This window comes from Falco peregrinus, chromosome 12, assembly GCF_023634155.1.
Source record: "Falco peregrinus isolate bFalPer1 chromosome 12, bFalPer1.pri, whole genome shotgun sequence".
NCBI lineage: Eukaryota > Metazoa > Chordata > Aves > Falconiformes > Falconidae > Falco > Falco peregrinus.
The window spans coordinates 9,094,645-9,238,823 of NC_073732.1; the positions used below are offsets into that span (position 1 = coordinate 9,094,645).

Below are 144,179 nucleotides of genomic sequence, written 5' to 3' on the forward strand. Positions count from 1 at the left end.
CAAGTTATTCCCAGAATTGAGAGAGTTGTGTAGACTTCGTTGGTTTTCAGAACAGCTACCTCATAGAAATGCCACAGTCAATCAATTAAGAAAGCTAAAAGTAATCAGTCACCCACAGTTAATTGGATTTAGCAGTTGGTGAATGCTTTTGTTCTTGGATCAACTACACTCACTTTCAAAGCTGATTAAAAACTTTTGATGATCTCTTCCACCTGTTCAGGATGACAAACTGGCTCCAAAACCAATCACCTCCAAAACCCCGGGTAAACCAAAAGTAGCTCTTAGCAGGCTGCAGCCTGGTGTGAAGAGAAAAACAGGTGAAAAGTGAAGCAACACGTGTGTAAGAAAAGTCCCTAGACACCAGTTTTTGAAGGCAGCTAACGCTTAGGAAAGCAGAATCCTTGGGCACAGGAAGAGTGGAGATGCTGTCTGCAAATATTTGGTAACTGCCAGTGGCTTGTCTCCTCCCTGCCTCACCCAGTGCTGCAGGGAGCCCCCACACAGGTGCACGTGGTGTGGAACGGTGTCGAGGGTGAATCTTCAAAGCTTGAAACAACAGAAACTGAAAAGAGCAATAGCCAGCTTATTAGGGTGCTTCCCCTCTGTGAGGGATCAGCAATGTCATCAAAAGATTCCCACAGCTCCTGCAGGCAAGGCTGAGCTGCTGCTGCCCCTTTGGACGGCTGGGTGACTAGGAGCAGGTTGTGCCCCTGTGCACCTGCCCAAGCCTGAAACTCATGCAATGGTATCAGGGGGGTCTTCAGTTTTCCATTTCTTTCCTCCATCTGTGGATACTAGAGGTCAAAAGTTGGTGAATGATACACAGATGTCCTGCCTCCTCAACAACCACAGTAGAGCACTTTGAAAGAGTCTGCAAAAATGACAGAAAAGGTCTCCGAGGACATCACGTTGCAATCCTAACCATTTGGCCAAACAAACCCAATCTGCTGTCATAATATGAACCTGAAAACAAAGCTGACAAAGAGAGGAGTTGCAGGACTCCACAGAAACCTTCCCGTCTGTTGTTGGATACCATTACTTTATATTCTTAAACATGTACTTCAAATATTTGCATGAATAATAAAAAAGACCAACCTGAATGTGCTATCACTACTTGAGTCATTGCCAAAACGCACTTCAAACTGTATTTCCTGGTGAAAAATATGCATAAAAATTACCTTAGTTTCCTGTAGCATGCAGCTAAGGACAAGATCCTTAAGCTGATGCAAGTCAGGGCAGCCCAAGTTAAATCAGTTCATACCACGTGCAGGACCAGATCAATCCATTTATCCTCATTTTCTTACTATTGTCAGTGTCACCCTCCCTAGGACATCCACGTTACGCTGCTTCAGTCAAACCAGCAGCCTCTTTAAGTGTGGAAGAACATCATCATTCAATTTTAACCTCATTTTTTTCCAGAAGCATTTTTTTTTCCAAGGGAAGTTTATCCAATTTTTCAAAAAGGTGAAAGTAAATGCTCTTTAATACTTGTTGTATATTGTGAATCTGCTGGCTGGAAAGTCCCAGGTAAGTGCTAAGGCACAGATTAATGAGGTAAACAGATGAACTGGGCACTCCCTGGCTTGCCTGGGGATTCTCGTGCTGAATTTTTAAGTGTTTGAGTTTCCAGGGGATCCCATTGGCACATGGCAACACGATGGCTCCCAGCTCCATAGCTCTTCTGAAAATGTGAGGCCAGAGTGTTTAAGGGGCTTTTGGATTTAAGTCTACTGAAAGCTCTCTCTCTGATGCCTGCTCACCTCCCAGATGTTTGTATTTTCAAAGCATGTATGACTTGGTCAGCCATCTGCTGCACAGCCTAAATACTGATGCTGTCCCAGAGCCCATGACCTTCCCTCAGCCTCCAAATGAGCAGGAGCTCAGAGAGCATCTCCCAGGATAGGGGACACCCACTCATCCCCTCACTTGTCAAAGAACCCTCCTGTACCTTTGACCCTGCTCAGCCCAGGTGACAGGAGGTGCAGGACCTGGACCTGACAGGAGGTCAGACCACCATGGCTGATAAGGAGGCGGCAAGACAACACCTTTCATGAAAGTCAACATCCCAGTAACACTTCGATTGTGCGAGAAGGATTGGCTGTGAAGGCCACGAGAGGCAGGCAGGAAGAAGGTCCCAGACGGGCAGGACCTGCCTCAGGCAGCTCTCACCAAGACTGGCTCAGGGCAGGGTATGCAGCAGGCTCCAAGGCGTGAGAGGCACCAGAGCAGCACAGCAAGTCCCTCAGTAGCTTTCCAACCTCTCCAAACTCACATGGCCTCTTGCTGTGACGGTTAGCTTCTCAAAACCCCTCCCCCAGGTGATTATGATGGAGACACTTTGGGAGCTTCATCAGCAAGATACTTAATGCAAGGCGGAAATCCAGCTGGGAAGCAGGAGTGCATTACGTGAGCTGCTGCACCCCTCGGCTGAGCAGCTCCAAAGCATCATTAGAAGTTGGCAGTAGGCACCCACCTGCACCTGTAATTGCCTAACAGCCCCAGATTTTAGCTGTTGACCTCAGGGAAGGCAGGTTACCTTGGTAGAAATGGGAGAAGGGCAGGATTCCTGATGGTGGTTTTGTTCTGCTGACCAGCTCTTTTTTATTTATTTTAAATAAAAAAAATATGAATGCCAAAATGCCTCAGACCATTTAATTCCTGACAACATTTTATAGAACAGAATCATGAGTAAATTCAAGAGCACTATAAAGACAAGGATTTCATTATCTTTTGTTGGTCTGGTTACAGGCTAGTAATCCACGGCAGATTACTGGAATATAATTGCCCTATATATATATATGTATGTATGTATGTATGTATGTAAAAAAGTAAGTTAGTGTAGCATATTCCTGTGACTACTCTCTCAATCCAGTCACAGAGAATACATTTTGCTAAGCTGATTGGAATGGAATGCTTTAGGTTTTAATTTTACTTTTTAAAGAAAATGTCTCCATATTCATGTAACTTTCTCGGAGGCTCCTGTAAACAAAGAATTCTGCTCAGGGCCGCTGCCAGAAATAAGATATGTCAGAGGTCTGTAACCCATTCAATAGAGAATCAGTCAATGGCCCAAGGGCACTTCCTTGCGAGGGAAAGGGTAAAATAACTGAGGTCAGGGCCTCAAATGCAGCTCTAGTTTTAACCATATTGGTGACCTAAAGCATAACATGCTTTTTTTTTTTTTTCCCCTTCCCAATTGTCAAAAAACATTTTGTTTCTCCTGACACATCTACAACAGTCCCAATGTCTCCAGATAAACCATGTCTGTTCTCCACGCTGCTCCACGCTCTGCCCATGGGCAGCTATGTACGTTGTCACTGAGATGCAAATATATAAGGCTTTAGAAGTAAATAGGTTTGCTTGCCTCATGCTACTGCATAAATAAATATGTGGAGAGAGTGAGGGGGCAGAGAGAGAACAAATGTCTTTTTGGTAAGGAAATAGTCCAGTAAAACCCATATAACTGGAAGAAAATGAAACCACTGCGGTAAAAAGTTGTGATAGGATGTTTTCTTAGATTGGGGAGCTAAAAGGAAAAAAGAGCAGAGACTCCGAAAGAGAAGGGACAGTCCCCAAACATTCAGTGCTCACTGCACATTTTCAAACAGTTGTTTCTTAAAAAGATGCAAAGTTTTTGCTTTCATTTAACAATAAAACTAAATAATTGTAAAATTTATTTGTGTGTGTGAAATGGGATCTGTATTTCAAGCCATGATACATTCTCTCTTAACAGACCAACTGGCTGAACAAAGGCATCAGAGACACACCCACTTGGCTGGCTTGCTCTCTCAGGTACAGAAGGACACAATGAACTTGCTTTTAAAATGCAATAACCTAGTCCCATCAGCGGGATTTTCTTGGGACCAGCACTGTACGATACAGTTCTGCTGGCATCACTGGAATCTTTCCCAAGAAGAATGTGGTCCAAAATATTTTCCAGAGAGACAAATCAAAAGCTTAAGAAAATTCCTAGAAAAGCCGCCATCCTTTCTGCCATACCTGTGAACTGTGCACATGTATAATTCAGATAAAGTGCCAGAACACCTGTATGTCCTAAAATAAGCAGCAGCATTGTAAAGTGACGGTTAAGGACACTACACCCTTGGCACTCAGGCTGCGCAGCACACGCCTGTACACGTTACCATTACACAGCAATATCCTTTACACAATATCCACTCTCAGTATCTGGCTTGGAGCCCTCGTCGCAGAAACTGCCCCTCTCCACCTTCTGCTGTTCTGGATGCTCTCACACCTCTGGTTTGCATTTTGCCCCTCCGCTTCTCCCTCCCCTCCCTCCTGCTCCTTTCACTTTCCCCCTCTCTGGCCACTAGTTTCCAACACCAGCCCACCAACCCGCACAGACGTAGCCCACAAGCAGAGCAACAAGTGCAGTAACTCAGCAGGGAGGTCGTGGTTCCCACATCGGAGGCGAAACCCTGGCCCAAAGGAAGCTGTGAAAACTGTAGGATTTCTGCCAAGGTGACATCTGGCCCCAGGCGGGATCCCGACAGGGGAGGGCGACTATTCCCAGCCGATCCCAGGCGTGCACATGAAACAACATTATGATCCTGCAGGTTTTTCTCAGGCACAGCGCCCACGGATACTACCTGGTCTCCAATGAAAAATCATTGAGATCATTAACACGGTCAGCCTGACTGCAGCATCCTTCACACACTACAAATATCCAGCACACCACACAATCCCGAACAGTAACAAGAAAAAGTAACTTGCTTTAAGGTACATGTAGGAGTTACACAGTTTAAATGAACTTCAGGAGTGCGTTCCTGCGAAATGTGCTGAAGAGAATTAACTTCTTTGGGGCAAACATCAGGATTATTATTCTGAGTTCTGTATTCATATCTGTTGTGGGTGAATCACTACATTAAAAAAAATACAATAATTACAAATAGTCCGTTTCAGGTTTGTACAGCAACTACTTTATTATTTTCAAATGCAAATGTTTGCATTGTTTTCTATTTTACAATTTTACAAACTAGGTATAAAAGACCATAAATAAATGACATAAGTTATGTGTACCTAAAATTCATGGAGGGGGAAAAAAATTACAAATTAACACAAAATAGAAAAATCTATATATCTAACCCAGAGATCGTTCAAATGCACGAACCAAGAAATGCTGTTAGATTTTTTCAGTATGAACTAAATTATAATATGCCTCATACATTCTAATTTTAACCACAGTCCTTGCATATTCCAACACACTTGCAGTGATACAAAAAAATAAATGCACTCTCTTTTTATTTGTCTGATTAGTATTTCAGATTTTTTTTTTTTCTGGTTATGAAAATGTCACATAAAAGAAAAATACTGCTTTTTAAGTCCCATTTACTGGTTACTAACCAGTTTTTTGTATTTTATACATATATATTTTCAATACATAAGATCCATCACAAAATTAGTACAGCAAGAAACCCGGACAAACATCAACCAGTGGTGTGTGAGCAGGACAATTTCTTAACAAGTAGAGCCTTATCGTGCGAGACAGTCCTGGTGGCAACCTCGCCCCCAAGGGAAGCGGTGCCGGGGCACCCACTTTCCTTGCAGCACCCACTTTCCTTGCACCCCAGCTCTGCTCAGAGCAGGCGGCGATGGCCCATGGTGGGTGGCGTGGCTGGCACCTCCCGGCGCCCTGACCATGCCTGGCTGCCACCGCCAGCGCGGGTGCCCTCGCTGGCCTTCCACAGACCTGCTGCTCCTCCTGCGCCAGAGCCGGCTGCACCGCGGTTAACGATGAGCGCAGAGGGTCGGTGAGGAGGGCAGAGCGGAGGAAGCAGGAGCAACCTGGGGACACCGCTTCACAGCTCCTGTGGGAGCGACCCCTGTCCCCCAGCAGTTTGCTGGGCTGCACTGGGCACCGCGGCAGACACCAGCCCCCTGTGGCTAGGAAGCAATCGGGGAGCATCACCTGCCCCACTCTTAATACCCAGTGCGCCCTGGGCTCTAGCGCACAGCTCCGCTCAGACTCGCTTACACTAGGTTAACATTGAATTCCCCAAACACAGAAAGCTTCTCTAGGTAGTACCAGCAAGTTGCAGCACTGTTCCTCAGGCCACGGAAGAAAGAGTGCCTTCCACTGCGCTTCACCAGCTCCTCATCACCCGCACGAGGAACAGGACACATTTCACAACTCTCGCTAACTACTGTAACCTTACAGGTCTTGTTGCATTTTTGTTCCTTAACTGTGCTGGGAGCAAATGAAGTGTTTCAATTATTACAAGTTTTCACAGCTTGCACACAGAGCAAGGTGCTTCTGTGAATGGAAGAATTGCATATATTTATTCGCATTCAACAAGTCTCTAAAATCCTCTTTTTGCAGGTAAAAAAGGCTACTTAAGAATTCCGTTCAGGGTTACCAGTGGATGGATATGCAGGTGTTGCCTCCATCACCTTGCCATTGAGAAATTGGTCGGTCTTGATCATGAACAGGGTATTAGTACAAATAAATGACACTTAGGAAAATCTTTAGCACCCTTACAGATCCTGTAATCCACAACTCCAAAACTAACTTGAAATTGTCCCGTCTCAGGCTGCAGAACTACTCATTAAGGTTAGTGTGGCAGCTAAAAGATACACCTATAGATACAGAAATTTAAACATTTTTTAATGTGTGTGTTCTTGCTACCATTGCAGACACGAGCTACTGGCCTGCTCTCACATGGCAGGGAACTCCTGCGCTTCCAGAGGTGTTTTCGGCACATTCACAGGCGGTTCTACACACGAGGTGACTCACACACAAACACAGGCACACAAGCACACATACGCACCTTTCAGAGGAGATAATAATCCATTATCCATTCAAGGAAAAAAAATATATTCATATCACTGCAATGGCACGTTTTGTGTAAAATGTCACTTCAGCAATGTATATTGGCAGCTCACAGGAACTGGGTTCTTTGCTGCGGCACCGGGCCTGGTGTCCATGGTAGGATGGGTAGTGCTCCGTCATCTGCATTCGTCCAAGATGCAGCAGTGACAGCCAGGGGGATGAGGAGAGAAAATAACAAAATATATAAATAAAACTGAAGGTAGGAAGAGAAAGCAGAAGGGGAGGAAAAAAAAATATCCAGAAGTCTGCAGGGCTTTGACAGTACATTCCTCAAGTGACAACTGGGTGCTGAGTCTTAACGAGTTAGTTATCTCTCAAAGCAGAAAAAAAAAATGGAGTGGGTGGCATGGAAAAAAAAAAAAAAAAAAAAGAAGAAGAGAAAGTAAAAGTCACACTCTCTTCAGGGACTGATGGCTGTTCAGCGTGTGTTTTCCAGAATCAGTGCTATGGAAGACGCAACTGTGGATCCAGAAGGCTTCATGTCTAGTCTATGTTCCTCCCTGGTCAATATGATCAATAGGACGGGCTGTGAGGCCATGAAAAGCAAAATCTGATTTCCCTGCACAAAAAGAAAACACAAATATATTCAAAATCTCTTTTGATTCCCACAACAAGAGAGACACGACAGCTGCCCAACTGCCTCCTCTCCCATTCCCCAGCAGAAGTGCTGCTCCATGCAGCCAGCGCCTCCTTGGCTGGTGGAATCGCTGATTCACAGAACAGGCAAAGACCTGAACTCATCTCTGCCTCCATGAAGAGGGGACACGGCAGCAGGTTCATGGAATTACACCTCTCCCCAGTGAGGGGAGAAGGATTTTGAAAAGGACGCAGGAGAAAGTAGGAAGAGATGCAATTCTTGCACAAGCGGGTGGCTGAACATCAAAGGCAGGAGGCTGCAGCGCATCGCCGTGCTCCCACCGGCTGCTCCGGCCAGCGAGACAGATACAGCCAGCAGGTCTCAAAGGGTGAGAACCCTCCACCTTCCTTGTTCCTTTCCTTTCCCTCACACTATTTCAAAGCCTTGCTTCCATGACACAGCTTATAAACAGGTATGGGTTTTTTATATATATATATATATATACACACACACACACACACATTTCTGTGCCACCTATTTTTTTAAATCACTCTCCTCCAGCTAAAATCACATTCAAACGGATGCCCCCTCACTGGCCATATTTTATCACAGTGAACACAACCATCAATGGCAGTTCTGAAAACCTGGCATCTGAGCTGCCTTCACAGTTTTCACTCTACAGGGACACAGTTTTTCACTTTGTGTGGAAAATATTGGAGTGTTTTGAATTACCATTACTAGACTCCAAGAAAGCAATTTTACAAACAGGCCAGAAAATTGGGTATATTTTGGTTTTGTGCAAAAAGACAACCTCAACAGAATGCAACAGATTTACAGCAAGAGGAAACTTCAAGACTTTCTGCACTTAAGAAGCAAAATAACCTTTGCTGCTGAAAGTACACGAGTGTCAGGTCTTTAAAATGAGTAATCACTTCTTATGTTGCCTGGCAAAATGAATTTAAACATGCCGGTTTAAGTAGTTTTTTTAAAGAAATCTTAAATTTCTTGAAATGGAAAAGCTTTTACAAGTAATACCGCAAAACAATTTTTACTAAGCTGTCATGACTTGACAGGATCCACATTTAGCATCCCATATTCTGAACAAGTTGTTCTCTGAGAAAGTTGGGGGTGAGGGAGAGTTAAGTGGTTAAAATCAGCAAGTTATTGTTAAAAGTGACAAAAACTGACGTGAGTGACGATATGGTAAGTGTGACTTGTCCAACTGAGTGAGCTCTTTTGGATTTAGAATAAAAGCAAATTATTAAAAAAATCTGACATATAAAGCCACTAAATAATTTTTGAATTTGCTGTCAGGTGTGGAGTGGGACCAAAATACTATAGACAAAAAAACCAGTCTTAGCACCACCTTTCTGACATTGTGCCTGGCACAGCTGAAACACGACATCTGTTCTAGAGGATGTGTCATGAAAACCTTTCTCATACCCAGCACGGCATAAGTGGGCCTGATCCTGTCTCTTTTCTAAGCTCCTCTCATAACTTTGGTCCTCGAAAGGACTTCAAAAGGAATCTAATTTGTACGCTCTGTTCAAAAAGAGTAATAAAAGTTTTAATATAAATAAAATTCAAGCCTAAATGTGTTCAGAGCTTTACCAGATAAAAGCTTTGTCCTGTGTGACCTTACTGAGGACAATCACATTCCTGTCGCAGTCCCCTCCACCTAGCAACCCAGGGGATGCTTTCACGCACTCAACTTTCCATCTGTTTCCTAAGAGGAGCTGAAGGGCAGCTCTTCAAGCAGCTCATGCTCCACCTTGTTTGCCGTACTTGCAGAGGGGCACTTAGACCTTAGCCATGCCGCCCACACCTGGCACTCACACCCACAGCTGCCTTGATAATCCAGCCTACGGGGCTGGTTTCAAAAGTGAATTTGATTCCCACAGCCGCTAAGACTGGATCGCCGTGTCCAAAGTGAAACGTGTCCAAAGCTCCTAGCACTGAACCAAGTGCACCCCAAGACACACTCCTACACCTTGTCTGCACACAACATCCTGACAGCAAGACCAGGGTTTGAAACAGTGCAATTTTCAGTCATCAGATAGAGAAAACAATGAGAAACACTCAGCGATTAGTCTGGGAAACCAGCACAGGTTCATACAAACCAGCTGGGAACCCCAAATAATACATACCACAGCACTACTCTTTTTTTTTTTTTTTCCCTCCAACAGCGATGAAATCCTAGCACAGTTTAAGAAATAAAGCACTATGAACGTGTTGGACACCGTACATCCACTGACCTTCTCTCCATGTGGCAAAGAGAATCGCTTCTTGAAAGAGAAAAGAAGTCTGAAAGCTCCACAGCCACGATTGTCACGGCTGACTACCGGCAAGATGTTCACAAAATGTCTTTAAGTGGTAGGCTTCAGCACGGCACAACAACTGCCAATAATCTCCCCAGAAGTCCAGTTTTGCCCAGTAATCCACAAGGTGGGTCATTTCATGTCTCAAGCCCGTAAATGGGTAGATCACAAATCAGCAGGCACCGATTAGCCAACTGATATTCTCACTGAGGTTTCTGCAAGGTATCAGCGATGCATCAAGTCCACAAAAAATATCCTAGGGCAGATTCTTCATTCCAGTGAAAGATGCACAACGGTGGTTTCACCCACAAATAAAACACTATGGTTGTAATCCTACAGGTCACAGGGAGAAGGAAAGTAATTTTGTTTTTTAAGCACAGTATCTGGCAGCAAACATAGCATCAAAACTTGAATGTGACTTTATATTTATATAGATACATGTATTTTACATATCGTTGATCAACAGAGAAGTATGTTCCAAGAAACAATTTGTTCCAGGTCTGGTTTAAAATGACGGCTTGTCATTTCTGGAGGCCCCCCTCCCAACACACACACTCGGTTTCCGCAATCTGTACATCAAGCAATGCTGCAGATCTTTATTTCGACGGGCGAGGAGACGAAGTAAAAAAAGTGCAGTTCTTCAATTAAAGTGCATGGATGAGGTAAACTAATTTCAAGAGTTTTGAGTTTATTTAGTACTGGCTCAGACGGGAACCATCCTGCCGTGCATCTGTTGCATTTGGGTGCGCATTGCTTGAACATTGCTCAAGATCTTGTTCTGGTGCACAATGGCAGTGATCCCAATCCTTGCCAGGTCACTGTGGAAAGCAAGAGAAGAAGCAGGGGGCTGAGAACCGTGGATCAGATGCTGGTGCAGAGAAAAATATTAAGCGTCAACCACAAGCAACACAGCAAAAGCAAGGCAGATGTACAGAAATGTTTAATTAAATAAGTGAAGGCATTGTGGAGGCATTTTAAAGTTATCCTCCATCCAAATGAAAGGCATTCCATTCCTTTAATGAGTGTAATGATATGCAGCATAAAGCAAAAGAGGATGATTAAATCCAGATTTACCAGTTTTTTTGCTCTATCGCTGAATACTTACTCCTGGTTCATATGCACCACAGCCTCTAGGGTGGTATAGCCGGCAGCTGTGAAGTTATCCTTGTATCGCTCCATTTTAATGGCTTGGAGCCAGTCACCGACAGAAACAACCGCCGAGAACTCGGGGGAGCTGGGATCCAGCAGGGCTGTGCTAGGTCTGGATGCCAAACAGTGAAAGGACAGAGAAATGGTGTCAGCTGCATCATGAATCGCAAACCAAATTATCCCCAACGATTAGGGAAAGCAGGGGCAAGACGTTGTGCCCAGCGAGACTGGTGGCTCTCTGCACAACAACATAGGTCAATGCAAGAACCTTAACAAAACACAAATAGGCCAATTTTTGCTAAGAATGAATCTGACCTTAGGTTTCCATTTTTGCTTTCAGATCTAATTCGAACCACAATGCTGCTTACAATTTCTACTTCAGATGCAACCAAGTTCATAGAAAATGCTTTTACGTCAAAAAACAAAGAAGATGGCAATGCTGGAAGGCATTCAGCCTACTGGGTCTGTATCTCAGAAGCAGCAATGCACAACTTTGCCAATCCTGCATGTGTCAGACCTCAGCTCCGCAACTATAGAAACACTGCTGAAGTATGTGCAAAGGAACTGGGAGCTCACAGCCTGCCAGACTGGTTTGGAGAGCAAAACTCAGGGCGGGTTCAGAAAAATCCCATTTCTAGCCAGGTTCACAGGCATGCTCAGTACATTCAATCAAACTCAGGACAGCAGGGAGTTAATCCCCTCTTTAATCAATCCATTCCTGACCAGTGCGTGTGCCAGGAGTGGCGGGAATCATGCAAGCTTTGATCTTTGTTTCCACGGTGGAATGTGCTTCTCATTTTCCCTTGCACAGATTTGTGAATAATTATTTTTACAAAATTTCCTTCTCTTATTAATCTCTCATTTATTATTTCATGTATACTGTAAATCACAGTTTCATTAAACCATTATAAATTACTATTATCTATCCAACCAAAACAATTATCATTCAGCAATTTATTTGAAAATGCAGAGCATCAAAGATTAGGTGTGCAATAGCATAGTTATGTCTTGCCTAAGGCACCGAGTACGTGCTGGTAATACTGGGTACAAATCTTTTGCTGTACTATCTAACACAAGACCAATGATGGCAACCTAATTATATATAATTATGCTTCACATATAATGTTGTATAATATATTAATAATATTATACACATATTTGGAAATCATATTCCAAAGAGAAGATAAATAAAGATCTCTAAATAGCCATGAACATGAAATGACCTTGAATAGGCTATTAACTTACACACACACACACACAAAATGACCTTGAACAGGCTATTAACTTTTGTAAAATCTATCCATTTTCAAAGAGCACCTGTACATTGGAAAGAAAGCAAAATGGAGGAGTTCATACTGTGATTCTCAAATCAAATTACCACAGCAGACCATATTGTGATTCTCACCATGTAAATTTTTTAAGCCTCAAGGGTGGATACATTTTTGCCAGGCTACCAATGCAATTAGGGAAATCCGGGAGATATGTGGTGATAGTGGCCTTACAGGGTTAATAATCCATCTTCTGATAATGCACATTGTAAGCAAGAGTCACAAAGGAACTTACAGGTTTAAAAATGGAAAAAGCTTTTTTCCAGGATGCTGTTCTGTTGGAAGCTGAAACAGAACCTCTGTTACTCCTTCACTAATTCAAGAAACTTATTTTTGTATTGCCCGATGGATATTTGTGTACCTTCCCATCTACTGAAAAATATTTTCCCATTATCTTCCTCTTTTCTTTTAAGCTCCATCTTTGCTGTAAGCAAATTTACCTGACAAAGCAAAGACATTTGAAAAAAATAGAACAAACCCTGTGTAAAGTAGTAAAGCTCCTATTACTTCAGCAGCGCTTCACCAGCTTAAACAAACTGCTGATCTGTCCCAACAAAGATATTTTGGGCTTACCCTACAACTCTGGGAGTTTCCTTCCTACCATACTTCTTTTGCACGTACCAGGTATACCATGCTCAGCAAACAAAAAAAAAACAGAAACGTAATGCAGGATCGGTGGAGACATGAAACTGGCTTTCCACAAAATTAAATTCAAATTCACATAAAAATTAATCCACACCTTCCTGATGTCTGCAAGGCGTTGGCTGTAATGCCGTCATACTCATTTGCAAATCCTACACAGATCTAGGGTTTATAAAACTTGGTGATGTATTTTTCCTGCAGAAAACCACATCACTCCTGTTAGCTACGCTGCATTAAGGCTACGCGTTCGAGCCCTTTCACTGGAGGGGAGAGGGAAAAGACGCAGCAAACTTTGAGCTTGCCAGCATCAGAACTTTTCCAGGACGGGCTTAAAGCTGTGCTCTAAACCTGGGTAGTGTTGGTGTGATACAAGAGCTCTGCTCACTTGATTTCCTTCTCACAGAGCTAGGAGAGTCTGGGGTGCCTGGCAGGGTTCAGCAGTGTGCCAGCACGACCCCTCTGCTCTCTTGCAGGGTGCAACATCTGCTGTACAGTCTGGCGCTGCAGAGCTGCGGAGCGCGCCTCCAGCCCAGCGCAGAGGTTTAGGTGACTTGCAGGTTTGCCTGTCACCTCCACTGTGCTCCCTCGTACATCAGCATTACCAAAGCCCAGCTGACCTGGAGCTCTCGCTGCCTGTCCTCTTCAGGCTGTTGGGGTTGCGGATGAGTTTGTCCAGCATGTTGACGATCTGTCCGAATTTAGGTCTGTCACTGCGTTCCTTCTGCCAGCAGTCTAACATCAGCTGATGGAGAGCAATGGGGCAGTCCATCGGGGGGTGGCAGCCGATACCCTTCTTCAATGGCTTTAATAACCTATAAATGGCACAATTAGGAAGACATTAGAGAACATCAGACACTACTCACATCTACCAGCTGAGCATCATTTATCCTAGGGCAATCCAAAGCACGGAAACAAATCCACAATTAAGTGAAACAACATGGAAAATTGCACTCAGACTCAGGCAGTTGGTGGTCTCAGAACTGTCATTGCTCTTCAGCAATTCAAAACTAAAAGGGTACAGCATCCAAAGTAGGCATCAGATACAGCAGGGTAATGTATCACAAAGAGCACGTGGGATACAGGGATAACAAAACAGCCCAGGTTAGAATTAAGCAACTATCCTTGTTGGACAGAGAATTGGAGAAGCAACCGCTCCACAGCAAGTCTTTAATATCTGTCACAGTTTTGGCTTCAATATGTTGAAGATGAAATTTTATCCATCATTTTTAGGAGACAGTAGATCACCCCCTTCTCCCTCTCCTCCTGGGATAGCTCATCTCTGTCAGTAATACAGGTCTTGTAGTGAACCTGTTCTCTCACCACTGCATGCTCTGAACCAAGAAATGCAGAGATGGGAATTCTTTGTGCAGCTTTATCAATAAAGTTACAGAAGTCCAATGCAGCAGCTTAAGTATGCGCTTCATATTTAACAGAAAACAGAAAAACTCACAAGCTAAAGTCATTTCAGGCCCTCCAAAAAGGGCTTCAGGGTTCAGGACTCTGACGGTTTCTTAGCACTCTCAGGAGAACACGATGTGGCCAGGACTCAATTCTGATACAACAGGGACATGACCCAGAAGCCTTCAGATCTTAATTAATTTATATGACTTTGCTGGCAGGATTCACCATGAGACTGGAGACCAGGAGGGCACAGAGACTGAACTGCACTAAATTCCATTCTGGGTTTGTCCAATTAGTGGCTAAAATCCACTGGGAGGACAGGGCGAGGGATACACTTGCACTATTAGCAGCTATTCAGTGACCTCAAACGAAGTGACACTCACTACTCCAGAAAGTACGTAGATCCTTTTGATTTCTCTTGATTCAACAGACGCTGAGAGTAATTTGAAATCCACTTCTGCTTTGTTGTGAAAAGCACTGCTCTCACCGTCGTTGAGGAGGAAAAAAAAAATGCTATGTCTATGCCACGTACTAAAAAAGAGAATGCAAAGACGGCACCAGTGGCTTTCAGTGTCCTGTTCAAGCCAGCTTCTTGACATGGTCTAGCACCACACAGTAGCAGAGTACACCAGCCTAACATGCTTGCTCTGCATTTGTTGCACTGAGTTCCACTGTGCTGTGTAAACATGCCTGATATAACCGAGACACATCTGGTGTTTTATTTTCTTGCTAAGTCTTGATGACTTCCTGTTAGCAAAGGAAGGCAAGACTGGGTGCCAGAAGAGACACTTCACATCAGAAGGAAATTAAAATTACATCCCCCGTTTAGATTAAATGCCATCCGCATCTAGACACTCTTTGAAAATGTTCAGCTCTACATAAGAAAGCAGATGACTTGTAAAATGACTTAACCACTCCCTTGACCATATATTCAGATTAACATTTTCTTCTTCCTTTTTATGTTTGTAAATCCCCTGGGAAAAGAATTATGGATAATCTATGCCTCATTTTCACTGGGATATTTTTTTTTTTCATTTAATAAAAATTCTATTAGCAAAAGCTCTTATTAGCATTATTATTAAATACTCTTCTGGAATAGCAGCCATTGTGCATGCTCCCTCTTGGAATACACTGAAGTAGTCCAGATGGTATGGTTAAACAGGACATGCATAATTTAAGAATGGTCATTTAGGAAAGCTGCTTTTTAATGTCCTCGGGGGGCAGCTATACAATTGTCACAAGGATGCTCTGACGGATAATCAGAAGGGGATTTCATATGTGTTCTTTTAGATATCCTACAAGAAATAAAATCATCTGGAAGAATTATAAGCATGCTGGGGCTTGAAGAATTAACTCCTAACAGGAAGCCCCATTAGATTCAAGTGTTTCCTCTTAAAGACTTTCAATAAAGTTGAGATTTAATATCAACATTCAAATCTGCCTCCTTTTGACAGTATTACCATCTGACAGTTTAAATATATTTGTTCTCTTTCCCCCATTCTTCTTTCTTACTTTAACTGCTCATAATATTTTTCCTAAAATTTTAAAAAAAGGAAAAAAATTACCTGCACAATTTATAGGCCCTACCTTGCGAATCCCCTATCCCCTGACCATAAACCAGGCTTCAAGATCCAAGGAAGTCTTAGTTCCAGAGAGGTTCCCTAAGAAAACAGGAATCTACCACCCATGATATCCTTTGAAAAACGTGGAGTAAATGTCTTGTAACCATATAGCAATTGACACAGAAACACATCAGCAGACATCTAAGGACAGAGATAAAGGTGCAGGGAGAGAGGGAGAAAAAAGGAAGAGGAAGCTCAGAAGACTCACATCTTGATTGGACATATCCCAGTAAGGTCTTTCTCCGTAGGACATCACTTCCCACATAACGATGCCATAGCTCCACACATCACTAGCTGATGTAAATTTACGGTAAGCAATTGCCTCTGGTGCAGTCCACCTGATGGGAATCTTGCCACCCTGTCACAAATAAAAGAAACCACAGGCTGAGTCACTGACCCAGTAATGTGCATGTCTGACACTGTTCTACGCTGCCATTAAAAATACAAAATGGTTCTCTGTAAGCAATTCCAGAATCCTTCTTAAAAAGGCATCCACTTTCTCTTTTGCTTGCCATAAAACTGTCAGATCCAACCAGGAGGCAATGCTGCCCATCTGTTTTCTCCAGTCACAAGGAGGCGAACCAGTAAATGGTTACATGTATTTTTATCAGCCCTCTAAGAGATCTCTGCTTAGGGCTATGCTGAAGCATGAGAACAAGCCAGGGGTTTTACAAAGTATATATTAGAGATTTAGTTGACAAAACAAATAAGTACATGCTGTTAATTACTATTTCCTTGCTTGCCTGTCTGACCTGTTTGGCCTGTTTCAGAAAAATGGGATTATAAATGTTTTGCTTTTCAAAAAGGTAAAATAAAGAGAGGATGAACTGGGAAGATTTATGAATACCGTGGTGTTTCCCATGGGCAATATCCCAACCCCTACCAGAGATGTGAGATGGCAAGCAAGCCTCTGGGCTCTCTCAGTCCCTGTGGGAGGAGCTCAACATCACTCCATGGTGCAAGGCTGCTTTTGATACCTGTTGGAGAGAGCTGCCTCTTGTTGCAATACCTCTTTTTAAACAAATAAAACAACCTGGGCATCTGATTTGGGCCACTGAGGTCCTGCACTGTCTGTTTTAAAAGGAACTCACACCATCCTGTTTATCTGATTTTTCCTTAGCTGAGTGATCCCAGGCCAGAGATTTCTTCTTTTGTTTATGCTAATATGCAAGGTGTTTTTAATTGAGCTTTTGGTTTCCTGCAGTTCCATCTGGGGAATGACTTAAGCTGAACAAAGGTTTTAGGGCTTTTTCATTTGCTTTTATGCTTTTTTGATTAAGTTTATTTTGGTAGGGTTTTTGTCAGCAATCTTCTAGATAGTTTTTATCCATAACTGAGGGCAGCATGTGCATGCTTAATGGTTTATTGTTCTAATATCTCTCGCAAGTGTTTAATACAGACTTGTTCCAAAGCCAAGTGAAATCAAAAGGGGTTCTCCTGGCTTCTTTGGGCTTTGCATCAGGCTTTTTTTCAATGCGGTTGTAGCAGTATGTGCCTTGTGTGGCTATAGGATGCTCTCACTTTAATGAGTTAACACTACTAATAGGGAGCAGTACACCTCATTCTCTTAAAAAATGATGCTTTAAAAATTGCATTCTATTGCACCGACTCTGGTTATGAAACCCTTCTTTCAGACGCAGATGCATGGACATGGTTTGATACATGGTTGCTGTTCTAAAACTTGTCAACAAGGTCTTTTTACTTAGCTGCTTGAGTACAGTGGAGTTCATTCAAATTTTCCTGATCCTTCACTACTGATACCAAATGAAGACAATGCACTATAAAGCAAATGTCATCGATTCCCTGCAGTTCACTCTTGAGAGCAAACATAATACTACATCTCCACTCACTAAATTCAAAGGGAAGCTTTTCAATCATTTCTGTCTTGCCCTTGTGTGTTTGGATAAATTTTGATTTCCCTGAATACAGCTTTTCAGACCTCTGCTTCTGCTTCTTCAACTTGCCACCCTCATGAGTGAGAAATACCAAGGCTGGCCAGCATTTAATACTACATGTGTCTATCCTTCCCTGTAATGAACTGTGAATCCATTAAAGGATGAGTGTTGAGATTAAACCGCAAAATCTGAGTGCTGCAGACAAACTCTGCACTAGGGAGAACAGATGGAGAATGGCAGATATTTAAAAACAAAGAAAATAAGCAATTAAAAAAGGAGATTTTATAAACTCCGACTTTTTTTTCTTCGCACACATGTTAATTACAGAGGTATTGGTACAAAGGCTGGTAATGGTTGGGATGTTGTTTTGTGGCCAGAAGTACTTGCATTAGTACTATTCCACATGCAGCATATTAAAATGGCTTTAGCAAAATTAGTTAACAGTGGGATGCTGAAATATAGATAAAATGAGAAAGAAACAAAAAACAGGAATGAAGGCCTCACACTTTTCCCAGTCCAAATTATTTAGGACAAATTTATGACCAGCTTTGCGATGTGCAAAAGTGGATTTATCTTTTTTTAATATTTTTTTGGTGGCATATCTAAACTTGCTGCATCAAACCTCAGTGGGACTAGCCACTTGGAAATCATTTTGCATGTCTCTAGAAGTCAGAAGGAATAGAAGCCCAAGCTCTAATTTCTGGCATCAGATTCCTGTCACGCACTCCAGCACACTGAAGGAACAAGAGGAATACATGGGTCACATCCTCAGAGAAGAAATACTGATGTAGCCACTGATGTAGCAGTAACAGTACATCAATTTACACTAGCTATGGAGTCTGGGCGAATGCTTATTTTTAGGTTGTGATATAGGTTTTCACTTGTGACTGAGATTATTTTAAAACAAACCATTGTCACCTCCCACATAGTCAGACAAACCCAAAATGTAGGAAAGAAAACCAGCCCACTGGACATTTTCTTTCCCTCCTTACCCGTGTGGTGTAAGCTGCTTCAGGGTCATCTTCCAGGACCCGGGACATGCCAAAATCAGACACTTTGCAGACCAGGTTGCTGTTGACTAGTATGTTTCGAGCAGCTAGATCCCGATGCACATAGCTCATGTCAGACAGATACTTCATCCCTGAGCCAATGCCACGAAGCATCCCCACCAACTGGATGACTGTAAATCTGCCATCATTCTTCTGCATATGGGGAAAGGAAGAAAATCACTGAGCATTAAGCTAAAAGCTACATTACTGCCATTGCTGAAATTGGCAAAGAGCATATCTCTGGATCCCCATCTTCTCTCAAATAAAATGCAATGCCGTTTCCTTGCTCTCCTGACTAGTGTCTATAATTCACCAGTAAAGTAAAAACGCAGAGGTTCTGTCACAGCTTCCAGTGATGCAGTATCCAGTTTGCAATGAATCTGGTTTTAATGAGTCTATAGCATTGCAATGCTTTCAAAAACGGAGCAAATCAGAACTCTTCCTGTTAAACATGGATTATTTAAGACCTTGCAATTTTAAACATTACATTGATTCTACATTCTTCCACTTTACATTCATTCTGTTTTTCGGTAGGAGCAACGCCAGAAAACAGAATTTCCCAAGTACAAACATAATTTCTTTACAAATGCTGAATTTTCAGTATCTTTCCGGAAAAAAAACACCAAAAACAAACAAAAAACCCCCAACAAAACAAAAAACAACAAAAAAACCCCCACAAACAAACAAAAACCAAACCAAAATGAAAACCAGAAAATGTCTCCCTATATAAAATCTCCTTTGCTTATTATGAAAAAATCACCTACCCTGAGGAAGGCATCCAAGGAGCCATTCTCCATGTACTCAGTTATGATCATTACAGGTTTACCTAGAGTTCGCAGAAAGAAAAACACAATTCCTTGATGAACACCAATGTTAATGGGATAAAAATGGGTTGCACATGATTTTACTGCCAAGACACCTGGCTTACACAATCTAATTTAATTTTAAAAGCAGCAAGCTTATGCCTCAGCTGTAGGGAGCAAGAGAAGAAATATTATAGGACAGAAACATTTAAAGGGCCCCATCTGGAAGGTTAACCCTTTGGTTGACTCATTGACAAGGTCTTTAACTAAAGTGGCTACTGTTCTCTAAGGAATATAGGAACTGATAATTGAGAGCTAAGAACCAAAGATCTGTTCAAACTTGACAAAATCTTTAGTGTAATTAAATTGCTTGCAGACTAGAAAGCCTTCCTCTTTCAAGATGGAATTTGTGAATGTTTTGGTCTCTCTGCCTCTTTTGAAAGATCAACGCTTTAGGCGATTTAGAAGCTGTCAGAAGCTACAAGGTATTCCAAGACAACTGGATTCAAGAATGAAAAAAAAAAATACAAGCTGTTCCTCTCAACTTTCTCTGTCCCAAATTTGTATCCCATGTCTCTCGTTATTTATAAATGAGTCAAAGCCATTTGCTTCGCAAAGTCAACCACAGGATAAATGGTTCAATGAATTGTATCGCATGTGGGGCATCGTGCTTCAGCAGCACTCAGCTTTCCACACTGCAATACGGAGAGCCAAGCTGGGCAATCTGAAGAGAAATGTAATGTAATTTTACTGACACAGGGATGCTTTCTAAGCACTCTCCTGCCTAAAACAACAGCAAATACATAAATAATGCTTGATGTTGTCTTTAAGAGCTTTACAAAGCCATACAACACTGAAACTGAAAACATTTAGGTACATACAAGTAAAAGTATTATTTCACAGGGTTAAATCATGCTGGGTATTCAGCATCTAGACATTTGCAGAAACAAGTCCAATATCATCTCCATTCTACAAGTGAACAATGGTGGATGTAAAGAAGTGACTTATCAAAGGTTCAGTAGCAAAAGCCCATCCCCAGATAAGCACTGTCTAGCCCACCTGAAGCCAAGGGAGCGTCTGATGATCAGCGCCGGGCTGGCATGGCAACCCTTCCTCCACTTAGGCTTTAGCTACAGGAACTATAGTTTCTCCCTACATTAAAAACTGTGTCCCAGAGGAACTCTGCTTTTGTACTTCCTTGAGCAGGTCAAGGGAACACTATGGGGAAAGAAGGGTTCAATGGACCTGTCACCTAGACTGTAGATAGCTCAACTCTGTCTTGGCATCAGAGGTATCAGAACTACTCAGCTTTGTCTTGCTTCAGCCACCAGCAAGTATCTGCTCCAGAACAACCAGATGTGAAAATCACCCTACCATGAAATGTTACAGCATTGGAAGTTTCCTTAATCATTACTACCTCAGTGTGTTTTTCACCAAGATGTTTTTCTCTTCATTTCTCGGGGATTTCTGTTTTTGAAGTAACCTTCTTTTTTTTTTATTAGAAAACAATATTCTATAAAGACTGACAGTATTGAAATTTTTCAGTTTTCAATCATTTATTTCACTTAGATCACCATCTATGTGCAATACATCATTTACTTCATTCACCATTACTTTTTTCACCTCTTCAGTCCCAAACCACCCTTTGCACACCTTTTACCATTTCTGCTTCTCCTTCCCTTCCCAACTGATATCAGAACTCTTATTATTGCTTTGGTCCCATGCGTATTGGCATGCCTGTGAAATGCCAGTCTGGCAGCTGAACCCCTTCTGATTTGCATGAATGCAGCAGAGAAGTGATGGTATTGCACAAAGCAAACTGGTCTAGATGAAGGGCTTAGTGACCTTGGCCGAGTACTTGCACTCTTAAAGGAAAGTGATGCAATAAAACATAATTCTCCCTCTAATTCACCTTTGCAGGCATTCTTTGGTAGAAAGAGAAAAACTCCAACCAAATCTGCATATGTCACTGTTTCATTTATCCTTTGCAACTGTGACCAGAACCCTTCCACTGAACAAATACAGCTAAATGAGTTTTAATTAACCTTCCTCAATCAAAAGATACTATGTCAACGTAGAAAGGAAGAAAGGGAGACTCTTTCAGTGCATTAACATGTAATTTCATTACTCAGGCACTTCTTTAGCAGGGGAGGGGGATAGAGAGAGGAGAAGTTACCATCAGTGACTCAATTATTAAAGTACTTGACTAGCAGCCAATAATTTATTCATGTTTTTCTGCTGCCTCTCTCAGCCCCCATCTACACCAGTATTTATCTCACATTTTAATTTTCAGTTTATTAAATGCATTCATTTATCACAGCATTCAGAAAACCTATGGAGAAATTGAGATAAATGTCTCCTTAAGTAGCCCTGTTTACCAAACACACCAGCTCCGAGGTAACCAAGCTGGCGTGCTGCAGAAACATCGCAAGCCAGGCAATGAAACGTTCTTGGGTCAGGTTACCACCTCCTCGGTGAAAATTTCAAATCATTTTAATTCAGTGACAACTGCATTATGCAAATGCACCCAGTCATTTATAACTGCTAGAGCTGTAATAGCTCAGGGGGTTCCAGCCTCGGTGGGATTTCAACACAAAGATTCCCCTGTTGCCTTTTACAGAGGTGCTAGAAAAATCACTGTCTGCAGCAAACACGGCGGCCTGACCGCAACCCTCCCTCTTTGTTATGACAAAAACAAAAGGAGAAAAAGAGATGCAGACCTTCAAAATCTAAAGAGAGTACTATCTTTTCATCTCAGTTTTGAGGGAGGCCCTCAGTAAACAATGGTCAAAATTAGTCCAAACCCCTGTTTTCCCCAACAGACTTTGTCTTGAAAAGCAAACAGCAACACGCTCTATGAGCCATTTTCAACAGCTGTGAGAGAAGGCAGACTAGGAGAGGGCACCACAGATGAGCAAGGGGAGGATTTCCAGAAACACAAGTGGCAGAGTAAGCATCCAGCTCCCACCGACAATTCAGGAGGGACAGGGTTTTTCAATGATATTGATGGCTTTGACAACCCTCTGTGGGAGATACTTCGTTCTTCTAGTAATATTTCTCCTCCATGTCTAATTTTAATTCCTTACACTATTAATATCCTGCATTCATGTTCATCATGCACACCATCAGCTGCAGAAAATAAGCTTCACAAATCCACCCTTTAACAGAGCTCACAAGATTACTGTCTGCTTGCTTTGCCACCCTGAGCACGAGCCCCTGCATCCAAAGGGTCTTTCAGGATCTGCGATCAGCGCCGGGCTTTGCCAGCATGCTACCTAGGGCAGTCAGAGAAGGGGCAGTAACTCCATCATCGCAGCAGCACCTTATCAAGTCCAACCCAAGCACACCTGTCACACAGGTGTATTTTCAGTTCTAGTCTTGAAACAGCATCCAGCGAATGCTGTCATTCTTTTTTCTAAGGCAGGGTTCATGGCACAATGAACGCTAACAGACTTAAAAAAACCCCAAACCAAACAAACAAAAAGATCAGCCAGGTAAATTCTGCAGAGTGAAATTATCACACCTGTAAATCAGAGAAAACAAATAAGCAAGTTTCATGCTGAAATAGCTGACTTCATTTCAAAGGCTTGCTCCTTACATCTGTGCTTTACACCTTAAACATATGACTCCATAGTTTTGTTTTGGTATTTTTCCCCCAACCATTTTAAATTCTTTGCTCACCATCTGCTTTTGCCTATCCTGTAACAATCAGCTCGGTCTAGCAAAGATGTGAAAGATGCCTGTTTGGCATAGCAAGAAGGGAGAAAAAAAAAAGTTCACCCCTGCGGTATTAATTCCCCTTACAAAATCTTGTACAAGCTGCCTACAGATAGAGTATCAGTTGAAACCATAAACCCATTTATAGCTGACAACAAGATTAATGACTTGTCCTGCACTGATTTCCTCCTATTAGCTATCAGTGGATCTGTTCCATCTGTCATTTCACAGGAATGAGAGTAAAAAGGGGAGGAAATAAAAAACAAAAAACAACCAGCACACACCAGCACATACTTAATTTCTCAGTGACTTCCAAATTGGCCTTGTCATGAAAATGACCTACTTACATTTAGTAACTACACCTTCCAAGTGAATGATATTGGGGTGGTCAAATTGTCCCATGATGCTGGCCTCGCTCAGGAAGTCTCTCCTTTGTTTATCAGTGTAACCAGCTTTTAGAGTCTTGATAGCAACACAGATCTCTCTTTTTCCTGGTACTTTGAGGCGTCCACTGCATACTTCACCAAATTCCCCTTAAGGAAAAAGGCACAAGAATAAATAGTCATGAACATGAAGCACATGCTTATGTTGTCAAACTGTTATGTCAGTTCATTTGGGGGAACTGTCATGCAAAAATCATAGGATCCCATGTTTCCTAAAAGCAAATTTAGAACTATATTTACAGAAAAAAATGCAAAAGTTCTGGCACTTACCCACACCAATAACTTTTTCAATCTTTATGCAGGAGGCATCAATTTCTTTGGCAAATTCCCTCACAGCTTGGTTTGGATCCTCATATGTAAAAGGATCCACATATGTTCTAACACCTGCAAGGCAGAAATGTTTTATTTGAAGTCACTGATCTACATGCTGCTAAACACAGAACATATGAGACTGAAGCCTTAATGATCTACAACAGCAAAGAGAGTGTACAATAAAAATGTACTGTAAGCCAGGAATGACTGATGAAGGAAGGAAGGTCTTAAATGTATTTTTCCCCCGATGCAATTTTTTTAATGTAAACATTTAATATTTCCCAACATTGATGTAAGGAATCGGGCTTTTGCCAATAAATGAACTTCACAAATCACCAACATCACTCAAAGGCCAGTAGCCTGTCTATGGACCTGTGAGACACATCCCATTTCCCTTCTGGGAGCCAAGAAATTCTGAGCTCAGGTCCTAGGTTTGGTACCTGGATGACTGAGATGGAACTAACAGTAGGATTCGGTCCTAGAAAAAAAGGCAGCAAAGTTCACATTCCCTTTCCTGTGGGATTGCCTCCAGCCCATCCAGCAACTGCTTTAGCAGAGTATTGTGGGGTAAAGTCACGCCTAGATACCGCTGTCCAAGGACAGATATCTTTCAGCAGAAAGGCACAACGGAAGAATTTGATGAACCTTTCTCCTGCCTGACCCCTCAAAACATTTTACCCCGATACTTCTATTTTGCCTGTTACTAAAGCACATAGTTTCAAAGAAAGATGTTTTCAAGAGAGGAAAGCAGAAACATATTCATCTCAAGAGGAATGTCATCCCTTATTTCCCAAGCATCAGAACACGGGACATGTTTTACGAACCACATCAAGAAACCGAAGCACCACTGCCTTTTACCTTGGTTCAAGTGTTTCTCCTCATCTGCCTCTTGCTTAGCCTTACTGTACTTGCTGCGTCTGTCAGAACAAAAAAAAGGCGTTACAGTTCAAAATAAATATCTTACTTTGAGACAAGCTCAGTCTTCTCGACCTGCTGAGACTTGAGCTGTTTGCACCTGCCACGACCTGTGCTCGGCAGCTCCCCTACAACAGCCCCTGACACAATATCCATTTACCAGCAGGGTAGGAGACTCCTCAAACTGCTTTAAGTGTTATTGGCATCAACAAAGCATCAAGAGAAACACCAATCTATTTGCATCTTGGCATTTAAAAAAAGAAAAGAAAGCTTGCGTTTTGGCTACTTTTTCTTCAATGTATATTTGCAATTCTGTGCAAAAAGGGGCCAAATTGCTTTTTAGCCCTATCATACAGGGATTTCAATGCTACAACAGAGTGTTTTGGTAGATTGATTTTCAAACATAATTAGGCCAATGCCAACACACTTATTTAACTGCAAATTTAAAACTGGAAACAAGTCTATTAACACAGAAATCAGGATGGCAGCAAAAAAAACCCTATCAAACATGCAGATCCCAAAGATTTTGTTTATTATGTTAATCACTGTATAATTGAAGGGGTAAACAAATCCCAATGGCAGAAGTCCTCTACTAACCTTCTGAGTTAGATACAAGGTAGTATAGCATTTTAAATCTATAGATTACTGCTTCTATGCCTATAGACATGATACTGTGTCCAGTTACGTATTTAATTAGTTCAGCTTTAAATGTCACTGGATAAGAAAAGTTAATGCAAAAGGTTAGCTTGTTAGGGAAGATACTAAGGATTCAGCTCAGCCAAACGCATACTGGGACTTGAAGTTCCCCAGCATCTAACAGTACGTAGATGCAGAGATTTGACTTGGGCTTTTAGCCATCATTCTTGAAAGTTCAGAACAAGGTGTAAGAACAGACACTGCCGAAGAGAAGGGCTTGGTTGCTTCCTCCTGGGTATGCCTGTTCTTACAGCAGTCCAAGTCTCCCAGGCTGTCAGACTCAGGTTAGCTAACTGGGATGGGCTTGGGCTGGAGTGAAGAAGAGGGAAGGCAGAAGGAGAAAGCAAGGCTGGAGAACAGGAGGTAAGATTGGCACTGCCTGCAGCGTGCAACCTGCTGCCTGGAGTGGGGCAGGAGATGACCAGGCCTGCCAGGGACACTGGGTTGAGACTAGGTTAGAAGTCTGGAAACGGTGAGCGGGTAGAGGAAGAAAACAGGAGTGGGTGAGAGAAAGACCTATCTGGAAATTTGAGTTAAAAGAGGTCAAAAACTCACAGATAACAAGAAGAAAACGTGGCTGTGAACCTCGCTTGCAGCAAGTCTTCCCGAGTCTCACCATTCCCCTCCCATCAGCAAAACTCATCTGCCCATTAGCACAAAGCACCTCACTTCCCACTCAGTGCCTGGCCTGTGGGGAACGGCAGCTTCCCATCCCGTCAGCGGAAAGGACATTTCCCAGCCTCTGTCTTTGCAGTCTCTTAACACTGGGTGTTAAACATGCTATGCCAATAACAAAAACTATAAATTAACCATGAAACAGAAGGAGAGGAATATGCCATTTGACATGTGAAGACTACCCGATCTTTGAACCGAGACTCACGGCTTCCAACAACATCATCATGACTTGTGTTCAGACATAAAAAGCAGGTACACATCCAACCATAAACGGTTGGGAGCTTTTTTTCTTTACGAAAGTCAATTAAACGCAAATGGCTCCAAATCACAAGAGCATTATTAAAAACCACACTGGATCCAAACATCAATTTAAACCATTTATTTGCCCGAGGACTTCCAGCGCTGGTATAACAGAGCTGAGTTAAATAAAAGAACTATGCTCTGCTCGCAGTCACTGAACTGAGTAAGGAGGAGGCAGCACAAATCTCACCCAGTGCCATATGGGACCGAGTCAGCTAAGGGGATTGCAGAGATGATTTCAGGTATTATACAACATCTCTCAGAGGAAAGAAAAAAAAAGGAATTAAAAAAAAAAAAAAAAGAGAAAAAGATTCTGCATTTTAAGCAGGACCCCTTCAAATTCATTTTATTAATGCTCAGGCACAGATGGGAAATATGAAACAAACAGGCTTTGCATGAAAGCATTTTGAGTACGAAAAAATGCTCTTTATCTTATTTTTAAGAGTACCAACACACTAACAACAGACAAAAAATAACCTCCCCCCCCAAACCAAAAGACATAAAAAAAGCAAAGGGAAACAAAGGGATTACTGTTCAAGCAATATAATTGTAGCTTATTAAGTTTAAATAATACCTTCCAAACTAACTACCTACTTCCACTTCTGCCTGTGTCACCCGTTGACCTCTCCCGCCTGGCTGGGGGGCAGGCCAGTCCGGCCTGCCATTGTCCCCTGGCACGGGCACCCCTCGGGGGCGGCTCACCTGGGGCGGCAGAAGGGAGCCTTTGTCGCAGGTTGGAGCCCCGTAATTACAGGGATTTTGGCGGTGGCGATTAAATAGCCAGCATTCAGGAAAAGAACACAGAAGCTTTCAGGAACCGTGGGGGTCAGAGGCACAGGCAGAGCTACAGGTGGGGGCTGGCGATGAAGAGGAGGTCACAACAGAGGGTATTAGCACGCACTGAGGTGAAACGGCACGGCCCCACCGCCCCCACCGCCTGCCCCCCAAGCAGAGGGGCTGGGCGGCCACGGCGCTCAGCACCAGGCTGGCAGGGCACCTGCTCCAACGCCACCGGCAGCTGGTGGCCAAAGGCATCCTGCTGTTGACGGAGCAGAAGACAATCCATCAATCAGAAGACTTTCTGACAGAAGCTTTCAGATGCCCAGAGGATTCTGCAGGGCCGCCTTACTCTACCCAAGCCCTCCTAGAATGTGGCTCTTTCTGTTTTACAGTCTCCTAAATCCTTTACAACTCCATTTGAGATATTGTAACTTCACTCGACGTTCCTGCAAGGCAGAGTTTAGAAACACGCTACCTACCGCACTCTGCTCTACAGATACGCTCACCTTAACCTCAGTAAGTTTAAACTAACGTGTAGGCAGACTAGTTCTCCCATTAACACAAATGCTGTGGTCACGGGATGGAACCAAACAGTCTGAGCTGCCTGCAGGCAAAGTCCTATGACAAATTCTGTTGTAAAGATGAATTTGGGGATTTGAGCAATGACTTGAAAAAACGTAATGCTAAATGAGTAGCAATAACTCGGGGTTCAAAAGCGGGCACCTACAGCATATGCCCGGTTCCCACGTTTGCCTCACAGATGCAGAGAAGCCACGTCTGCGGGCCAAAGCACGGGTCTGATAGGACAAATATGACTTTCAGGGTCATGGTTAGATTACAAAACCTCCACAGGGGAACTGTATGGACAGAAAAGCTTTTTCTCATCTGAAGTCATTTTGGAACAAAGTACAATTATTTTGCTATTAACTTCTGCCGGCATAGGAACATCATGAAATATCCCAAAAGCCTACACCTCTAAATGACATTGGTAAAGTGGTTAAAATTGTTAGAGTAATAGTGAATATTAAAGTAGATTCTGTTTATTGAGAGCTACTTCCAGCTGCTGGAGAGCTGTGTATTGAGGAAGGCTATTAATTAGCAAGGCACCATGCATTAGTATGCACAGAGCACTTTCGCTGTCCTAGTATTTCATTCATCTTGCCATGTCTTTCCCCTTCCACAGCCTCTCCGAGACCTAGTGGTGCAAAGCTACGGGACACATCTGTACTCACGGCCACCAGGATACTTTTATCTCCCTTCCCACCAGTCCTTGGACCAGCCTTTTTGTCCCTACCGCCCACCTGCTCTTTGTCCTGCCTTTGTCCAAGCTGAACACTTGTGGGCAGAGATAACTGCACAGGCGGCCCGAGCGGTGAGGAGCCCGGCCGAGCGCGCACCCGCATCAGCGCGTCCGTCAGCTACCTGGCTCCAGGCAGCCTTTCCTTTGACAGCTTTATGGCCGATACTAAAGAGAATCAATATGAGGGCAAGGGGTTGACATTTCATTTTCTAAAAAGTGATCCATTGAGGGCCAATCACCAAGCAGTGTTTATCAGCCTTGAGAAGCGACATTTTTTTATAGGGGGAGGAGAGGAAGGAATCATCTCAAAGCAGCCCGACAGGCTCAATTCTCCAAGGTGGCGACTCATAATTAGAAATCCAATGCATCCTGCTATCAATCCTGCCTTAAATAATAAAGTGATCAATAAAAGTGGAGAGGAGATTAAGTCATCAAGCTCAGTGATGCTATTTTCTGTTGCAATGGCTTTTAATAAACCTGTCTGTCCGCATTACATTTTCGTATGTTCTGCTCTTCTTTCTTCTTGCCAGCATGGAGGCTTCGAGTTGAACACCCACAGAAAGATATAGCAATGCATGCCTACTTTCCAGATATTACAATCATAGTGGCTTAACTGTTCTTTAAGACAATTTAAAGTAAGAGAGCAAATCAAAGGGGAAATTGTGCATATTTACGGCTGATGCCATTAAACTGATCAACAGAGACTGACAAAACGTGCACCCCTCAGATCTCAGGCTTCAGGTACAGTAATGACACATCCATTTTTGTCTCAGAATTACACTGAAGCAAAATCATGCTGATCTTTTTAAGTGAGAGTGAACACAAAGATGAAGACAGAAACATTCACACTGTGTTTCTGTACACTGTTCTCCCATTTGCAGGACTGTTCCTGATGCCTGGGTTGAAACTGGGAGAATGAACAAGTACTTGATAGAAGATTATGGTCTTGCTCTGATGAAATAACCATCGATCCAGTCTGCTGTGTTACTGCATATGATGCTGAATGACTGTGGCCTTCTGTTTTACAGTCATATCCACTCACACTGGAAGGACTAACCCAAAAGACTAATGCAGACTCATACAGACTTACACAAAAATCACAGCCATAGCAGCCTGATGGCTTAGCCCACAACAGTGCAGTTGTTTATTCCCTGCCTATGAGGAGTCAGTCCAAGAAAATCTACTGTACCCATACCCATTAAACTTAACTTCAAATTACACTAACCACAAATCTCTAGCTGGCATGCTTCTCAATGCCAGTTATTGGAATCAGCTTTGCATCTGAAGGGCAAATAGAGCTGGAACTATTGCCATTACATCACATGCTGCTTGGTACTAATGTTGAGAAGATCAAAGCTACATGGGAGAAGGCTTGTAATGCAAATTCACTGTTTATGATGCTAATCAAAGAATTTAGCTTTGTTTGGAGGAGACAAAAGGCTCCCTCATGAAAGAGAGAGAGGGAGAGAGAAGCTTAAGTTCTTACCTCCTGCTGATGACAAAGGCTGCAATGAGAATGACCACAAGAACAACACTGCCAGCCACTGAAACAAGAAGCACTGTGGGATTGGTACCATCGCCAATGATGGGGGAAGGAACTGGAAACAGAAAAGGGAGCATTAGTGTCAGACACCCTCAAAAAATCAACTTTGGTAACACTCAATGAGGCTTTCTGGCTTGTGAAGGCAGTTTAGAGTAACACTCAAATCTACTTTCAGGCCTTTACTATATAGTCATTTGACACAATTTTCCAACAGGGTGCTAATGAGCTGAAGACATGATGTTTGATAATGATTTGGGGAACTCCAGTTCACTGGGAACAAGGACTCCCTCTCCTTCTCCCTTTCACTGTTGCTTACAGGGTGTAATGGCTATTTTTTGCCCGCCTTTCTAATTGCTTTCCACTCTTCTTTCCTCCTCTTTTTTCTCTTAGTGGGGCCAGATGATCACTCCCCAAATGATGCAAAGAGAATAAGTTATTTTAAAATGTCTACCCTCTTCCTGCTGGATTGATTATTTTCAGCTGTTAACATCCTGAAGAATGCTGCCACTAACTGGCACAACCTTAAATTGATTTAAGCAAACCTGTACGTCCAACATAGAACAGACTTGGTCACATTGCCTTCCTGTCACAGAGAAGCAAACATTTTGGGGACTAAATCTGCACATTTCTTTGAGCGAAGTGAAAAGCTCTACTGACAACGTAATTCGAACATTCTGTCTTTATATGACTGCCTAAGGAAAAGCGCAAATATGTGAGCTGATATAGGACACCTAACTGATCTATGTCAATACCTTGCAAAGAGGAGTAAGAGGGTTCTATTCTCCTACAAACAAGATATCCCAAACACATGTGCAACACCAACATGTACAGTAAACAAAAAAGGTACATAAATCTACCAAGCACCAATGGCTTCCAAATGTTTATAGGCTGTGTGTCTCCTTATGCCACACCAAAGTACTTCCATTGCTAGAATCTAGAATGTAGCATATCCAAATAGATGCCTCAGGTCAGATTCACGACACCCCTAACAGTCACGTGGCCATGGAAGAACATTTTCCCAGAACAGGCACACCACAGACCAAGCAATCGATGGCAAACCCCCAGCATGCAGCTCAGTTACATTTGCCCTCTTTGCTCAAGGAAAAGAAAAAGAAATCGGTGGGCATGTCATTACCTGTGTTCGTTGTGAACTCAAATGGTCCACTGAAGTCTCCATATCCCGCTGCTGTCCTGGCCCGCACGTGAAATACATATGAAGTGAGGGGGTTCAAGCCTTTGATGTCAGTATTCCTGGAGGCTGTCTTCACAATGCGATAGCTGCGCTCGTTTTGGTCCTAACAACAAAAGAACACAGTGGTTGATCAAGAAAAAATGCCTCACTGCACCATGAACCGTGGAACCTCACTTCCTTGCCAAAACTGTCATGATGAAAGAAGATGAGTAACAACGATGGAATTCGCAAAATATGTCCCGAGGGCCTTGCTCAATACCCCTAGCACTGTGTGCTGCATGAAGCTCTGAGCAAGCCAAAAAAGGATGATGAGGGCATAGGTATGATGCTTATATATCACTGATTATTTAAGAAATCACACAATTAAATCCTTTGGAAAACTGCCAAGCCTTCAAATAGGATCCTCTTGATGAACAAGCAACATTTTACTCATACGTGCTGGCACTTTATTTTTCTTCCTACCAGCCATGAGCCATATTAAAAAAGAAAAAAAAAATTAAGAAAGAAAAGACTTAGAAAATGTCTTCCAGAAAGTTCAATCTTAAAAAAATTCTATTTTTGGCTGGCAAATCCACCCGAAAATGTTAATAATCTAGCTTCCCTGCAAATCACATGCCTTTTTCTCTGTGCGCTAGGGAAGAAAATAAGTGATTATCTTTATAAAAAATATTAGAAGTACACATGTGCATGTCAGAGAGAGAGAGCTTGCACAAGAAGAACAGGTAATCATTCCTTTTTCCAGAGAACCTTCAAAGAAAATAGCTCTTTTCACAGTTCCATACTTGAGAAGTTACTTGTAGGAATAGCATCTCCACCTAACTTGGAAAGCAAGAAGAATCTAATTTTCTTTCCTTATTCTCTATTAAAAGCCATCTAGCCCACACTATCACTCTGAGCGGAAGCTATCGGCAAACAGATATTATTATTATTATTACTGTTATATACTTCATTATTATACTTCTGTCTGTGAAGTAAATCTAATGTCTCACTTCTGCCCAACATTATTGATTCTCATTATAAATACGCTTGCTACGAAAGCTCAGCTCCTAGGTAGGAAAAAATAACAAAATAAACTTATACCATACAGTTGGAACAGCCTATGAGTCTCATTCTTTCAAGCGACTATTCAAGTGCACGAAATCCTTAATTGCATTTTATTAAACTGAATCTACTTGGTTTCAAATGACGGAACCATAATGGAACGAAATAAAAAGCTCTCCCCAAACCCAAACAAAACTCCTTGCTTGTCCACCTCTGAACAGTACCTTTTCATAGTATTTGACTTCATACTCCAGGATGACTCCATTTGGCCTGTCAGGTTCCAGCCAAGCCAAGGCAACACTGTGCCTTGTTATCTCTTTAGCCTGGATCAAAGCAATTGGGGATGGAGCTGCCAGAAGAAAAAAAAAAAAAAAATAGTTTGAATGAGGAACTTATATTTTTAATCATAGCTTTCACAACACAACCACTTGCAGAAATCGTGTTTTTCTTGCAGTGGAGGGAAGTTAGAAGCATTAAATGTTTTTCCTGTTTTCTCTTACAAAAATCACATTTAATCCTCTCTAATAAAGCTCATTCTTGGATTCTGGGCAATACTAGATAGGTGGGTTTTAAAGTAACAATACGGTTGTCTAAACACTACAATATTCATCACACCTAGGTATAAAACTCTGTAAGAAGCTAAGGTACTAAAAGATTCTGCCTTATTTTTATCCTTTTTTAGGCACAGTGCATAGACTTCTACTTCTGTTTTGGTTCACAGTGACTCTCTTCTTCCATCTCCTCAAATTAACTGATGTTACTTTATTAGCTATTTGCTTTACAGGAACTATGAAATTCCTAAGGGACCAATATGGCTTTCTCTAAAGCTGAGAAAATACTGCCACTGAATTAAGTAAGACCAGAATAAAGCTGAATACATATGAATTTGGACCCTCCCATGAAAACTAGGAAACTTGTATTTCAAGAGTCTGAGCCAATTTGTGCTTCGTAACTTGCCCTGCTTACGTCTGAGTCTGTGAGCAGCCACTGGAGAATGGGGAAGCTCAGCACCCAAGAGCCAGATTCTGGCTTTGATGGCTCTTTCTCAGCCAGAAGATATCAGAGATTGGTCCATTGTGTACCAAAATGGCATCATCTGACCCTGCCTCATGTGGCGCTGTACTGATGGGAGGAATGGAAAAAGCAGGATTACACTGCCAAGGGTAAGGGCTGAGCAATTTTTGGAAAAACTCTACCTAGCAACAAGCTAAACTCAAAGATCCTTTAAACTGTATCTGTGTGCAGTAATAAGGGCTGCAATGAAGAAGATAATGGAAAACATCTCATCGTGCACCCTATACTTTCAATAGAGCCCCCGCTAATGCTGAAGTTCAGGGTTTTGACTGGCTGGAGGACAATGCAGTCTCCCTTTGACTGTGACAGCAGCAGATTCGTGGCTGCGCTGGGGGAACGGGTTTTCTGAAGATTTATGAACCCGGCTGCCCCTTTCTTGCTGTTGTGTTGCTGTGTGGTCACGTCTCTAGCCAGCTGTTATCAAGCTCTTTTGACGGTGACAATAGCTGGTATAAATGGCGGAGTCTCCAGGGATAAAAAGGGACATTCGTGAAATTTTTAATCTTATCTAACAAAGCTGTCCTGTATAACCAGAGATTAGAGGTCTTCCTAAATTGAATATATTTCTTCTTTTGTCCCCTGAAGCTGTAGCCATGTTGCTCTTCCCCCCCCCCCCCCCCCCCCCCTTTCCCTTTCTTCTCGTTTCTTTCCCTACCCTTAACTTTGGGATGACGATCCATGAAAATGCTGGAGAGTAAAAAGTATCCTTGAAACACATATCCTTGAAAACTACCAAGAAAGACAAATAAATAAAAGTCACAATAAATGAAAAGAAAATTGAATGTCGAAAGCCTCAAACCTACTTGACCATATCAGACAGTTCTGACGGAAGTGAAAATAACCAGCAGACACTGCACAGCCACAAAAGGGTGTCTTCTCTTGATGTGAAACCATCAGGGAGCTGCCTCCTGATTTACTATTTGACAGTTTGGCATCTCTGTTAGAAATGCCTCCAGAACCTTCATCTCTTTTTCCTTGTCTGTCTCTCACATGCAAAGGCAAATACTGGATGACAGAGGAGACTATAAACACAGCCAACAGGGAGGATCCAGGTGTGCTACATCAAGTTGTATCTGTGGCATGACTGAGAACCTGCTTAATAACCTCACAGTTCCTCAACTGAAAATCAGGCTTTTTTACTTCCCTTTTGCAGTAAGAATACTGCAAATTAGAAATCAGATTTCTTGCCCTAAAACACACACACATGTGACATTACTGATCAACCAACCACAAAGAAATCTGCTTGATCAGTGCCTCGTGCAAGGCAGGTAGGCAACGCTTTTTACTGAGAATCTGTCACTTATGCTGGTCTGACCTCAGGAATTGTAGAAAGAAAGTTCACTTTCTTCCCTTTATCCTCTTTTTAACTTCCTTGGTTTTCCAATTCATTTCTGCAGGCATTTATATTGGAATTTAGTGAATCCTTCAATATTGGGCCGGTAAGTGCTGTATGAAAATGCTTTTCTTCTCTGTTGTAAAATGGCTATTTGCAGCAGAAGAATATATATATTAACTACCCTTTCTTGTGAAAGATGCTTAGCTTTATATATAACAAGTGCTTTCTCATGTCTCTCAAAAAAGGACAGCTGATCTTAGGCACTACACCATACTGGAATAAACAACCTGCTCCCGGCCTCCAGGGCACAAAACAGACTTCTACATCAATTCCTATGTTACTCCTTACAACTGTAAGAATGGCTCTATTTTTTTCCTTCCTGTCCTTTATATGCAAATTCATCCTACTTGACTTTTAATCTCTTCTTTTGTCCTGTATTCTGCAGATGAGCAATTTGTTTCTGAGGGTTTTTTTGTTTTGACTGTACATCCTGCCTCTGCATATGCCATACAGAAATGCTAAGAGTGCTGAAGTCCAGCGACAGGATGAAGTACCAGAACTGCAAGAAGCCGTCCAGGAGCTCTTTGACATCCCTGCAGCACAGACCAGTAACGGCCTATGCAATAGGATGGTGAGCTGCAACTCTGCAGACCTTAACAAACTGGGCTTGGTAAGCACAGGGAGTACTAACGGTTATCCCACTGCATGGATAAAGTCCTCCCTTGCCAATTCTCTCTTATTTCTGCAAATAGCCCGACCATCAGGTTTATTTGTTTCCTTGTTTTCCAGGATCCACCAGTTGACCTGAGTAGCTGAAGGACCGGGCTTCTGGAAGAACAACAGGTCTGGGTCCCCTTGGACATGTATTACCAAAGGGGCTTAAGAGTATGGTCAGTAGAGTCCAGGACAAAGAAGGCACCACCACTGCCAGCTCGTCATGGAAATGTGGGCAGCAGCCACAGCCTTCTGGGTGAGCTTCTGCAAAATATTTACTTTCATTGTTCTTCTCCCTTTTGCCTTTAAATTGCCTCTTAGGGATGATGTGAAGATAAACATGAAACAGGTTGTAAAATGATATTTTGATCATGAGTGGAATAAAAGACAGAATCTTCTCTTCTATGTGCGTGGGCTAACTGTTCATTATATACTTGCAGTCCTAGACAAAAAATGCTGAGGACAGCCTGACCAAAAAGAATACACAATTAAGATGTTCACAATAAGATCAAATAATGCTTTTGGAAGAAAGTGGGAGATCACTTTTTCTTTCTCTTTTTGCACTTTCCTCCTCCCTCCTCCCTGACATTTGGAAAGGAACAGTAAGCAAAAACTCGTTTCTCAATCATCATTGCTTACAACAGCAAGTTTTTCTCCCACGTGTGCACAGACTGTACACACCAAGCACCAGTTCTGCCAGAACAGCCCATTTCACAGGGAAGAATGACAAGGTATTTTGGTGCCTAAAAAGGGGTCCCCTTGAACAAAAGCACGAAGTGTAACTTTCCCTAGTTCAAAGCTCAGCAGTTCCTCTCCCTTAAAAAAACCCACTCCCTACTGATGTGAATGTTGCAATTTTCTTTTATCTACTTCCTCAATAACCTGCCATTAAACACCTACTACTAGTTTTATTACTGCGGTTCTAAGCTTGCGGCCTACAGAGAGAGAAAGAGCACAGATGTACTACAGAAACTTCACCCAAATGCCATAAAGCCATATCCCAAGGCTAGTAAGTGTTGAATTGTAACAGTTTTGAGGCACTTTAAAAGATGGCAGAAGCAGAGTGTCAGTTTTTCATTACTGGTTCAAATTAGAAGAGGAGGGAGAAGGGAAAAAAACCCAGGAAATAAATAGATGCAATAAAGTCTCTGGCATGTAGGCATCCATGAGTGAAAACAGCCCTTTATAAAACTACAACACGTGAGTGCTCAGATATCAAAGATACACAATGCCCAGTGTTTTATTGAAGATGCCTTCTTAACCACAGCAGGGTTTACTTTCCACTCCCCATGATTTGAATTTAAATGGATCATGTTTACTCAAGGGGTCTTTCACTGATTGAAAAATATACCCACAGTTTGTACATTATCTCAGCTAAATTCAAATAACATATTTAAATTTAATTACTTGAAGCTTAGGGGTTTTCATGCTTTTCTTTTTTCCCTCAATTGCACACAACAACACTTATTTGTTCTTATCAATGGCTATGTGCTTTGTCAAGCATCAAAATTAAATGCTTGAAAGCACTAATGATGTTACTGTGATTAAGGGTTTTTACCTTCCAGGGTAGATACTAAAAGCCTGCTCCATTATTAATTACATTTTAAAAAAAATAATAATAATAAAAAAAAACACCACCAAAAAAAACCCCAAACACAATACACCAAAAAACCAACACAAAGATTTCTGAGAATCTAACACTGAAAAAAAGTCCTTTTAGAAATCAAAACAAGGCAATAAAAGATCTTCTCTTAATTGGGACAAAACACATTTAAGGGAACCTGGCACATTTCAGGTTTTCTCTTTGAATATTTACCTTGTAATATTGTGGGGGCTTACACTGAATTTTGTAAATTATATTATCAAATAGTCTCGCAGCAGGAAAAGGATGTACAACACAGAGAATCAAATATGGTTTTAATCACTTCTAAAGGCAACATTCTCCGGGCCCAATTCTGGTATTTTTACACATGTAAGAGAGCAACCTAACTCTACTACTTGATGACTTCACATCAAGTGAATGGAGAAGCTTCCAGCCGTATTTAGTCACATGGACCAGAATAAATTCAGAAGAAAGCCGTTCTGCTCTTTCCTAAAGCGTTCGTGTTCAGTTCTGCTTCCCGTTGGTCCCCTGACCCTTTTACCCACTCCTCTCTCCTGCCTGGGCAGAAATGCTCCTCTGAGTAACACCACCCCCATGCTCCAAGCACAGGTCGGAGTATATGCTCTATGCTATACACATGTGCTTAGCATATGCATAAGCCATGAATGTACCTAAGGGTAAGCACATGAAAGGCTTCTGCACACGTGAGCCGGTGTGTGCACAGATTAGATGTCTGTGCACGTCTGAAGACCTGAGCTAGAGTCTGGCATTCCCATTCCTCACTGCCAGTATGACAGCTACACCTTTCTCCTAGGGACCGGCAATGGTCTGTGGGCAGATGTGCACTTTAAAAACTAACCACAGGTGTATTTTATTTTTTTTTCATTACTCCCTTTGTGTAAGTGGAGCAAACACTTGTACTAGTGATGACTGGGCCGGGTTAGGACTTGGACAAGGATCTAGAGGCCTGATTACTCAACCAAGCCACTGGAAGCCTCCCAAGACATTCCCGAGTCCTCTGTCTTCCCACCGTCTGCCTTTCCCTCCCCCAGGAATGACGACTGGTGAGGAACACCTCCCAGCTTGGAAACTGAGACACGCCAAGATTCAGGCCAGCATTTTCAAGCTTCAGCATTTAAAGCAAAGACTTTAAATCTACGCCACTAGAGTAAATTGCCCAAGGTTATCCACCCACACTTGAAAATCCTGGCCAATGTAACGTGGGAGCAGTGTGACAGCTGAGCCTGACCTCTTTCTCTCAATCCCTTCAGTCTGCCGTAATACTTCTGAACTAAACTCTCCCTCCTTGTTACTAGAAATTACGCTGCTCAGGAAAAGCATGAGCCCAGCCACAGGATACTCTCACAGGACACGTTCATCCCAAAATGACAGGCACAAGCGATCCTCCCTTTCTCTCCTGGCTCCGCAATCCAGTCACTGCCAAAGAGCTCTGAGAAAAACAAGGGACAAAGCTCTCCAACCCAGGGACCAGCTCACATCAGTTATGTTTGCAATGGTATGTTCATAAAGAAAGGGGCTAGAAAATGAGATTTTAAAGACTGTTAACACAGCATTATGATGTTTTAAACATTTCCTCCATTTTAAAGTTTTCATTTCTTGCCTCTCCCAAAAGAACCTGTGCCGCAGATCTTGCCAAACCACAAAAGCTGGCTCTGACTTGCATCAAATCAAAAGCTTGAAGGAAAACCCAGGCTGTTAGCAGCAACAAATAGTAGTAGTTGAGGGTTCTTAGAGTGCTATATTTTTACCACGCTATTCCAGCTTCAGTTCTCGGAGACAGTAGCTGTTGAGGCTCCCGAAAGAGCCTGTGTATTTTCTGGGTTGCATGTCCAATTCCGCATCAGTTTTAGCACAGACTACTTCAGCATACCAGAACTGCTCCAATTTAGATCAAACCAATTACAGGAGCTGAGGTCTGACCACAGTTCCCTGTGGTTTACATCAGGAACTGTAATGAGACAGGGGTGATGAAGAAGATTTTGCACACCCAGGAGACAGCTCGTTCTGGCTATTAATTTCTGAGGACCAGCTCTCGACAGCACCACATTATTTTCAGGTACTGGCCCTCCAATTCTGAAAGCCAAATAATGATGTCAGCTAATGCAATGCAGGTCTGGAGTAACTCCAAAGATCAGAATCTGCAACCTGCAATCCTAAAGATTGCCTTCAACCAAAAGGCTATAGAGCCTACATAGTATTTAGCAAGAGATCTGTATTACAATTCAAGCATGGGGTCTGTTTAGTCTGAAAACTGCTTTTTTTTTTTTCTTTCTGCTAGCTTGCTAAGAAATCCTGTTAGCATGTTCTGACAAGGATAACTTAATGGTTGCCAACAGAAACATGGCAGAATACTGTGTATTTCCTGTAAGTACGAAAGCCAGCTTAAAACAAACAGGAAAACAAGTCTTTTAGTTGGAAGGCAATTTATAAAAATCTGTCTGAACATTACAACCACTTCAAAAAAGCAGCACTCAAACATTTCTAAATGCTTAAACTAGAACGATTAACACAAGAAGGGTGAACATACTCAGCGCTGTGAATTGTTATAAGAAATTCTAGAGCTATAAGCAATTTGTTAAGATGGGGAATTAGTCAGCAGCTGTCTGACCTGAGCAGGTTTGGAGCCGCTGGTCACAAAGCAGGTCACATTGCAGTTACTCTTCCCTCTAGTTGAGGTTAGAATCTGACCCAATGTAAACAACAATAAATTTTGTAGCCTAAAGAAGCCAACACTGATGCTCTACTGCATTATACTGAATTGAGAGAAACAGAGAACATGGGCCATGGAGTCCGGACAAAGAGAGATTGCTGTAACTCTGAGAGTCCTCCTTTAGGGCCCGGAGCACTCATGCTTCCAAGCAGAAGCCACAACCCAAATTTGGGTTGAACACTTCTGGGAAGCACATGCTGTAATCATCCTCTTCCTTCCCAGGTGCCAGTGCAGCAAGCACAGACCGCCCAGGAACCACTGATGCTGGGACACCGCGTACAGCACCCCAGGGTACAGCGGCGCTGGGGGAGCCGGAATGAGAAATTAGAGACCATAACCTCTAGTTATTAAAACAGATAATAATGTTGGAAACAGGACATTCCCCAACCACTCAAAATATGTGGTCTGGAGCAATATGACCCACTTACCACCTTCTCCTCAGGGCAACTCTAGCTCACCCCCGCACCCTGCTGTTCCTCCTGGGAAGCCCGAGGTAGCCACCAGAGTTAATTCCTCCCCAGCAATAGCCTGTCCTTCACTTTTGTATTGCTGCACAGCAGGAGGATCTGCTGAGCTGCCTTTTCAAAACAAACTCCTCCACTCCCCCTCCAGCCCCTTCCACAAGGAAATCAAAGCAACCCTCAAAGACACATCAGATGTCCCCAAATGAGACCCCTGTCCCATTCTCTAAGCCCTTCCTGAAGTCAAGCAACCGTCCAGCCGCTCCTCCTCCTATTTTCCCATCCTCCCGCCCACAGTCAGAGGAGTTAAGACATGTCTGCATAGATTGCATGAGTCAACAGACAAGGTGGGTAGAGCTGTTCTTAAATTGTACAGGACCAACAAAATAACTTACTGTATCTGTGCCCTGCAAACCACTTCTTGTGCGCAGCTGTCAAACCACTCACAGTAGCGTATCAACAATACATAAAACAATACTAAAAATATTGAGCCTACTCTATGAATAGCCTAAAGGGGGAACCCTTTGTCTCACATTGCAAAGGACAGCTCTCACCTGATGCCTCATGTCTGTATCTATTAACAGAAAGCCTTTTTTTCTGGTCCTTGGTCCTTTCTTATACTTGCCACCAAGTTACCCTAACAGTTATGGCATAAAACTTTACCCACTATGGGGCAAATATGTGATTTGGTACCAAACACATCTCCTAATGCTGTTCTTGGTTCTTGCACTTTACATTTTATTCATCGAAACATGGATATCTATATGAGATATATATATATGCATATATGGACTAAATAACTTCCTTTGTCGCTTACTTTCAGCATTAAGAATATTAGATTTTGTAAAAAGAGCTGCTTAAAAGCCCTTATCCTATATGCCACTTAAGATTGAAAATACTGGAGTATCTTCTAAACAAAATAAACAAATGTTATGACTCACTTTGATATAGCAGTATTCACTGTTTTAATAAATAGATTTGGCCATATTGCCTCATCCTGGCTTCTGAACTGCTACAGTAATAGCACAGCGTTACACTTTGCTATTTGGGTTTCTCAGATCAATCAGCCAAAGTCAGAAATGGCAAGAATCTTTGAGGAAGAAAAGGTAACACCGTTATAAACATTTTACTGCAACTGTGATGCACAGCTCCAACAGCAACTGCAGGCTGGGTCTCATACGTGCCCTCCTGAGCCTGCAGCACCTAGAAGAGTCAAAATCCAGAACTCACCCAACAATAAAAATCACAATTCCCATCTTAACACTTAGAGTAATAAATTGTTTCAGCATCACCAACGCTAAGGAACTTTATCTTTATTTACTTCAAGCTCCTTGACACAGAAAAGGCTGGTGCAGAAGGTTTGCATTTATATTGCAGCTGAACAACATATAAATTTTAATTATAGTTGATATTCAGAGCATTCAGCTGGAACTCCAGTAAAGCACCTTCTGTACAAAGGTTAGATGGATTTGACATGATATGATCTCTGCCTCCGGGCTCTTGAGATACCCTTGAGCTTGAACCAAGGTTTAGGTTTTGTGAGCTCATGTTAGCACTTTGTGAAGGACACTGGTCCGACAGCACTTGGAGATCCTCAGTTCTTCCAGGATGCTGCAAGACATCCTGCCATACTCCCCCATCCACGTTCCTCTTCTTCAGGGGAAAAAGATACTCTGTGCTTTTGGAAAAGCACCAAAGAGAATCGGACCCCAGCCCACCTAACTCTCACACTCTAAGCTCTTCTAACAGGTCCTCTCACTAGAACCGAATTAAGTCCCCTTTCTCTTACCTGCAATGGGCAGATTTCTTCAGGAAATGAAAAACCATTAATTTGCTCAATGACAGAGAAAATGATATTCTGCACACAGTGTTGCTGCAAAAAGCAAAGCTACCTGAAGTTTGCTGTTCCATACAAAAGAAGAAAAAAAATAAAAAAACCCTGACGAAGGCCAAACTGGGCAAGAGTCTTAAGCTTCCTGAAACACATAAACCTTAAAATTAAAATCTTAGTTCATGATGTCAGTTACCAGTTACATCATAGGTGGCACATAATTAAACTTACAAAGGGGTTTCATTATTTTGGTTTTATGCCGGATATGGAAAACCAGTGCATTATTCATTTAAAATTTGTGTCAATTAGAAAAACCCCAAATGGAATAAGCAATTAAATATTAAAGGTGGCTGCCTCAGTGGAAAACAATCAGAAAGATAATTGGTAAAGTTTCCTGTGCAATGCAAGTGCCATTACAAAGTCTGAACAACTTCAAAACTAAAAAAGTAAATAAATAAATAAATAAAACCCCAAAAAATCAACCTCATGAGGTTATGAAGATTTGGAGCTGCACAAAGAAATCGGCCATGTTTATTTCCTGGAGGAGTCGTGAGCTACAGTTTGGGCACATAAAAGCCCGTGAAAACAATAACCCCTAATTAGCTCAGCAATTGCACAGATGGGTCTGCGCTCCATGTCTGGAGCTTCGTTTTCAGTCCCAGATTCCCAGCAGACAGGAGGACACCGAGAGCCCACCCCAGCTCCTGATGAGGAGATCTCTGCTCCCCTCCAAGGCCAGGGCCCTGGCAGGTACTGGCAGGGTGGAACGGAGAAGTGCCTGGGATGGGGACTGCAAGGAAAAATATAATCTTCATTCAAAGCCTGCAATTCAAAAATCATTTCTTCTTCCAACAGCATGCAAACCACTTTTCAATGTTATGTGTCTCCTCCTTGTAAGGTTCCTGGGTTTTGTCATCAACAAGTCCAAAAATTTTATTGTCTTCTCATTTGATCTAGGTGAAGCTGGTGACTTCCATCAGTCAGATTGAAAATAAGCTAGGAACCCCCCTGTGCTACAGAGCCCCTCTAACCTGGGATGTTTGCAGCTTGTCAGTGTAACAAATACAAATAAAAAGATTCTCTGTTAATGAAAAATGCCACATCTGCAACCGGTGCCAAAGAAGTCTCCCTTTGAGCCCAGCCCACTCTCTTCAATCAGTTCTTCCCAGTACTTGCATAGTCGCAGTTTTAACGTTCAGCACAGGCAGCAGTGAAAGCAAACAGCTGAACCGCTCCTGGAAAGGCACCACTGGGTCTGCACATCATGTCTGAAGTACAACGGAGAGCCCACAAATCTCTGCAGCTCCTACAGGACTCCTCTTGCCCACTCTGTCCCAGAGCGCTTGGGGAGCTTGAAAAACACAGGATTTAACGCTCAGCCCCTTACACATTCCAGTCACTTTCTGTCTTATTTATGTGCATGCACAATATCCTGATAAACTAGAAGGGAGGCTGCAGCCATTCCATCTGCATTCCCTTTTATGCTAAGAAAGATAAATTGAGGCTGATTCAGAGGACAGATTTAAAGAACGCAGTATGTTACCAAGACAAGCGCAATCTTCCCAGGGAGCCGTTGTAGTGGCTTGTCTTGAGATCATGCCTTTATTTGTTTGCTAAAATAAATGGACACCACACAAAACTCAATTCATATACGAGACATTTCTTCCAGCCCACTGTACCTTCCTATTTTGCTTAGCCAGAACTGTCTTATTTTATTATTTATTGATGGGATCATTTAATGGCACATAGAAAATTAAAAATAATAAAAAGCTAATTAAAATCTTCAGTGCTTTCCTTTTAGTCTTCAGTAATCTATGGAACTGAGAGACATTTATATCCAAAGCACATTACAGTTTAAAGGTTTTTCTGTCTGTAATAATCTGTGGATACTTTCAATGGATTTTAATACAGACAAAACCAAAGAGATTTTATGGAACAGTAGAAGTATTTAATAAAAAAATCAGAATCAGTCAATTGTCATTTTAAGACCAGGTGATAGAATTGGATAGCGGGGATAAAAACCCTAATAAATTCTGCAGGAACTGTTCAGAAGACTGAGAAAGAAGTCATCATTTCCCTTTAAATTAACAGTAGGACTTTTCCATAAGGGATGTTTTGAATTACAAATGACCAGAGGAATAAAATACAAATGCTTCATCTTCCTACACCTCTCTAGACTGTATTTAAAAAAAAACAAATCCAAAACCATGATCAACTTTTGTTATTATCAGTTTACAAATCACAGCTTTCAGAGACCCCGAATCCATTCTCGGAGGGCACTACTAGGAGTTCTGGGACTTCGGTTCTTGAATTTAGTAATGAAGGCAGATTATCTTAATCTAAGGAGATGCCATGAAATCCTTCAAGTAGATGCAGATAGAGGCTACGCATTTGCCTGCTTTGTTTGGGAGGGGAAGCCCACTGGAACCCTGCCATAATAATGAAGCGCTCCCTGCACACCAGTTCACATGTGGGGCTAAATCTGAAATGACATTTCTCAATGAAAGGAGCAGTATTCGCTCGTGTGCTCAGCATTTTGATGTCTGCCAAAATCTGGCAAACATGATTATAGACATCCAGCAGGCATGCCACAGCTCTATTTAGTCCTCATGCTTTAACGCCACGTTATGCAAAAAATAAATAAAAAATAAAAGGCTGCTTTGCATTGGCATTCTGGGAGTATGACTGCATGCACAAGGATGGACTCAACACGTTTTGCAGTGCCTCATACAAGGATGGAATATCCGAACCCAAAGGGGGCTGCTTTACCACCCTTATGGGGTCAGTTCAGCATCCTGCCCTCCAAACTGTAAGCCAGGGCAGAAACTTTGGGCTTCAGGGACTAGCAATGTTTACTTGTGCTACCCTGCATGGCATTTTAATTAGTAACTGTGCGGATTTAAAACCTTTGAATGAACACACAGGGGCAGTTGTGCAGCCTAGCTTTTGTGTTTCCACTCTCTCAAAAAAATCCTGTTTGAGGACATCAGCAGGGGGTTAATGGAAGCTTTGATAAAGTTCTCCGAAGCCTTTTATTGTTGCTCAACTACAGACTGGACTCTGCTGTCTCTCTGGCTGCTTTCCAATTAATTTAGCTGCAAAACAACTAGAAAATTTAGAAGCCCACCTAAACATTTGGTAGCCACAAACATTCTTGGGTAAAAAGTCCTTCCACATTAAAATATCTTCTTGCCAATTGCTTATGGGAAGCGCTCAGACTGGACGACAAGCTCCACGAATGTGAAATATCAGCACACTGCCAGCGAAACAAAACACGTAGTTAAATAGTCCACAGCATATAAAAGCTGCAGCACCGTATCGTCATCTCTGTCAGTTTGGTAATATTCAACTGTACCAACATCACTGAGACCAGAATTTGATCCGATTTGACGTCTCCTAAAGGTAAATTTATATAATTTAAATATGGTCAACGCTATCCAGTCCTGAAATTAAATGCCTTTTACCCCAGGAGGATATGTAACTAACCTCCATTTCTCATAGCAGACCATGAGATCTTTTTTAAAATGTGACCAAACTTCTATTTAAATGCTGCAATTACTTCTTGGCATTATCTGACATGCAACTTGTCTAAGCTGTTCACTGAACCCTGAAGCTGGTTATTTACTAAGGATCTTTAGAAAGCACTTTTTTTTTTTTTTTCCTTCCGACCAAGACTTGTATCCCCCACCTTGAATACAAATTCATGGAAATGGGTGGTGCAGATGGCTTTGCCAGCAAGCAGGCAGTTGTTATTTTAATTATTATTTCTTTGTGGAAAGCTGTAGTTACCTTAAAATAATAATTTAATCCCCCTCAACAATAGTTTTCCCAGTTTTGTTTTTAAGATGGGAGCACGTATACTTATAACTACGCATTTATTACAGACCATCAGTTAAAGCCTGTGCAAGAACACAGAGTTGTTAATAAGAAACTCCCACTTGCATCTGCCAGCTTGGAGAAGCTCATTACTCAGACACATTATCTTACGCACATAATTAAACGTGCAGTAGAAGAAATCTGAAGTGGTCAACACACTGTATCTCTGAGGCTCTGAGAAATCTCATGCTCAGCACTGAAATTTGCCCATTCAAAATTATTCCTCGCTGTTTGCTTCCATGCAATTCCCAAATTTCTTGCGCTGGGAGCACTTATCTTCTTTCTAGATCTCCCACCACATTTATATTTGAAAGGTCTGTGGTTTCCCAAAATACGTTGTTGGGTTTGCTTCAGAAGTCCTTACGGCAACTCCCTCCAACGTAAATCTTCAGACAGCAAAAGCCAAAACACAACTCCCTGGGAGAAACAAAGCAAGGGAAGAACGAGGCAGGTCGCTGTCCTGCACAACCCGGCAGGTCGCCTCACCGGTTATGGCAGGTGAAACCCTACAGCAGCTGGCACCTTGTCATAACCTCTCTGCTTGGAAATGTGTGTACAGGCAGGGATTGCCGCTCATGTCTAGCAGATAAATGTGAAGCCTTAGAAACCATACTGGTTTAGATTCACAATGAGAATGAGAAAGTTACATACAATTAGCCTGGAATTCGGCAAGATGCTGCAACAAGTCACTCGGAGTGTCACACTCATACATTACCCCTTTTTCAAGTCCCTACCTACTAGTTTTGAATCTCTTTCCCTATTGAATTCACACTTGACACAGCTCTGTCTGAGGAACAAGGAGACTGCTGATCCACCATCCTTAGTACAAACACCTTTAAAGCAAAATAAAAACACCCCTTTGCAACAACTCCCCTTTTCCTTTGCCTTGAAATTTTGCAGAAAAAAAAGAATGTAGCAGCTAAAAGTATCACAGGCACATCCCATGCTCTGGACATCTGGCATGTTTCCAGATGTTTGCCAAGAGATTATTTTAAATCAGCTACGTGCCAAAGTTTCCTCCTGGGTTTGTGTGCCTGTAAAAGGACTCCTGGAACATGCTACTTGTATCCTGTGGCTGCAGGGAACAAGTAACTGGAAAGGGTGGGACCATACTGGTAGCAAGTGAGTAAAAAAAAAAAAAAAAAAAAAAAAAAATTGAATTAATTTGACTCCTGGATGTCCAGGAAGGCTGCAGCCAGGTAACTGCTGTGCCCAGTACCTGGAGTGCCACTCGTTCCCGTGGGCAGAGACACAAACTCGCCCACCTTCACAGCTTCCAGGCTGGGCCATCCAACTTGCTGCAAACCTCAACACTTCCCAAGTGGTCCAAAACACTCACATAGTAACAGCCTGTCTCAGCACCTTAATCCTGCCATCCACAGCACCCTAAACCTCACCAGCACTACCCTGTCCTCACACCACCCAAGGGAGCCAGGCGAGGAGCTGGCTGGAAAACCCACCGGCCATGAAATGGGAGCTGACCTGCAAGAGCCTCCTGATACCCTCAGCAGACACTGGGGAACGGTAATACCAGAACAGAAAATTACTGATTTTACCAGCTTATGCTATTTAGAGAGTCTGTGAAACTGTGACATGACAGTATGATGAATCTTGTCTTCAAGTTCACAGAGCTCCTTTCCCTGGCTATTTGAAGATGACGTCTTCCTTGGGGTTATACAGCCCTGCAAAATTATGTTTCAACACAACAATAAACAGTCCATCACCAGGACTACATTAAAAAAAAGGAAATTTTTGCAGGAGTTCAGCATAAAGCTGTAACAGTCTGAACAACTAGAGACCTTGCTATTGTTTTAAGCGAAATTAACTTATTTTATCACCTCCCTATCAACAACATTCTCAGTATGCACATAAATATCACCACAGACAAAAATAAAAAAATAGTGTGTTCACTCTCAGCAAACAGAAAAGATTTACTATTTATACTGAAACCAGGACTACACTCAAAGAACTGTTCAGAGAAGTTTAGAGAATCAGATGGATTGATCAATCTTCAGAGTATCGGTTAATTGTATTTTCCAGTAGTAGTCTAAGGGTATTCATACAGTCACCTAAAGAAAGGTCTGCGACTGAGATCAGCTTAACAATGTCTTTTGATGTTTCACTACAGAGCAATTCTTCATAGATAAGTTACAAATATCCAGGAAAGTAGCACATTAAAAAGAAAATACTGAAAACCTGAGGTTTCCTGGCCTTGGCATGTGTTGCTTTTGATCGGCCCGAGCAACTATTACTTTGTCGATACGAGGAGTGCACGCTGACCAAGGGCAATGTATGTCCATGAATTTTTACTGACTGCAAATTCAGCTCTGCACAAGCTAAACCACACCGGCAGAATACAAGACCTTATATGCATTTTCTGTGCTGTTCTGCGTAACACGTGAGGAATGCTAATCAGCATTTGAAAGGAAACGTGGGCTTTCAAAGAAGGCCCACCAAAACACAAAATGGGAATATATATTCCCCTACCAAAAAGTCCAGTAGAACTCGTGAGTCATCTGGAAGCGAATGACTCCTACTTCTTTCCCTCCCCCCTGCCATTTCTAACTTAAAACTCAATCATCCTCAAAGGATCGGGATCTTTCAGATTTTTTTTTTCCTTTTTAGTAATGGAATTAAGAACATAACCAACAAACCAACCTAAAAGCTAAATAAAGCTTAACAACAGCTGACATTTTCTCTTCCTAGAACTGAATGTATTTCAGGTTCATCACAGTCTGGTTACCACAACTGCAGCCTGTCCCAGAAGAATACTCTATTCACGCGGGTCTTCTCGGTGGTGCTCAAGTCACGGTGGCACCGTGACCCATTTTAGCTCCTGCCTGGAAATGGATAGTGAACAACCGCAGGGCTCTGAGTGACGGTGAGGGACCAGGGGAGCATACAAAAGAGGGGGGGGGGGGGGGGGAAAGGACTGCAGCACTGCCAGCCACATCGCTCTGCCTCTCTGAGATGAAGCAGCTTTGAGACAGGCGAACAGACAGCTAGACAGGCAAGGTGTGGGGGATCGCACAGACAAAGGAGCTGGGGAGAGGAGCAAGAACAGCAAGAGGAAAAAATGGGACAGAGAGCCTGATATATTCATAAGAAAGATCAATTCTTGATCCTGAGCACAGGCAGCTTGCAAACATTCAGTCTGATGCAATGGGAGAAAGAGTAAGTTTGTTTATTTATACTGTATTTTCATCCTAATTGGCACATCCTGCCTCCACCTAGCTGTGCTGGTCCACTTAAGGAAACACGGAGGCCAAGGTAACCTAACAAGGTAACAAATCACCAGGCAGTCTGTTTATTCAGAAATACCAGCCGTTTTGGCTCCAACAAGCAAAGGAGCAAGAAGGACACCCATCCCTCATAAAATGCAAACAAAAAGAAGGAAACAAAGCAAACAGCATAATGAGTTCGGCCTTTAAATCTCATTTTGAGCTTGTGGAGGCTCTCCCCCCTGCCTTATGAATGCCTTTAGCATCCGTGCAAAACCTTGTCCTTGCAGTGCTGCCCCCTCGGACACGCACAGAGCCGAACTTAGCAGTGAGCCTGGCTGTCAGGCTGGGGACCGAAGCACCTCAGCTGTAATCTTTAATAAAAATATAAACTGTTCAGCACCTCTTCAAAAAACCCAAAAGCTGCCTGCTTGCTGTGAACAAGGTCTCTTTATTGAGAGATTTACTTTTAATTTTGAACAGCTTCGCAGCATATCCTTAGCAGAAAAAAAGAGCGAGCCCAGAGATTTTTGAGCTATTCAGCCAACTGCCTGGTGGAGTTTCTCATTGAAATTAGCTTCTCCTAGCAGCATCGCATGAGAATTGCTGGTTTGCATCTCTTTCACAAGTCATTTCACATTTTTAAAAGATGGACAAAGTGATGATTTCATTTGATTGAAAACAGAAAGCCACAAAAATCACCACTGCTGGTGGAGACCCTTAATATCAGCATTTCCCAGTACCCACTGTGCTAAGGGCACCGGCTCCACATTTCAACAGCTCAGTGTTCCATACTTCGCTTTTTTAATTTCTTTTTAATCTTATATGGGAAAAGAGTGTCAGTTCCCATCTCAAAAAAAAAAAAATAAAAAATATTCTAAACATGTAGAATAGCGAGCTGAATTCAACATTCAACATTCAGAATTCTTAAAATGTCACAACATTGAAGTATTTCACTAGGAGACAGAAATTTTAACTTGGTTCAAAGCCTGGAATTTCACTTCTCTCATTAAAAAGAGAAAAAAATAAAAGCTATAAAACCCAGGACCTTTTCAAAGGAAGCAGGCAAAATACTTTTTCAAATGCTTTTTGATCCTGCTTTGAATGGCAAAAGCTTATTTTCATTTAAGCATTTTTCTACAGTATTGGAAACTGAAAAGAGTTTCTAAACAAAGGGAGAAAGTAAACTGCCTCGTTTCATTATCTCCAGGAGTAAAATGGCAAAAGTAAACAAAAAAACACCTGTGCCTTCCAACAGCACCTTTCATGTCACTGCAACACATTTCTTCAATTTTGTGCTGAATATACCAGTAACTGATTTCTCATTGCTTTCTGTACGTCTCCAAATGCATACCTTCTATAGGGGCTGGCAGCAATGCAAGCAAACATACAAATATTTGGATTTCTGATTCAGACATGAAAAACTGCATTCTAGAATTTCTGTATATTTTCTTCAGATTACATGGTTGCATATTTGGAAAGTCAACTTGAAACTGCTGTTAAGTGGACGGATTTCCTCTTCCGTTGCATACTTATAACCCTTACTGAATTTAACTCTAAGATGCACCTCTCGCAAACAATGCCAGCAAATTCCCCAGAATACAACCCAAAAGCACTGCTCATACCTAAAGAACTAAAGAGCCACATTAATAACAAATTTTTTTTATCAAATGTTGGAAAGCACAAGCACAGATAGCAAAAACAATAAAGTCATTTACAGATTTTCAGTGTTCGTAGCTCATTTCTATTAGCAAAACAGGGAAAGAGTGCTATTAAAGGAGCTTGGCTCTAACCTGAATTTAGAAATTGCTGCAAGGAAACCAAGGTAGCTTTACATCAGTGTAAGAAAGGTGCAAGATCAAAACCAAGCCTGTGGCAGTGCTCTATCATGACATGATTTCTTTATAATGAAATATAGTGAAAGAAAATTAGTGGCACAAGAATTTTAATGCACCCCAGACACACATTTACAATGATTAAACAGATCAGTACTTGTAAAACCCAAGGGTCCAACTTTACAAACCTTTACTTAAGCAAACAGTTTCACTGAAATCAATGGGATTATTTGCATATGTAAGGACTGATTATCTCCGTTGAGATCTCTAGGTTTAGGCTACACATTTCTGTTTAGATCTTCTAAGCAGCAGAATATACAAAATTGTATGAAGAACTGGAGAACGCCAGTACCTTGGAATTAATTTTCATTTGTATCAGTACAGTTTTCTCCGGCCCTCTGAAGCATTTGATAGACTGGGCATGTTTCAAAATTGGAAGTGTTGGCAAAAATACAAATTTCCTGATGTGAAGAACTGCTACTCATGGATAATAAACAAAATCAATTCTTATTTGCATATTCAATCAGATTTTGGTTTGCATATTAAAGCGTAAGATGGTAGAATTTTCACACGGTAGACTGATCCCACTTACTTATTCATGCATATACGCATCCACTAATCCTTACACATGCCAAAATCAGTCAGAAATACTCTCTTTGCTAGGCATCCATAGCACAAAACACTGTCCCTGCCGCTGTTCTCAACCTTCTCTTTCCGTATAGTGTATGACAGCATTCTCCCACAGCTTTCTCCCAAGACTCTGTAACAGCCCCTGTTCTCTATTAGTCTTCTTTTCACCAGGCAGAGCAATAGTTTGATTTTTTGAATCATAATTTAAAAGCCATGCTGTCAACTGTATGTGTAAAGAACAAAAACCACTGGACTAGGTTTTCAAAGGAGCTTCAGCATGGACTTGACAATTTTGCTTGTAACTGTCACTGCAAAACTGAACATATCTCCCTCCCACTGTTAATATTGAAGTGCTCTGGACTACAACTAAAATTTGTAGATTTAGACTATGCATACCTATTTTTCACCCACATCTAGTAAACAGAAATCACAATATTTACAGAGTCCAGTACTATCAAAATAGGCGATATTAATACTGTACCATACACGAGAAGTCTAACGATAAATGATAACCCTGTAAGCTAGCCTCCAAGGTGCTGAATGCCTGCAGCATCTGTGGGACTTGAAGGCAATCAGTGCTGTAAGCGATTAGATAACAGGTTTGACGGTCTTGTAGCCAGTCTGACAGTCTGGATAACTAATTTGCATACAGAAGAGTGCCATATTTAAATGTATGTAATTTTGTGCATTAAATTAAAAATTCAACTGGAAACCTGTGCTTGAAATCTTAGCTAGCTGCATACAAGAAATGTTTTCATGTAATTAAAGAAATAAAATCATACAAACGATCATCAAAATGAAACTGTGATCTGCTGCAGCAGCCTTTACTAGGGCAAGCACAGGGGGCAGAAAAAAGTCGAACTGCCTAGGGTACCTGAAATAATCAGGTATAAACAGAAATAGTATTTCACTCTCCCGGATGAATGAAAGGCAAAAATCAGCCAGCACGAAGATGAAAGCCCATATAGGATTTCTAAAGTAATGCCAGCTCTGATCAATTGAAACGTTGTTAGCAGCTGGTTAAGGAGGTATTTATTTAACAATGGGACAGAATCTAATTGACTTTGCAGGAGAGAAGGAGAGCAGGCAGGCGAGCAAGTGAGACTCATCTTTCTGAATCTCACAGAGCCCTTTTTGGAAGATGGCAGAAGCACAACCCTGCGCTTCCCAAGCACCTATTTCGCCCTCTGTAAACACCCAGGGCCCATTTGTGTCCATGTGCAGGGTCTCCCCTACAAAGGGCCGAGCTACTGGTGGCCCTGGCTCTGTCCCCTCGCAATGCCAGGGCAGCCGTGCTGTTCTGCTTCTGCAGAATGCCTCCCAGCGTCCTCGCAGCATGCTGCAGCACCGCTCTGCTCCCAGCTACCGCAGTCAAACCCTCCTCTGTTTTTCTAGATGTAAAGAATTTAAACTAGCCATATAAATAAGCAGGAAATAAGGGTTTGACCCAGTTATGCATCTTAGGGCTCCCTGCATTCATTTGCTAATGTTAAATGCAATGGAAATCACAGCTTTCCTAAAAAAACAGGCAGGAGAGAGAGGAAAAGAATTTGCATTCAGGCTCCTACCTGCTTGGTTAGTTGTCACAGTGACTGACACAGCTTGGTCCTGGCTTGGATTTTGTTTGGACACTCCATTCACCGCCCAGACTTCAAAGGTGTAGTTAGTGTGTGCCAGGAGGTCGGTAATGGAGACCTTGGTGGTTTTCAAGCCATTCTGCTGGGGGCTGAAGTGCACACCGCTGCCACAGGACCGGCAGCGGCTCAGGTCACCCGCACCGCACCGCTTGCAGACCACGTTGTAGGAGATGTCTTCCCGACCACCTCTGTTCTGGGGTGGGCTCCACTCCAAGTTCACAGACGTCTCATTGACATTGGAAATCAGGTTCTGGGGAGCAGACGGAGGGCCTAGAGAGAAGAAGCTCACATTTTTAGTAACTGCAAAAAGCTTACATAGCACCTTCAGACTGAAGGTCCCGGGTGATACTGAGCATGCACAACTCCCAATTATGTCAAGGACAACAGAGACCACACATAATTTTACTTCTGTGTGTTCTTAATAAAGATGAAAAATGAACTGGTAAGTCAAACTTTGATCCCTTCATCTGATGAATTAACAGTATTTTCCAGCTCTAAATGATCTGGAAAGCCCAATATTGTAAATAAACAGGAGTGGAGTTTTTTCCACTTTCACCATTTATACTTCTGATGAAAAACTTAAAAATTACATATTTTACATTCATTTTTCCATGACCCCCTAAGCAAACCATCAATCACACAAATTCCTGCTTCAGTTGAGATTTTCAAGGTCCCCCACTACCTACCGACAGACTCTCATTGAAACTGCTGATCTCCTGGTATTTTTTTCTTAAGAATAGAAGTGCAATATTTTCCAGACAAGTTTATGTCAGATCACATTCAGGGAACACTGAAGCCCATCAAGCACAGAGCTGGACATGACACTTTGGGATGCAGGAAGGAGATCTGAGTAGAAAGCAAGGCACAGAACTAAGGCTCTGAAGGACAGAGAATAAGGGTTACAATAGGAGAATGCCAGAGAATGTGAAAGAATTGGGAAGGAAAATACTATGAAACAGCTGAAAGAAGAGCTGATACAAGAAAACTGGTCAGGAAACAAGAGACCATAGAGAAAGCTTGGAAATCAGGCTGAATCAGAGACACAAGGACAGCTGTTGCACCACGGGAACAGGAGACATTAAGACTCAAACACACTGCCAAACAGTTCCCAGCTGGTTCCAGCACAGGGACTATGGAATTTGGGGATGGAGCCAAAGGCAGGCTGGGGAGGACCTCCCTGAGCAGAAGGGCAGAGCTGGGCACAAGGAAGGGGTGGCAGCAGCAAAGCAGAGCCGAGCCCAAGGGACACAGCTCCTCCCGGCACCCTCAGCAACCCGCTGGGACCATAATGGTCAGTTCTGCCCCACTGGGCGAAGAGCCTCCAGCAGTGCCCTGCCTCGCACCGTAACCAACGGAACAGGCAGAAATCTTATTTATATGCTTAAATCTCCACAAGCCCAAAACCAACGAGCAAATTGAAAATGCAAAGAGCTAATCCTCTGACTCTTAATTTAATTTCAATACAGTTCAGGTGAGACACACTTTTCGTACCCTTAAATTTAATGAGGATGGTTCAGAGCAACCCCGTGAAACAGATGGGTATTTCATACATCACGAAAAGCTTCACTGACCAGATAAAGGCAGCCTCTTTGGGGCAGAGCACAAGGGTGCTCTGGCTACACACACACACAGATACTTTGGGACAGGATAGAAGGTCAATACTGTATCGAACAGAAATGAAACAGAGCGAGAACAAAGCTTGCAAAATATCATGATCCAAACCAGAATACAGTACAAATGGAAGTCCTTAATAATTACTCGTAGTTAGAGCTTTAAATACAAATATCATTCCTAGAAAAATACTGGACATTATTTTGTAGAAAGTCACAGATTCAATTTTTGTTCAAGACACAGGAGAGCTTCCGAAAGCTTAAATTCCATCGAAGTAGATTTTGATGGTTGGAAATTAAAATAAGTTCAACAAGATTTCCTGGTAGAAAAGGAAGGGAAAGAGAAAGTTCTGGCAAGTTTCCTTCCAGGTTTTCCATTTCTGTTATTTGTCAAACATTTTGAAACTGGAAAAAAAAAACCTCAACCAGCACCAACAGTTTCATTAACTGTACAAATAAATCAATCATAGGCTCTCATATTCCAAAGGTACAAACACAGTCATCAGGGTAAGATGGGAACCAAATAAATTATGGTGAAATTCTGCTGAAATTGCAAAGAGACTCAAGTGTAGCAGCAAAGAGGTTAAGCCGTTCAGAGGTGACTACGGTGAAGATTATTCTGGCTGCCTCGATTCATCAGGTGCATCTAAAAGCACCTGAGCACGCAGTGGAGGAAAAGGTTTTGAAGGCTAAATCACATCCTTCGGTCTGTGCTTGAAGCTGCCAGGATGTAATACATGTTTAACAGGAGACAGGACTTTTTATTTTAGGAGAGGCAGGTAGGTTAAGAAAAGAGTCTTAAATTACATAGAGGTCAAATGTATCTACTTATCTTCAGTATCTATATGAAAGGACTCTGCTGCAGGAGTAGCTGAGCAAGGTTGTTTCTCTGTGCTTGCTTCAGAAATAGGAAATTAATATACTCATTTTGAAAAGAGGGAAATCCTCCCTTCCTGCCAAACTCCTGAAATAGTCTCTGAGTTAATCAGGGCTGACAGGTAGAATTACTGCAAGAAGAGAGAACCTGGGCCAGCCTCTGCGATGGGGAGCCCTCCTGCCTGCTGCACCACCGGCTGCCATTCATGACTTTTATTTATACACTGGCAGTGTTTAGGAATCCTAAGGACAAAACCCTTTTACTCAATGACCAGTTACCAAACACAGTAAGAGATGTTTCCTGCTCCAAAAATGCTTAGAAACTAACAGAGAAAGAAAAGGAAAATAAACTAGTTTTAATCTGTGTTCGTCATGTGGAAACTGAGATAGAGGGAGATGCAGTGAGACGACAAGGGCACACAAGACGTGTCCTGCACATCTGGGCATCAGTCACAACTCTTCCAAGTCTCAGCCCCGTGCCTCTGCCCCATAACCAGCTCTTCTTCCTTGCTTTTGCCAGGGAAAAAAAAGCTGGGTTTGCCGGCTCCCCTGAGCTGGAGAAAGCAGTTTCTGCTTAGCCTGCAAACACACAAACCTCCTTTTCAAAAATACACTCCGAGTGCAATGAGGTGGAAGAAACTCCTGAAATCATGCTCGAGTGGCAGCACGAGAACTGCTGAGCAGGAGCCGATCTAAACCCCTTCTACCCCAAAACTCCCCAAACTGCCCCACGCCAGGGTTCTCTCTTCAGGGCAGGCAGGTGCACAAGGTGACAACATTCAGGAGAGCAAACAAAAGCCTCTGGAGGAAACCAACAGCCTCAGCAGACTGCAAACCTAAGTCCATGCTGTGCAGCAAAGGTCTGACCTCATCAGAGCGGCTGCCGGAGCTGGTGGAAGCTGAGGACGTGTCCTCCCAGAAGCCACTCAGTACCTGGCAGCAGCAAGCCCTACACAGAAACTGCTCCTGTGGGAAATCACAAGAGCTCTACAGTGGAAAAAAAAGCAAAAGGTGTTTTCTTACAGAGCGATCACTTGCTGCAATCACCCAGGCGAGAGCATCGGCTCGGAGTGCAGCCAGGAGAGTTGGTGGTGCCAGTGCAAACACCTCCCCTCCCTGAGCAACGCCCGGCTCTGCCAGGTTGCCCTCATTTCAGGGGGATATTCGCAAAGGAAAGTACTCCCCGCGAGGAAGGTTCACACTGCCATAGTTACAGTCTGAAAGATGTGCCTTTTAGCTCAGATATAGCAGCCAGTTTGGGGTTAAACTCTGACTTACTCTGATGTCCATTAAGATATTTTCCAAGGCTCTAGGTCCAGTTTCACATGGGAAAATATGCCAGAATGAATCAAGCTCCTCAGAAGCAAAAAGTCAGTAATTAGTATGTGGGACAGGGCATTGCAGTGTCTAAACAGAGACGCAGTGAAGCGGAAAACCTGGGAAGCAGATGCTTGCAGGTCACAGAGATGAGTGCACCACCTCCAGAATGAAAAGGAAGATGCGGGGGAGTCTCCAAATGGTGGGCTGACATTACAGTGAGGGGAAAAGCAATTTCTTTTCTTTCTGGAGCCTAATCATCAATGGAGCTGTTGGCACTGGGAGTGGGGAATAGTTTCAGATTGATGGGCCTGGTTTCAGATGTTGAAACACAGGGCGTATCTGCTCCTTCAATGGTGATCAGGATTTGCTTTGTTTCTGACAACAGAGCCACTGCCGCTAGATAAGATGAAAACCCTTTCAGGGCCCTGGCAGGCTGAAAGTGCCAGCACAGTTCCCACACAAACTCAGCTAGAAGGATCCCGCAGGAACAGCGTCCTGCCAGCCAGACCACTACCCTGACATAAACCCTCTGGCAGAAAAAACTAGCTATGGGGCAGATGAGAGGGGAGACAGGCAGCTATGCCTCAAACTGATGCCAGCGCCTGCGATTTTGTCCTAAGTCCCATAATTTACAGCACTTTTCCTAAAACTGCTGCTGATGGAAGCATGCCATAGCATGAGCCATTTGGCATTCTGGAAGCACGGAGTTAAGACTGCCACACTGCCCAGAAGGTCTTAAAAAAAGCGACAGTTCCTACAGGGGAAAAAAAAAATATATTAGAGACTTTTTATTTTGACAAACAACTAATTTTAAAATTCATTTGATGATGTTAGGAAGGCAGGTGCTCTCACTTTCCGTGCCCAAGCCAACAGAACCTGAGGGATGGATCCACAGAGCTGCTCCCACTTTTCCCATCAGGGACTGCAAAGAGGGCACGGTTTGTTCATGGGGCCTCGAAGCCGGATCCCCCACCCAGCCCATTTACCAGCACCGTGAGCAGACACAGGGGGAGCTCCTCCATGGGAGCGCAGGGAACGGAAGTTTTTAATTTTATTCCTTCCTGGGGCTCCATAAATCTTGCTTCACAATAAACCCATCAAAATCAACTGAGCCATGAAACAAATGGAAAGGCCCTGGGTGGAGCAGTTCATGGTGTGTGTCAGGGCTCCGGGAAACACCGAAGAGTCTGTTTAGCAACAAATAATCTTTGTCAAGCTAATCTTGCTATCTTCCTCAACCCTCCTATTAGATTTACTTAAATTATTGGGCAATGCCGATTGTTTGGCTTTCTCTTGCTGCAATAAGCTATAGCCATTATATCTACCCGTTTCTTACCCCCACAGACAGACAGATCCATCTGTCTTGAGGACAATGTTGTATCCCACATCCAATGACTATTCAGAAAAACAGAGCTTTTAAGGGGTTAAAAGGACGAGTATTACCCGTACTAAAAGGAGTGATGTATTTTAGCACTCTCACTACAACCTCATGCTGCATTTTAACTTTTCATCCATCAATACTTCTGTCTCTGCCTTCCCACAGAACACTCTGGTTCCTCTCCAGTCAGCTCCTGCACATGCCACTGCAAGACTTGAAAAAGCCTGATAAAAGCCATGACGAGCACATGTATCAACACCTGAGGAGCTCCCTCCTACCTTCCAGACCACAGGACAACGCCGTGTGCTACATGACCTGTGTGCCACATTAATACATGTGCCAGCTCCCTGTGGATTCCAGGTCTCCGTGAGCATAGTTAGGGAGCCTCTGTGATTCATACCGGGGATGGAGCCTGGTCCAAGCACAGAAGTGACTCACAGCTTCCACAGCGAAGACCCAGTAATGAACTTGCTATCCAGGCAGTGGGGTGCAGATGGCACGGGGTCAGGGCTGTGAAGCGAAGCAGGCTGCAGACCAGCACCGGGCATAATGACATTTCAGTAAACTGTTTATTTGCAAGGTATGTACTTTGCATTTAAATCAGCTGCCCTACGCGCTGAGGGACCATCAGAGGTTGTTGGCTCAACCATCAACAGGTTATTTGCCTGTTTTTTGGGTACCATCCTGCTGAGGAAGTTATCCCAAAGCCCCTTTCTTCCTGCCATCAAAGGATAACAGTACAAGTGCAGGAGGTTCAACCTAGTGGGGCACTGGTAATAATCATTCAGCCAAGGAAAAAGAAAGTCTGCCTTTAACTCTGAATGATTTCAAAGGCAAATAGCATAAAGACAATTAGCTGCAACTGAGTGAATATTCCTACTGCCCTCAGGGATCGGTCTTGCCCAGCCCTTCATGCACGCCAAGGGGAAAGCACAGGCGCCAGGACCCTCGGTGTGCCCACGACGGGGTCTAACCGGGGTGCGCCAAGACAGTGCGCCAGGACTGCGAGTTCAGCACCACCACGAAGCCACGAGTCCAAAGGAGAGAGCCTCTTCCCTCACAAATTCCGCATACCACAAACCCATCTCAAAGAACGTGCTGGAGCTGGGCTCCTGGAGCTGGAGGGACTCGAGCCAGACAGGCAGACAGGCACGGTTTGTCAGGCGTGCAGACAGATTCCAACCCAGTCAGCCGACCCTTTCTCCCTACAGCTGTAAACCTGACCGATCTACGCAACTGAAAAATACCTGTGGAAACTAACCCTGGGATCTGAAGGTAGAACTGCAAGTGCACCATGCTGAAGAACTGTATTTAAATGGTTATGACAAAGGTTTTAATAAGCCTGGTTTTACATCTTCCTTTTTTATTCCTGATCTGCCCAGCAAGGTGCTTCTCTAAAAGTCTCTGTGGGTGTACGCAGTCAATTCAATTACAGTTCTCTACAACTGGACCAGACAGACTTGTTTGACATAAAGAATACTGTCTTCACTAAACCAGTTAATTTAGTTCAGCAACAGTGCATGGTTAGGAGGCGTGGATTAAAGGGCAGTGAAAGGAGAAGAGAAAGAAATGTTTCCCAGCAAAACAGCTCCTGAGTGACTCTGCTGTCCCATAAAATGACAAGAAATAAGGAGGAACTTGCAGCTTGGCTCTGTGCTGCCCCAGAATGATAGGATGCCAAAATCCCACTTTTAGACAACTAGCAGCTCCAAACTTTAGGCAAACAGCTTTTATTCACAAAACTACAGGCAAGTAAAAAAAAAAAAAAATCCTTTTTTCTTTTTTTCAGAGGTCCCATGGAAAAAAGCACCAAAGCTAAAGTTGTGGGCTTTGGTTTGGCCAATTTTATCAGACCCAAGTAGCCACAAGATACTGTTTTCTTCAACAGAAAAGCAAAACCACCACAAAGCAAACCAAAAAGCACCTCAGCACAGGGTTCTGACACTTAATGCCTTTAAAGTTAATTTAGCACTTACAAGAAACCCGCTCTGATGGCACCCAAAATAAAGCTCTTAAGCCACGAACAGCCATCTGCCCGCAATCTGCCACAGCCTGTCCCCTGGCAGAGGGCTCCCTACCAGCAGCCTCTTTCTTTGTGCCAGCTTCGTTCTCGACCAACACTGGTAGTGGATTATTTTGGCAGCAACATTACCCATGAAGGACTAAACTGATATTATCAGTATCTGGACTGTAACCACATCTGTTTACTACTAACCTATGGTACGGTTAATATTTATTACCATGCAAGATCTACCTGCGGGAGGAGATCTATTAAAAATGCAAGCTGAAACCCACACTCTCCATGGAAGTGCTAATGGAGATATTCCAAACATACAACCTCAAGAAGGCAAGCCTTCGTTAGGAGCACCCAGCCAGTCACCAGATCAGTGCATTTGAAATGCACCTTCCTTTAAAAGCAATATGCTTTCAAAAGGTATGTACGTGACTAAGTAACAAGCACGATGAAGCTTTTGAGCCCTGGAAGGAGAAAATTATTTAAAAAATAATATACTCAATCTGTGTGTGCACGTGTGTAAAAGCACATTTCTCTATCAGGTAACAGATGTGTCTGCAGCCAGGGCAATGGATAATTATTTTCAAGTGGGTTGTCACCCTGCATTCAGTCTGTGTTCGCCTGACAGTGTGAAATCGGAAGGAAGCTTCATTGGCAATTCCCACCAGGCATCAGGAAACCTCAAGCATGTAGGAAAGACTTTAATCTTCTTTAACGATTCCTGCACTCTCCTCGAGGAAAATATCACCTCTCTTTGAGGCAGAAAAAGTAGACCTTAGCTTAATAAGGATTAAAAATTATTCCAACAAACAGCAAAAATTACACAAGAACCTGCTGCAGTTTGAAGCTTTCTAACTTAACCCCTGAACTGAGAAAATCCTATAAACATACTGCTAAATGCAGCGGAGCACCAGCTTTGCTAATCAAAGTCAATCAGGGAGACCAGCAGGCTTCAATGGGCTTTGGACCAGGACTGACAAAAGGATCCTCTTTATGAGCCTGCTCCGGAGACACTGACCCTCTTCATCTCTGGTGATTTCAAAGGGAACTCAGGGTATTCAGAAATCTTGAACTAATTTGCTACATAATAAACAAGATTCATGCAACAGGGAAGGTTGCTATGACTCACCGTCATTTAAAAAGAGCCTAGTACGAACCAGCCTGTTTTGAATTGGCAACTTGGCCTTGGCCATACTACAGAGGAGCATTTAAGTCTTTGATAAGTTACAGGAGCAGCAGGCACCTGGAAGTAAGCATCCAACGGTCTAATAGCAAGAAAACCTAACTAGAAATGCACTATCAGGAGCTGTGAAAAGTTTACCACACCTGCTATCCAAGATCTGAAAGCCAGGTTTTGTGCACAACGCAGCAAGAATACAGCGAACAAATAAAGAGGTTTAAAACAAGAAAAGATCCATGCAATGAAAAACTCCAAATATCTTTGGAGCATACCTACAAAGCGCCATGGAATGTCTTTCAAGTACATCGAGCACCTTTGAGGGGCTAGCTCAGGCACGAAGAGGCAGTACGACTCTGCTAAGGCTCTTAAGTTGCGTTGCCAGCATCCCCACCATGACCGTGCCGCTGCTCTCTCAACAAAGCCTCCCGATGCCGTCATGGTACAAATAGCCTTTAACAATTCTAATCAATACTCTTTAACTTGATCATGATCCTAAAATTCACCTCCCTGGAGGCAGGGCTGAGTGTGAAACAGAGTTTGCTATTTTCAGAGCGGATGCAAAGAAAGTAATTATTAAATAATCAATGTCTATAAACTCTTTAAGTTCCCTCACTAAAATGCCTGGCAAAGCAGTGCCATGCACAGCCTTCAAGAAGAAGTACTTTGGCCCCCTCTCCATCTCATAAAGCTTCATTAAACCTGTACAACTGTGGAGCTGTCAATAATGTTTCGGCACGTGAGCTGCGAAGCCCTTCAGATAAGCTTTTGTTGTTGATCTTTAACCATCTGAAAGACAAGTTATAATGCAGAGTAAACACCTGGGCTGTGTAAGTTTAGGCTTAGAAATAAAGCCCACACTTCCCTGTGACAGTTGTATATGTTGCTGCCACTAATTGCCTCTTTCAGCAGTTGTGGACAGGTCTCCTGTTGCTGTGGGCTAATTTACACAAACACTGACAGTTCGGACAACCCTCACTTCTTGTCTGCCTGGCTATTCCTGACCATTTATCATTATAGGTTATGTGTTTGTACAACTGGTGAGACCAAAGTCAACAGCCTGCAAGATGCGGCAGCCACTTGAAATATCAGTCATCTGCTCTGTTTTCACCACCCTTCTTTACGTGCACGGTTAGCACTACAACTGGGTTTTAATAAGGCAACTGATTTGGTAAACAATTCTTAATTTATTTACTCAGGCAAGACTCCTTTGACTTGAGTGGGAGTTCTGCCAAGCTAGGGATCCTGGACCAGCGCCAATGATACAATGCCCATTTTACTGGCACGTACAGTTTCCTATTTACTTGCCAAAAGAACCCTGGTTACCAGCTTCACAAAAGGCTTTGTTCCTTTCACCTGGCAAACAATCCAATCAATATTTCCTCTTCCCTCCAAGGCTAAGGGAGTGAAGCGAAGAGGTGCAGTTACCACTGGCAGAGGTGGGGGAAAACTGATGCTTGCAGGTGCCACCCCTGTGGGCTCTGGGTTTCTCTTCCAAAAACCACCGTGTAAGAACATTTCACATTGCCACCTATGCTAAGACACATTATTGCATCTACTCTAACACACTGCGCTGCGGACAACACCACCTGTGTTCACTCACTCTTTCAAGATAAAAAGAATTCCACTGTGGATTCCAGAAAAGTTATCTGACAGTCTGACAGGAAAGAAATCCAACCAAAAAATAATTTGTTCTGTCATTGGCCCAACTGCTGAATTTCTTACTCTGTTAGCCCTCTAATTTACTTCAACAACTCTACAGAACTGGGTCCTGACTAACCAAATCAAAGCCCCTCTTAATTGAGTAGATGACTCTGTTAATTTAAAGCTCTGGCCAGAAAATCAGAAGACAGCTAATAAATGTTCTGCTGTATTTAAAGGAGCGATGATTTTAAGTCTACTGATTATAAACACACATTGTCAAATTACTCCCTTCTCTTCAAGCCATAACCACTCCCCTTCTTATTCGATGTTTTCTCAATTCATTCAGCCCGTCACCGCAGACAAGGGGAGACAGCCTTCTCCTTTGAGATTCCCATCACTCACAATCCCTTTCTCTCGGTCTGGCAGCAATGCAGCAATGGATGGTCTATTTTCCCAGCCTACGTGGAGAAGAAAAATCACTCTCTCCATACTGCCTGCCCACTGTTCCCTCTGCTCTTGCAACTGCCATACTGCACCTTAAAAGACATTTTGATGTACTGTGTACATAATGAACCTTATATGATGTTTTAAGAACAAAATTTCCTTAAGGTACGGACATATATAAAGAAGTGGAAGAATTATTATGTCGTAAATTTAACTTCTGAAGATCAGAGGCTGTATTGGCACATACTTCTTATTATACAGAATGGGCTCCAAGAGCAGAGGTTAGACTGAAGCAGTGCCAGGACAAGTGTGCAAACCCTGGGAAGGAAGCATGGCGAAGCCGCCCATGACATACTAGCCAGCACGACTGCGCATCGTACCCTACTTTCTTGTTCTTCTAAAAGCTAGAACAGTGATAATCGGCGTCTGTCTGGAAATTTGGAAGAGACACAAGTTAAGTTGAAGGAAAAAGAGCACATTTGTTTATTTAGAAGTCTAAACAATCATAATAAACATATGCTCAAATAATCAGCTCCTGTGTAATTACTCATTTGCAAGAACAGTTATTAGGTAGGTAAATTCACTCTTTTTTGAAAATGCAGGTCAAATATTTATCTCTGAGATATATTAAATGCAACACAAGATTCCGTTAAGGGCTTATATTAGACTGCAACATTTACAAAATTGAAGTGTTCAGACCTTTCAGACCTTTTTTAAAGCCCTGACCTTGGAAACAAATAAGGACAGTGTTATTTTAATGTGCATTCAAATTTTAACACCACAGTCACACAGCTCTAGTGGAATCCACACTGAGTTTCCACTGTAGATTGCTCATCATTTCATTATGGTTCATTATGCTGATAACTGTCAGAAAGCATTAGAAGCAGGAGACTTGAGTAATAGCACTGAAATGGTAATTTAAAAACAATATACTTTCTGGAGGAAATACAGCAGTGCGCTAAATTCAATTAGAAGAGGCAAATGTAAAGACAAGTAAGTGATGTTTGCTGTTTGAAGTCAGGCTCTTCGATTTCTTGATAACCTAAACTGGAGAAAGCCCTTTTAAAGCAGGCACTTTTCTCTTGCATCTCACTAAATTTGCTCTCATTATCTCCAAGCTTCTCCGGTATAAACTGCCTTAAATGCAACCGTTTTAGAAATATTTCAGGCCACGCCAAAATATCAATCAATCAGTCACTGTTTGGGTGGCACAACAGACTAAATTATTCAGGGTCATTTACCAAGACAGGTTTCAGGCCGGACACTCTATGCCGGTAATCTCTCTTTTGTAATGGGCTCCCAATTAAAAATCATTAATAATCTGAATCAAACAGACAATATAAACAATACAAAACCGTCCCGTTCTCATTCATAATGTGAGCATTGTTTGTTAAGAAACAGTTAGAGAACTCAACTCATTAACAGTGGGGACACAAGACCAATGCCCATTAACTTGGGTGAGAACTGCACCTGCCTGCACCAGGCTGCAATCCAGAGAGTATCTGCTTATGCAGAAGGAAATTCACGGATGAGGACCATGATTGAGACTGATTGCTTTCCAGCCTCAAGGATTTGTGTGTTGGTACGGCAATTTATTCTCCATTAGACTTCTAACCTTATGAAAATCCCACCCTCTTAGCAAGAGCTGAAATGTAATGAGGGTCTGAATAGCTGCCTTAACATTATTTTTGCAATACTTCCAAAAGGGAAAGGCATCCGTGTTTACCACAGTTTGTGCTCAAGCTTATTACAGGTCAATCATATCATCTCCAGCCAAAGCACACGGCTGACAAGCCCACCATGCTTCAGAGCTGAAAGTCTAAATTCCCAAATCAGGTCAAAGCAGCAGATCCAGGGCGGCTCTGCTCCTCAGTGGTGACAGACACACTGATGATTATCCCCATGAGACAAGCTGGAGGGAACAGATGCATCAGTAAACATGTGTATGTCAGGGTGTCTATGCCTGGCCTTCCAACACAGCCCAGCCCACCCCACCACCTCCCACGCTCATGGCCCACCACATTCTGCTCCTACTTGTACAAGCTTCAAGCCAGATGTAACAACTCACTCTAGCAGAGCTAAAACAGCAGAATGCTAAAACCGGAGTTTGAGTTACTTGTTTAGATAGGATGCCTGGCTTACCTGAAGGCTAGGCACAGTTTTTACAACTCAGCAATGGATGGAGATGTCAGAGTGGTGTCATGGAATGAGAAAACTCTCAAGACCCACTCCTGAGCAGTGCATCAGGAAGCAGGTATTTCTTTTATTACTTACCACAGGAATTGTGAGAAAGGAAAAGGAAGAGGAATTCTCTAATTCCCTTTCATCCACTAGCATCATCAGGCTAATGGAAGGTTGTAACAGGCTTCCTCTCTCAGCCTAGAAGGTGAGATAAGTGACGAGACCAGCCAGTTTATTACTGAGGAAAATCAATAGCCAAGGGTGAAAGCTTTACAAAAACACATCCTAAGAAGGCTGAAGTTCTTCATCTTAAAAAGTGTTTAGAAATAATAAAGAAAGGATCAATCCACAGTCCATTCCAGGTGTTCTCTCCAAATTACCCAACGTTACTTTTATTCACCTGGTCTAATAGTTCTCCAAGTGAACAGAAACCTGATTTTACAAGCCAGTGGAGCAGAGTCTATCTTTTTGCTAGAAGAAGAGATCTCATATACTGTGTTTTATTTCTTCATTAGTGCCCCGTCACACTGAGCGATTACTAAATGCAGGCCTGAATAAGAATACCAGGGTTAAAGAGAGCATAATGAACAAAGAAGGTGCCTGATTATTATGGCTGTCAACACAAGGGAATTGGGTTTGTCACCTGGTTTAACCAACTGGTAAGAACTGATTAGAGCCTGAATCCATCTGAAAGAACCTTTGATGTTTACGGTCCCCTCTGTCTCCACATCTTGTCAGGAAAGGCAGGCAAACAGGGAGCTTCCCCCGGAGGGGCTGCCTTCAGCCGGGGCCTCTGAACACCTCCTGGCGCTTTCCACCAGTGCGTGGGCAGGTGGCTACCCGGGGGGGGGGGGCACAGCAAATGGATGAACCCCCCCGGCAAGCCCCTTGCACCCCACTCCTTGTGCAGCACAGAGGTGCACCAGGCACGCAGGGCTGCTCTTTGTGCCCGTGCAGGGACGGCCACCGCAGCACCGCTCAAACACCGCTAACATGGACCTCGCAGAGGGGGTGCCAGCCAGCACAGCAGTCAGCGCGGGAGCAACGCCGCCCCACAAACCAGCTCAGAAATAACCTCTGCATCTTCCTTCACCTTGGGTCACATAAAAAGAAGCTCTTAAGCTACAGGAAAATACAAAGCTATGAAATGGGACCTCCAGAGACAGGCCTGTTTTCCAAGACCAGCTGTCCATGGGATTGCGGCGTTGGCTTGCGTTTGCATGCCGAGTCCCCCTCATCTGCTGTAGAGATGAAGGCCGAGGCCAGCACCATGGCCCTTGCCTTCTCTTCTTCCCTTTTCATATTTTCAGGGTAAAAGACCAAGATGAGGGACTTCAACTTTGACTGACCTCCAAAGACAGCAATGGGGACGGGTGCCAGAAGCAGGCCCAAGACTTGACAAAAAAGGGCTAAGCTTGCAGGGGTACGTTTTGCAATACAAGCAAACATCATTTGCTTACAATTCCCCCATCTGGAAGTGTTTTGCTCTCTCCTCATACTTCGCTCACTGCACGTGCCTATTTAAATTCAACCAGTTGATTACTAATTTGATTTCAATTTGGTCAGGATATCATTCACTAGGAACAGGGCTTTATGAGAAACTTTTGCTGGTATAATGTTATTTAGGGTGTTCCTTCGGAACAATAGTTTTATTGTTGCATAAAGATATTTTTCCTATCAAAATGCTCAAGCTTTATGTCTCCTAGTATAGATTATATTATAAAAAGCATGTTCCTACCCACTTCAGCAAGGTTTCACAATACAGTTAGACCTCCATCCCCAGTCAGTGTTTAGCAAGGAATATACAGACCTCTCTGCTTTCCTACTAAGCAAAAGCAGCTGCTCCCGGCTATGCCGAGACCTGCTTAACCACCACCCAGCAAAACTCGCAGCTGAAAAGGAGTACATGACTGAAGAACAGCTGGAATGAAGAGGGAGTGGGGAAGGGATGAGTGCTGGCTTAGTTATGGACATATTTTGTTTCTGCCTTGTAAGGGAGAAATTAAGATTTAAATAAATGTGAGTCATCTCTCCAAAATGAATTTAGAATATATTAAAACATTACAAAAGAAATATCTCAGCCTTCCCTCACTCACAGACACAAACACACTCTATACCTCAATATACAGCTGAACTCCAAAAATCTGGAAGCATTTCCAATAGCTTTCAAGGAAAGCCACACATTGATATCCCCTGGTAAAAGACATCCCTTTCACTTATTCTTTCAAACTGCTCTGCTCCTATAGAAGTGAAAAATTAAGAACTAGATGACCACAATTCAACACCAGGGCATTCCTGGAATCCCAGGCATTCAACTGTGTGAGCCATTAACCAACACACAGGACAAGGAGCCGCTCCAGCGGCCTCACGGGTGTGCTCTGTGTGCTGCACCTCTTGTTCTCCCTGCTGAAGGCATTCTGGTGGAATTAAAGCAAATTCCACTTACTGTATATGATCTATTCATCTACAAAGGATAAAACAAACGATACTTTGGGTGTTTGTTTCATTAAGGTTTAAGATTCATTATTACCACCCCTTCCAGGGCAGCACTTTTATGTTCCTAGGGGTCACCAGCTGTATTTTGAGCAAATTAGATATATAATGAAATATATTACCTATTTACCCTAGGTCATACAATTTGAGAAAAGCTTTCACAATTTCTACAAATATCAAAATTTAAAGAGATGAAAGGTGATGTGATCTACTGGACAGGTCCTCAGACTAGAACTTAGACCTGTATTTTATTTTCAGCTCTGTTACTGAGGTGTGCGAGTCACTCCTCTTTTGCAGCTTTGTCTCCTCCCAATCTCCTGCTTTATTTAGTCTGTAAGCTCTTAAGGGTCAGTGCAACCATGTCACCATTAGGAATTCAGGGCTGAGAACTAACACTTTATCTCCCAGAAGCGTGAGCCAAAATGCAAACTGCATCCACAAAGGGCTGTAAGAGCTACTGAATGCTGTGCTGTGGACGACACTTCTTACGGACACAGATCTCCGGGCAATATTTCCTACATACACAATGAAAGAAGATAGGAGAAGAAATGGATGATAAAAGGGGAGGAGACTGTTCCAGGACCAACTTACGAGTGCAGGGCATGGAGGCAGCATCATTTTCAGCTCGGAAAAAGCCCCGATCGCAGGTGCAGGAGGTAGAGCCTTCCCAGATGGAGTAGCTGTGAGGCGGGCATTTGGCACAAGCAACATCTGTCGAGAGAGCCTTGTAGTATCCAATTTTGCAAGCTAGATGGAGGAACAGAAAGGGAGAGTATTACTTGCCCAGGCTGTGATCATAAATTGCTAGCTTACTTATTCAAAATCAAGGCAGGAGACATTTCAAAGAGATCTAATGATGTCCTCTTAGCCCCAGGTGAAGAATTAACAATCATCACACTCTTAATGAGTAATCCCATGTCAGGGGACACTGATTTCTAATTCCAACAAGAGCCATTTTAAAAGCTGGCTTGGAGATGGTAACAAAAAAATAAAATAAAATTATACTCGTCTATTGACACTGCCAGAAAATCAGCTGCCTCTTTGTGCCTGCTGTGGAGTTGCATGTTGCTTAACCCATGTCCACCTGCACCCACACACACAGACACAGAGCATGACAAAAGGGGTGCAATTGGTTTATTCTATGACCGCTTAAGGAATGGCAGCTGACAGTCAGACACTGCCAATTTTTAAGAGGCAGTGGGACAGGAACCCACTGCGATTGGCATGCCTCACATGCCCGGAAATGGCACGTCTCCCTCCTGGCAAGGCAGCATCCATGTGGCTCCTTCTCCCCAAGGGAGGAAATCAGCAATGCTCTCCACTCCTCAAAGGCAGCGCATAGCAGGAGCTGCACCACTGCCACCAGGTCCCGTGGGCAGTTGGCAAGTTTTTGGTGACATCATCTTCATAAATGCAAGACTTACTCAAATGGCTACTTTTACATCACTTGGAAAAAACTCATTAGCATCATTAATAACACATTTTCATACTGGCTAACATGTATGTCATCCTAGAAATTTCTCCCTTGGCTACAGATAAAAGCCCACCTTCACCACTGGCTTTCAGTGCTACAGAGAACAGAGAAAATACCCAGGCATGCAAACATGTAAAAAGGAAAGGTTGTTCTCAGTATTTACTGTGTGACTCACTCTCACATCTTGTCATTTATCACCTACGTTACCTTTAGGGTTCCCCTGCTACACACAGGCTCCAGTATGCAGGGCACAGGCCCCCGCACAGCTGGGGCTTGCTGTTTCTGTTTTACCCTTCCCTTGGTCCCCCTCGCTCTTTCCCTCCTTCTCTTACAAAGCCCTCCAATGGGAAATGGAGAGGGATTTTAGTGACACATTTATAAAATGGCAAGCCGCTTCACTCTTATTAACCAAAGCCATTTATGGAATTTCCTTAACGACTCCTAACTTTATGACGTGCCCTGTGCCATCTGTAAGAGTGCTGGGAGATCAGCCCGCTTCCGCTCGCCGTGGCTGTCACCGGACCAGAGGACCTTATAAAAACACATCGCCCAAGTGACGAAGATTTATGCTTCCAGAGTTTACATGCATCACATTATTAGATAAGGTTCAACTTGCAAGGTGCTTTTTTGGCCATGCTTCAAACGGCCTTGGGGTTTCAATTAAAATCAGAAACCACAGCTTTGGCAGGGAAGAATCACAGGGGTCAAACCCAGCCTCCCCACATCAGAGACAATTAGTCCCTGAACACAAATACAAACCCACTAGGTACCGCCGATCAGCTAGGCAGTTGCAGTACACAAAGGCAGCTCATGTAAAACAGCTTATTCTGCTTGTGATGTGAATTGCTCAGGGGAAGGAAGAAAAAAAAATCCAACAAAAAAAAAAAAGGAAAATTACCTTTCATTTTTTGATATGATTTGCAATATCTGGTGAGTGAGTTGTACTATCGCTACACATCCTCTTGTGCCTGGTTTAACAGCAGCAGCAGTCAAGTGGCAGATGCTGATCTGAGATATTCCTGGTTTTCACTGTCACGGCTCAGATCAGAAATACACCTAAGCCTGTATATGACCAGGACAGACACCGACAGGCAGAATCTTGCTGCCATGTATAAAGGCAAGGCATGGAAAAACAGAATACAAGACCAGACTGACTGCTCTTATCCACAGAATTCTTTCTATTAGTCAAGGTTTTTAAAATAAAACATGTAAACTCTAAGATTACTGTTAATATGAACATCATTGTTCACAGACTTTATTAAGCAAAGAGCCAACCTCAGCACCTTCCTAGTATTGAAATACTTAGATGATAAACAGTCAAGTACAAGGCTGAAGATCCTGCTCGGGCTGTAATATGCTGTTGGAAAGGTAGGAAAACGTGATGGGTAAAGATTTTTGCGACGATTCTGCTTCCTCACTGTCTTCTCAGATCAGTGGTTTTAAAGGGAATAGATGGATACAGTCGGTACTGCAAGGTCAACAGTCTGTAACGGAAGGATTTTTTTCCCCCTCGTTTCATGCACCATATTTTGTTTTCTACTATATTAAGCCAAGATCATTAATATTTCAAGACCTGAAGAAAGCTCTCCAAACACAGTGGCTGCTCCTAAAAAGCACACACAGCCATTTTGCTTTAAAAATCACCTACTCCTGAACACTTAGTTTTCTTCATTTTACTGTGCTCATCAGAGTTTCACCACGTCTCAGCACATGACATAAAAGGACATTAGAGCATGTGTTGCATTAAACCAGTAGTTCTTTGCCCCTAAGAGCTCCATGATACCATCACTTAAAAACTCGAATCTAATCCTGTAAAAGCTGGAAGTACTGCTGACACACCTACTACAACCAGCCCCTGTTAAGGCTAAGGATAGGCTTTTTTTGAAGGTTAATGATTTAGTAGGCAAACAAGAAGCCTGTACACAACCTATTCCCTGAAAGTCTTTATTGCTTGCTCATGACAATTCTTCATGCAGCTGCTTTTCTAGGAAGGATTTGCTGGGCGAGACCCAGGATGAATGGAGTTCTTACACAGTTTTCGAAAGATACCATTGTAAAAAGATTAGTTCACATGTGCAATGCAAACTTTGAATTCAATTCCTTAGCTTTGCCTTAATTAGTTCTTTCTGTTAGGTTTTGGGTGGGTTTTTTAAGGAAAAAAAAAAAAAAAAGAGAGAAAAATCTTTTCTCGTATTCAGATCACCCACAAGCATAGCAAGGTTGCAATCATCTGCACTAGATCTAAGGAAAATTGTCAAAATCATTTGCAGCATGAAAAAGCTCAGTTTTTTCCTCAGAACAAATCACATTGATTTTAAATGGACATCAACCTGAAACACTTATGTTGATATCTTTGAGTTCTAATGTTAAAACCTATTCGATTTCTATTTCTCTTAAAGCGAGAGAGGATTTGGCAAACATTGTGGGTCATTATTATATGCCTTTATGCTTTTTTTTTTTTTAATTACCAGTGTGATACATGCTAAACCACAAAGCCTACTCTGAAGAATTATGGAACTTTAGTAAATCTGGATGTAAATTTTCTTAAGCTGTTTTTCAAACTCCATTTTCTCATTAAAACCTGAATTTCAGACTCATGACTTTCTCACTAAAAAAAAAAGTGAAAAAAACAGAATTTACGAACTCATCCCATAGTGAATGGGATTCTAGTCACATTCTTTTTAGTCACAGCTAAAACAAAATATATGTATTAAATTGTTTTTAATGATTTTTAAAAAAGCTATGTTTTTTTCTGATTTGGGAGGGGGGGGATCTTTAAAAATATTACGCTTGCAAATTTAAAGTTGTTAAAAAAAAATCCCCCGGCGCTTGCTCTGAAATTGTTCCCTTATCCTTGCTGAAACGGCAATGAATCTTTCCATCATAGCTTGGAAAAGGTTTGACATGCTTAAGAGTTCTCTAGGAAAAAAAGAAAAAAAAAAAAAAAAAAGAAAAATATTAATGTCTTGCAAAGGCTTTTCTGAAGAAACCATCCCAATCTCTTTGTTGACAAGTTCCTGAATCATTAAAAATGCAGTACATATATATATATATATATAAAAATTCAGTGCCTGCTCCTCACCCAGGAGGAGGCTGAGTGGGACTCTGAGCGGGTGAGGGACAGGACCCTGGGGCCGGCAGGGCTGGGCACTGTGGGCAGCAGGTGGGATGGGGAAGGTCCAAGCGCTGACGGCCGCTGGGCAGGGGCTCCGGCAGCAGCCCGGGCACCCAGGGCAGCAGAAACAGTCTCTACCTGCTGCCTCAGCCTCTGCCGAAGGGGAGAACTCACAACAGAGAAAAACTCTGTTTTCCCGATTGGGAGCTAATAAAGAGAACAGGGTGGCTAAACAAGCACAGAAACAGAGTTTTGCTCAAGTAAACGTCAGTGAACTTGGAAGAAAATCTGACAGGGATGTTCTGAAGTGCTGATTTGCAGCAGCAGCTAAACAGACTGGCGGGATGACAGTCCTGTGCAGGGGAACATGCACAGCAAGGCTGGACTACAGAGCTGTCGCCTGTACATCGCTGTGCTGAAGGCTGAGCCCTCCAAACGACTTCTGCTTCAGGAACGGGCCCTCAACCAGGACAGCGTCAGCAGCCAAACACAAACCGTGCTCCTGCTGCACCCCTCCTTCCCCAAAGGGACTAGCGCACCACTGATAACATTTACTAGCACATGCAAGTGAATAGTATAGCTAGAAGTCTGTGGAGTTGGCTGAAATTTCAGAAACTATGCATTTAATAGTTTCTATTTGCTGAAGCAGAAAAGTGTATCAGCTACATATTCATGAAAATTTCAAATTTCCTTGAGATTCAATTTTGAATCAAATCTCCTTCCACACACAACAGAAAAGGGGAAAACTTTTTAAGTCAACAATTGTAGCCAACTTTAACAAAAAAACCTGAAATAGTATTCTTGATGAAATGAAGGACAAAGCAAAACATTTCAGAACAAATATTTCAGTATCAGGCTTATAAATTTCAGTGACAAAACAAATTTGTGTTTAAAGACTTGAAAAAATACTTTGGTAGCATATTTCATGTCTTTCATCGCTGGTTACTTTTTCTACAGCTCTTCCCTGTCTGGAAATATTTTAAGCTCATGTTTTAACTACACCCTTAGGAACAAAAGTTACTTTTATTTTTTCCCCTCTAATGTTGTTCTTATTCTTTCAGAGGACGGATTTTCTCTCTCGAATTGTAACAAAACCACATCTGCCACATAAGTAGGCTGCATCTTCTCAGCTCTCTTTTACTGTTATTACCATTTCTGAACAGATTTTTGTGTGTTAATTATAGAACTCAATTGTTTGGATAGTCTCTTTTGATGAGCTTTCTGCCCCGCACCATGAACCCCTCCGTTATTGTACAGCTGTTTTACTTCCAAATGCTCATCGGGGTTTTCTAATTGTCAAGCTGTCCCAGCGACTAGTTCTTTTGACCTAAAAGTCAAAGAAAGGGAGTCACCCTTGTCTCCCCGACATGAATACCACAGGAGTCCCAGTGGCCCCCCTAATACCTACGAGACAATGCCTTTCCAGATCATTGCCACTACAAGCATAATTGGGTTTTGGGTGAAATGAGAAGATTTTAAATAGGATGAATTAATGAGTTTCTTGTAAAATTAAGTCATTCTCCTGGTCCAATCTAATTACTCACTGTAATGCCCCGGAGGGTGATAAATAAAGATCCTTAGAAGCCAGGATAAAAAAAAGAAGCAGCTTTCTCTGGAGCCTTTCTTAAAAGTCAAGTTGCAGAATTCGATGTGACGTACCAAATGCTGTTTCCAAATAACTTCAGATTCCTTTGATGTTCACATCATAAGATCTTTGCCTCCTGTTAATGACTGTACAATTGCTACAAATTAAAAAGAGTTCCCCATATTTAACGCATATCTTTTATGAGAAAACCAGTATTTCTAAACATGAAGTGCATATTTCTGCTGCACAAATGACACTAGGAAATACACGCACTATCCCACTAGGGAAAGAGCCTAGACTGACATCAGAGCACTTTTATTCTGTGATTGGGGACAAACCTGGGAAATTCAAAACAGAAATAAAGGGACCTTGAAGCACAAATATACTACGATGTGAAATCCAAACTGTTTAAGCCACTGAAACTGTGCACGCAGGTATACTTGCAGGTACACATGCAGACCTCCTGTGCAAAGCCACAGCATAAACTGAGTGGCGGAGCTTTTCACACAGCCGGTCTAAACAACCTAAAAAAAAAAAATAAATCTTTGGATTTTTTTTCCCCAGTGTAGCAACCTTGGCTACAAGTCTGCAGCTTGTGCTGCGGTTTGATGGTTTTGTTTTGGTTTGTTTGTTGTTTTTTTTTTTTTTTTTTTTTTAAATGCTGAGGACTGACCCCGCGATGATGGGAGTGCGGGAGCCCTGGCAGGAGCAGAGGAAAGCACTGGCGCTCCGGACACCCACAGGGATGCTCCTCCGCTGGGGTGAACCCGGCTTCCTCCAGCAGCTCCTGCAGTGGGAACGGCAGTCTGGCAGCCACTCACCGCAGGTGATGTGACCCTGCTGCTGCCGCTCACCTCGCACCCACATCGCTCCCAGAGCAAGCTGCAAGCAGAATGTGACCCCTCTCCCCACACTGCCCCAGGGGAGCCCAGCCTGTGCGCCATGCGGCTTCCACTGGGCTAGGAGAGGCTCACCTTCCTCTCCACCAGCCGCTCCACCGGGCTAGTGCTGCCGGAGGTAGCAGCTGTGCGGTCCTGCACCGCGCTGTCCCCTCCCAACCTGTGCAGAATGTGACCCTTCCAAGGCTGAAGTCCACATCCTCCAAGGGAGACCCTTATCTGGCTGGATTTTTCCCTAATGTAATAACTAAACGTTAGAAGACAGACACTGGCATGTGGCCTCCAGCCGCACACCACCACAGAGGCAACTCTCCATCAGCCACCTGCACCTGCCCCAGCCACTGCAGGAGGACTCAGCCATGCTGGACCAAGTGGTGGCGGCTCTGCTGCAGATGACTGCTACAGCCCTTTGGGCCATCAGGAAAGGCTTCACCGCAGACAGCAGGACAAGGAAGAGGAGGGCAGCATTCCAATGCAGCAGCTGTAGGTATTCACAGCAGGACTCAAACCTTTGGCAATCCAGTGGTGCACTGGCTGATTGCATCCACGCTGAGGTAACGATCACCTCATTGAAAGGTGGCCAGATTTTCTTCTCTGGTTGGTTTGGTGGGGTTTTTTGGCTCCTGAGAGACAAGAAATTCAACTGCCTACTTCAGTTTCAGAAGTTAAAAGTAGTGAGGAGCAAGGAACTTGAGAGATCTTTGGTGTGGAAATGAATCACAATCACCACCCAAGGTCTCTTCTTGAATCCTCAGGAGAAAAAAGGATGAGGCATGCACTGCAGAGTGCAAGGCACCCATCGCCACAACTGGTCAAAGACAGCAGGGACCAGCTGTGCACTGACTATGGCCAAAACCCTCTGCACTCTCAGGTACATCCCATCAGGTCCCATAGACTCATACATGTCCACTTAAGTGCCCCTTAACACAGTCCTCTCCTGTACCACCACTTCCACAGACTCCTCTGGACCTGGAAGGCCAGGTGGCCAACCTTACCAATGAAACACAAGGCAAAAAAGCCTTTAGTACCTTAGCGTGTTCCATGTCCTTGGTCACTAGGTCTCCTCCCGCACTAAGCGGTGGGAGCACATTGTCCTCAGCCTTCCTTTTGGCGCAGGCAGAAGCATTGTCCTTTGTGTCCTTCATATCCCTCACTAGGTCCAACTCCAGCCAAGCCTTGGCTTTCCTAACTCCTCCCCTGCATCCTCAGGCAATGGCTGGATTCTACAGTCCTCCTGGGCACTTCTCTTCGGTCTGAGCTGTGCCAGGGGCTCCCTGCCCATCCACCCTGGCCTTCTGCTATACCTACTCTGCCCTCTGCAGCTGCAATGGCACAGCCATGTGCTTTCAGCAGCTTGTCCTTCACAACCCACCAGCTCATGTGGGTTTCTTCACTGCCCTCCTGACAAGTACATTCCTGAACAAGCCAACATCTGCTCTCCTGAAGTCGAGGTCTTAAGTTTTTTTTTTAATATACGTGAAGTCCAGTGAAAGAAAACAGAAATGAAGAAGTCACTAGCTCAGCAAAGGGCACGCACAACAGGATGGGACATCTGATACAGCAATCTGTTCAAGGCAGCGCTACAGGCACAAACAGAACTGCCAGGTGTATGGTACAAGAACTGGAATGGGCTATTAATTCCAGCCAAGGAAGCCTTGTTTGCCCGAGTATCATTTTCTTCATACAGCCTTCAGAGTCAATTGCCAGACTTTATCATGCAGCCCTGCACTTGGACACCGCACACTGTGGGCACAGCCCTACGGCACCGCTGCCATCATTACACTTCCAAATCCTCCCTGGAGGGACAGAGTTCGTATTTTTGAAGCGCTACGCCTAAGCAGTATCAGTTCTCCTGGGTTTTACACAGAGAAATGCTATGCTTGTCTTCTATAGAAACTTTCCAAACCAACTTGTACCTCATACAAAAGAAATATAAATATGCTGATAACCCAATCATTTTAAAAGCTGAAACCTACTTTATCAGGTACCCTTTTCTAAGGAAACCAGACAGTCAAAAGCATAGAAGAAAAAAATACATGTACAATTGACATGTTAAATAAGCTCAATAGACACACACAGAAAAGGCCCAAAATGAAAAATTAGCTTTTATTCTTAAAAATTACTACAAATTATTCTGAACTGTGCTACACAGCTTATAGATCACAACTGTTAAAAAACCTCCCAAAAAATATAGAAACTTGAAAATCTTATATTTCTGTGAATTGATTATAATAGCTTATATGCAACACCCACTTTTGCTATAGCTGTAGTATTGGGGGGTAAACAGCTGGGGTTAGTTTGACATTTTCCACATCACAATTGCTACTGAATGTCAGCAGTGCCCTGATCTTGCACCAGCACTGCCAACTCCGCCTGCATACGCAGCTTCCAGACCCATGCTAGAAGGGTCAGCTGAAAAGTCTCGTTGAGACATCGTAAAAGGAGAATCAGCCCCCCGACAGTATTTGCTGCATTGGGTTTTTGTCTGAGATTTAAACAAAACCTAAAAACCTAAAAAAATCAGGGTCTAGGTGAAACAATTGCTGGCTGAAAAAAAAAAAAAACCACCAAAACCCCTTTCTCAGGGAGAAGGCAGCACTTTCCACAAGGAATGAAAATCCCAACCTGCTCTGCTCTCTACAGGAAGATATTTGCTAGGACTGGCAATCGCAAGTGAAGCGGCCGGCACTCCACCACGGGAAACAAAGGACCGTTTGTCCTTGCCATGTCTTCAGGAGGCATCCCGTCCTTTCCAGGCAGCTGTAGCATCCAATTCAGCAGAGTATTACAACTTCACATTTATGTGCTTTAATGAAGAGGGATGTACTGCTGAACTGAGGACTCGGCACCTCAACGGTTTGCATTTTTATTTTTATTCTTTTAAATATTTAAACAATAAACAGATGCCCTGTATACGATAAAGGCCCCTCTTCTCAGACACTGCAGTTGAGTGGCTGTGCACTTTTCAGGTGCAGAGAGCACTAACACTGCTAGCACACTTGTGCAAGGGTGCTGAGAGCATCTTTAAAATATTACTGTCCAACTCAAGTGTTCAGACATTCTCGATTTCAGAGTGCTCAAGCTGTCACTGTGCTCTGTCACAGACTTCATCTAACTTTGAAAGTTTAATCACCTTTATACAAGCTGTGAGATTTAAGAGATGAGTCAACTAATCAGTTTCAAATAATTACTCAATTAGAAAAACAAGTTGATGGTTTCCCTTGAACAGAAGCAGCATGAGGAGAATCAGAAAACAGGTTTTTAAGCAAACCTAAGAAGGGGGTTTTAAAATTAAAAAAAACCAACACAAAACCCCCAAAAAAACACAACCTAGAAAACTGTGATTTTTGTTCTTTAGGCAACTAAATTTTACGGGGCAGGGGTGGGGGGCAGCCGGGGTGGGGGGGCGGGAATCACTATTAAAGTTTTACAATATACTCCAGTGAAAGCTGATTAATTGGCCTGAATCTCCACATTAACAAGCCCTAATCCTCTTGTCAGGAGACCTGCCTACAAGCTGCTCTCCCCAGCAGTGTAAAAGCACTGATGGGAACAGAGATCTGTATCTCAAAGCACTGTCCAGCCAGCCTGGGATTATCTCTCATCTCCTAAATCTTAACAGCTCCGTAGAAAGGCAATTAAACTTCCAAAGTTAGATGAAGTCTGTGATAGAGCACAGTAGCAGCTTGAGCAGTTTGACATGGAAAGGTCTAACACATAGCTCCAACAACATTACAGTTTAAAACCACTATTTGCTCCTAACACAAGCATCAGCTGGCACCAGTTGAGGGTCTTCTACTTACAAAGAAAAGTGTATTCTTAAGGTATTAAAGGTATTTTCAGTTATTTTAAAAGTGCTTGTATTTTATACAGCCTAATGAGACATTGCAAGTTGGCCGAAATAATTATTACATTAATACCCTTTAACGAATTGCCTATTGTCAAGAATTTGTGGATTGATCCTGCGCATAAATCCTTTAATGCCGTCTCCTTTGTGCAAGTGGAATTTCACTCTGCAGCAGAACTCGGCATAGCTATAATTTTTTCTGCTACTGTTTGAACTTGTATCATGACTATGATGGAGCCACGTCATGCCAGCAAACTAAAAACTACAGTGGTTTTTCTGGGCTTTTTTATTCTTGGGTTAACTGTGAACAGACCGGAACAGAGTTCGAGCTCATATCTCCAGAGCTATAGCAAGATGCCTTAATATGGTTTAATCATCATATTCTCTCTAAATGGCTGTATGGCATTATTTAAAAAAAAAAAAAAAAGCGCTATTTTGGTCTCCCCAGAGAATTGCTTCACACAAAGGTTTTGGAAGATGCCTAAATATAGACAGTTCTGGTGAGATCCGGGTCTATGCAAGATAACAACTCTGCACTATTTTTGACCATTTAACAAAGATGCTGGGAACACAATGGCTTCAAACACACACTGCTTTGGCTCTCCTCACCACTATAGAAAATAGGCAGAGGTGCTTATAGAATCATAGAATCCTTTAGGTTGAAAAAGACTTTTAAGATCATCAAGTCCAACCATTAACCCAGCACTGCCGTGTCCACCACCAAACCATGTTGCTCAGCACCACATCAACACGTCTTTTAAATGCCTCTGCTTCTGAGAGACTCCCATCAACATCACTGTAAAAAACTATCAATCCTCTACTAAGTAGTACATCAATCAAAATAGTGGCGTGCAAATCATGATCCATTAAGCACTTCACACTTGATTACCCATGACACTTTAGAGAGGGTCATACATTGATGAGTTGCTTCTCTCTTCTTTGCCCTTTGCTGTTTGGAGTGCATGACCACTTTTAGTTCATTACCAATGCAAAGTTTAGCACAAAGCTTAATTTCAACAAGAGGAAAACAGCAGCTCAATTGTTTAGCCTTTTCTCCTTACATTTGCTCAAGTCTTATGTTTCTCTATCCTACATGGCTCACACATTTTCAGAAGAAGTGTCAGACATGGGGCACATGTGGGTGGACCCTTGTTTAAACATGGTGTTCACTACCAAAGACATTCTGAAAGTGGAAGAGGAAGATTCAAACCACTCAGGATTTCTCTAAATATCTTTCTTCCTCCATTTATCCTAGATGTGAAAATCAGGCTGAAGATTTGCTTCTCGTTGGGCTAACTCAGAAAACCCCAAACACGCAGTGAGGCATCTGGAAGCCATCCTTCTACATTTGTTCTCACTGATGGCTTGATGCTTCACAACGAGGTGCAATCTCATGGTTACAGCGGACACTGAGACAGTCACCCAGGTCTAATTCCTGGCTTTGACACAGATGCTGAGGACAGCTTGCCTGACCTTCCTCTGGCACTCACCAACAGTGTGTATCACAGTATTAGGAGGAAAAAAAATCATTCACCTCCTTGCCAGCTGGTCTGGCCTCACCCTCTGCTCAGTAACTTCCAGCTCATCTTCCTGTGGATCATGGGAGGTTCCTGGACGCAGATAACCCTTTCTCACAGGACTTAATAGCAAGAAAGCAGCAGGGAGCAGCGGAGCAGGGCTGTTCCTTTGGGGCCCCTAATTTGAAGGGTGTAACTACACAGACACCCAGAGCATAAACTTCAGTATCCCTGCCTCAGTTTATCCACTTACAAAGTGGCAATAAAATTCACAATAGATACATCTAAAAACTGCTGTGAGGTTTAATTAAGCAATAAGTGCCTATAGAACTCTTGGAGATCTCCAGATAACAAGGCACCAGTACAAGAAAGGAGATGATTACTTCTGATGAAACAAAAATCTCATGGCAACAACCTGGCACACTCAGTAGGGAATATCCAGGGCTCTCTCAACTCTCCCTTTGCAGCCTCGGTAGAGAAAGCTTGTGGAGATTGTTTACCTGCTCTTTTGCATCACAGGCTTTGGCAGGATGTTTGAGAGAATGCAGAGAAATGCCTGCATGGGCCAAGTGCTCAGAGCCGTGAAACGCAGTCCCTGTTTAAAAATCAAAGAGCCAGGAATCTGCTCCTGTCAACAAGCCTTTCAATGGAGAAGAATAATTTAGCAAGAATAGATGAAATCTCCCACCTTAGGCTGATCTGGGTGGCTGTGAGGAGAAACGCGTTTTGGCAGTTCCCACATTCTTTTGTCAAGCTTCTGTTGTCTGGGAAAGTGTGGAGCGCCAGAAGCCCTTGCAGGTGAATACCTTGGCTGTTTCAAGCTTACTTGATTCAGAGCAATAGCATGTTTATCTAGGATGTTTGGAAAGTTATTAATGAGATCAGCAAATCCTTTCCATGTATAAATTATAAATCACCTTCAGCAATGCCATGTAAATTACCAAGTCAAGTGAGAACGTGCTTATTTATCTGTGACAGTCTTTTATCACTAATAAATAAAAGCAAGAGGGAATTATCTGGGGAGAAGCACATTGCTCATAGCACTGAAGCACAACCTGTTAGGTCACGAACAGAAACACCGGTGCAGCAGAACCCCTGTTAAGTTGCTTATCACAACATCCTGAAGGAGATGCCAGCAGTGGCACTACTGCAACCTAGGAGCAGTAAAACAGCGCGTTTGCTGTCCAGGCTTGCTGTCCAGGCTGCGCTGCTGACCCTGTCCAGGTGCACTCCTAACAGTTCCCACCACACTGGTGCATCAACACTTGCTCTGCAGAGAGCAGATGTCTTCCCCTCACCTGCACTCAGTGCCTCTTCCCATCATCACACCTCCCTGCAGAGTGAAGGAAAGGCACTGGATGTACAGAGGCTGTTTTGGGGGACCTGTTTTCACAGCCCCAGCAAGCAAGAGGTTCAGAAAGAGAATAGCCAGAGAGATACCAGTTTTATGACTGGCTGCTGTGAGTTCTGGATAAGAAGAATTACAATCTGAGCTGGACTTAGCTTTTAAATCCTCTCCTATCCTGAATTCACAGGACACATCATGCACTAATTCCTTTTAGCTGATGTATGGTATCTTTACATCACAGCTCTGCCCATCCATCTTCTAGGTCCAGATAACCCACTGATTTACAACACAGCTGCTGCTCTAAAGAGTACAGGATTCGGCCCAGTTATGCAATGGGTCTATCACCTGGTAGAATTTAAAAGTAGGTTCGTTTATGAAGACAGCCATTTGATGAATGCTTTAAGACAAGCTTTTCCTCAAGAGTTCTGCAGAAACTCTCCCTTTGTATAAGAAGGTACATTTAAAAATTAAATAAAACCCTGAGAAAAAGAATTGCAGAAACAAAAATGGTTGTGATAGATCTCTTCTTCCCCAGCTTAGCCTTTGCCACGCACCTCCAAGGGAGGCTCTTGAGCAGACACCAGTGGAAATGATGAATTAGGAGAGGGGTGGCAGGGACCCTGTGGATCCCTCCCAGTGAAGTATCCAGAGTATGAAGCCATCAGTACCAGAGGAAAATCGCAGTGGCTGAAGGGTTACACAGTGGAGGTGCCTATTGCTCCTGCAGGAGATGGAGCTCACACCCTGGGCGCTGTAGGAAGCACACACACTGAGGCACGATAACGCAGTTTCAAGATAAGACTGGCTGCAGCACAAGGAATGAACCCACAACTGACCCAGTCACTAAAACAAATGAAGACTGCTCAGGTGGCTGGGTGAATGCTAGCCAGCACTGACGAACGAATGACGTGTTCCTTCCCGCTCTCCACACAGACCCAGGCAGTCCCATCCCCGGCAGGGGCACTGACGAGCTGTCCTCAGTGGGGCTTTGCCACATGGCCCTGAGCCTCCTGTGCCCCTGGCCGCCAGAGCGGGCACCCACAAGGCACAGCCCACGGGCTGGGATACACAGCCCAGCCTGCCGAGCCCCCACCCCAGCAATGGTGATGCACAAGAAAAGCTTCCTTTCAAATTCCTGGTGGATGTTGCACAGCTGCCAATTAGGAGAAAGTGACAAAACAAACACAATTTTGCTTCTAATCTGGAAAAGCATCCGTCTCCAACAAAATATTGGCAAATAGACCTAACAATAACATCCCATTTTGGCTCGGAGGCCCTCATGGCTGACATGATAGAGGTATTTATTCAAATATCTACGTGATATGTAGATTAGTTCAAGATAACTAACAAAGAAACTAATTGTGGTAACCATGGAGCTATTTAGAAATGGCCAAAAGCACCACTGACTTCAGTCCAGGCCACAAAAATTCACTCGAGCAAAGAAACCTGGCGGTGAGTCTCACACAGGCTGCGCAGGCTCCAGAGCCGGCGCGTGACTCGCGTCCGCCCTGATCACCCCACGCTCTTCCTGATGCGATACGTTATCAGCACCTAGCTCTTATGAGTGCTACTTTTATCTGCTCTCACTAAACCATATCGAGATTTAATTTTGCCTCAACAATTAACAGAATGCAATCCGCGGCATCCAAATGGCACCTAAGATAACTCAGGAAAGTGAGGTTTTAAAATATTTTTTTGGTGATCTTACACCGGTTAAGCAAATAGATGGTTTACATACCCAAGTATATTTTCAGTACCTATCTTTCACATTTCAAGAGATCCCGAATTCACACAGAGTAATCTCCACTTCCAAACTTCAGCCAAACAGACCTGAGGCAGAAATGTTCTCTTTTTTCTCTTCCTTTGTCAACTATCAGTGGATTCGTGCCAAATTAAAGTGAATCACCCTGCAAAACTTCACTGCCCTCCCGGTGTGCCCGTGACTGTCAAGTTTCATACAGTAAGGCACCATACAACTGCAGATGGATGATCCTCAGGAGCAGCCCCAGCAGCCATCTGTGGCCACCAGAGCTCTCCCCTGTGCTCACCTCACAGAAGGGTGACCTGCACCCTGCTTTGACCACCAAAACCCAGTCCACTGTGGATCTGTTAGGTTGCCCCAGCCACAAGTCCCTCAAGGACCACCGTTTGCTTGAATTTTCAAGCGCTTCAACACTTCAGTACCAAATTCTTTATTAGCCTATCAAAAAAAAACACCACAGGAGAACCTGTTCTTTCAAAAACTAATGCTCAGGATCAGCATATTAGTTTTCCGTGTTCCTTACCTGCAATTACTTAACACTTTTTCTTGCCTGCATTCGTTCCTTAAGAAACATACACTCAAATAAACAAACCCGGGACTTTCTAACAGAACCAAACCACAAAATTTGTACATGATCAAAACTTGAGGCAGTTAAGAAGAGCAGGAGGAGAAGTTCTTGCTGCAAGGAATTAGTTATGGTGCATCCAACGTGTCAAGTTTATTTGCTAGATGTATTTGTCCTTTGTGAAGGTGCAGCCGAACAGTGGCCACTAATGGGTCAGTAAATTTGCACTGTGCCAGGCAAAGCCCTGAACACATGAGATCAGCAACCACCTGGGGAAGGAGGGGAGATGGTTATTTCACTGTATTTTTCTTATGCATCTGCTCACATTTTGTGAATGTGCCACTCAGAGCTACCATTTCAGTTGTGCCCAACACAACATGGGACATAAGCAATCTTCTGAAAGACCCGTATGAATCACCTTTGGCAACATTAAGTGGGTTTTGATGTTGCAAATGCTTAGTGACTTTACTCTGAAATACACAAACAGAACTGTTCCTCCGCACAGCAATTTTAGGGATTCAGAGGAATACGGGGTTTAAATTTTTAACTGAAGGAGAGTGATTTTTAAGCCTAAAGCAGATGCCCCCTACTCAGACTGGCTTAAAGCAATAAGGCAAGAAGGAAAGTTGCTCCTGCACAGTAACAGTTGCACCAGACTCATCCATGACCTTAAAAACTAGCTCACCAAGACCCCTGGCTGAAGGTCTCTGGGGTCCACAGAGGTGAAACAGGAGCCCCCCTGCCCAGGCTGTGCCCTGCACCAGGCTTGCAGTGGGCAGGGGCACCCCACAGGCTCCCTCCCTGCCAGGAACATGACCCCCAACACAGGGACCGACAAAGCCAAGTCCCAGTATATGAAAAAGTTTCCCAAAACTGCTGTTAAGGAGCAGCAGCCTCAGCATCCAAATACTTTAATAGTTACCTGAACACTTGCAGAGCTGCCGCTGACTCGTATGCCAACTGCACTCGAAATTCTGCAACTGGGGATTAAACGTGCAGTCTCAGAGCTCATCTGCCTTGTTACACACACATAGCCCATGACAAAAAGCTTTTGCAATTCAAAGCACTCATGGATTCAAGGTCAGAGTTTTCCAGTTTCAAGAGTTCTTCATATGTGCAAAGTCTAAAGCACTGATACCAACAGATTGAGTTTTAGCATCTACCTCAAGAAAGCAAAGATGAAGGCTGTCATTATTTCAGCTTCTTGAGGGGGACTTCCCTGCCACTGTGTGTTAGTGACTTGTTGAACAAAATGTTTTGCAGTAAATCACATGGAAACGTGAACTCAGCAAATGCCAGAGGCAATGACAGGCGGATATAAATGACAATTAGAAAGGTGTGTCCGGATGCTTGAGGTATGAGCCATGATAAAGCGCCTGTGAAATTTCACCTGCCCAGATTGGGACAGAGGTTGTGACCTTTGGAAAAAAAATTTTTAAAAAAAATCAGATGTGCTAATTAGAAAGAAAACTATAGGTCTGAACAGACATCCAAGTATTCCAGCCTCAGCATGGAATAAAACCTACAGATTGTGGGAATTAGTCTGAAACAGACCTCATTAAATGGTCACAGCAAGGTTGGAGAAAGACAGTACAAGCCAATGGTTACTGCAAGCACCTCTTCAGCCAGTGAGAAGACCGAATTCTTTTCACATAATCACTCACTTGCACTCAGGAGCTTCTAAAATGGATTTACCAGATTTCTGTTCACCTTCTCTGAGCTGCTTTTGACTTTTTAGAAAAAACATGGAACTGATAACAATCCCTGCAAATTTGAAGAAAGAAAAGCAGACAGACATATACTTTAGCTGATTAAATGTTTAACATTAACAACATCCATTACCATCACCAGCAGCTAGAGATGACTTACAAAAAGGAACATGAAATTGCATTACTGCATTCAGCAAACCTCCAGTAAATGCTACTTTTCACAGTCAAAAATAGTATACCTTACCAGGCCAGATTTCATCAGCCCATTCTGTCAGCAGTAAAAGCTGTTTTCTAGGCCACGGCATTTTCCATTAATGCAATCTGCCACTGCATTTTTAGAAAGCTAAGGTGAATGTGTGATACTGAGAGAGGGCAGTTGGTAATCCAGAAATGAAGGTCTAAAACTCCTCATATAGGGCAAGGTCAAAGAACAGCTGCCTATGGAAAACCCCACGCAGAGGGACCTGCATGCCACGTTCTAGTTGTGTATTCCCAGGAGCTTTATACAAAGGATATTTCAACTAAGCAGTAATATACTTCTCAGACGATTTAAAAATGTGGAGATAATGACTTCTCACATGGCTTTATTACTGCTTGCGCTTATAAATACATCACCTGGGTAGTTTTATCTCTCCCATTAGTTGATCTTTAAAAAGTTCTGATTATTAGTCACACTGTTCTGAGTGTTACATCTGGTCCTAGGTAACAGAAGAAAACAAGCCAAAATAAAACATTGTGGTATTTTTGAAGCACAAAAGTATTTTTGTAACAGTCACCTAGGATAAAATCCTGCCTGCACGTGTCTAAGAACTTTGGTACTATACAGTAGTGACAAAAGAGCTGGTGACGGGTTTTGATAGACACAACTATTATAAGCTACAGGCAAACTAAACAAAAATTAACAAGCTCCATAAAGCAATTAAAATCCAAAGCGTAGAGTAGATGTAATGACTCAACAGCCTGATCACTGCTCTCATAAAACCAGCCTAATAACACATGGTCAGAGTCTCCTCGCATTGACATCAACATAAATTTAAGTAGCAAATTGAAATTCTCATCGTTAGTGGAGTTCCACTGACATGAAAGTTGTACAGCAGAAGATGACAGCTCCAAGGGCTGTATGATGGGAAGACTCACAGGAAACTGGGTTTGTGCAGCACACCAAATCTCAGTGTGGTTATGTTCGGTGTCCCTTCGCAGGCCAGAGGCCAGCTATCAGCAGTTTGCTGCACGATCGGGGCAGTACGGGTTGTTTTATCACAATCTCACTCTCTAAAGACAATTAAGTGGGCACTGTCACTCACCTGAAAGTCAAAGCACATCCTGGCAGTGAACAAAGCCTGGAACGATGACCTAAATATTCTCCAGTGGGTTTAAAAAACAAACAAACTAGCAAACAACACCCCACCCCCCAAACTACAGAAGGGAAAGAACAGCATGTAAACTGCCAAACTCCACATTTTAAACCAGTCTCACTAGTGGGAGGACAGCCCCCCTCCCTCCACCCCCCCTCCTGCATTGGCAATAGTAACACTGCTTACACCTTCTATGCGATTCATTATCGTCATCTTCATGCTAGACTTGTACCCTGCTGAAAAGTTTCAAAGATGTTGTAAGACTCAATACAATAAAACAACTGTCCTTGGTCTCCCAGATAACGAGCAAGGCTTTTTTTTTTTAGTGTGTAAAATAATCAGTATGCATTCTATGCATAAGACATCTTCGTATCGTTTCTTTATGAAGGCAACTTCAGCCCTCACAAAAGAGGCTGTTCATAGTCTTAGGTAATGCAGAGTATATTAATTGGGCAATACCTCACACGTATTTTGGAATGCTAATTCAGACGGACCCTAGTTCCACTGGGCTGGCTGGTCACTCGCTGACTATCTAGAGGGGTGGCAGTGCATTGGGAACACAACAGCACACTTGGAGGTGAGTTTCAAGAACACTCGTATGTCACAATCTGGCTCAAGCGGTGCCCCCAAACCACAAAATCAGATGGGTTGAGTTTTAACGATCTAGTTCATGCACCAGATGCCATTGATAGTTTGGGATCAGCTTTTAACTTTGGATGGAGGACGAGAGTTCAAAAATTAACTAGACAGTCCCTGCCAATATCGGTCACCAAGCCTCTGCCAGGAATGAAGCAGCTATTATTCACTGCTTATGCAGCTCATATCAAAGTTAGCCCTCAAACTCATGATATTAAAGAGTCCACGCTACATAGTAATTTGGGACACCACCTGCCTTCAGCAAATGCAAGCAGGATGTTTAGGCAAATGCAACAGCCCATGAATCAGAAACCTCCACAGCTTGGGTTTGAACAGAGGAGCTCAAAGCAGCTGAGGATTTGCATGAATGCCACTGCACCCTTCCTCCCACGCACCTGAAGCCCTCCCTGCGGCTGTACCCTCAGCAATGCCTGCAGAAAGGCTGAGGAGGGAAAGTCAGGTGTGGCTCAGGCACCACCCTGCGATACAAACCGCTGAAGGGTGCAGAGCAGTGCCCCTCTGAAGTCACTCGAGGAGCCCACAGCTCCAGGATTAGAGGCAGCCTCGGGTTTCTTCTGATCTGTGCCCATTAGCACCGGCTTCTCAGGACCGTAAGGCCTGCTGAGGCCCTCCGCCTCCTTCTTCCCTCTTGGGACTGCAGGTGTTGACTCAGCAAGGCTTGGGGCGCTCCAGGCTGGGGACAGCCTCGTGGGAAGAGGCAGGTTTTTACAGTGCTTACCAAAGTCACTTTTTAGCAAAGCCCAGTCCATAGCCCCGCTCCTTTCCTTCCCTATTTTCCAGACCAGCGTTAGTCAAACACCTTTGCTATCCTAAACAATTTAAGTACCTCAATTTGCCCAGCTTATTTTGTCCCACTAGAGCCAGCAGCTACATAACATGGCTTGCCACCATATTCCCCCTCATATATTCACCCTTACATTGTCTTTCCTCTTTCTCAAAATGCAGCTTTGTTAAACCGCCAAAAAAAAAATGCAGATAACCAGAAAGACACTTCTTTCCTTTAAAGACTTTCCACTGCCAACAGACAAACTTTTGGCGACTTCCGTTTTGAAGGGTTGAGCGATCATGTGTCAATCTAAAAAAGCCCACTTTCAAGTTCTGATTTACTTGCTTCTTCCTTATGCACACAAGCCAGATGCACAGACATTCTGACAGAAGCCCCCACTCGATCAAAGCTGCCCCCTCGCCGCGCCGCCGGCTCCGTGCTTGCCTGGCACTCACCCAGGGGTGACACCGCTGCCGTGGCTCAGGTGAGGGCTTTTGGCACCGGCACCTCGCTCCGCTGACACATCCTTCCTCACTGCCTGGCACGGTCACCGTTGACCCCAGCCCTTATTTCCTGCTACTCCCTCCCTGTCGCAACGCCATTCCCAGCAAGAGCTTTAAGTAACAGCCTGGGGTTCAAAAAGAGTGACTAATTCTTTACATTTAGGCCATACATGGTGATCTCTTCACAGGCAACGGCACTGACAAGCCCTTCCTGCAATACTCCAGCAGATGTTTTTCTGCGGAAAGGTGTTCCTAATCATATCTTAGGGCGATTAGAAACCCAAACTGTTTTTCCCTTTCTCCTCCTAGTCACCCAACGGCTGTGCCCTTGAAGTAAAGCCACCCCAGCCACCATGCAGCAGGACCAGTATGGCCAGCTGCCCTGGGGAGTAAGGAAGCAGGAAGGGCTGAAGGATCTCAGCACAGGTGCCCAGAGAATGGGACTTCAGCTGAACCTGCTGGGATTCAGCAGGGTTCCCCTGAAAATGAGGGCTCAGGCAGAAATGGATGGGTCAGAAAAGGACAAAACTAAACAGATGAGCAAGAAAGACTGACTCCTGAATGGGGAAGAGCATCCCAGTGGTCAGGGCAGATGACAACTGGAGATGTCAACATGCTGCCCCCATAAGTGTTCAGCCTTATTCAGACAGGGTTAACTGGAGAGGCACTACAGAACAAAACACCTTCAACCCCCTCGCATAACAGAGTGAGGTCCTAATATCAGGTAAACAGGGTCACTGTAAACTTGTATTTTATTGCTGTATTTTATCACTCTGGTATTGCAGAACAACACATTCAGACTCCCGTGAGAGCACTACAATAGTCTTCATGAGTTAAGAAACTCTAAAATGTTAATACTAAAGTCAGTAGGATCTCTCAGCTAAAAAAAATATACTTGCTGTTTATTAAAAACTAAAATGCTGCGATTTGCTAGCAGTCACGGAATTCAAAGGGATAATCGTGCTCTGGCACTTCACTAAACTCACGAGTTTACACTAGCAAACAAAATGAGCGGCGTAGGTTGAAGTTACTCTTTGATCTGGTAAAGAAATCCATAGTGATGCAGGTTCAATTACAGCATTTAAATTTATGACATCTACAGCGCTGTAACAAGTTGGTGACAAATGCCAATTTCATCTAGGAAACATGCATTAACATGCACAAGCTACAAAGGTAAAAAATCAATTGGCTCTGCAGATACATCAAAAGATATACTTCGGCAGTTTATACAGTCTATGTGTATTTGTCAATAGATTTGATTGCAGTTCTAGTTACTATAAAAACCCAAGTATTACAAAGAAATTTCTAGTTTGGTATACTGAAAAGTAGAATTTGTTTCACTGATAGTTGTGTGTGCGCACTTACATGCATATTCACAAATGCAGTCATTGTTACTGCCGAAGTTTCATTTGCATGCAAAATACCTCTGGTGCAAATTACCAATAACATAAGGGAGCCCATGAAATGTTAAAAGACTTCAAAGGATGAGAGAAAAACTATTTGCATTTTGGGCCTGATCCAAAGCACATTAAAGTCAAGGGGAGTCTTTCCATTGGCCGCAACAGATGTTCTGACTCGAGGAAGTTTTGATGCAGGTTATTGACATAACAGTAGACCAGCAAGACCACAAAACCCACTTTCTGAAGAAACCGAAAGTTAACTTTGCTAAATACTGATTTACTGCTTTTCGTCATGGCAGTTGTCTCTCAGCTTCTCCTGGGACAGTCTCTGCTGCCACTCCCACCGTCTGCAGCACATCTTTCTGTTCAACACCCCACATTCCAGTTTTTACACCTACACATTCTTCTCTCCTGTTGATAGCTTTTTTTAACTCTTTCTCACTCTGTAGTTACTTAATTTCCTAATAGTGTTACTTAATTCTATAAAAGTGACTTATGAGACAAGTACCTATATAGGACAATATAAAATCTGCCAAAATATGTTTTGATAGATTGCTACCTATAAAGCATATAGATATCAACTGCTTTCAGTCTTTGAAAGACTGCTAGTGGTTCTCATAACAGAACTACTAGCTGCTCTCATCTATTTGAGAATAATCAGCTTAATCAATATTCAGCTTCAGCAATCTCTGTTCTAGTCCATCAATGTTTTAGTGCAGCTTTTCATTTGGCCTAAACATAATAATGCCTTCTACACCAGGGCAGAAAAAAAACCCTGTTCATTAAGAGGACAGAAAGCACAATGCAGTAAAAGAAAGCAAGTGACTGGACTTGCAACAGTGTGGGTACCAGGCAGAGAAATAACAGCAAGTTTAGTTAAATAAGCTTGAATAATTTGTTCCTTTCAGAACAGAACATTTTTCCTGGCATGACACAAGAAGAAATGAACTAGTAAAAGGAGCATCTCTAGCACAAACGTTATTAACAAATGCCATATCTATTCTGTATGTCACCAGTAAGCAAAATCAAACAACCACAATAGAACAAAAAAAATGTGCTAGGACATAGCATACATTTTTCTTCCTCTCCATACTTCAAAGTCATAAGCACTCCTCATATTTCATGGTAAAAGGTTTTATTTCTTGGTTCCCGCAGCTCAGGTAATGATATCGTAACTCAATGGTGGTGCAAAGCTCACTACAGCTCTGACCTCGTAAACAATTTTAATATCCCTTCTCCGCATCCCAACAGATACAGGACTGCACCCAAGCAGCCAGTATCTCCTCCGTAGGTACTTCCTTATTCAACACGTAAGCGAGCACATGCGCTGCACATTAAAACCAACCTGGATGCAAAGTGAAGGTTTCCGTCTGCGTGAGGGAGGCCATCTTTCAACAGGCAGGGATAAATTTGCCAAATACCTGAGGTGCGTGGGAGGGAATGCAAAATTAAGCCAAAACACAACACAGACTCAAAGCAAGGCGCACGACACTGCATCTGCTACACACATCTACCCTGGGCTGCTTGAAGTGTTAGAAGCGGCGTGTTGTTTCAGAGCGATGAAAGCGGTACTGCTGCAGACGTGGGCGGAGGAGAGACCCAAAGAGAAGCAGCTTTTCTGCTTACCTTTCCGGGTGAGCCAGTAACAACAGGCAGAGCTCCTCATGGCTGTATCGTTACCATGGGCTCAGATAAGGAGGGGACACAAAAGCCAGTGAAAGGAAGCTACAAACCTCATAAGTAGAGCCGTGACCTTCTGGAAAAGCCAGGGCCTGTTCAGTGTCACTCTGGCTCTGTGACAGACAGAAATAATCTGACAGAGGGTATCCAAGATGCCTGAAGAGGGTTCTGGTTAGTTAACTAGAATACTGAAATGCAGGGCAAGAGCTCTAGCAGCCGAGAGACCTCTTCACACTGAAGAAGCTTCTCATGGAGGAAAAGTCAAGATACAGCATGATCAAGTCTCTATTTCTAGGTCAGACCTTGAGAGCTACCTTTCAGCTCTGAGATGATGGTGATCCCATAGCAACTGTGTAAGAGCATTTACCACAAGAGATGAGGCTGGACCCGACCCCAGTTAGTCTGTTCCCCTGCCCCACAAGAGGATAACCTGTACTTAAACCATGCTACCAGAAGTTTAGCTGACTAATTCTGAAAATCCTCCAATGCAGAGATTCCTCTGCATCCCCAGGCAATCTGCACTGGTACTACAGATCTGATTATGATATTTTTATTTTATTTTATTTTTAAGTCTGGCCTAACCTTCTCTTTTTGCAATTTAAGCCCATTATTTCCTGCCCTTTTACCAGCTCCATCTTTATAGCCAACTTCTAGGCACCTCTGACTAAAGAAGAAAGGTGAGAGACATTTCAAGATATCTTCCGCTCTAAGCAAGTCCAAACTTTGAACTCAAAGCAAGTCGGGCACTAAGTGCTAACAAAGGCAGAAGGGATGCCTTAGTCTCTTAAGCCTGCATGAGGACTACAAATCCATTAGTCAAGGTCTGGACTAGCTAAAAAGACACCACCTAGTATGTCAGTTATTTCCTTCTGGAATAAGGCCAAAATACACTAGTTGTCGTGAATAGGCAAAACAGATTCCACTGCTTCCTGAAAAATCTCTTTGAGAAACAAATTGAAAAGTACTCCCAAAGAAAATCTATTTCCCCTTATCACGTGTACTTGTTGTCGAAGGCCTGCCTGCAATATTAACAATGCTGAGATCAGGGCAATAAATTTATTTTGAGAAATCAAATACAGAGTGAATGAAGATACAGGAATTAGAAGCTAATACAGAAAGAAGAGGCAGGTCAAATCAGCACCGGGCTATCTTGGCAATTTTTCTGTAGAACATCTGTAATACTTAATAAAATTAATTTTATAACAAGCTTCTGGTTCTTCAGGTGGTCTTTACAACTACAAAAAAAACCCAACACCCCAACAAAAAAGCATCTGGAAAGGACAGGGGTTATTCTCCAAAAACAGCTGCGAGGTCTGATCTATTTCTTTGGCACGACTCATCCATAGCCTCACCGCTGTGGCTTTCAACTTCCCTGTACGGAATCAATCAGAGCAGTGGCACCAACCAGGTCTAAGTCTCCAGACTGTGGAAAAACTCCTGGGAAACATTAAGAACCTTTTCCCGATACCTGCCAACACTATGGCAGGGGAGAGGAATAGCTTTCATCTTTTTCAGCATAGAAGCACTAGGTAAGTTGCCAGAGTATCACATTTCCATATTCATTTCAGATTATAATGAGCTAGTTCTGCCCTCTGATACACTTCAACAACCCCTACTAACCCTGTCCGAGTGACACAGGTATATTTGACATAATTGCATTTTAAAGCCCAAGGAAGGTCCTTGCACTCTGAGACAGGCAACTTTTTTCCTTGCCCTACCCGCAAGTCCCTGTGACACAATCCTTCTGACATATTGCAAATCCCTGAAGAGTTATTCCTTCCAAACAAGTATCTTCCTTGTTATTTAGCTGGGCTGAAGGGCAGTTCACCGTCATTTATGACAGAGGCACAAAGACAAGTGAATAGCAATTACTCAGCATTTGTTAAAACGAAGGCCTCACCTTTAATAATTGCACAGTCACATTTCTTTGCGCAGGGTCAACCAGAACTCCGGAAGGGAGGCTTGCTGATTGACACAAATATGTTTGTATTTCAAAGGGCAAACTACAAAGTCAAATAAAAGGCAGTGTTTGCACAAGAGTTAACTTAGCCATTTGGCATTCTCAGAGAGCTCAACAATCCCATGGAAAAGCATCTCTCCTTCGCTCGGCTACAGTACATTTTTAACTCCAGCTTTAATACAGGTGTACAGAGAGGTCGAATTACCACGATCCCTGCAGAAGGCTTAGCTAAACGCACAGCCGCAAGAGAGGAGTTAATGGTGACCTTCCAAGAAGCACAGCAATGTGGTAGGCAGAGCCCCTTCCCCCCCAGCATCCCCCGGTGAGCTGGCAGCTGCTAACACAGTGCGAGTTAGAGCTATGGGGGTCCTCCGGCTGCACGGAGAGACAAGCCAACACCCAACAAAGCAGGGAAGCCAGAGAGGAGACCTCCTTTCTCACACCCTGATGACAGTTTGTCTTGAAGTGTAAGGACCAGCTCTGCACAGTCACTGTTCCAGCACAGCCTAACGAGAAGGAGATGCGATACTAAGGCCACATACTGCTCTCGGGGCTGCACCACTCCTGTCAAGACAAGGGTGGTCCCCTGCAGTACTGGATCAGACCCACGGAGGGTCTCCTTCAGCCTCTGTCAGAGCCAGCGCTGTTCCTTCACAGTGGCCAAGGTCTCCTGCCCCTTTCTGGAGCTGCCCAGCTGCCCTCCTCGGCAAAGCTGCAGCCCAGCACCTTCCCCTTCTGCTGCCGCTCCACACTCTACCGCAACTGACTGTAGGTGGATTCTGTTCTCTTTCTCTCACAAATTAAAACGCTCTATCTATCCTAAAGCTATAAATGGGTGCTTTCACAGTGCCCACAACCCTTTGAGCTCACTTTCCCAAGCTACTGGGCGTGTTGAATTCAAGGTTACCAAGTACATTAATTCTAAGTACGTTAAAACTGGGCACTGAGTGCACGTCTTCAAAGAGCCACCAAGAACTTTAAGGTGAATCAACTAAATGGATAAAGGATCTGCACACAGGTAGATTCAGCCAAAAAGAATGGAAATAGTCCTGCAGGTGATTAGCAATGCACCTTAAGTTACACACACTGACTTCACCTCTTTAGTTGATTCCTTTTAACTTTCCTCCACACATAGACAGGTCTTTGAACCTCAAAGCATTACAAAACAGTGTACATTATCAGCTGTGCCTATAGGTATGCTTGTGTACCCCGCAGGCACTAAAGTGTCATGTCCAGCCTAAAATACTGAATCCGGCATTTTAATCTTGTACGGGTTTTTTTGAAGTAGCCCAAATCTGGGCCAGCCTGACAGAACTGTCTGGGATTAGCACAAGAGGACAGCTACTGCTTGTGCCACGGGAATGACTTTAGCAACAAACTGCAAAAAAGTTCTTTCACATTAAGTGTAACTATTGCTACTCTGAGATTAAATATTACCTGGAAATTACACTCATTAACTGCAGAGTCCTTGATTAATGAGCAGGTGGAGTGCATATAGGGACCTGGTCCTGATTTCAGCAGTCTTATTAGCTCTACCCTGGACACTTCTGATCACCACAAAAATAAATGAGGAAACCCAAGAACTAATTATTAGCGGACAAAATGTGTCAACCTAATAATTGTGTTATGGTACTTCAGAGATTAAGGGGAGGTTGGCAGATGTGCAAGATGCAAACACCAAAGCCACTAAAAAGAAACAGCAATAGAATTCAGCTATCTTCTAGCATCTCTGGTGCGTGATACCACAGGAAGCCTCTCAAGAAACAGCCTCCGTTTCAGAATGGGTCCAGTGCAGTTTTGACTACTGTAATCATTTGTTCATTGTTTTAACACTGATGGACGCAGGAGGAACTTTCAGTGCCCACTCCACTCCCAAGGAGAGGCGGAGGGGCAGCCTCTCCCACCAGGGCACAGACGCTGAGCAGTGCCCAAAGGCCCCAGGGAGGTGTTTATCAGAGCACAGAAGCCTGGCAACCAGAAAGGCAGGGGCGAGCAGCCCCCCCAGAGTTGCTGGAGGGTGCTGCTGCACCTTTGGAGCCGCATAGGCTGGGGCTGCAGACAGCACACCAGGGAAACCAGAACCATCTTCTCCAGTTTGTTGGCAAACAGTGGTATCTAAGCATCTCCTGCTATACTTATCCAGCAGCCACTGCCCCCAAGCATTTCTGTGAAACAGTAGGGACTACCCACACACCCTCTTTTTAATTTGTGTTTACTTCTCTTGAAAAAAAAAATAATGAAGAAATCTTTCATGCACAACATAGCTAAGTACAATAAAACCGAATACTCCAGCATCTGAAGAGGAGTTCAGGCAACTTGTGCCCTGTGACTGATCTCCTGTTTCTCCCTACACCTTCCTTCTAATCCTCTCCATAATTACACAAGCTGCCTGATCTTCTCAAAGCTACCAATTCCCCCAAGTCCATCTTCAAGTTGCTATCCTTGAAAGAGCCCAGGCACTGGATCAAGCTGTCTCAGCTTGATGCAACCCACAACGCTATTGATGGCTGCCCTGAAATACACGGATGCAGCTGGCCAGACCCAGAGCAAGGGTTGCCCAGACCCAGACCCAGCAAACAACAGGCAAGGGGAAGGTATTGATCCGATCCTTTTAACATGCTAATTTGCCTAGTGGCTGCTTCAGTCATTACCAGACTGGACACTTCAAAAAAAACTGTTTTCAAAGCAGCGATGTGTTTTTCAACTGCGGAAAACACTTAAAACTGAAAACAAATGAATTCAAGCACCAAGTTCACAGAAGCGCTGGTTGGTATTCTTCAGCTCCCCAGACAGGGATGTTTGATGTATGGAAAGACAGACTTGTTAATTAATGCTATTAAAATGTGGCCTGGCAAAAAGCCTCTGGGATTTAAAATAAGAAAGTCCACACCCTTTAAGTGCACACTTTTATATAAAGATAGCCTGTATTAGTATAAAAAAAAATAAGCCATAAACTCTTGAAGTGTTCCACTGATTTTCCACCACCACCACCACTCAAAGTAAAATGCAGTTAAAAATTAAATTACCATAATTTAATTTTCATAATTCAGCATCAACACTAGAGCACATTTTGGCCTTTCTTAGCACTGATCATAGGGAAAATAGTTCAATCCCTTCACACTGCTGAGGACACACAGCAAAGGCCAGACAAAACCCGTGGTGTGACAGAGGCATTATTAAAATATTTCAGAAAGCAGCAGCGTTACTGACTAACATCTTTGCTACCAACACACAGTCTTCAATTACTGGTTAAATACAACATGAGGAATGGATACAACAGGATTTAATTAACAGTCTATGGAAGTACTGAAATATGTTATATACACAAGATTTGCAGACAGAACAGAAATCCATCGAGTGTTTTGCATCCGTGTTTGTGGCTCACATCATGCTTCTAGTAAAATCAGGGACGAGCTGTGAAAGCCAGGAGTGCTCTCAAAGCTAAGGGAGATAATGAGTTGTAACTGGGACCCACAGCATGTTATCCTGCTTTCAAAGATTAAAGAAGAAAACTTGAATTTCCCTTCAAGTATGTCTCTACTTACAATGCTAAAGTCAGCAATGGCCAGCAAGCTAGAAGAACTGAACCCCGATGAAGGATGAGCCTCAGCGATGGAGCTCAGCCTGCTCCTCTGGACCCAAGCCCAGGGCAACCACAACCTGCTGAGCTGAGCCCTGGCAGCACCTGCAGCACCAGCCGCCCCCTCCATACCCACCTGCCTCCCAGCAGGAGGCAATTTGGGATGCCACCGACCTCTAACCCCTGGCCACAGGGGACAAAAAGCCCATGGGAAGCCACAGAAGAGTGCAGGCAAACGGGGGGGAGCAGATTATCAACCTGACACTGGCTCTGGAGCAGGCAGCGTCATCAGAGCATACTTATTCACAGAACAAGGCATGAAGAGATAACACCAGAAAATATGAACAAAATGGAACTTGTTTCCTTGCCACTAAATTGTTAGCTTTATGGGACTTCATGCTGAACAGTATGAAAAAAATCCAATTTGCTTTGAAGCGCATTAGTCTAACATCCTAATTATTGTTTACATTGCCATTTGCCTTCTATTAAGAATTGAATAATTATCCAGCGCTCCATAGTTTAAAAATACAAGCAAACAGGATTATCTGGGTAATTAAGACACTGTACGGCAGCTTTGTACTGTGGCTGCACAAAGTATTCACATACACAAGCATAAGCAATGGTTATCGATCGCCTTAGCTCAAATGATGTTTAGGGAGTTCCAGCATGCAAGACTGGTAACTCGTTAGAGAAAGGTGACCGATGCCTTTTGATGAGCGTGGAGGGGGGGAAGCTATCTCGCAGCTAGGACACTAGACCAAGTTCTTCCTTTTTGTCTTAGCCACAGGCATGCTGTATGCCTCTGGGAAAGTTACCTAGCCTTCCTCCATCCTCTGCAGCACCAAGAGCATCCCACCTCCTCCTGCCCGGGAGCCTCAGTTTTCCCCAGCCTGCTGAACCCACAGCCCCTCTGCAGCCCCTGCTGCACTGCACTGAATTTTGCAGATTCCTGGAGTGAGATTTAAACCCACCCACTTAAAAAAACAAAACCGAAAAACAAGTAGACCAGCAAACTGAGTTTTCTCTAGGCATCCATGACTAAATGAGCCAAAGCAAACACCAACCATACAGTATAGCCCCCCCCGCCCCCCAAACCTTAATAGCCCATCCATATTGTACTTTAACCAGCATGACCTCCCCTTCTGGGTTACTATTAGGACAAAAGCAAAGTTTTTGCACATCCCTTTGTTGTTTTAAAGGGCCTTTACTCCATTTAATTGCACCACCAGGTTTCACACTGCAGAGTTTACTACCCCTGTGAAATTACCTTCAAGTTAAATGCTAATTGGACATCCAACAAAAACTAAACCACCACCCCAACCTTGTTTTTCCCTCTGGTTTCTTACAGGATGTAGCCCAAACACCATCAGGGTCCCAATTTCATACCACTGATTTATAAAGACACAAAATGAAAAACAGTTCTTTAAAGAAATATAGTACATTCATGCAGCATGTGTTCTAACTTATATCAATAAACCTTTCAACAAATCCGTTCTGAACAAGCCTGCGTTTTGGGAGCATTTAATGAGCCTCAGCTTTATTTCAAGCCAAAGGCAAATTTAACTAAAGTTGAAATAAAGAAAAGTTAAAAAGAAAAGAAAGCCACTAAAACCAAAAATAAAACAAAATATGGGTTCTTGTGTAATCATGAGGCTTAAGAAAGCAGAACTTTTCTCACAGACTATTTTCTTTTGATAAATAAAGACAGCAGTTCATTTGTGCATGTTTACCCAAGTGCTACCAGCCCCTTTTCTCCTTCACACCAAACTGTAAATGTGGACCAAGCCATTTCTGCAGCCAGGCCAGCAAAGTGAAGGGCATGACACCAGGGCTGAGCAGGTCCTCAACTCAACACATCGAAAACACTGTTAAATGTAATGCCTTCTCACACGTGTGAGAGCGTGTGCACTTACAGCACAGGTGGGATCCCGCCTCCTGAAACTGGTTATCCCCCCAGCAGAGGATGTAGCTAGCAAGAGGGGCTTCATGGTCACCAGCAAACATCTAAAGAAGATGACAACCAAGGGCCTGCAGCCCCAGCAGCCACGAGAAATGGTGCTCCCTGTGCCTCCAGCCACCGTTTTGCAAAGGTGGCCAGGGTTTCAGTGCACAGTGCTTTCCCATGTGCCAGCTGGAAGCCAGCAAGTGGGCTGCAAAGACCGGGGAAGGAGTGATGATCATAGCCAAGAGGAGACCTCAAGACATGAGGAGCACACTGTGCAAACATTACACTCTCTCAAACAAAGAGATCAAAAAAAAGCAAAACGTAATCCATTTGCATAAAATCCAAATCTGAGCTCTGCATAAACAGAAGGAGATTTTGGCTGGTGTTTCCAAAGGAAGCTCTTATCTCCTTTGTGAAATGGGGAAATGGGTGTGCTACTTTGCATGAGGGTGTATACAAAAGATGTAAATGAAGAATTTGCTGCATGCAAAAGGCAAAGCAGTCGACAGCTGCCAGTCGCCATTCACAGGGAGAGCTTCCTTAGTCTCCAGCAGGAGGAAAGAGAAGCAAACCAAGATGTTTGCTTCCCAGGGAGGTGAAGCATTCTCTGAATATTCATAAAATGGCCATTTAGTCATGGGAGTGTTAATTGTCTCTGATTCACAAAACTGTGTGACCTCACCTGCTCCTCGAAACATATCAAAAGGATGTGGCATAATGGAATGAAACCAGATAAGATATTTATCTCAAAAGTGGGGGGGGGGGGGGGGGGGGGGGCGGGGCTTTTTGATGCAGTCTCAAAAGACTGAAGTGTACTGCTGAGCATTTCTTTAATCACTTCTCACAAGTGCAATAAAGACCAGCCTCAGTGAGGCATATTATTAGACAGATAAATAACCCCTACCCAGCCAAGATCTAAATACTGAAGTCATCACACACAAGATGAGTTGTATGAAAAGTTTTGGTTTGCCCCTTTTAAAAAAAAACTCAACAAAACACACACCACACACACACCAGAAGTTTTATATGCTCCACAAAAGGCTACCCAGACCTGCCATGAAATTCATACTACCACAACAGCTCATCTGGCCTTGATTCTGAGGACCGTGCTTTTTACTAGTCACATGCAGAATGAGGACAGACTCCTCTGTTTACCAGCAGAAATTCTGTAAGGAATTCAGGAGGAAGCAATCACAGCCTTTCTCCACGGGATACATGAAGGGACAACTGCTTGACAACTGTAGCTTGACTTCTGATGGGGTCAGGGAGGAGAAAAGCAACACAGAGCCTGCAATAACATTTAAATGGAGATTTTGAAATGCACCAGGTGGTACAAAAAAGTTACAGAGCAATCAAGCCTCGGAAGATCTATTGAGCTACATGAGAACACAACACAACCAAATCATTCCTTCAGTGGAGAACCACCTAAATTTGGTTCAGACAGACTGTGTTTCAGTATCGCTCCCATGTCCCTCCTGGTAGCTTCCGTCTTCTCAGCTCCTTTAAAAACCTAACATGTTGAGTCTGTGCATTTTTTCTTTCCCTGCCAAATATAATCAACCTGAAAAAATCCTTCTGAAATCTCAAATCTGTGCAGACTTAGTCACCCTTCTGATTACCCTTTTGTGCAGCCAGACTGTTCATCAGTGTTATTCTGACAAAAAAGTTGTCTATAACTAAAATGGGAAAGTACACACAAATTACTTCACTTCCCCACCCCTACAAAACCCACCATCCAAAAATCATATCGCAGAAAAAAATATAATTAGACTGTACCCTGCTGGCGTAAACTGAACTGCTGCTCTCAATCACAGCCACTCTTCAAAGCCTCAGAGATAAAAAGAATCTTCTCATTCAAATTATTACTTCTTAGGAATGCTCTTATCAAAGTTTGAAGGAAAATTCTAAATACAGCAGTGATATGAAACCAGGACCGAGCCATATTTTAAATGACACTGGATTTTCTGCCAATTGGCCGATTCACAACTCAAAAAAGCAAGTGTGGATGAAGACAAAGCTGTTGGCTCTCATAACCTTTACAATATCACAGTAAAAATCTCAACTGTCTCACATATTTATACTAAATGGCAGGTCTAAAATTGAGATTTTTAATTTCACAGCATCAAAATCATCACAGATGGCTACAGTCTATTGCTTCTTTAATCTGTCTTTTCTCTCTTCCTGCTTGTTTCCCCCCTCCTGCTTTGAGTTAAAAGGATATGTGTTTTATCATAAGGAAATCATAACTAAATCCAAACCACATTATATGAATGTGTAACAAAACAATTTACATAACAATGATGCATACAAGTGAAGTTTAAAATTACTTTGTCTCAACTTTGCCCTAAAGCGCTAATTACCTTAGCCTTGAGATGTGCCACTACTTGGGATAGTCATGTTCCATCAACAATATTCCATGTTTATGCTCTCCTAAAGGGATAGCCAATAACACAGGAAGACTGGGGGAGAATAAATCCTAATAAGGAAAAAAAAACCCACACCAAAACAGCAGCAAGTTGGGGGTTTTTTTAGCATCAAGTTCACAGCTACAAGTGCAGCTGTAAGCAAAGAATCAGCACTCACCCGATTTCTACAGATCAGGACCAATTTTGCAAAACTACTCCTGTGTCACACCTGTGAAGCTTCCCAAATAAATATGGATTAATTAATCTGCTCCTTTCCCTTTCTGCCCTGGCTTTTTGCATATACATATACACACGGATATTCAGCAAGACAATTATCATCAATAACATCAGCTGGGAAAAAGCAAAATAGCAGTCAGAGGAAGGACAGTTTTTTGTCACCATATTCAAACACCTCCATTCCACTGACAGAATTTATTTTAAAGTCCTGTTCAAGGTCAGAGAGTCATTAACTCCCACTACAGGAACCACCTTAGATGTGAAGTGACTTCCCATTACACTTCCCACACACCAGAAATTAAGAAAAAGCAGCTCAAGGAAGATGTATTATTTAAAAATCAAAATGTTGAATGAACTTAAAGCAATTTTTAGGGTAACCCAAGCGCCAGCTGCTCCATCGCAGCACTGTGCAGCAGGAGGCAGGTCCCAGGAGAGGACAGGGAGCTCCGAATTCTCCCAGGAATCTCCCCAACAAGTGCAAAGCCCCGATCCACTGGCCTAAATTATTTCTGCCCACCGAGCTTTTGTCAAACATTGAAGATCTTAATCAATCCTAACTCTGACCCTAGGATCACAGGGGAAGATGGATGAGGGAACGGACAAACTCTGACCTTTCCTTGTATTTGTCCTGCCACAGTCAACCTACTGAAAAACAATTGAGGTGGAACCTGCTCACCAGCCCCAGTCCCAACCCAGCACCCTTTTACAGCCTTTCCCAAACCCCAAGTCTCTCCCCCCGCCCCCAACCCTCTGTACCAAACCCACAGGAATCCTCCTCCCTTCATCCTCCTCCTCCTCCCTGCCAAAAACCTGCCAGAGCAGAACATTTGCTGAACTACGAAGTTAAGTGGGGAAAGAAAAGGGGAAGCCTCATTCAACAGTGTCAAAGGCCAAACTGCTTTAACAGCCTCGCTGGAAACCAGAGAGCAAGCCACAGAGCTCTGGTAAACTTCACAAATTCGTGAAGAAGAGCTTCCCAGTAAACTGTTGTGGATGAAGAATGGCAAACGTGAGGAAAAGGAAACCACAAATAAATGCTGATGAAATGGGTTTAGCGCTTTCAAATTACGTGCTGGCTCAAATCCTCTCAAAATGACTAACACAGGCCAGCTTTGCTCTGGAGAGCCCAACAGACTGAACATTTCTACTTCCTTTGTAAATATGGCATCACCTGATCCTTCTTTTATTTGGGAAACAAAGAATTAGGTTTCCTGAGCCCAAGCTTCCCCAGGTGCAGCCAGTAGGAAAGCTGATATTCATCCCCAAGGTCTAGTCCAGCACCATAAAAATAAATTAAAAAAAAAAGCATCCTACTACCACCACTGCCCACCAGCAAAACCTCAAGAGATTTCCCTTGAACAACACAGGATTTGTTAGGCATTAGCTCATCACGTCTGGGCCCACTGACGCCGAAAAATGGTAGATCTGTGTCAGAGTGACTCACTACTGACCCAATAGGCCTTCAGGAGAAGGCGGAATAATCTCTGTGCAATAAACCAAGATGCTCTCCCCACCACCATTCACCTCTTCATCTCACAACCCAGGCTGTAAAGGTATCAAGAAGCTTTGCCCAGAAGCTACCCAGCCATTAGAAAGCAACAGTACGTCCCCAGCCAGCAGTACCACAGCCGCAGGTTTGCATGTTCAATGATACACAGGTTTTCAAGTTTCCATTCAGGGGATTAAAAAAACAACAAAAAATCCCACCCACAAACCAAAAGCACACCAAAAAATCCCCAACAACCAACCAGAGTAATTTACCCCAGACAGGATGCTCTGTTACCAGCTCATCTTTCAGCTCTCTCTACAGCCTGTGGTAATTTTGTTGCTGATCTGACACACTTGGGCATCTTCCATACAGCAAAACCACCAGAATTAAAGGCTGAAGCTTATACTCGATGTTTCTTTCTTACCAAAGCTTAACTTCCATGCATCATAAATGAACTTCATATTGACTGTAAATCATCATTTAAAAAAAAAAAATCAAATAGGACATTCAAAAGACACTGTTCTCTTAGGAGCGCAGCACAAAAGCAGGCAGTTACTTGCTCTACTATCTTGTTCTCAGTCTCAAGATGAAAAAAAGTGACCTACTGAAAAACACACCAAGGAGATGTGAAGCAAAGTCATCTGGCACTAAAGAGCCTTTTCCAAAATCATGGTTCCAAATCCACCAAGGAATTGAGCACCATCAATTCAGCACCCAGTAAAATCAAGCCCACTGACCTGTGCAAGAATCCATTCAAGTTTGATCTTAATTTATGCTTACAAGAGCAAGAGTTTAGAAGCTGAAGTTAAAGATATTTTATTTATAAACTCCCTTCTCCCCTAACCTTTTATGACTTCTTTTTACAGAAAGGGGAGGTGAAGAGAACACATAGGTATTGAGGTTTTTCTTCTTTTTAGGATAATCTGTCTTTTATACAAACTTTAATCCCCAATTCTGCAGCACACAGGATGGTGTGTGTGGGAGGGTGGGGTGAAGACTTTTAGCATTTCTAAGAGTATCCTAGCACCTCTATTATTAAGCTGACAATAGAGACCCTCTAAGAAATTAAAATATTTAACAAAGGCAGCAGTGTCAAATATCAAAGGGTTTTTAGTGCTAAAAATCTGCAACAAGTAAAACACCAAAGACTTCCCCTTCCCAAGGTGGGAAAGGGATCTGGCTAAAACTCCTGCTTCCCCCCCCCCCTCCCTGACTGGTTCTTACCCCACTGCATTATCCGAAGGAGACTTTGCCAGAATTTCCTGTGCTTAAGTTCACTTCAGATAAAATGTGAAAGATTTGTCTTTTTAATTGACTGCAGCTCAACTACACTGTCTTCCAGTCATTCACATTTTGGTGACTACTGTGAGCCAATTCAAATTTAAGCGCCTGCTAGAAAATGTGTTTCACCTTCTGCCCATTGTGCCATTTGCACTACGTAATTCTTAGCCTTGCCACCTGGAGCTATTGGACTTCTTCATTAAACCCCTCTGTCCCACTACATCCCACAGGGGCTGCTAATTACTGGCATTACTCCATTTACTCTCATCTCCGATTCAATTATGCATTCAACTAAGCCCCAATGAAGAGTACAATATGGCTCACCCTACCTTGGCATTCACCATTGCGTTCTTCGTAGCCAGCATTGCACAGACAGTTGCCAATGGGCACCAGCCATTCACCATCTGCCCCACAGTACATTTTTGGCACATCCTTCTCTTCCGAGTTATTGACGCAGGAGCCGCGAACCTCCACCAGAGAGGATGTATCAGCCCCAGTAATGGTGTCTGGAAACTGTGCCAGGTTTCGAACTGTCAATGGGCACTTCTTATAGAAGACACGAACAGACACCAAAGCAATGCAGGCACCGACATCCTGAAAAGCCAAGTAAAACCCCTTCTTGCTGAGCGGTCCCACATCCCTTATCTCTGTATTCAGCTTCATGATCCTATCGCCAATGTCCACCTGGGTGAAGCTCTCATCAGCAGCAATGGTGTCAATCTTGGCAAACTGGCTCTCTCGAATAAAACGCTCCTTATCATTGTTTGATTCATAGTAATAAAGGTTGAAAGTCTCTTTGCAAGTTCCCATGACACCTGGCAGGCTGTTGCAGTCTCTTAGCGTGAACTTGATTTCAATATATACCCTCTGAGCCCCCTCACGGGGAATCCAATCAGTTCGTAACCAATTATTCTGACTGGGCTCCATCACATTGCAGACTTGATAGGTGCGGATCGGAGTATTCTTCTCATCCATAATGCTTACTTCCTCCCACTGTGAAGAGGGAAAGGGGAAGAAAAATAGATCAGCATTAAAAGGAACAACAGAGCTTCACAGCAAACAATCTGCATTTCCACAACTAACACAGAAATTGTTTTCCTCCAACAGAAAAAGTACAAACAAACAAAAAATAACAAACCCACCAGCTGACCAGGCCATAGCCAGGAACTCGGCTACCTGAACATTAGAAGAACCACCTGTTCAGGAGAAACAAGCTCCAAATCAAGGAACACTGAGGAGCAGCCATGTGTTTTCAAGGCCCTCTGAACCAATCCAAGAATGCTCCATCGACTGACTGCGTGTATTTGCACTGCAGTTCTGTCCACAGGCCCCTGCCAGGGTCAGGGCCACACACGGTACCTGCAGCCGCACAGCACTGACACTGCGGCACGTCCTCTGCAGCAGGTAATGCACAGACCCCACCTTGTACATGAGAACATCACACAGTGAGATCGCACTACTTAGTTACACAAAAAGCACAGGGCAGAGAGAGTAACATCCACATTTCTGGCATCACTACCATGTATTTTAAACTCTTAAGCCACCCCTTATTATTTCTCTAAGCTGCCAACTTCCCTGAGCTAGCAATATTCCAGACACACTCAGCAAACAGTCTTTACTTTGGAGCTGCGCAGGAATAGCTGTCTACAGAGAACAGAGTCCTTGACTCACATGGCACTTATAGATCGAGACAGGTAAGGAGAGATCATCGTCAGTCTACCAGCAACACTGCCATAACTTCGCTATCCAAACAATGTTTCTTGTTAGCAGGAAGGTGGGAAAAGAAGGAATATTATACATTTCGTCCTAGAGGAAATGTGTGATTCACATTCTCAAAAACCCAAAAGGTTAGCAGAGAGGGTAAGTGCTGAAAGATCAGAGTAGCAACATGCTTCACAACTACACCCCTCAAAAATCCAGTTCAGGCATCTTCAGAAGTGCCAAACTAACAGGCATAATTATGAAACAACAATAGGTGCAATCCAGGGAAGGTACTGAAAGAAGCTATCAGTCCCTAATTCAGTAGTTCAACATGATAAACTTAGAAAAGGAAAGCAGGCATAACCAGCCGTTCTGAAAAAAATTGTTTTATGGATTATCATAGACAGAAGAAAGTTTATCACAGTGCTGTCCTGGTAGGGAGAGATATCTTTCCAGAAAAAAAAAACCCAACCATAAAGCTTCGGTATTAGAAAAATCCTTCTTAAAAAAAATAATGTATTCGATAACTATTGTCTGGGTTGCAGGCAATACAGTGAGGTATATAAAGTTTTCCAAGGATAACAGTAGTAACTTTAAAGAGACTTCCCAGAAGCGCTTTTCAGAACTATTGAAGCAGTGGCTTTGATAAACAGAAGCCTTCTTAACATTAAAGGGCTTCTTGTATAATATCCTACATTCTTCTCACAAGAATTGCTCTTATGCAAGTGATTTTTACTTAAAAAAATTCCAGCTTAGCTAAATCCCTTTATAGAATGACAGTAGTTAGCACCATGAGTCACTAGAAGCAGAAAAAATAATATTTTATTTGCTGCCTAGAGATAACTGCAAATTAAAATGAAGGGGGGGAGGGATCAATACTCAGCATGTCACTCCTTTTCACAGAAAAGGAAAAAATAAACCTTAAAAAGTCATCTATCAATGTAAAGTGTAACATGGTGTTAGTAAGAAGACAGTTGTTTAATTTACGGCTGCCACAGAGTTAGTTTACTGTTACAATATTGTCTTTATGATCCATCACTTTCCCTTCTGCTTATCTTCAGACTGTCTATGCTACCTATTGCGTGTGGCACATCAGAAAGGAAGAAGCAGAGGGAAACAATACTTGTTGAAGGGATTTCCTTTAGTGCATTTACACAAAGGAGGATGCTGCTAGAGGATTCAATGAAGAGACCACTGAGGTCAACGGACTGACTGCAACTAAATTCAGCAAGTTTCGGATCAGGTTCTCAACACGCCCTTGTCTCCTGACAAACATGCAAATATGCAGAACTGAGTTTCTTATTTCATAAACACATGAACACAAGACAAACCTAAGCGCATCTTACTGCCAGAGCTGAAAAGAACTACAGACAGCCCCAAATTTCCAGCCACCGTAAATGATTTGTAGCTCTAAGTATGTGGTCAAAGCTGTAACTTTTTGCTTTGAAGCTGACATTAACTTTCATAATTCAACTCTTCCCACAGCTTAATGATGCAGAGTAAAACATTCTCGACACAAAAACCTGCTTTTCAACTGTGAAATGCAAGAGTAAATCATTAATTACATTTATAACACAATTCATTAATTCCTCCAGGGCTACTATATATTTGATTACTGCCAGTCACTGCTGAATGACTATGTTTATCTCCAGCCCTTCTTATCCACACAACCCTCACACTTCAGGAGCTGCGTGGTATCGCTGTAGAAAAACACCTTTTTTAAACAGACAATAAGGTACACACAGTTAGAAGAAAAACCAGCACTGAAGGAAAGAATATTCCCAGGAAGATAAAGGAGTTCACTTCTGCTGCTTGCAATAAATCTGCAGCATATGAAGTTAAAATAAATGCTTTCCAAGCACTGTATCCCAGAGACAGACCATGTACTCTTAAATTTTTCACTACTGGCTTAAAAATAGAACACACGTGTGCAGGTTTAGTGAAACGAGTCACGTCCACAATAAGAACACACATTTCTTTCTCAAGCTTGCCTGGCGCTTTCAGAGAAAACGTGGGGGGAAAGGGAGAATCCAACAGCCATTAATAATATACAGCTGTCCTCTGATCATCAATTCTACTACTGACTTATTAAAACTTGTACTTTAGGTCCTGTTCTAATATACAGCGTAGATATCCCTTGGAGAGCCATGTGAAAGACCCTGTCTCATTAACTGACCTTTCCAAGGAACAGGCTTAACAAGGAAGCCCGACTCTCCCTGAGATAGAGCTGTACCTTTCCACACTGTCAAAAGATGAGGGCAATTGCCTGCAATCAGCAGTGAATGTGCACCACTGGCGCTGCCAGAGGCCTGCCAATCACCTCCCCACTCTTTGAAAAACCGAGAAAAGAGAGAAAAAAAAATAAGTTTCAGGGACAGCACAGCGTGCTTAGGCAGAGCACAAGCCAGGTCTGTAGTCAAGTTCACCCAGAACAACAATAGGGGAGCAAAACAATCCCCCATTCTCCCATGTTATGGTTATTCAGGGCTTATGCATAATGCATCACCAGCCAAGGCAACCTCAGATTCCTTCCACTCACTGCTGTTTCCTTAGCTCTGCTTCTTCCAATTACGAGTGGGAACGCACACAAAAAAGTAAATTTGTAGTTTTCCTGAAGAATCCAGTGCTTTTCTGTGCACAGGCCCTGATCTTTCAGTACTTTTATTTTTCAGTCGGTTTGATTTAGTTACTTCTGCTTAAGCATACTAAGCCGCTTTACTCATTCCATAGTAAAAGGATTTGAGGTGGGTTTTCTTATATTAATGTTTAGTGTGCATTGCTGGCATTTTTCTTAAATTGTTCACTTTAAGAAAGAAAAGGCCTTTCTAATTGCTTATTAAAAAAAATAAATCCCTCGAGATCCCATGAAGTACAGTCTCCACCAGATCCCCGCAACTCCGAGGTCCAGCCTTCTCAACAGTTTCCCACAGAGGCCCTGGGCACCCTGCAGGATGGGGCACAGCTGGGGGAGCACAAGGGGCCCATCCGCTAATCTAAAGCTAAGTTAGCTGAGATACCATGCCTGCAGCTCACTAAGCAAAGGGGCTCTAAGCCCCGGCAATGGGTGTGCGAATCTCTTAATGTCATCACATCACCATCGCAAAAGAAAAAAAAAAACCCTCCAAGGAATCACCATTAAGCACCAGGTCCTTCAGTTTATCTGTTCAGAGACCAAAACACATGATGTTTACAACCCTGAAATAGGACAACTGTCCCGTCACGCCAAGAGGTCTGTCTTGTATATTGATTCCCTACTCCTTCGTCCAGGAATAGAACAGCAATTGCCCTGAACATCTCCCAGCCGAGACGGCCCACAGATATAATAATTACCATCAAGAATGCCAGTACAGTCGCCAGATCACATTTCTTGTTGGTATTTGTTTTAAATAGGCATCTAAGCCCATGCCTCAACCAATCTCCCAATTCTGAAACCTCTTTTCTGCCCTTTTGGTTTCCACTTCTTCCATGACAGAACTATCCAAAGGGAGTATAGAGTTTCTCCAACAAAGAGTAATTCACTCGGTAAGCCAGGGAGGAAACCCGACCTCCTCACCACAATCAACAATAATCGAGCCATTAGGACTCTCTGAAAGTTACTAATCACCCCCTTTACCCTTTTGATCAGATAGCGCTTTAAAACTTACCCCTCCTTCCAGGGGACTTGCTATCCACCCCAGCTCGCCCTGAACCGATCTGGAATCCAGCAAGGTAACTGCAGAAAGGTACAAATAACACAGGTTAGATCCCAGCCGCCGAAAGGCAGTCGGTGTTAGAGCAAACCGTTCACCTGAGCGCTTCCAGATGCTGGAGCACGATCGCACCCACCTCCGACGGGAAACGTTCTTTCCGACTGCGCCGAGGCCCCAGGACCGCGCATCGCGGGCCGGGTCAGACCCGCGGAGCCGCCCGGCCCGGCCCCGGCGGGCAGCGGCAGCGGGCACGGTGCGGACCCGCAGCGCCACGCTCCCCGGGCACGGTGCGGGCGCGGCGGCACGCCAGCGATGAGCGGGGAATTGTTACTTGCCGGGAGCTCGTCCCGCAGCGCGGCCGGGCACCGGCGGACCCGGCGGGGAGTCTCCGACGGGGACGGCGCCCCCCGCCCAGCCCAGCCAAGCTTCCCCCGCGGAGCCGCCGCCGAACCGTCCCGCGGGACGGGCTACGGCACGGCCCCGGGGAACGGCGCGGAGCCGCCGAGAGCTGCCGGGAAAACCGGTTGAATGAGCCACCCTGCCGGCGCGGGGCCGCCCCGGCGCCACTCGCGGGAGCGCTGCACCCCCGCGGCCCGGCCCGGCACAGGGGACCGGCGGCGGCGCGGGGGGACGCGCGGGGGGACACCTGTGCCGCCGCCGCAGGCGGGCCCCCGGAGCGCCGCTCGGGCCGGTCACCGGCCGCACGGCTACCGGCCGGCGCAGCGCGGCGCGGGCGGCGGGGAGCGGTGCGTCGCCCACCGCCCGCCCGGAGGGACGCCGAACTTTCCCCGCGGCGCCCCGCCGGGGGAGCGCGGAGCCCGGCCGCGGGACGCGCGCGGCACCTCACCTTCGTTGGCGGGATAGACCCGGGAGCCGGTGACGGCCCCGCACACGCCGACGAGGAGCGGGAGGAGGGCGCAGAACGGGACCCCGGCCATGCCGCCGCCGCTCCGGCCGCTCTATCCCAGCGGAATAACTGCCTACATGGGGCGCGCGGCGGGCGATAGACATTGCCAAGGGGGCGGGGCGCAGCCTGCCCGTCAGGCCTCACCACCAATCGATGCGCGCCCCGCGCCGGCCGCCCCGCCTCGCCCCGCCTCGCCCCGGCCCCCCGCTCGCCGGCGCGGAGCTGGCTGCGGGGCCGAGGGGCGCGCTGCCCCGAGCCGGCGGAGCGCAGGGGTCCCGCCGGCAGGGGGGCGCTCCGCGGGGGTCTGTAGCATTAACAGTGTCCGAGCACAGAAAAATGACAAAAGAAGGGGAAAAAACCAAAAATAAAACAGTTCGGGGCAGCGATCGCTCTCTGCCCCGGTGCGGCGGACCGCTGCGGACGGCCACAGGCACGCCGCGCGCGCGCCCCCTCCGCGCGCCCAGCCCGGGGCGGCCCCGGGCCCCGCGAGCTCCCGCCGCCCCGCCCCGCCCGTCGCGGCGCCACCGTTGAGCAACAGCGCCACCTGGCGGGGGCGGTGCGCCCCTGGGCGGCCGGTGCCCCGGTGACGGGGGGGCGGGAGGGCGCGGGGCTCGGCGGGCACCGCCGGGAAGCGTTTTTCCCACCGAGGCCGGGGAGAAGCGGGCAGCGGGGGCGGACCCGCAGCAGCTCCCGGCGGAGCTCCCCCGGCCACGCGAATCGCTGAAGCTTTTGTGCACAAGGGCAGCGACCGTGCGGGCGGCTCCGAACAGGCCGGGGCCAGGAGCGCTCCCCGCCGAGCGCCCGGGGCTGCGGGGCCGCGCACGCCCCGCACACGCCCCGTTCCACAGCTGCGCACGGGACCCGCACGCAAATCCCCCCGTGACTCCCAGCCGCTCCGCGGCCGGTGCCACCTGCGTCGGCCGGTGCCGGTGAGGCAGCGCGGAGGGTGTGCCCTCAGCCAGGGGCGGGCAGCTGCACCCCGGCTTTGCTCCGGACGCTTCGACCGTGCGACTTTTTCGAAAATACTCCCGAAACGCGCATTCACAACAAATATGGAGTTTTTAAAAGTCGGCGGAGCCCTCGGTACACCACGCAGCCCGAGCGGCAACCGCTGCCGAGGCCCAGGGGCCAGCGGCCGCCCCCCAGAGCAGCCCCGCGCGGTTCGGGGGCTACCGGGGCGGGCCGGGCTGCAGCCGCCGCTGGCTCCCGGGGCTCCGCCCGAGCCGCTGCCGTTACCGGTACGGCTGCCAGGGGCGGCCGGCGCCGCTGCTGCTTCGGGAAGCTCCGCAAACGGCAGCGGGTGCGGAGCCGGCACCACCCTCGGTCTTCACCTGAGGCACTGGGCGGGGGCGCTGCCTCAGTTTCCCCCAGGTTAGCGCGGCAGTAACAGCCCCCTTCACCGAGGGGGGCAGCCCCCTGCGCCTGGCCGCGCTGTCCCCTCGGCTGGGGACAAAACCCTGCTGGAGTCAGCCGGGAGCGGTGCGTGGGCAGCCCCGGGACCCCCCGGCATCGCCCCCCGGTCCCCGGCATCGCCCCGGACCCCCGGCCCCGCCCCGGCCCCGCAGGCGGAGCGGGCTCCCGCCGCCCCGCGCAGGACACGGACCCGTCCCGTCCCGTCCCGTCCCATCCCAGCGCCCCGGCCTCGGGAGCGGCCCCCTGACTCTATAAAGACGTTTCTTCTGCCGGCGGTGAAACGAATTATTGCCGCCGTTAAGTTTAGTTTAAGCACGGAACCCCTGCAGAAGCGCGATGAGTTAAAAATTATTTCGAATACATCTTCAGGTTCGAGTAACAATTTTGTGCAACAGCAAACAAGCCTGTTGTGAACCAGCCGTTTTCTCTTTAAACCACTCTGCGTTTTCCCAAATTCAAATATCCGTAAAATACAAGACTTTTAAACACTCTTACTCCTACCTTTTACTTCAAAATATAGAGTATCTTTCACCTCTTTTTAATTTTAAGGCAAGAGCTAGGTAGGAACGCAATTTTTTGTTTTTAAAACTTTTTAAAAGGGCTTATTAACGCAGTATTTACAATGAGGTTTCTATAGTCTGAGGCTTGGATTGTTTTCTTTTGCCTTATACATTTATTTTGGAGTACCCACTAGCAGAACTGTAAAGACAACCCTGCAAAGATAGCTGGTGTATTTTTCTCTAGAAAATAAATCTTTAAAGCAGCTGCTCGGATAATGGGAGTTAGAAAACAGTGCGGCACAGTCACTGCAACTGTTAAAAGTTACACTTCCTGACTTTAATTATCTACAAGAATTCTTGGCCTAATGAGGAGGAAGAAAAGGATTAGTTCCTTTTTTATTATTTACACAAAAATATAGGCAGTCCTCAATTAAAGCAATCTGAGTGTTCTTGTTTTCACATCTTTGATGTGTCTGACAGATCTACTACAAGTCAGGATAAACTTAATGGGAATGGTGGAGCATCAAAACATCTTCTTTTTTTAATTGAAGTTATTCTTGTTGCAATGCCAGAAAAGTCAGTTGTCATTAAAAAATGTTAAATACTTTGAAACCTTAAAAGTATTTCTATTATATTAATGCAACTTTAATTTGATAAAAAATTGCCCATAAAATAAACACAGACAAAGTAAAAACGGCCTGCAAATGTCATAAACTAAAATGTTCACAATTCTACCAAATCCACTTTATTTTGGCTCCAAGAAAAGGGTGGGTTTTTTTAAGAAACCTTGCCAAAATAATCACAATTTCCTTACTTTGTGTCATTTCAACGAATCGTAAAAGCCCAGCTTGGTTTTAACAGATGTCATTGATACTTGGACTAAACTCTGTTCTCAGCTTCAGCAAGTAACACCACCTTACAACAAAGTACCTGACATCAAAATTTATTCCTTAAAATTTTGTTACAGCCATTAGATCTGTTACATTTTTCTTAACTGCCTATTAACTGGGCAGCCTGCACTGCTGCCAACCTGCCGGCTCACATTATTGTAACTCACTATCAGGAGTGATTCGGCTTTGATGGGATCTAATCATGTTTGCACCATAATCAAGTTTACACCATTTAAACGGTCAATTTAATGCAGCTCGAAAAAGCTCAGCCAGCCTCTCTGATATTCGTCTCAGATCTTATATTTGTCTCAGCTCCTTAGTGAAACTACATTCATTTGCAGCACACACTGTAATAATTATGACAATGTGTTAAATGTTTGATCCTGGCTGCTTCATAGAGGTCAACCCCAGCTGAATTACTTAGAAATCTGTTCATAGGACTTGAATGGTACAAACAGGCACACGAACACACAAACATGGAGTTTTTGAGAAACCATAAGTCATCTTGAAATGTAAGGGCTGGAAGTTTGCTGTATTTCCTACTCATTCACAGTTTGTTTTCCTTTTCTTTTAGAACACCAAGGGGATATATTAGTATACAAGTAGCTGGGCACTGACACACGTGGTTTGTCTTGGATATATTTCTGTAGTTAATATCATTTCTAATAGAGCGTTCCGAATGGATATCAAGTGTCTCTTTCACACACATACGCTTACATTACATACATACAGTCGCTTTACATTTTTCCCAATCATAAACACAACATTCGGAAGTTAAACACATTACAGCCCCTGAAAGGGCTGTGGTTTTGGGTGAACGTTCTGTTCTGTTTTCACTTTATCTTTTCATTCTACATTTTTCTATGTCCACCTACTCATGCTCGTCCATCTCCCCAGAAGCTTTCTGCTGTCAGTCAAGTGACAGCCTCAGTAGGAAGCTCGATGTGTTCATGGGCCTCCTGAGGCCCAGCACTACATCTAGTTGGGGGAGCAGGGGGGGGAGAGGAAAAAGAAGAAAGGGGGGGGGAAGAAGCACAAGCTCTTCCTTTAGTATGCAATTCCACAGCCTGCAGTAAAAAAAAATCACCCCTCTGAAAAGCCTTTTCCTACAGAAATGCAAACCCACTTACTCCACTCCCACACAACTTCCACACTACTCGGCTATTTGCAAAAGAGTGTAAAATTCCACCAGGAAGTGAACACACACCCACAGAGTCTCATTCTTCAAGGGAACAATGCCCCAAGGGCGCACCTTTATCAGGTTTGGCACCAGAGGGTGACTGCCGGCTCCTTCCCGGTGGAAGTGCTCGGATGTGCCTAGCCTTTCCCTCCCCGGATTTACTGATTCTTAAGGGACCTGTGAGTATTAAACATTTGCCGATAAATTACTTGACAAAAGTTACCGGTAACTATTTGAGAATAGCAGCTTTTTGTTAGATACTGAGTAAGAACTCATTCCTCAGGTCACGTTTACTTTAGATGAAGTTGCAGTCTGTAATACGAAAAGCCATAGGGGGAGAACATCTACGTGAAGGTAATATGCATTTCTATAAACATCAAGCTGGCAGAATGATTTTGTTTCAACTGGGATTAGCAGGAGTTTTGCTGCTGACCTCAATAAGAAAAGGATCAGGTTTATAGCTTATTTGCAAATCCACTCTGCAAAAAAGTGAGCTTTAGGCACTGCAGATTATTTACACTTCCTTTTCTTAATCACAATCATCATTGCAAGAGTTTCCTATTTATTAAAGCCTTGATGCTGATTACAGGACCTGTGATAGTGACTTTATTCAGACTAGGCACACATGGCAGCTTAACGGTAGACAGACAGATGCACAGATGTTTTGCCTTTTCTAACCAACAACGTTAAGCAAAACTAGAAAATCGTGAGTTAAATGTAACAGGATTTTAATGACAATTGAAGTAATATCATTTATTACATTGCTACTGATGACACAACTCAAATCTCATAGTTATTCTAAAATTTGTAAAATGCCATTATTAAGCTCCCGAGAGGAAATCCTATTACAAAAACTATTTACGAAGCTAGGAGTGTTTACGGTGCAGTTTATGCTTCCTAAAATAAACAGACATCAAAGGGCACTGGCGAAAGGTAAAATCCGAAAAGCCGTACAGACGGAGCGAAGAAAAGAGAAATAAATGCCCCAGGATGTCAGACCAGGCATTACCGCTTTTCACCTAATAAGCAGAACAAATGTCATAAATACGAGTGCCCACCCCTGCAAGGTAGGTGTCAGCTTAGCGCGCTGCAGCTCTCGCCCTCGTTAAGACCAGGGGCAAGCAGCAACCCGCAGGTTTTGTCATGTGAAAGTGTGACCAATAAACCAGTGCAAATAACTGGATGAGGCTGCAGGTTGTTTGCAGCGCTAGCACAGATGCTCGGCAACCCAGAGAGGAATGTGCCTGCCTACCTTTCATGGAAAGGTTATTTAAAGCTGCGGAGGTTAACAGACACCTTAATTATTACAAACTGCTTTCGAGTATTGCTGGCTTTGTACTGCCATTCCTTAGCAGCTGTGCTGCTTACTCATTCAGCATCATTTGGGAGTAGCGTCAGCTACCAGAAAATAAAAGTTACTGGGATGAAGATGTAGGACTGGCGCGCGCTGGCCTTGTGTGCTGGCAAGCGGCGTTGGTGGGAGGAGAGGTGCTGGCAGCGGCCAGGGCCACCAGCCAGAGGGAAGGCTGCACAGGCAGGCTCCTCACCACGCTCCTTGGAGCGCCTGCAAGAGACAGCCAGCTCGATGCGTGATGGGACCAATGCCAGCGAAATAGCCTCTGCCAAAAAATTGTAGGGAATCCGTTTGTAGCAATTTCAGAGGAGCCTTAGTCGAATTTGAAGGCTAACATCTAAGCACAGAGCATTGCAAACTGCATCCAGACTTCTTTAAAAGCACACGGCCATATTTTTGCAGTGAGAAAAAACATTTAGTCAGATTTAGTTTTTCTCTTTCAAGAATAGGGTCACAGTTTAAAACTTCTGAACTAGATTCCGTCCTGTGCTAAGGTAAAGTTGAATTTTGGTAGCAGCTTAGTTACTAAGCTTTAATAGGTAGGCAGAATTGGACCCTGTATGTGGAACAGAATAAATCTAAATTTAATATCAATGAAAAAATAATGTCTCCCAGATTTGTTTTCATAGTGGATTTTTAGGTTTTCTGCCATAATTTACTGCAGGCATTACTTTAAAAAAAAAAAAAAGATACAGGATTACTTTCTTTGCACCACTAAATGTTCTGTATAAATACAGATAATTTTTGTGCAAAGTCTCTGAATTGTCTTTTTGGTAAAATAATCGAAAGAACAGATTGTCAGAGCTCTAATTCATTTTTATCCTGTGTGTTGAGAGACAGCGATCTTTTCAGAGATTATTTATGCAATGATGGTACCAATCAAACTGCACCAGAGACAGCTTCCCTACAGAGCACTGAAGATTTCTGGCACTTCTAATAGCATGTAAATCCTAATTAACTCAGATTAAACCATCTTATCTGAAATAGTCCACCCATTATTATGAACAAAATGATTGCAACCATATAGAAGAAAACTATTTGCGTTTAAAGTAAGAAACCAAACCAACCTATCCTTCTTTTCAAATGTGTGCTATTTTTTTAATAGTAGGGCAGAGAAAAACTCTTTAGAATTAAATATAAAATCCTTCCTTTTTGTTCTTAAAAGTGGAAAGCATTTGTGCATTTTTTTCTATGCACACAGGCATGACTGATACATTCGCAGGACAGCAGAAAGGTTAAGATTGGGAATTTACATCTGGGAGAAGGACTCTGCTCCGAGTTTTGCACAGACTTCTTTAAACACCTACTGCAGCAAAACTTTTGAAGTTGGAGATAAGTGATTACCTCAAATGCCCACCTTAAAACAGTGATACTAAATAAATATCAGGTCAGAGAGAACTGTAGGTGTCCCGTGGCTGTTGCTCCAATATTGCAAAGAATATGGAGATGCACAGTTTTGTTTGGTAACATCTATAAGGCAGTGTGGGACTTGTGGTCTATAGGTTGGCCAGCCTTAAAGTAATAATGACGAGCTTACCTCAGAACCTGAAGCGTTGGCTGTGCTTCTCTGCCCTGATTTCAGAGAGGCTACAGATACCAAAGAATGGTGGTTTGTTATCTAAGAAATTATTTTTCTATTTTAGGGGAACCACTAATGGGAAAAGTGAGTATATGCATATGCGTATGCATGTGTTCTAGCTCAGTATTTGCACACTGATTTTATAGCAGAATATTGCAAATTCTTATTAACTGCATATAAACAAAATAGTAGGCAAAGAAATTAAACCTGCAAGAAAGACAATGGAAAAAACCCACTCCTTGCTTTTCTCTTATCAAAGCAGCAGCCATTATTTTCCTCAGTACTGTCACTGATCTGGGAAGAGTTCGGGGAATAAGGTAGTTTGTTGTGCTGGGTAACGCTGCCACTGTATTTTCTTGTTCTCTTTTTATTTATACCCATCTGCTGGGTCTTGTCATATACCGAGATATTCTTGTATAGCTTCTAGCACAACCAGATCTCAAATCCACTCTCAGGGATCTGAGCGTCACTGCAGCATTAGAACAAAAAATGTGCGCAGGTCTGTACCTGCATTATGCAGGCATGAACCTCATTTTAAGAATTTTTTTTTATTTATGACATACAAATTAGTTCCTCTTCTTTCACACACTGATGGCACCAACAAACAATTTCCCTTCGTTTGCAACCACTCTTTGTCAAGTCCCATTCCCCTCTGACTTTTCCTTCAGCACTAACCACCTTATCCTTTTAATGCAAGTCTGCCCCAAACCCTGAATGAATTTTCTTGTACACAGGTCTGTAACAACAGTAAAGAGCTCTGAATTTTCTGAATTCTACCTTAAGGCAAGGTTTCCACTAGAAATGACTTTATTGCTTTACTGAGACAGTCAATTGTAAGACTTTCTTAACACGTATGCAGCTGGTATTTCCAGCAATATGCTTTTCCCCAACATTTCCTCTTGCAGTATCCTGAGGTAAACAGCAAAAATATTATGTTTGGGGAGAAATGTGCAACCACTTCAGCTTTTACAGGCACAAGAATGCCACCCTTCCCCTCAGCTGTCTCCCCTGCCCATTCTTCCTTACTAATCCTCATTCACATTACCACATTGGTCATAGTGTCTAACGCAGACTAAAATTAGTAGTGCAAAACTTGCTTACCCTACATGAACAATGGGCTCAATTCTAAGGAAGAGCGTGACTATCTATTTGCTTTGACCCGTTGCGATCCCTTGTCCCCCATTTCAAGGGCTTGCACAGCACCAGGAAAACAAAACCCAGCCATTTGCAGTGTGTTGGAAACAAAAGGAAAGGATTGCTGGTCATTTTTTTGTGTCCACTCCCTTCCGCACAAAAGGAACAAGCATAGTAAAATTAATGTTTTTCTCTTCCCTTGGTTACTATCTGAAACTTTCATCAAAATATATCTTTGGGAGGGATCAAAGTAAGAGACAATGTAGATTTGTTTGAGTTTCCCCCACCATTCCAAAATATTCAAAAATGCCAGCAGGATACTCAAATAAAGAGCTGTAAAAGTAAAACAGATTCCCAGTGGTGACATCTGTTAGCATAAGGATTATTCAAACATCTCTAGAGTTTTCCAAAGAAATGCCAGGATGGCTTCCTACCAAAAGGCAGCTCAGTCTAATATCCTTCTTGGCTAAATCTACATACAAACCGTGTTTCTATATTTTGTTGGCACTAAGACACCCACATGCTTGTCTTGACATGAAAATAAGAAGAGATTTAAAGGGAATCTGAAAATGTGTATACTGGGAAACCAGTTTAAACTGACCTTGGGCTTAGGGAAACATCTTTCTGTGAAGCTGAACACAATTGTCGATGTAAGGTTCGGTAAAGAATACATTTCTGCTGAAAGCAACTTTACCCTTTGGTACAAGACAGTTTCCATTTAAGAGGATACCAGCGTGATCAGGTGGTCTATAAAGGAATCATTTCTGTCTCTTTTGGATAAAATTACTTGTTTTGCCTGTGAACACGAACACACATGCAAATATGTACGAAACCTGAATAAACACACTGTCAGGCACATGGGTGGAAAAAAACCTGAGAAGGACCCACTACAAGTCGTGCTGTAAACAGAAACAGAGGCCATAAAGCGACTCCAAAGCTGTTCCCAGCCACGTCATGTTCCATTTTCCTCATACCTCTGAGGTGGCCTATGCAGACCACCTACAAACAGCCTTGTGGAGAGTGTTACGTACAAGACATGGGTATTATTCCATTTGTATTAGTTTAAGAAGCCAGCTAATGCCAGTGGAATTGCACCAGTAACGATGTGAGGTTTAACACCAGCAGCTCCACACCCCATGTGGAAATACCACGATGGTTTCATTACACTGGGAATTTCCTAGAGCCCATAAACTGATGAATAAACTTTACCTGAGGATTGCAACAATATTTATAGCATCAAGAATGAATCCATTAGAACTCAATGTTTCTGAAGCCTGAGCGTAGTTACTAAGAAACTTAATTTGAGAGACATTTGCCAATACATCAATGAAATTAAATATAAGAAGACAGCATTTACCCTGATTCCGATGCATGTTTGTGATTTCTCCTAGATATAAATAAAGTTTCCTCCTTCAATTAAAATTTACTTTAAAGTGTTCTTTAAGAAAACATCTCTGAAACGTGATGTCTCCTTAAGAGTCTATCACTCACATGAAGCTTTCAGAAATAATCATTGCAACTTAAAAGGCACTATAGGATATTTAGACTAGAGTTATCTCACAACATGTTAGCTGGCTGCTTTGTTATTTGAGCTCTAAATGTTAAACACGTGGAAGCAACATAAAAGGATCTTCCCTGAAAAGCGCATTTTCCAAATTCTCTCTATCTGTTATTTAGAACCCCATAAAGATCTGTGTGTGTCTACCCATCTGCAGCCACATTTATTTTTACATGTTTTTGAGTGCATATCTCTCAGTGTCATAAGGTCTTCATAAATAAATCAACCTACTTAGATCTGCATGCTTTGAATAACAAGTCAGCCACCAAACCAGCAGATGGATACATTTTTAATTAGGTAAGCAGTCAATGCCTTTTGGTTTGAAAACTCGCTTGTTTCTCTTAAGACAGAAAGTAACCAAATTAAATCCAAAATTGCAGTGGGGCAGCATAGTGGTTTTAATCCGCATGTAGCTGCAAATCAGCTTAGAGCCCAGCCTGTGTGACAGCTTGAACAAATGCAATATTTTATATCAAGCAAACCTCAAAGTGAAATATTTAAGGATCTTGCAAGAATACATTGTAAACAATATGTATTTTTCAATAACACATGCGGTTACTTATGCAATCTTCTCACTTGAGCAAGACTCTCTGATCTTAATTCATTTACTGTGTTGCCTTTGCAATCTCTCAAGCAAAATATTTTTAAGCAGCAACTTTTAATTTACATAATCAGACATACTTTCCTGAATAACATGGAAGAATCTCAGAATTAACAACATCTTGTACTGCTTAAATAATCCATGAAAAGAAACTTCAGCAGTTCCAGTTAACTTCTTCCCACAAAAAGGTTTTCAGTTTTGGACTTGAAACAAAATTTAGCGTGATGGATACACATCTTATCCATACCGAGCTTTCCACATTCCTCCAAACATCGCTGGCTCCGGAAAGTCCAGGCAAATACTCCAGAACACACCAGCTTTGGGGTGAGGGCTGGGCCACGCTGGAGAGCCCCAAAGGAGACCTCCGTATGCTGAGGAGTTCCAGGACACCTTGCTGCCCACCGGGAAAGGGTCAGCCTGGAGCTCTCGCTCCCGCTGCCCCCACCTCGCCTCTCCCTTCCCTGCTATGTTTTCCATATTGGCTCCCATTTAACCAAAACAAGACCTTTTCTGTCCATTTAATTCTTTTTCCCATGAGTTTGGAACTTTTCCTGTGGTTTCCCAAGTGTTCTTCTCTCGCTTTTCTGAACTAGTGAAATGAATCAGCTGAAATGACTAACACCCTGGAGAACACAGCAGCCCTGGCCATCGCACCTCTTCCCCAGCTGGTGGAACGGGGTAAGAGGAGACACAACAGCAACCCTGACTGCTCTGACAAGGCTGGCATTCCCAGTTCTCCATTCAAGAAAAAGGAATGACCAAGAGGTAGCATTATCTAGTACACAATTAAGATTGTCTCAGTGTGACCAAGTAGTCCAGAAGATTGCCCTTTGAATGAAAAGGCTGCTTCTAGTAGTAAGTGATGGCTTCTCCATGGGCAAATGCTGCCTTCTGCTTGGCTAAAACCATCAGTCCACCAAATTCCATGTGTACATTCAGCCCCGTTTGCAGCTTTTCCATGCACAACACCCAAAACTCTCAAAAGAATTTGAGTGCCCAATACAAGGGTCTTCTGTCACTACTGAGGTGACAATTTTTTTTTTTTCTGATCTTTATTTAGTTTTATGCTTACAAAAAAAAATAAATTAAAATTCACAGAGTAGAGAAAAACTCCAGACATAAAATCTGATACTTAAACAAAATGGTTTAAAAATAAATGGACCAGGTTTAATCTTTGATGTCACTTCCTTGGATTTCATGATACAACACCTGAGGTGAATTTTTTCCATTTTATTTCAGCAGGCTCTGTTTCCTGCGTATGCTTATGGTAAAATAGTAACCAAGTTTGCCACATGTTAAATAATAAAATTTAGTTCTATCATTTCTTTCTATCCCTTTAAGGTTCTTTTCAGTTGACTAAATGGAAAATACTATATCTCTGTAGCTGACTGGAAAAGAAATAAAGGTCTGACTCTCATCCCACTTTTATGGGGTTTGTGCTGATGTAATTGTACTGATTTCAAGGAAATTGCTTCAGATTTGTGCCACTAGTTAGATCAGAATATAGATGTCAGTGCACCCTGAAAATACCCAGCTCTGCTAAAATGTTCAGGATTACTCTCAGAGTTTTACATCCTGAAGTCTAATTGTACTGTGTGAAATAACATTTATTAAAGATCAGATATGAAGCATAAAGATGGCAATTATTTGAAACTTTAGGATATAATATTTGCCCACTGGTCTACATGGGCCATTATGCTTAAAAATTGTAGTAGTAGAGGAAATAAAATTTCTCTTATATCTGGTATGGCTTTATATTCTTATTTGAAATTAAAATACTGTAAGATGGAGAATATTCTCAGAGCACACTGAAGCCAATCTGCATTGTTTAGAATTCTTTTTAGCTGATAGTTACTGTCCTGTGCTACAATTTTCCTTGTGCCTCATTTGAGATATGCGTTTTAGCTCAGAACCGAGAGGGAAGGAAAATGCTGTAATTTTGCAGTTGCTCCTGATGAGAACTCATCCACATTTTTGTTTAAAAAGCAGAAAATTACAGTGGTCTACACAGTGCCCCTTGAACCTCGGTTCCCACATACACCACCGGTGCTGAAGGACTCGAGCGCAGGTCTCGGAGCTCTGTAGGCTGCAAGGCAGGGGAAGGAGAGAGGGGCACCATGCCCATTGGCAGCAGGGGGGATGCGAGGACTGGAAAAAATGCCGTGAAAATGTCCTTGCTATAGGTTCAGCTCTAGGCTGTCAAGTTACAGCTCAGTATAACAAGATGAAGGATAATGTAGCTGGAGTCATTCGCATTCAGGTATTTTTGTAGTGGGATTTGGAGCCTTGTGCTCAGGCTGCCGTATGGACCATCCATGTGCCATCGCTCTAATGCAGAGGCACGGACCCTGTTAGACAATGGCCACAGTCATTGCTTCGCTGCTTTGCACACTTTCTTGGTAGGAGCTGTGCAGCCAGTAGTTCATGTGTCATTCTAGAAGCAACCGCAGAAAGATAGAGCCTTTCTATCCAAATGGAGGGATTTATGATTTATATTGATCTGATGATCAATATTGGAATAAGTTAAAGGAGGATAATGCTTGCTCCATTTAACAGGACTTCCAGATCAGTGTTTTGAACCACGAGAAGAACCGGAGTAAATTTCAAAACAATGGTTTTTGTGCTTATCCTCCAGCCCTACTCTGAACTGCTCTACTAGATCCTCTTTTAAGTAAAAGTGTATAAGAGCCTGAGGAACACAATACTATTGCTTAATTTTGTCTGCCTTTCATTAAAATTTATATGAGTTTATGCCATGCCTTTTACTGTTTTCCAGCTGATAAATGTTTTTTTAATATTGTGCACAGATCATTTTGCTTATAATCAAGGAAGGGAAATTAAGTTTAACATCTGAGAGCTTTAGGCAAAAATGTCAGGCGTGGACCAGATGACCACATGAGAGTTGCAGACTCTCTTTGTGCCCCAGCTTGGTTGGTATTGTTTTGATGCTGTTGCGCTGGAGCAATAGCACTAACGTAATTATGAGATCAAGCAACATCTGGCGGACTTGGCACCCAGCTCACAATCAATTGTTAGTTCGGGTCAAAGGATGAATGCGCCTTAAACGCACGTTAGGGTGCGCAATCATAAAGCTTGCATTAGCAAGGAAGGAGGAACAGCAGCATTCTTGAGTTTCATCGCCCAACAAAATTGATGGCCCACAAAAGAGCAGTGGCACAACACACAAAAGTGATGATGCCAGAGAGACTGATGCGCTACAGGCGGTATTTGACATCTTCTGGCTGTGGGCTGTTGTGTGTTGTGATTTATGTCACCGTAATGATTGATTACTTTCAGATCATTCCCATTCTACCATATCTCTGAGAATTTCCCCTCTTCTTCAAACGTCTTTTTGTTCCACAAGCCCTAGGCTGCAGATGGCATCAACCCACGCATCTCCATTGTTTGAAGCCTACAAAACTCCACCATTCTTTGGGGGAATGCTCATAGTTGAGTAGCTAGTGTCCAATTAAGTCCTGAAACTGTGGCTGCGGGCACTTTAACCTTTATATCCCTTTGCTCTTTTAGGAATTTCATTGCATTCAACAGTTGCAAGTCAACGATGCCTAAAAAAGTCATCAAGAAAGAAAACCAGAAGGAGATACATTTTTCAGGCTATGGGAAAGTGCTTCAAATGATGGCTACAGCTGTCTCTGTCACACCTCCATAAATGTTCTTCTGATCACGTTTCACAAAATGAATTATCACGTCTGGCATGCACCATTACAGCAGACTCCATGTAAAGGCAACAGGCTAAATCTTCTGCATGCTGGGAAGTCAAAAATGTCTCTGATGCATAAGATGCTTATGCAATTCATTAGCTTTCTCTGATATCTCAACCATTCTGTGTGACACATAAAATATCAATGACTCTATATTCATGTGATGGGAAAAAAAAGAATTCAGGGCTTGTATCAAGAAAAGACTGAATTTTTAATATCTTTTCTATTTTGGCAGATCTAACATGGCACAGTATCAGGGGAAGTAGTATAGTGGTTAGTTAATATCTTCAAATCACAACAAACACTATGACAGACTTTATGAGTTTCTATTTTCTTCTTCATTAGGAAGCAATAACACCAAGAAGAACTTAATTGCTGCTACTTTAGTCACTGACAAGATATCCAAAAGGACTACAAGTGGATGCATGCTGCCACACCTACCCCTTTGACTCTCTTTTTCCACAAAAGGCATTTTCTCTCACTGCATACATGCAGTACTGCTGCCCAGTGCTCCCTGGAGCTCTGTGCACTCCCTCTTTCCCTTCTGGAACCCTTGGGAGGTGCAGAGGGACGTACCACAACCCCCCAAATCCTTCCAGTTGCATGTTCCTCAAGCAATGTCAAACGCTATTACCCAGATAAAATATTAAGAAATATCAGAAAAAGCATTGTTTATTGTCCCTCAAAGCCCATACTGCTTTGTAACAGTGTCTGTAACATGTTTCATTTATCAGCAGTATCTGTTCTGAGTCAAATAGCTCAAAAAGAGGGATCAGCTCCTGTGTATATCTAGTAAGGATGTAAGATGTGGAGCAAGCTGAGGCCCATCAGTGCTGTGCAGCGGCCACACAAAGAGGTTTCAAAGTTGCCATGTTCCTGTCTGATGAGAGTCCAGTAACCACCACTTTCACTGTACTGGCACCATGGCAAAGTCCACCTACTGTCAAAAGCTACTGAAAGCTTCCAGCTGGACCCAAGGAGGTCTGGTAACACCAGAAAAAATACCCAAAGGACTCACATTGTGGGGGGAAAAAATATTGACTGGAGGAAGAGGACAAGAGCAATAGGTCAGCTTGTGATGGCTGAAGTTACAATTGATTGCCCTGTTTCTTAAAAACTAAATTATCTTAAACTATGCTATTTAATATTTACTTGGACAGAGTTAATCTCTAAGTTTCAGTGCTGCTCATCTCTTGCTTTGTTTAATTTTTGTACAGGTAACTAGGGATGCAAGTTATCTGTCAATGGCTGCAAGCTGGATGTATCCTCAGAGTGAAGATCAGAAGCACTGATCTGGATTTTCCTTTTTTTTTTTTTTCCTTTTTTTTTTTTTTTTTAAAATAAGTATCTGAGGAGTTCCTGTGAAAGTATTTAATGTAAGTGGGTCACAAAGAATGAAAGCTGTCCTTGGACAGCCTTTGAACAGGCACAAATATTTTTTCCTCCTTATTTCTTTTTTCAACAGAATAGAAAACATAAGCCCTTTTCTGTAAGCAGTATTTCATTTTTAACAGGTTCTACAACTCCTCAGAAACCATAAACAGTGCTGAATGTAATTCAAATAGTCTTCAATACACACTCTCTGGGCCTGATTCCCACGTAAACTGAGGGTTGCATTATTTTTACACCCACTGTGAAACTGCTTTCACTGTTGGAATCACAAGCAAAGCTTTAGTCTTAGGGAGAATGCAGACCAAAATATTTCGAGAAGGGAGGAACACATTTGACATTGCCAATTGAAATGGCAGGTCCCATGCTGCAGAGACAGCACTGCCACCCACGAGATGAGAGGTTTGACCCCAACTGGTATCGAAGCCCTATATTGACCTTACTGTACCAAAACCCAGCTCTCATTGGTTTACTTTACTTAAATGTTATGGTTGTGTAGAATGTCTTACATGCAAGTAAAGGCAGAGAAAGTTTTTCCAAAGCAAGCAGATGAGCCCCCGCACCCAGCCATGGTGAGCAGCTGCAGCCCTGGCCACCCTTCTGCAGGGGAGGAACAAGACCGTGGTGTCCCACAACATGCTGTAGTAACCTAGCTGTTGGTCACAGTAATCTTAAATTTTAGATAAATGCAATATAACCTGGGTTAAATGTGTCAAGAAAAAAAGGAGATATATTTAGAGAATGCATCTATGGCTTTCTTTTTGCCATACTGCCTTTTAGCTGCCTTCTGATGCCCTTGCAGCCGTTCACAGTTGCCGTGAGCTACTGCAACTCTCAGGTAATAATAAATTATTTGAGCTGACTGCACACTTGCACAGCTGGATGAGGTGCTGGGGAGAAGAATCTCTTTCCAGCTGCGATTGGCCCAGAAAATAAGTCTGGCAGCTTGCTCTTACCAGCAAAAAAACCCAAATAACCATTTGGTTATAGGGCAAGGCAATGTTTGCCCAAAATCTAGTTTACTTCATTGCTAAGAAATGAATTGTGTTTTCAGAGACAGCTCTGCACCTTTCACCAAGGCTTATGGCTAAGCATCAAAATTTCAAAGACTACGTAAAAGGTAGAGACTTGCATCGCATGCAATGCGTGCCCTCTCTGCTGCACAGCTACATGCTCTTCTCAGTACTGTTTTAATGAAAATCATGAGTATGGCTCTTATTCAGCCGAGCACTTAAGCCTAAGTATTCACTATAAAAGCACCTCTCGACTTCCTCAGGACCATTCGTGTTCCCGCCTTTGGCACTGAAGCACTTAGTTGAACCAAAGCCCATAGCATTATCTAATGAAAATAACTAAATGTATTAGACACACACAAAATTTGTGATCACCATGCCTGTGGAGCCCATTTTGTAGAATGGATCCCATTTATAGAATAAAACAGGACAGAGTTTTCTATTGTTATAGCATCTGAATCAAAGTGAAGAGACTGAGAAGTTACACATAGAGTCACAGACTGGCTGAGGTTGGCAGGGACCCCTGGTGACCCCTTACCCACCCCCCCTACTCAAGCAGAACCACCTGCAGCAGGCTGCCTGCATCCACGGGCATACTCATTAGTTTGAAAGCATCCGTGAATACTAGCAACGCCTTCAAGCTAAACAAAAAGAAAAAAGGCAAAGCGAAGGCTCACAGGAGAACAGAAACAGCAGTGGACCTCACAGAATAAACTCTCCCCAGTCTCTAAACTGACAACATCTTAAGATGATACATCATAAATTACCTCCGCCTAAAGACTTGACAGAGATTTTCCTGTGAAGCAATATCTCCTTCAAAAGACAAAATCTTCTCTCAATTTAATCTGTATACCTCTATTTCAGAAAGATCATGGGGACATGACAGAAGATAGAACTGGGTCTACTTTTCTGAAGATAATAGGAAAAGCTGTGCAACATTTTTTTCTAAGTAAACTAATTTTTTGCCTGCTGAAAAATACACACTTTTAGTTCTATTATTATACCATTCCTGCAGTACCTGCAAAATGCTTGTAAGCAGCAGAATCAGTCCACTTCTTTATCATGGAAGGGAGAAATGTGCTTATGCAGAAATGACCCTTTGAAGATATTGTCTGGCACAGTACTGCACCATGAGTGTTGATAGGGATTTTGTGATGGAGACAGTCTATTGTCATGGAAAGCAGGATTGCCACCACAGGTTGTACAATTCACAGATCAATATGAGATCTGACACAGAGAGCACTTGTGCTTTCAGTGTTTGATTCAAAGTCACAGTCAGCAGAACCTATGAGCAGGGATGGGCTCTTCCCAAAAATGAAGCAGTCAGAAGAATGAAGGGAGTGAAAATACTAATTTCTAGACTGCACATGCTTCCCAGGTTGCCTACAGCAGGTGTTTCTATACAAAGATAGAGTAAGCTACTGTTAAAAAAAAAAATTTCATCATCTACGTGATAAACACAGTTCCAGTAATGCTTCTGTGAAAATAAGCCTTAACAGTAGGCTCAGCATACATGCTTTCCTTTTTGTGCCCTCTTCCGAGTGGAAATAAGCTTGACAAGTGGACCTGTGTCCGAATTTCTAGTTCATGCTGACAGAAAGAGAGAGAGGTTGCAATAACAATCACTCCTAAAACTTCCTGGGTTTCCACACCTCCACCACATTTGAGATATTTGCAGAGAAGGCACATCTCATCTGAGAGCACAGAAGGAATGACCAGTGTTCAAAGTGTGTTCTCGGGGAAAGAAGAATAAATCTGGAGTAACTCCACCAAGAATCAAACAGTGTTCTGATATATATGACTGGCATATAGCTCATAAAATCTTTCCCTGGGAAGAATCAGCATTTTGCAATTTCAGCTCAGTCCCTGTAACTTTCCTTAAATACTCTTCTAGACAACTTATTTATTTATTCCATTTATAAAGGATGCTCTGTTAGGACCTGCGGACACCTGTACATAACAGCCATAAAAATCACAAATACATTTGCAATCCCTGACTGAACAGAGTTAGTGAAAAGAAATTCTCCATGTTCTGTACAATTCCTCAATGCATTAAGCTATTTTAACAGAAGTAATTGTTTTTCTTCCAACTGCACCTGTAACAAAATCACTACATTTACTCTTGAAGATGTCTGCCTGAATACTACACATCTCCCAGGGTTAAAGAGCTGGGTTTTGGGGAGTTTTCCCCCAGATCAGAATCTTTTTAACATAAAAGGTTCAGAGATTTTCTTTGAGCTACTTCGATGGCTGCAGCCCTGCATGGGGTCAGGCAGCAATGAGCAACCCTGCCATAATGGTAGGCTTTCTGCTATTCCCCTTCCAATGCAGAATAAATGTCCTTTCCTCACTCTGTGGAGTGCTCGATTTGCCACAGAATGGTTTCTTTCTGCAGAATTCTCCAGGCACACAAACCATTCTGTTCTGGTGAGCTCTGCACGTCTTATTCATGGTAATTATGCTCACATCTTTGATCTCAGATGAGATCTCTTGTGCATATTTTGTTCTATTTATGTCTTTGATCTTGTTACTTGTTTTTCCCCCTTTCTTTCCAGTCGCCTGTCTTTTCATTTGAAAGACATTCATCCTACATCACTTTAAAGACAAAAGGTGAAACACTGACGCATGTATCCTGAGTAACCTTGCAGAATATACAGTAGTACTGAGTAATTTTTTGAGCAGAGCACATCTGGGTTTTGTCTCCCAGTTTAAACAAGCAGTAGCACATCATGCCGCTGACACCAAGAATGCACCTAGGCAGCTGAAAGCGGTATGTGCTACCGAGAAGAGTATATTAAATAATAAAAAAAAAAAAAAAAAAAAAAAGAGCCCTGTTATTGTGATGACCGCAGTGACAGCAGATTACCCTGGTGGAGAGGAGATGCTCAGGACCCACTAGTGTGCATGACAAAAATCTGCTCTCCATGGCAACAGGCAAGTGGCAGGGGGAGAGCGCACACAGCATCCTGCAGCCCTCCCCGCTCCCCTGGCCAGGCTCCGCAGCTCTGCTGATGGTGTAAAGCTTCAGCCTCCACAGCACCTTTACAGTAGACTTGCCCCACAACAGGTATTTACAAATAAATCAAAGGAATCAATAAATATTTGTGACTTCTTGGGTGCTTGTATTGCTAATACTAAAAGCCTCACAGTTGCCCCGTCAGCATCCTGCGCAGTGCTGGCTCTGGTGCTTAGCAAGGAGCTCCTCAGTGGGCCCGTAACATGTGCCAGCACTAGCACTTGAAGTCAACAGGATTTGGATTTATGGTTGAGAGTGAAAATGCGATACTGTTTTGCTAAAGCTTTGTGAGGTATCAAAGCAGAATAGAGGAGTAAAATTTCCAGGGCTCAGAATGACTATAGTAAGATGACCTAAATTTACTAGAGCATTTCTAGTAAGGATTTCAGGGATTAAGCTGAAAGCCTAGATGGATCTCCAATTACAACAGAAAAAGCATGAATGGGTAAGAGGTACGTAAAACAACCTTCTCAAACCCCAAATTCAGTCAAAACTCACAATCACGTCTTTACTGGGAAACAATTGGCATTTGTCATTGCACACTGCTGCGCTTGCTTGGCTAAAACTGCGGAGGACTGACAGCAGATCAACGTGACACAACCATGACGAGCATCCTCTGCTCTCCTTTACCACCTCACAGAGAAAATCTTATATCAATAATAAACACATAGCTGTCACAGGAGGCTACAAGGCTGGTTAAGGATGAATGAAGTTTCCTTCTGAGCATTTATATAGATTAATCAACACTTTTGCACTAGAATTTCTCAGTCTATGGGAAACGTGTGGATGAGGGGCAGAAGAGTTCATCAAGAAAGTTGTTTCTAAATGCCAAAGTTTATTTACCAAATCTCAGTGCGATTCTCAAGCAGCCACATATGTTCATACTACGTTCTAGCACTGAAAAGCTCATAAATCCCTGTTTGGCTTCCTCTGAAGCACATTGAAGTTATGGTAAAGCTACTATGTTACAGTAACATAAAGCTACTAGTGCCATAGTCTCTGCTTGCAATGTACATGTAATTAATTTCTCTGAGATCTCAATTACCTCTCTACTCATCCTGTCGAGAAAGTGGAGTTATTATCTCAGCAGGGAATATAGTGTCACATTGCTTACTTTGCACAGGTTTCTCTCCATGTGACTAATCCTTCACCCATGGATATAGAGGTGCAGGTTTTAGTTGCTAAAAGGCCTGTGAAAACAGCAGGCAGAAACTGTAACTCCCAGGTCATCCCTAATCCAACAAAAAGCATGAGCAAAATCTGTTCTTCAGTTTTGTTAATTATGCATAAACAGGAATTAAAGGATGGTGGACAAAAATTTCATAAGGGTAGAGCTAAGAAGATGCAATGTTATTAGAATACTACAGTTTTGGAAAAGAGAAGACAGAAGCTTTGAGTAATTTCAGTCTCTTTGGTTGTCTTAATTCCAGCAACACAGAGCAAATGCTTGTTTACTTTGTGCTGGAATTTATCCTTACCTCCTCAGAAGCAACGCTCATATTTTCTCCTGCCTTCCAAAAGCATATCAGAAATCTCACTCTCTTATTGTATACAAGCATTCTCCAAGCTACTTTCACTTTTTTTAAAAGCAGAACCAGTGGATACTTTGCAGCTAACACCTTTCTGTTGGCAGGATCCCTCCCCCTGCAGTTGATGTGCCTTCTCAACCTGAGCTGCAAATTGTGCAGCAATTATATCATTCGCTGTCTTTGATGATGTGCAGACGTCCCAGGTCTTTTGCAACCCAACACAACACTCTGTGGGAAAATCCTTTCTGTTTAAATTTAAGATAAATGGAAAGAAACTTCCATGTGTGTAACTCCCATTTAAAACGTAATGTTATGGCATGGGAGCCTGTAAATCCTTGTTTGATTTGAAATCAAAAAACAAACAAAGATGTTGTAAATCCTCCCATACGTGTTCTTCCATGATCCCAGTAATATGGGTTACACTACGGCATTTCAGAAACTATTTCGTATTTTCAGTCATTGCTTGGTCAGACAGGTTTCCCTAAATCCATTTTTCTTGCCCTATTTTAATCACTAAATCATTCAAAATTAGGACAAACAGGATCTCAGGAGGTCTAAATTGAGACCCCTGTCCCAGAGCAGAACACCATTCCAGACAGGCATTTGCTAAGCTTTTCTCGAGAAGATCAGCATCACCCCAGCCAAGTGCTGTTTCAATACCACTGCCATTCCCTCTCCCCCAGCACCGACACCTGCCCACCGCATGTGGGTTCCTATTCCCCGCCTGGCCTCTGCCCAACACCTCCTCTCCTGAGCAGCTGGGGAAGAACACCCCCCAGCTCCGTACAAGCTTTTCTTGTGTGTCTGCAGCCCCCCCTCATTTACTGGGGCTGAGATGGTTCCAGATAACCCCAGCAGCAGCAGCCCCAGGCAGGGTGCCCAGTCCCTGGGGTGCGGTGGTGCAGGGTGCCTGGGGCAGGGGGCTGCCAGCGCCAGGGACCCCTTTCAGCCTGGGGTGCTGTAAACCCCTATTTTTTTATATTTATTATATATATATATAAATATATAATTATATTATTAGAATAGGGTAAATCCCTATTTTAATCTGCCTTTGGCAGCTTCACTAATTACAGCTGGAGAGAGGGCTTAGGCAATACAATCAGGCTGTAAAACTCCCAGCTAAAACATTTCCTGCAGTCAGTAGCATTCGACGTGAAAAATGAGGCGGTTTGCGTCTAGCACTGGACATAACACAGCGCTTCATCCGTGCCTGGGTCGCGCCGAGAGACAAGCAATGCCAACGGGAATTCCCAGCGCTGGGGGAGCGGTGGGCGGCTTTGGGAGGGTGCGAGGGTCAGAGCATGGCAGCAGAGACAGGAGCAGCTGGAGGCATGGAGAACTGCCAGGAACTTTCTTGACCTCATAACATTTCTGGCATTTGGGGAAATGACATAAACCACAATTTTCATTTTTATTTTTACTTCTGTTTTTGTACGTGAAGAACAAAATGGTCTTCCAGTTGAATGTTTTTAAAATTTTAAGTATTGTTTTCCTGTGCTCAGGGAATATATAGATACTCTCATACATTGAAATGTATCTTTGTATGCATCATATAGATGAATCTATATTCAATACTCACCTATATATTCTATATTCATCTATAAAATTTAGGTTAATACACTGCTCTAACTTGCAAGTATTTCAACACAATTTTAGACCTTTTCCATAATGGAGTATTACCAAGAACCTGAACTCATTCAAACAAAAAGAAAATTTAAGCAAAATAGCTTTTTACTCCCCAGGAAGAGCTGTGGTCATTTTAGACAAGATTAAAAAGTTCAGTCTTCTCAATACCAAATTTTGGGATTTTTTTCTTTTTTGGCAGAAATTCTCAGTCAAAACATTTTGGCTGCAACGAAAGGGGTTAACAACTGTTAATGCCTTTCAACTGCAAAGATTTACATCACGATCATTTCTTTACTATGCGAATTTCATGCCTTAGAAAAGTATCTTAATTTCAGATTGAATACAATAGTTCAGCACTATAATTACCCCCCCTTTCCTTCTCTTATGGAAATAAAATTCATAATTCTTCCTGTCATTTTTACATATTATAGTCATGTCACCAGGAGTTTTAAAGTTTCTTTTTTAAGGTAGTTACTGGTGGTATAATAAAAGAGAGAAAATTAATTTCCTGTAGTTTGAATCAAAGTGCCCCAGTGTCTCAAGATGCAATGTTACAGTAAAACTGTAAAGTTAATGGAATATTAAAATCTGTCAGTTGAGCTTCTCAGGGAAAAATAGTTCATTGACTGAGGATTGAGAGCGTGATGGTAAAAGGGGCTATGTAAATCACCAATTAACTGCTCAAAATTAAAATGTCAGAGGAACTGTCCTTTCTGTTTACAGAAATAAGAGCTGTATTGCAGCAATCAGAGGCTCCTTCTAATTTTTAGGTAAATAACAATTATGGATTCTTTTTAAATATCATATGGCAATAACAGTGCTCCAAACACAAACAGTTTTTCTGTGCCTTTGCTGGAGTGATTAAAATGTTGAAGGCATCACAGCAAGTCCCTGAGCTCCTTGACAGCTGTCATTGCTATTGAACACAACTATAACAGCCAGGGAGAGCTTTATTGGTAAACTGTTCTGCGTCGCCACAAAGGCAATCTCGCCATTTCACACAGGCATCTGTTGCCATATTTTGGAGCTTTATTCCTTCCCTCTCAGACTGAGCTGGTGATTTGGTGCCATGTGCAATTTCTCCCTCTTTATCAATACCATTTGGTGAGGTTTGTGCCACCAGAGCTCGGAAGGTTTTGTTTCCAGGAAAATGAGCAAGGAAAATACATTTTTGCCGAGTATAATGGTCTCTTTCTGCGCCAGTCATGTGCAACAATAAAGCTGAGGGCTTTTCAATAGGGAGTGGTGTGACTTCAGTGTTTAAATATAAATGCACAGAGTTTTTATGAGAAGTGCTGCACCCTTCCAATTTACATCTTTTTTTATGGTAGGAAGAGGAGAAAGCTTCACCACAATGAGCTGCAGCTTCAATAAAGACAGATCAGACGGCCCCCACGTCTGGCTGTGCACCGCCGCACAGCCACAGCCCCGGCAGTGCCAGAGCCCCCTGCCAAGGGCAGCCCCTTCTCCCTCGCCTCCTGGAGCTGCCCTGCCCCTCACACCACTGCACCCCTACAGCTTTTCGCCTCACAAACGCCCTCGGGCACAGGGAAGCACGTTTGCTCTGCTTTCTGTATTTTACAGACAGCAAACTGAGGCAGAGTGAAAGGTGATTATGCGTTCAGAATCCCCCAGGCAGCCTATGACAGGGCTGGGAGCTGAACCTCAGCTCCCCAAATCCCTTCTTTAATGGGGGCACGTTCCTGGCCTCTCTGCCAGCCTGCCCCAGCATCTCATCTGCACCCCAGGCAAGCCAAACATCAGAAACCCCCAATGGTGGGTAACCTACATGCTGTCCTACATGTGGTACCCAGCTCAGCCACCTTCTGCGGGTCCCCACATCCCCCAGGTCCCTTACCAGCACACCCCCAGCATGCAGCAGCTGCTCCCTAGACGATTCCTGCACCTATCCCGGGTACATTTAACACCTCTTCCTTTCCCACAGCTACTCCACATTTGGAGAGCAGCATAGCTGCAGGGATGTAGCCACAGCAGGTAGCTTTAGGCAGCAGGAGGGACACAGTGTCCCAGGGAGCACAGGGAGGGAGGCTGGGACAAAACCAGAGATTAAGCTGCACTGAATATTCTGGCCAGGGAAGTGATGGAGCCCAGATGTGTCAAAAAGGTTTGGATGTTTCTGCTGGATGCCCCTGGAATGATAACCAGGTTGTAGGGTACAGCTTTCATCTGCTAACAGCTGAAACACTTCTTGGCTTCCCCCCCATAGTGGAAAATGGGAAATCAGGAAAGAGTGATGTCAATCACAAAGACAAGGACTGCTGCAGTATCTAAAATATGTATACATCTTTGGGTGCTGAAAGCAGTTAATAACAACCTGTATTTATACAGCTCTAATAACCCAAAAAGAAATCTTAAGAATAGCATGATTCAAACAGACAATAAAAGTAATTTTTATTCTCTCAGTCCAAATAATGCACTCCTTCAAATCTCTTTGCACAAAGCAATAAGCAATTCTCTTTTCTGAAGAAGTCATTGCCTGAACAACATTTTAAAGTTAGAGAATTATGATGTCTTTTCTATGTTCTGCACCTTTAAATCTGTCAGGCTGCTGCTATCCATTTTAGACTTACTGTGTTCATTCATGTGTGCAGACACACACATTGTGTCATGGAGACTGCAGCATGTTCTTTCCTGTTTGGTGTTTTTAAATATAAGATTAAGTTATTCAAAATGAAATGATCTATTTATTCTTTATTGAAATATAGAAAGCTTTATCCAGCACTGAAATGCATTCGTGTTTAAGGTGCAGAGTGAGAGCTGCTCAGCAGCACCAAAGGAACACCAGAACTAGATGTGGTTAGAAAATAGATTTTCTGTCCTGCAAAACAGTCCAAAATTTCTTCTTCTTTGCTGTTGCTGTTCTGAATCAGGGCAAGAAGCTAGATTTTTAAATGTTTTTACATGGTGCAATTCTACAGGAAGGAGATTATTTTTTGTTCGGTATCAGTCCTTGTAATTTTTATGTAAAATGCACATTTGAAACCAAAATTATAGTGACACATTTGCACTTCAGAAATGACAAAACCCAGTACATTTGGATTCCTAGTAAGTTCCCACTTTTTTTTTGCCCAGTCCCCATTTTGCGAAGAAGGGCCTTTTTGTTAAAGTACTATTTTCTACATAGGAGCTGCTATTTCAAAAAAAAAGAAAAAAGAGACCAGATTCAGGTAAACAGAAGCTTCTGAACAGTTAAAATTGTCTGTCTGCACAATTGAAATGCAAGGACAGGACCTCAGCATTCACTCTTCCCTAATTGCCAAGTGCAGCCAGTAACTTCTTACAACTTGCCAGAGGTATCTCCAGGTTTTTGGGTGCTCCCCAGAGATCCCCTAACCCCAACTTTCAGATTTGTTCATTTCACTGTTACAAAGCATCATCTTAAGTTTCAGACTGTCTCAAAAAGCTCTAGGAAATCCAATACCATTCCAAATAATCAGCCCCACACTGGGTTTAAAAAAAAAAAAAGTGAACAGAAGTACTGTTGCATTAAAATAAATGGCTAGCAAGTGGTCTAAATAAAGAATTGCTATCTGATGCCTGAAAACAGATTTGACTGAAAAGGTATGCTTTCAGACTAAGAAAGCAGAAAAAACTAATTAGACAAGAAGCAACCGTGAACAAACATGTTAGCAGAATCAATAACTGGAACTGATCAGCTATTTCTTTAATTGTGCCAGCTGGGCTCTAGCGATGTGCTTAGAGGAGCATAATTACCCATTTTGGTTGTACAGCAGAGTTCTTTTTCTTCCCCTATTCTTTTATTCACCCTCCTTTCTTTTCTTGTACGTTAGAAGCTGGTCATATGCCATTAGAGAAAGAAAAACAGAGTTGAGAAATTAGTGGAAAATGGGCCATCCTTATACGTAAGATGATATTATGTGAATAATTAGAAGTAGCCCTGAACAGTTATGCCAAATGTGACCTAATAAGAAAGTGAGCCATCAAGGAAATGTAACTTATTTCTTAATGTAAAAGGACATTGTGTGTGCTGTGTGCAAAGCAGCCCTGTAAAAAAAAATATAAAAAAAATAAAAAGAAATAGCGATCATTCTCTTTCATATTTCAACATGCGTACCAGGGATTGTTCTAATTTGTAAGGCTGTGACTGATCCAGGCACAGAGTTCTGCACTGAAGTCCACGCTGTACAGCTGCCTGCTACTATTAGAAAGAAACCAGGACAGACATAAAATAAAGCACAGAAAGGAGAGGGAAAGCAGAGAGGAAAGAGAGAAGGGGCTCACTGATTAATTACCAAGCCAAAAAAAACCCAACCCACCCTTCCTTGACTGATGTTTACCCATCTGTAATTGACAGCAAAACAAAAAGATTTAATAACTTCAAGGCTCTTATGGGCAGCTCCATGGAAAATCCATAGCGGTGCAGAGGAAGCTTGGCTTTTTTGATCTATAGCAATGGCTAAATGGGTCTCCATTAGAGCAATGGCTACCCCGAAAAGTGAAAATTAAAAAGTGAAATATACATTTAATCAGCAACAGGCTAATATATCAAAAGAGTCAGCCTATCCCAACAAGGGTCCTGATCCAAAACACATTGACGTGAGTAGAAAAAAGATTCATGCCCACAAAAGCTTCAGCTCGGAAACTCGTCCAAAGCTGATCTAAACCCTTTATACAGCTGAAAGCCTCAGAAAACTGACTGGTCCTATTTTCTGGTTTCAGGCAGGTCACCCCCTCACTGCAGGAGCAGTCCTAATTGGTGACATGACCCAGAGAAGCCCAGCACCGTGCTGGGGGGGGGACTGGGTGGCCCAGCAGCACCCTGCCGCCTGGCCGGGCTCCGCGGGCAGCTCCCTGCAGCGCCCAGCCACCCCTGGCTGTGGCATCGCCCCAACACCCACCGCTTCTGCTTTCCACCTCCCTTGGGCACGCACCTTTCTGAGCTATAAACCGCACACCTGAAGGGAAACCCCTGTGGGAGCGCAGTGGGAAGCTGAAGAGAAGTAAAAGGAAGTAGAAAAGAAGTGAGACCCTTTGGGAACGAGATGTAAGAACAGGCACCAGTAGCAGCCAGCAGCCTTAACCCACAATCCAGAAAGGCCAGAAAGCACATCAGGGCTATTTTCCCAGCAAAGCCATGGATGGATGCTGCACGCCAGGGTCCCTACAACCTTAAAAGCCAGCCAAATGCGTTCAAGTGCCAGCAGTCCCAGGGCTGGCTTAAGTATTCCAAGGAAGCTTGTGTAGGTTAGTATTTTATCTGAGGTGGCATTTCTGTGCTTAATTTCATTTTTCTAGCTGAAGCAATTTAGCTTTATTGTGTGGCGCATATGTCTTTTGATATGGAAAAGAAACTTTTGTGAGGCGATATTCAAAGGGGTCTGCATTTATGTGGGCAGCTACCTCTGGCAGGCATCAGTTCTTGATGGAGAAGAGTAGCAGATTTTAGAGCTAATTAGGGAAATTATAAAACAAAAAGGCATTCTCTAACAATGAAAGATTCTTCAGTCAAGATCAGTCAGTCATCCTGACAAGGAAAATAATTTAAGATTGCTTGGTGAGAGAATAAAAATGTATTACATGGGGTTAAGTCCCAACAACGTTCACGTTATCTTTTAACATAAGTGTCTGTATAGGCACTTAGCATTATACAATATACACAGAATATCATAACAGAAGATCTCAGTTTCATCTTCCAGTCGTTCAAAAAGTTTCTAAGCCCCTGATCATTTAAATCTTTGCTGATTATTCATCACTACCACATTTTCAGAGAGGAGATACTAAATTAGCTACTTACTATGGATGATATTCACAATGCTGCTGAGCACAGTCACAGAGCCAGCCTCACAGAAGCAGGGGATGATAAGGCTTTCTGTGCTCACCCCAGGTATGATGAGCTCCATTTCAGCACCAAACAGGCTGGCACAAAAAGTGGTTGTGGGGCTGGGCTGAGGAAGAATGCAAGTATCAGTCATGACCAACAGCTATCAGCCCTAATGTAGGTGATACAGAGCAACGTTCCAAGGACTTCATCTTTAAAAAGCCCGGTTATACAAAAAAAAAACTCAGAAGGGAGAAATTTGCCCCAAATTAAATCAAGGTATTGATTAGATTTCACCAGAACCTATGTTTACACTAACGGCAGTCCTGGTTTGACTCTCCATCCCTAGGCCCAGTTAAGGTTCATTTCCACAAATGTTTTAAGAGATGGAAAGCCAGCAGAGCTCTGCCCAGGGCTGCCCCAGTGCCAGGAAGCCCATGCTCCCACTGACAGAGCACGCCAGTGCCCCGGTGAGGTGTCCCAGGCAAAACAGGACTTCGACGAGCTGAGAGCAGCCTGGAGGAGCATGCTTAGGCACATGGAGATAAAAGTTTTCTTGCTCCTCCTTTTCAGCAAGGACTACCCTTCACTTTCGTCCTGCGGGGGTGGGGGGTGGGGGGTTGACTTCATACGCAGGGAGGAGGTGCCTGAAAGACTCGGGCAGAAGCAGAGTCCCTGGGAAGCCTCATGCAAGGTGGCCGGCAGGTGGGACACCAGCCCCTGGCTTCACAGATCAGCAGAGTGGGCTGGCTGTCCTCTGCCACCGCACTTCTGGAAAAAAAGCAAAGCTGAAGGCTCCGGATCATACAGTATCGCTTTAACTCCATAAGAGTTAAAAATTCCTCTTTGACTTTGCGTGATTGCTGTTTATATGGCCACGGTCCTTGGAGGCATCAGCTGAAGTCGGGTCCCCACTGCGCCAGGCGCTGCACCAGCATATGGTTAGAAGCAGCCCCTCTCCCCAAGGGCTTACAGCCTAACTGCACTAGACAGGCCAAATTAACACCGCTCCTGCTTTCCAAGTAGGAAGCTGTGACATAGAAGGATTTCAGTAGGAGCTGGGAACCTAAATGCTTCTAAAATACGGCTTTCAAGCTTTCTGGGTCTCAGAAGCAGAATAAAACTCTACCTTCTCCTCCTATGAAAATACAACCTGACTTTGGAGTGACCTTCAGAGCCCGGGATACAAAGGGAGCATTTGGGCTCGTTCAGAGCATGAAACCTGGCCCCGGTCACACAGCCTGCCGTAACAACCTGACAGGTTTTACATCTCTAAATGCCAAGGTGAGCATTTACTCTGAAAGGGGAAATGTTTTAAAAACCAAAACAGCTCTGAGAACTATTAAGCAAAGCTGTCATCAGTAAATTATTCCTTTCTGCCGGTACGTTTTTTTTCCCCTCCTGTAGTATGATCTGAGAGCTAAGTACAGCAGTCAATATGTAGTAATCAGGCTAATGATTGTCTAATAGCTAAATTAGAAGAGTGACTCTTAATCATGCAATTGATGCCAATAGTCTAGCACTGAAATCCAGACATGAAGCAAAACTCTTTGATTACACTTCATGTTTTTAAAGACCTAATTAACTTTTATAAGACTTCTTGATTTTTAAAATATCTTAAGTGAACGAAGCGTAACATTAAAACTCTATAGAAAGCGGCAAATGTGTTTCTTTGACATATCACTTGCTAGGTCTACAAAGAAGGTAGACCTCCATACAAAACTGTTAAATTTTCATAAGATTCCATAAAATTATGGAACCCAGAAACATATATAATGTTACAAATCTTTTGAGATTTGTATTAATTTTCTATAAATCTAAACTCTCTAATAAATATAATTTAAATGGTCTTGCAGAAATACAATCCATTAAGCACTATGTAATCTACTCCAGGACCATCTTACAATGAACCCTAAGTGAATTTGTCCAGTTGAAGCTTAGAGAAAAGGTAAAGGGAAAATGAAAAAAAAAAAAAAAAAGTAAAATATAGACAATATAAAACATGGACAAAAAGACAAATGAGCCTATGCAATCTCCATTCTGTGCACTAATTTATTTGATTAGTCATGTACCAGTTCTATAATTCGTAGTAGGAAAGAGCTTCCATTAAATTACAGTGATTTCAAATCCTTTATTACAAATCTGTTGAACTACTTCTAATGAAATAGGAATACAGAGATTCTAATTTTAAAACAACAAAATCTCAAAATCTACTTTGCTGAAATTACTGACGATGGAACAGGGGAACCGTCTGGCCTCAAATAAGATTATAGTTCCTGATGCTGCCAAAAAAATAAAAAAGGTCTAAATATCCTACCAGAGAGTTGCTTGCAGTCTGGATGATCTTGCAGACTTCCTGCCAGAAAACCGTCTTAGAAGCCAAGAGGAGTTTGCCACAGTAAAAAAGAAATAAGCTATAAAACATACATCTAATGCTCACAGAAATCAGTGAGCAGTCTTTTGGATTAATATAGAAAAAATCAGTGTAATTAATGCAGCTAAAGACCATTCTTAGAAAAATAATTGTTGGCTTCAAGCAAATTAACTGCATGGGTACAGAAAGCGGGATTTGGCCCATCACTGCTGAAGAGACCTAGGGAACACCATGGCAACTGAGCAAATTGCTTCGAGGGAATGGGCAGGGAAGAGATTTAACAGCCTTTTCCCCTGCCTACATATTGAACTTGCTGAAGTTCTGACACTCACTTCAATCATGTCCGGTATGCTTTCCACCGTGGGGAAGCTACACCCTCTCACTTTAAAGGAATTTTGGGTTACTCTCCATCTGCCCAGGTAAAGAAAACAAGATCCTCAGGTACTACAACATTTCAGAAATCAGATAAAGAACTGAAATCATATGTTTCATGGATTAGGCTGTCTCTGAATCAATTTATATTGGGTATTTTGCTGGGAGACTGATCCAAATTCCATACATTTTTTTAATTACTGGAAAACCACTTCAGCCAATTCTCCCATTACGGATGGCATATTTCATCGTTGTTCAATATTAAATCATAAAGGGAAGAAAAAATTAATGGTGAGGAGTAGGAGTTAGCATTTCACTTCCCTGCAGTGACTGCAGAATTTCGCTGATTACTCTGATGGGTCACTGAATTGCCTTCAGATAACTAGGTCCCAAATTCAAAAGCATTTATTCTATTATTATTACTTAAAAATTCAGTCTTCTGTTTTTTTAACAAAGGTGCGAGTCAAAATAGAGTTTTATAATATGTTATAATATGTTTTCCCTGGCCCCCTGCCTGCAGTTGTTTGGATAGCTGGCAGAGCGTGGTATCTGACAGTACAGGAACATTGTGGATAGTTTGCCATTCCTATGGGGATCTATCTTTGGCAATAAATTTGGACTAGATGTCTGTTAGTAGAGTGTGTCAAAACTGTGCCAAAAGCACTTTTGGACATGTAATAATAATAAATGAGTGTTGCACAGCATTAGTAAAGGAATTCTAATACAAGTTGTCCATCATATCACAGTAAGTTCTTTACCGTGTTGCTGGATTTATGTCTCATAATAAATTAACTGTATCAAGTACTTCATTCTGTAAGTTCAGTAAAATAAACACCCATAAGTCTAGGTAACTTCCATGCCAACAGAACAATGCCCATATGCCTGCACATTCCTTTAGCGTACAACTCAAACAAACACAAGTCTAAAAGCTAAATTCATGGCTGGAGCAGGAGGGCATGTTGGAGCACAAGCCGCAGAGCCAGGCGTGCTCACACCAGCCGTCAGCCGCCCACTAGCCTGAACTTCTATAGAAATCCTCAATTAATGGCATACATAAAAGTTTGTTCCACACTCCATTTTGCTGGGTCTGGAACAGCCGATCTAAAAGGGCTTACCATTATA

General features: G+C 43.2%; 1 protein-coding gene and 1 long non-coding RNA gene across 2 annotated transcripts; one reads left to right on the forward strand and one right to left on the reverse strand.

Moving 5' to 3' along the window:
* Nucleotides 1–4,914: 4,914 nt before the first annotated feature.
* Nucleotides 4,915–112,079, reverse strand: EPHA4 (EPH receptor A4). Its single transcript, XM_055817483.1, is given in 19 exon segments — nucleotides 4,915–7,406; nucleotides 9,680–10,560; nucleotides 10,848–11,003; nucleotides 13,479–13,636; nucleotides 13,638–13,673; nucleotides 16,093–16,242; nucleotides 18,772–18,981; nucleotides 19,593–19,654; nucleotides 23,696–23,881; nucleotides 24,062–24,175; nucleotides 24,962–25,020; nucleotides 30,256–30,367; nucleotides 31,448–31,607; nucleotides 32,770–32,894; nucleotides 53,426–53,764; nucleotides 69,223–69,378; nucleotides 106,040–106,703; nucleotides 111,056–111,123; nucleotides 111,948–112,079. Coding segments are annotated over 18 exon segments (2,961 nt in total). The 5' UTR covers nucleotides 112,039–112,079; the 3' UTR covers nucleotides 4,915–7,406; nucleotides 9,680–10,445.
* Nucleotides 34,889–36,074, forward strand: LOC129785400 (uncharacterized). The gene is made up of 4 exons (XR_008749457.1): nucleotides 34,889–35,058; nucleotides 35,201–35,307; nucleotides 35,401–35,625; nucleotides 35,745–36,074. It is a non-coding gene; the product is annotated as an uncharacterized LOC129785400 (long non-coding RNA).
* Nucleotides 112,080–144,179: the final 32,100 nt, after the last annotated feature.